The sequence below is a fragment of the Lithobates pipiens genome, unplaced genomic scaffold, assembly GCF_037356315.1.
Source record: "Lithobates pipiens isolate NorthernLeopardFrog02 unplaced genomic scaffold, aLitPip1_a1.2 Scaffold_23, whole genome shotgun sequence".
NCBI lineage: Eukaryota > Metazoa > Chordata > Amphibia > Anura > Ranidae > Lithobates > Lithobates pipiens.
In genome coordinates this window covers 233588806-233732984 of record NW_027507785.1, presented here as the reverse complement: position 1 = coordinate 233732984, position 144179 = coordinate 233588806, and positions in this window count along the sequence as shown.

Below are 144179 nucleotides of genomic sequence, written 5' to 3'. Positions count from 1 at the left end.
GTCCTACGACTTTAAAATCACTAGGGTGCAGCAATGGACCTTTTTAAATATGTTAACAGTAGAGCCATCAACTTGGTTGAAGTGTTCAACCAAGAACAAGTAGTAAATAAGCAAGACCTAGATAGCCTGTTTAAACAGTTGAAACATAGCTTAGAGAAGCAATTAAGAGTATGGTGGGACGTAGCCATTTTGGAGATGTACATCTCAGAAAAAATAACACCTAGAAGATTAAGATGGGATGTCTCACCCAATGACGCTTCAAGTGACAAACATCTAATGGAAGAGTGGTATAAATTTTTCAACGAGAGTGAAACGTTACTACTACAGAAAATAGTAGTAAGAAGGCAAGTCAAACTTAAAAACATCGAAACAGAGATTTCACAAATTAGAGACCATATGTTGGCATATAGTGACACCAATGAATACAAGGAGAAAGAAAAAGGTTTACAGGAAACCATTAAAAAATATGATAAGGATATCCAACAGAAAAAGCAGAAAAAGTTTCGTAGAGATGTGTTGGATTATAAAAACCACAAAACAAAGGAAAAAACACCGCGCTAATTCAAACGTAAACTAGTGAAAAGAAAAGTGAAAAAACTGTAATATATTCTGTGGGGAACATAGCCCAGCTGCTAGCATACAAACAAACCAAGTCCACATAACATAAATACAATAAATGCTGCGCTAAAAGGCACCTATTTGAATAGGTGAAAAGAATAAGTGATGTGTATAAATATCAAAAAAAACGAGTGAATACAAAAGTTCATGAAGTGTTTGAGAACAGTCCCAAAAAGTTATTCACTCTGGTGCGTCTCAGGCTGGATTGCAAGTCCGCAGATGACATTCAGGGTGAATTATCCTACCAAGTTCTCCGCCCTTGGCAACTCTTGGAACTGGATTATAAGCAAAATAGAAGAAATAGGTACCCTTACCAGATGAGTTGGACACATCCACCATATAGTAGTGTGTCTTGTGAGCTTGTGGGGGAGGCTCCAGCCACTCACCCCAGAACACCGACCCGATATGTTGTCCTCTCAGGGTTCCGATATGTTGTCCTCTCACGGTTCCTCGTGGTCAACAGATAGGAAAGGTGAGTGGGATTTCTGTGCCAAACGCTGCAATCGAACTTGATGCCAGATGTCCCGCAAAGGTTCACCATAAAGGGAATACAACAAAAAATGCGCTTCGCATGGTGAAATACAACCAATGATGGTTTATTGAAAAAGATTTTGCGATGAACAAAATTGGAATTATAAAATCACGTGATACATAAAAATAAGATAAAAAATAGCAATGTGGGGAGCAGATAACTTTTTTTTGATATTTATACACATCACTTATTCTTTTCACCTATTCAAATAGGTGCCTTTTAGCGCAGCATTTATTGGATTATAAAAACCAACAAGTATACAAGTGGCAGATGGATACTACCTATACGGAAGAAGCAAATGACATATCCATGGGAGAAGACTCAGTAGAAGAACAAGAAAATAGACCAGTAGAAACATGGCAACAACCCACACCGACCCCTAATAGGATGGGTAGAATCATAGCACCTCACACACCGAACTACCGGAGGACGGAAACAAGCAATAATGGCAATCCTAACAGAAGAGAATGGAATACCCCTAGGGGTAACCAATACCAGGACCCAGGGACTTATAACATACCGATACATCAAAACAGATACTCTCCTCTTAGGGAATATCCCCAAACAACAACATTTTACAATAGATACCAAAGGGATTTTCACAGGGATCGAGGCCACAGACCACCAGGGAACCCCCCATATGGACAAAAAGGAGGATGGAGACCATTCCGGTATCCAACAAGAAATCAATATCAGGGACCACCCAGAAGAAATGGTGGTTGGAATCCCAGATGGAGTGGCCCAGGACACATAAGAAGAGAAAATATGGAATTCCCAGAGAACCAGAGGAGAGAATACAGACCACCGAGATGGGTGGAAGAAAACGAAAGAGGGGAAAGAGAGGAGGTCACAAGAAAAAGAAGGAGAGAACACTAGGGAAAGGCATCTAATCTTAGCCAGGCCACCTTCAATAAGGATGAATTAAAAATATTAGATTTAGGCCTAAAATTTGCCCCAGATAAGAACCTGGATAAGTTCGAGACCTTCATAGACCTACAAAAGTTCATAAGAAAATTAAATATTAAGAAATTTTATGCTAATAAGAATTTTATAAGTACCGATAAGGAAGAAACACAATATAAACATTCCCAACTAAGAAATAATTCGGTTTTTAACCCTACCCAACAACAGAATGAAGGCATCAAAGTTTTTAAAAAAATGGTAGAAAAGGATATTAGAGAACTAATAATTAAACCTTCAAAGAGAAAGGGGATTTGGAAGACTATTAACCACTTCAATACAGGGCACTTAAACACCTTCCTGCCCAGACCAATTTTGAGCTTTCAGCGCTGTCACACTTTGAATGACAATTGCGCGGTCATGCTACACTGTACCCAAATGAAATTTTTATCATTTTTTTCCCACAAATAGAGCTTTCTTTTGGTGGTATTTGATCACCTCTACGGTTTTTATTTTTTGCGCTACAAATAAAAAAATACCGAAAATTTTGAAAAAAAAAATGTTTTTTTTGTTTCAGTTTCAAAACTTTGTAAATAAGTACGTTTTCTCCTTCACTGATGGGGCTACACTGATGGGCACTGATAAGGTGGCACTGATGGGCACCAATGTGGCACCAATGAAGTGGCACTGATAGGCGGCACTGATGGGCGACACGGATGGGCAACACGGACGGACACTAATAGGTGGCACAAATTGGCACTGATAGCTGGCACGGATGGGCGGCACGGATGGGCATGGATAGGCGGCACAGGTGGGCATGGATAGGCGGCACAGGTGGGCATAGATAGGCGGCACAGGTGGGCATGGATAGGCGGCACAGGTGGGCACTCATATGCGGCACAGGTGGGCACTCATAGGTGGCACAGGTGGGCACTCAGGCGGCACAGGTGGGCACTCATAGGCGGCACAGGTGGGCACTCATAGGCGGCATCGGTGTTATAGTAATGGATGCCAATCAGTGCCAAACAATAATGCATGCCAATCAGTGATGCCCATTGTGGGCACTGATTGGCATCCATTATGGGCACTGATTGGCACCCATTGTGCTGACTGGCATCCCTGGTGGTCTAGGGAGGATTATGGATTTTATTACCTTTTCCCTGGTGGTCTAGTGGTGTCCCTGGTGGTCCAGTGTGGGCATGCTCGGGGGGGCTGTGCTGATAATCGATCAGCACAGACCCCCCCTGTCAGAGGAGCAGCCGCTCGGCTCTCCTCTACTCGCGTCTGACAGACGCGAGTGAGGGAAAGCCGATCACCGGCTCTTCCCATTTACACTGTGATCAGCCGTGATTGGACACGGCTGATCACATGGTAAAGAGTCTCCGTCGGAGACTCTTTACCGAGATCGTAGTTGCCGGGTGTCAGACTGACACCCCGCAACGACTGCCACGATGCGCGCCCCCGGGGGCACGCAGCGGCTCATAATCCTAATCACGTCATATGACGTCCGGTTAGGATTATGAAACCACTTTGCCGCCGTCAATTCCCTATAGGGCGGGCGGCAAGTGGTTAAACAACTAGAAAAGAAAAAAGACATAGTCATCAGACCAGCAGACAAGGGAGGAGGATTGGTAATATTGGACAAAATCGCCTATGAGGAAGAAATGACTAAGCTCCTTAGTATCCCAGACACTTACAAACAATTGAAGAAAAACCCAAAAGAAGAAAATAACAAAAAACTAACAGATTATGTCAACAAGGGTCTAAATAAAGGGATACTTCATAAGAAGGAAGCGAGATATTTAATACCCAGGGCACCGAAAATTCCAGTGATATATTATGTACCAAAAATCCATAAAAATCAAACACAGCCCCCAGGAAGACCCATAGTGAGGGGGATAGACTCCTTATTTTCAAGATTGGGTGCCTATGTAGATGGATTTCTACAACCACTGGTAGCGGAAGGCAAGTCATATTTGAAGGACAGTAGGCAGCTTTTAAAGGAACTCCAGGATATTAACATAGAAGATAATGATATATTAGTAACAATCGACGTAAGCTCTCTTTATACAAACATCAAGCAGAAAGATGGATTAAATGGAGTAAAGTGGGCCCTTCACAACAGATCCAAACTGAAACAAGAACAAATAGAGTATATACTTGAGGGATTAGAACTGGCTATGTCCCACAATCATTTTTGGTATAAAGGCAAGCATTATGTTCAAACCAAAGGAGTAGCCATGGGGGCCAAATACGCACCCAGTGTAGCTAACCTCTTCCTGGACCATTGGGAGGAAGAACAATATATATGGAGTCACTAGAAAAAATATCAAGATGTACAAAAGGTACATAGATGACATTTTAATTATCTGGGGTGGCACTCACCTGGAATTACAGCAATTTTTAGATGAGATAAATCAGAATATTTACGACATCACGTTTACAGGAAGTTGGGACAACCAGAGTATAGACTATCTGGATTTACAGTTTTTTAAAATGGAGGGATCCTTGGGTACCAGAACCTTTTTTAAAACCACGGACAGGAATGGATACATCCCTACCTCAAGCTGCCACCATCCAAGGTGGATTGGCAATATACCCAGAGGACAACTCGTAAGATTGTATAGGAATTGTACAAAAAAAGAAGACTTTGATAAACAGGCTGAAGTCATCATCAATAGGTTCATAAACAAAGGATACAAAGAAGCCCAGCTGAGGGCTCTCAAAGAAAATGTAATAAAAATGGATAGGAAGCAACTGTTGGATAGCAAAATAAACACTAAGAAGACCAGAAATATGGAAACCGCCTTCCTGACAGGTTTTAACAGGCAACACAAAGAAATAGAAATGATTATCAAAAAACGGTGGCCTATTCTGAAAACAGATGATGTATTAAAACAAATCCTGCCCAACAATCCCTCTTTCATATACAAAAAAGCTCCCAACTTAAGAAATAGATTGGTGAAAAACACAATTGATCCCCCACGACAAATTAAAATTGCCGAACACCTCAAAGGTTTTTTCAAATGTGGCCATTGCCTTCCCTGCCGTAAAAGTAAAAAGACCAGTAGAAAAATAACTAAATTTACCTCGACTACTAATGGGAGAGAATTCAACATCAAGGAACTTATTTCATGCAAGAGTACGCATGTTACGTACATTATAGAATGTCCTTGTCATAAACAATACGTGGGTAGAACCACAAGAGAATTACACGTAAGAATTAAAGAACATATTAAGAACATTAAAAAAGGATACGATAAACATAGTGTCTCACGTCATTTCAGAGACTTTCATAACCAAGATCCCAAACAAATGATTTTTTATGCAATTGACAAAATCAAAGGACATTGGAGAGGAGAAGATATGACCAAGAAAATTTCTCAAAATGAAACCAGATGGATTTTCAACATGGAGACTATGCAACCTGCTGGAATGAATATAGATCTGGATCTTAACTGCTTTTTAACCAATTTTTAATTTCAATTTATTTATTATTTTTTAACCATTTTTAATCTTAACACATTTTTCCAGGGTCGAATGTAATACAATCAACAAAGCCTGGAACATCAATATATAGCAGGGGAATAAACAATAAGGTTGCACCTAGAAACTTATATTCTAATATCCTAATGTCCCAACACTTTAATTCTATTTCTCCTACCCAACGTGATAATAAAAAATAATACAAAATAAATACTAATAATCCTATCCCATTCTACCATTTTAGTGCCTTCTCTTCGTATACATTTTTATACATTTTTATACATTTTTATACATGTTTATGTCTTCCATTTTAGGTATATATGTTTTTCATATATGAGCTTTTTATATATATATATATATATATATATATATATATATATATATATATATATATATAGTTCATTTTTATGTATATATATATATGGATTTTTATATATATATATATATACACATGTACAATCTGGGTACATTTCTTACATTTTTTACACATTTTTTTCTTTTTTACACATATTTTCTCTCTTTTCCAACTGAGATCGAATGTTATTCATTTCCTTTCCCTATCCTACCCCTTGGGTAACATAGCACACATTGGAAATAAATTCCAAATAGCCAATGTCTTAGGAATTTAGGTAGCTACTTGCACATCTGAGACGTTGTTCAGTGTAAATTTAAATTTAATTTTAATTGTAATTTTTATTCAATTTTTTCCACCTCTATACTTTATGATAAAGCATATATACACTTCTAGTATTTCAGTATTTCCCTCTCCCTTTTATAGATTTTCATAGATACTGTTTTACAGATACTGTGTATTGATTGGAATTTCTATGATGATATCGATTTAGGGGTATGTATAAAGTAATAAGGATGTCATAGTATATATTCCACTTATATAGGAGGAGTGCCCAATCTGCGTCTATTTACATCTGACTAATAGCAGGTACAATGATACATTCCCTACATAGCCGGCATAAAAATAGGCTTAATAATGGCGATTCCCTTAGCAAACATGGCGGTTAGGTTCCGCGCATGCGCGATTGGTAACTATACCCTATATAAGTGGAAAGGTGTATGAAGATGGCCGCTCCAGATGACGTCTGAATGACGAAACGCGTAGGGCGTGGCCAGATACGTACACCTCCAGTGCAAACCGCGTGCTAGCCGAGCGGAAGTTCCAAACGCTTTTTACAATACGTGTTTTATCGTACTAAATGTGAGTACTTTTAAGTTGTTACAAATAAACTGAGTTGCAAACATACTATACCATGGAAAGTCCTCTTTTTTACCATATGTAATACGAGGTACAACATCCCCACGGAGGAACGAGGGATCTCCCCAGCATTTCAGCAAAGACAGCCCAAGAAGCGACACAGTGGCTTATACTGTGGAGGCTGATCCACCCCGGACGGGGTCGTATTTCTGGTGAGAGCAAAATTCATAAATACGAACGGATAAGCGAAGTTACTCCCTCCACTCCTCTTCTATACATAGAAAACCTTTTTTCACTATCTAATTTTCATTTTTATTTTTCAATTTTTACCCTATTAGACTTTCATATCTGATTTGTCGCTGCAAGATTTTTTTCACATTATTTTTTTCACATTATGGACTAAATCTCTATTATTACTTGTATTTTTTCCCAATTTTCTGATCTCTACTTGGGAATTTTTTGAAACCTTACACAGTGTGTATATATTTGTTGCACTTTTCATTTTTCACTTGTGTTCACAATTGTACAAATTTGATTTTTTGGTTTTTGTTTTATGGTCACATTTTTTTGAATTTGTAAACCAAAGCACTTGGTTACGCCATCACCACAGTCACAGGCATTTTGAGTATTTTTTAGAATTTCACTGTTGATTATAGATTGAGTTCAGTATACATAGCATCAATCATTCATCCATTTATTTCAGCTATCTAATTCATTTATTATATTGTGTAATTCACATTTATATTTATATATTTTTTATTCATATTCTTATTCTCACCCTATTTTTATATTAATTTTATACTAATTTATTAACCAGCACGCTGGAAAATTTATATTCACTTTTGTATTCACAATTTAATATTGACTGATTCTTAGCACTATACTATTTATATTATTTATTGGGTTTATTATTTTAGTATATCTTGGTTCATTCAGGATTTTACGAGTTTAAAATTATTAGCCAGCAAGCTGGAAAATCTGTACATTTCTATGATTCCATCCTGAACCCTTGTACTTTCACAAAGCCGTTGAGGGCCTTGAGGTCCAGGACCGGACGGACCCCTTCCTTCTTTGGGACTACAAACAGATTGGAGTAGAATCCCTGAAACCTTTCTGGCGTCGGTACAGGCACTATCACCCCGCGCAGCAGCAGGTCCTGTACTGCCCCGAACAGGGCCTCCTGACGTGCCCGAAGAAGATGAAGGTTGGAGGGAAAAAAATCTGTTTGGCGGACAAGAAACTCATTCTATCTTGTATCCTGATGAAACCAGTTCGCAGACCCACTGGTCGGAAAGCAGGGAGGGCCACCGGGCTTGAAACGCCCAAAGGTGAGCCCCCACCCGAGAGTGGGGTGTCAGCAAACCTTCATGCAGTAACAGATTTGCTCACACGCTTGTTTGGCTTCGAAACCAGGGGCGCTTATGTCCCTCAGCAGGCACCTTGTCGGACTGGGAATGCTTACCTGCTGACCCGGGCAGACGAAAAATCCGCTTCTGAGCCATGCGTTTCGGGACTGAAAAGGCCCGCTGCGGTTTTCCCCACTCCTTGTAAATAAACTTATCAAAATAATTTGGGTAAGGAAACACCTTAGCCGTGCAGGCCAGCTTGTGGGACCCAAAAGGGACCAACATCTCTGTAGATGCCCCCGCTGTAACCTCCATCTTTAGGGTATCCCACACCGCTGTAATAAGTGCTTCTACAAGCGCCTATTCCTGCGCTGACCCAGACACGGAGTCATCCTCACTGTCCAAACAGTCCTGGTCCGCATCCTCTGAAAACGTCAGAACAGGGGCCGCCTGTCACAGCGGGGCCCAAGTCTGAATCAGAGCTTTCCCCAGAAGACGGTGGGGGGAGAGGGTGTTTACCCCCCTTGCGCCCACACGCTGTTTCCACCCTGGCAACAAAAGCCTCCAGGACTGCCGACAGAGTGTCCATAGGCACCGCAGGTGCAGAGGAACCAGTTGCTTGGGGAAGATGCGCCAGCTTCTGACACCATGCTGATCCACACTCGCCTGTCACCACTTAGGGACCTAAGGCAAGTCACACAAAATGTCCACCCTCCTAGCTGCCACAGACTGAGGGGCCCCCCCGCAGGACTCGCCACCCTGACCCTGGTACTGTGCTGTGCTGCTGCTGTCCGTTCTCCCGTGTCATCCGCAAGGTGTGTGTGGAAAGCACGCTGCTCTAGAAGGAAACAAGCACCCAGCGCTAGAGGCAAAACTATCTGAAGCTACTAGAAAATGGCCGCCGACTGCCTTGGCAAAAAACATCTGAGGGCGCTAAGAAAACAACCAGAAAATGACTGAAGGGGAAAAAACTGGCTGTGGATACAGAAAAATGGCGGCAGCTCCAGGAAAATGGCAGCGGAGCGCATGGCGCCATCCCCACATGGCAAACACACCACAAACACCCCACTGTGGCCCAGAAACAGGGAAGAGGATGAGCGGACCCCCACCACCCAGCGCAGCCCCCTGCCAGGACCCAGAGCCCCCCCCAGAGGACCCCTGGCCAGGTACGTGCACCGCAACCCAATGTGCCCAGTCACACAGCGGCCCATAGCATGGGGAGGAGGGAAGGGACAGAAGAAAGGGAGAGTGAGATACCCCCTAGTCGACCTCCCAGGGAATTCCCAGCTGCTCCATCCTGCCGAGACAGGCGGAACCATACTTACCCCTTCTGCAGGGACTGCTGGATGCATTCCATGGACAGACCCATCACCCGAGCAGTACGGGGTGGCTGTCGGCCACAGCACACTGACACAGACAGCAGTACCCCGGTCATATGTGTGCCCCGGAGCATATAGCTCCCCTGCCACCCCTGGAACAGATGGGGCATGTCGTGGCCGACCCAGCGCATAGCTAGGGCCTGCTCATGCTCGATGGCCAGGCTTGGGAGACTAGGATCTATAATATCCAGCCTGTCACCCAACCCGGCTGTTGATTGTAGGTCACAGGAATCAAAAATGCATTAAAAAAAAGAAAAAAAATTCCCAGGACCAATGGGAGCCAGATTCTTCTACACTAGGCAGAAAAAAAAAAGAGCTGCTGGATGCAGTGTGAGGGGTTATAGCCAGCAGGACCTCCCCCGGGCGGTACTGTGAAAGCTGTTTTTAACAATTTCTGCCTAGTCCTCTCCTAAAGGGGTGATATAACCCTAAGGTCAAGATGAAGATGCTGTGTCAGTCAATGAACGAAAGAGAAAACTAAAATAGCTCACCTGGAAACCAACATAACCATGTATAGATACGTTTCAAAACTCCAGGGGACAAGAGCCAGGCAAACTAGCTCAATCGTAAGCAGATTCAATAAGCTCTTGAAACTTATGGAAAAGAATAGATGTTCAACAAAATCCTGATACCAGCGCCCTGGTGATTACTCCAGGATTAAGCCAGCATTGAACAAGGAAAAGTCTGCAGAATGGAGGAATATAATTGGTTAATTAAATGGCCATAGTAGCTAATAAAAGAACTCCAGTATAAAGGGGAGGTAGAGGGGAGTATGGGGTATAGGTTCTCCCCATAGTGTTGCCAAGATTCCTACCTGTTTGAGACCGTTCAATCATATGTCCCCTGGAGAAGGAAGCCGTCATGCTCATCCACGGACCGAGGGCACACAGCACGTCGCCGCTGGGTGGCATCTGACGTCACCGGGTCAGACTCCCCACACTGCGCATGTGCGTCCGTAGACGCCACTGCGCCCGTGCGTGTCAGTAGATGCCACTGCGCCCGTGCGCACCGTACGAGACAGTAGGCGGGAAGCCCAGAGCTCAGGCGAAACAAGGAGGGGGTGGACTCAAAAGAGTACATCCGAGCACAGGGAAGTCACATGTCCGCCAGTTGGAAAAACAATATCCATGTCATGCGGGAACACAAAGGCCGACCAGCCAGAGGAGCAATACTGTAAAAGAGGGATTTTTTTTTATTTAAAAAAACAGAGCAATATACAAAATCAATCATGGAAAAGAAGAAAGGTAACGGCGCTCTCTGCAGGGACAACTCAATCCATACACCAGGTCCACTCACAGGTGCTGAGGCTCAATGTGTCCCAACACACTCCAATGCAACAGTAGTAAGAAGAGTCGGGAACACTGTAAACCTTGAAGTGTCGTTTATTGGTGCATCAGAGTGACAATAAAGCTGACGTGTTTCGGCAATAGCCTTAGTCGTAGCAGCTACGACTAAGGATATTGCCGAAACACGTCAGCTTTATTGTTTTACTGTCACTCTGATGAACCAATAAACGACACTTCAAGGATTACAGTGTTGCCGGCTCTTCTTACTACGGATACAAAATCAATGACATAGTATATAAGGTAAAATATATAAACAATACAAGAAATCTTTATTCAATTGTCAGTTAGGCTAGGGTCAGAGCAACAAGCAAGGGACGAGTGATCAAATGTCCAATTAGATCAATTCCATCTAATAATTGGATAATTAGGTAATAATGCCCCAGCTGGTAGAGAATGCAAGGAAGGGGGAAATTGGGACGAATAACCCACAAAAATTGTCTAAAAAGGGCTTGCAAAATATCGTTTCATTAAGTCCGAGGAAGGTGGTGACATTGAGATGTTCAATGCAGAAAGTCTCTTTCTGGAGGATCGCTCTATCCCAATAGCCTCCCCTGGAATTTTGTTGAACCACCTCAAGAACAAAAAAACGACTTACTGTGATATCATAACGATGATAAAGACCAATGTGCCCACCCACTGTGGTCAATTTGCCATTGCTAGAGTGGTAAAGATGGTCACCAATGTGCCTAGTTCTCTGATGGGTTAACCACATAAAACGCTTGACATTTACATACCGTAAAGCTATGTTACTCCTCTGGTGCCGCAATTAGATTCGTTTCGCGGGAGAATTTTTCCCCATTTGGTAATAAAAACTTCCTACCCTCAAAAATCCAGGGACAGCGGGGGCAGTCCCCACATTTGAAAGTACTATTCGGACCTAGCTTTGGTCTCTGTGTAGATGAATAATGGCTACTAGTTATCATGGAGTCCGGAGGGATCTGGATTCCCTCAAGATGTTTCAGGTCTGTGGTATCGTGAATAAAAGAGGGGAGGCTGCAAACGTGGGGCATCGTGTTTATTCAACAATTGAATTGTAATAACTTTAACCTTAAGTTTACCTTTGACAATGTGCAGATCCCCTTTTTGGATCTATACAGTGTCAAACAATCCGATAGTACACTAAGTACCAACCTTTACCGTAAGCCAACGGTTGGTAATACTCTGCTCCATGCCTCCAGCGCTCACCTTACTCCATTAGTGAGGAGAATTCTGTACATGCAGTATTTGTGCCTACGGAGAAATTGTACACTGGAGACTGATTTTAGGATTCAAGCCAATGCCCTATGGGATCGCTTGCTACTTTGAGGTTATTCACATACTAATTTGAGAAAAGCCTTCAATAAAACATTGGCCCGTTCCAGAAGTTCTTTACTGTATACTTTCCTCCCTTACCCCTGCCCCCACCCCTCCTCTCACCCCTCTTCCCTATCCACCCTCCCCTTCCTGCCCCATTATTCCCTTCCCCCCCTTTTTTTCCCCTTCTTTTCAGCTTTCCTCTTTCACTTTTTCCCCCCTTTCCCTTCCCCCTTTGTATTGAGTGGACTGTGATCTACCATAGCAAACTCTTTTTTTGTGTGCATCATTACCACATTTCATCTTTTTTATCTAACTCATACCCGCATACATCCCCCTTGTCCGCCGCGGGGGAAGCCTCTAACTTGGGCCTGTGGTTTCACATATGGCCATTTTACAGCCTGGTGAGCAATTTGATGATCATCTTTACTTCCGAATGTATAACTTGCTGAACTTAATTAACCACAATTTTGAATGTAATGTATTCGATTTGTGCTTCACTTCAATATCTATTTTATAGATTACTGCTCCCGAAGAAGCAGTCATCCGTGAAATTAGTAGAGGAAAAAAATAAATAAATAAAAAAAATATCAAAATTTCGAGATTTGCTTTAACAGCAGATACTTTTCGGGGAAACCCTGAGTATTTGTTTTTTAACCACTTGCCGCCTGCCCTATAACAAAAGCACGCCCGCATAGTGGTTTCAAAATCCTGACCGGACGTCATACAACGTAATCAGGATTTTAAGCCGCTGCGCGCCCCCGGGGGCATGCATCACGGCGATCGTTTTTGCGGGGTGTCAGTCTGACACCCTGCAACTACGATCTCGGTAAAGAGTCTCTGACGGAGACTCTTTACCACGTGATCAGCCGTGTCCAATCACGGCTGATCACAGTGTAAATAGGAAGAGCCAGTGATCGGCTTTTCCTCACTTGCATCTGTCAGACGTGAGTAGAGGAGAGCCGATCGGCTGCTCCTCTGACAGGGGGGGTCTGTGCTGATCGATTATCAGCGCAGCCCCCCCCAAAGGATGCCCACACTGGACCACCAGGGATGCCACCAGACCACCAGGGATGCCCAGCACAAGGTATGCAACCCTAGACCACCAGGGATTCCAGTCAGTGCCCACAATGGATGCCAGTGCCCACAATGGATGCCAATCAGTGCCCACAATGGGCATCACTGATTAGCATGCATTATTGTTTGGCACTGATTGGCATCCATTAGTACAGTATAAAACAATACAATGCCGCCTATCAGTGCCCATCCGTGCCGCCTATCAGTGCCCATCCGTGCTGCCTATCAGTGCCCATCTGTGCCGCCTATCCATGCCCATGCGTACCGCCTATCCATGCCAATCCGTGCCAGCTATCAGTGCCAATTTGTGCTACCTATCAGTGCCGCCTATCAGTGTCCATCAATGCCACCTCATCAGTGCCACTTCATTGGTGCCACCTCATTGGTGCCCATCAGTGAAGGAGAAAACGTACTTATTTACAAAGTTTTGAAACTGAAACAAAAAACAAACAAACATTTTTTTTCAACTTTTTTAGTATTTTTTTATTTGTTTAGCAAAAAATAAAAACCGTAGAGCTGATCAAATACCACCAAAAGAAAGCTCTATTTGTGGGAAAAATTTAATTTGGGTACAGTGTAGCATGACCACCCAATTGTCATTCAAAGTGCGACAGTGCTGAAAGCTCAAAATTGGTCTGGGCAGGAAGGTGTTTAAGTGCCCTGTATTGAAGTGGTTAAAATATAATTTCCTCTAAAATTGTAATAAATACTTTTTTTATATTATTTACATTGATGGTTATTAGTACTGAGACAGTCCATCACAATTTTTGAGTCTGGGAATAGATCTATGTCCAGCTTCAGCAACTGTCCTATTTTTTTTTTCCATACTCATCCCTTTTCTCCAATTATGGATAATGGAAGCCTGTATTTATACGTCGGCAGAATGACACGGCTGGGCAAAGTAACGTACCCGTTCTTTACTTTGAATTTCCCGCTCTGCGCGCGCCTGCCGCGAGCTCCGTGACCGTGCCCGCGGACTCGATGTCCGTGGGGATACCCGCGATCATGTCATGGAGCTGAAGAACGGGGAGATGCCGTTGTAAACACAGCATCTCCCCGTTCTACCTAGTGACAGGACACCGATTGCTCCCTGTCATCGAGAGTAGCGATCAGTGTTGTGTCACTGCTAGCCCATCCCCCAGACAGTTAGAAACACGCCCCAAGACACACTTAACCCCTCCCCACCCCCAGTAGTTAACCCCTTCACTGTCAGTGACATTTTTACAGTAATCAATGCAATTTTATGGCTTTGATTGCTGAATTAATGCCAATGGTCCCAAAAATGTGTCAAAATTTACGTGTCCACCATAATGTCACAGTCACGATAAAAATCGCTGATCGCCACCATTACTTGTAAAAAATAAAAATCAATAAAATTGCCATAAATCTATCCCCTATTTTTGCTATAAATTTTGCGCAAACCAATCAAACGCTTATTGTGATTTTTTTTTTTTTTTTACAAAAAATATGTCGAAGAATACGTATAGGCCTAAACTGAGGAAAAAAAAGGTTGTGTTTTTTTAGATATTTTTGGGGATATTTATTATAGCAAAAAGTAAAAAAGAATGTGTTTTTTTCAAGATTGCCGCTCTTTTTTTGTTTATAGAGCAAAAAATTTAAACCGCAGGGGATCAAATACCACCAAAAGAAAGCTCTATTTGTGGGAAAAAAGGACGTCAATTTTGTCTGTGTACAACATCGCACGACCACGCAATTGTCAGTTAAAGCGACGCAGTGCCGAATCACAAAAAAGTGCTCTGGTCAGGAAGGGGGTAAATTGTTCCGGGGCTGAAGTGGTTAACTGACAAATGCTCGGTTATGCAACGCTGTACCCAAATGAAATGTATAACAAAATAGAGCTTTAGTTTTTATGCTTTGTGCTATAAACAAAAAAAACGTTTAAAAAAAAATATATTATTTATATACAGTGGTGTGAAAAAGTGTTTGCCCCCTTCCTCATTTCCTGTTCCTTTGCATGTTTGTCACACTTAAGTGTTTCGGAACATCAAACCAATTTAAACAATAGTCAAGGACAACACAAGTAAACACAAAATGCAATTTGTAAATGAAGGTGTTTATTATTAAAGGTGAAAAAAAATCCAAACCATCATGGCCCTGTGTGAAAAAGTGATTGCCCCCCTTGTTAAAACATACTATAACTGTGGTTGTCCACACCTGAGTTCAATTTCTCTAGCCACACCCAGGCCTGATTATTGCCACACCTGTTCACAATCAAGGCATCACTTAAATAGGAGCTGCTTGACACAGTAAGGTCCACCAGAAGATCCTTAAAAGCTACACATCATGCCGAGACCCAAAGAAATTCAGGAACAATTGAGAAAGAAAGTAATTGAGATCTATCAGTCTGGAAAGGGTTATAAAGCCATTTCCAAAGCTTTGGGAATCCAGCGAACCACAGTGAGAGCCATTATCCACAAATGGCGAAGACATGGAACAGTGGTGAACCTTCCCAGGAGTGGCCGGCCGCCCAAAACTACCCCAAGAGCGCAGCGACGACTCATCCAAGAGGTCACTGTCAGGAATCCGTCCGTTCCGTGCGATCGGGTCTCCGTTCGCGCACGCGCGTTCGTGCCGTGGGTCGTCGTGGGCACGCGCGTCTCCAGACGCGTGTGGGTGCACGCCGTTCATATGTGCGCGCGGCACACGCACGCACGTGTGCGCGCTAGCGCGATTGGCGCCAGTGGCCCTTTTTAAAAGGTACAGCTGCAGATGTTCTGTGCTGTTCGTCTGCAGCTAGTACCTGAAGCAACCCGTTATTCTGCCTGTATCCTACCTGACACCTGACCCGGCTTCCGTTTGACTCTGCTGCCTTCTCCTGCTCCGACCCCGGCTTGTTTGTCCCTTCTTGGACTGATACCTGTTGCCGAACCCCTGCTTGTTACCTGATTCTTCTGCTGGCTCCTGCTTGCTGCTGTTTCTGCTGCTCTCCCACCCAGAGATCCTTCCGGGCTTGCTTCTGCCTCTCCAGACCCGTGCACTACCCGGTCTGATACCACAGGCAGTTTGCCAATCATCATCGGCTGCCTTCTGCTGTAGAGAGCTCCTGCATCTGAAGATCTTCACCTTCACCAGCACCTGCTGCTGCATCTGGCCAGACGCTCCTACCCCGCTGTGCTCCTGTCCCTCTGTTCCCACTTCAGAGAGACTTGAACCAGAGTCGTAAGAGAGGTCTCCTTCCACCAAGTCAGACTCACCATCCGAAAACCTAACAGTCACAAAAGACCCCACAACAACATCCAAGGAACTGCAGGCCTCACTTGCCTCAGTTAAGGTCAGCGTTCATGCCTCCACCATCAGGAAAAGACTGGGCAAAAGGAGAAAACCACTGCTGAGCAAAAAGAACATCAAAGCTCGTCCCAATTTCTCCACAACACATCTTGATGATCCCCAAGACTTTTGGGACAACATTCTGTGGACCGATGAGACAAAAGTGGAACGCTTTGGAAGGTGTGTGTCCAAGTATATCTGGCGTAGAAGGAACACTGCATTTCATAAAAAGAACATTATACCAACAGTAAAATATGGTGGTGGTAGTGTGATGGTCTGGGGCTGTTTTGCTGCTTCAGGACCTGGAAGACTTGCCGTGATAAAAGGAACTATGAATTCTGCTGTCTACCAAGAGATCCTGAAGGAGAATGTCCGACCATCTGTTCGTGTACTCAAGCTGAAACGAACTTGGGTTCTGCAGCAGGACAATGATCCTAAACACACCAGCAAGTCCACCACCGAATGGCTGAAGAAAAACAAAATGAAGACTTTGGAGTGGCCTAGCCAAAGTCCTGACCTGAATCCTATTGAGATGTTGTGGTATGACCTTAAAAAGGCCGTTCATGCTCGAAAACCCTCTAATGTAACTGAATTAGGACAATTCTGCAAAGATGAGTGGGCCAAAATTCCTCCAGGACGCTGTAAAAGCCTCATTGCATGTTATCGCAAACGCTTGGTTGCAGTTGTTGCTGCTAAGGGTGGCCCAACCAGTTATTAGGTTTAGGGGGCAATCACTTTTTCACACAGGGCCATGATGGTTTGGATTTTTTTTCACCTTTAATAATAAACACCTTCATTTACAAATTGCATTTTGTGTTTACTTGTGTTGTCCTTGACTATTGTTTAAATTGGTTTGATGTTCCGAAACACTTAAGTGTGACAAACATGCAAAGGAACAGGAAATGAGGAAGGGGGCAAACACTTTTTCACACCACTGTATATATATATATTTATTTATTTATTTATTTTTTTACTATCATTATGTCTCATTTACACAGGGGACTATATAACCATACTCTTGTGGAGGGCCGTGTTTACCTGCACGGGGATGCACATGTGTATTCTCCCTTCTTGTGCAAGCACTCCCATGGCTGTCAAATGGATGCAGGGGCTGCACAAACATAGCAGCTGCTCCCAATGTGACATTCTTGTGGTTGCAGGTGTACTGTGCATCCCTGTCCAAAAATACTGTAATTACATTGAAAAAGGACACAATTCCATCCAGTTCATCCCACAGGAAAAAATAAAAAATAAAAATATATAAAAAGCCACAAACAAATCAAAAACCTCCATATATACAATCCTATGCCCACAGTTTATCCAGAGGAAGGCTAAAAAATAGAGCATGATCCACTAGATTTTAGTTAGGGGTATCAGAGTAAAGGGGCTGAATACAAATGCACGCCACACTTTACAGATATTTATTTGTAAAAAAAGAATAATTAAAAAACATTTATTATTTTCCTTCCACTTGATAAATATGTGGCACTTTGTGTTGGTCGCAAGCAGTTAAGAAATAAAAATAAAAAAATAGTTTACATATTGTCCCCAGTGCAGTATAGCATCATCGTGTAAATGGTGTGGCGGTGATCAGGGACACTGGCTGATGACAGTATGTTAAAAAAAAAAAAAACATACAAATACACACACTAATATATATATATATATAAAAATCAGGACTTATTTATTTTTACACACTATGGTTGCTTATAACTGTATTTTACATTTATAAGCAAGAGTTTTTACTGAATGAAAACGACAGTGTTTACTATTGTGATTAGCCACAGTTAATCACATGGTACAGATGGGCTGTGATTGGCCCTCTCTAACTGTTGATGACTGTGACCAATCACAGCGCTCATCACAATAGTACCCAATGAAAGGCATGTAACAAAGTCATTGACTGTGCAAAACTGTCATGTGACCTGCTGTGATTGGCCACAGCTGTCACATGGTACTGGTAGCAGGCTGCTACAGTGATCAGTCATCGGCCGTGTCTGGTGGACAAGCTGGGTAGCAGATCATGCCGGAACATGGCCAGATCCTATATCCATATGACATCCTCCTAGAACAATAGTGCCCTTTACCGGCCGTCATTGTACATTAGGCTGGCGGGAAAGTGTTAAAATATAAAAGGGTCTCAACCCTGAACCTTGGGTACACCATCATGCAAGATCTGATTCCCCCATCCATACATTCGATGTGGATGAGGGAATCCCTCCCATTGAGCTATTGTATTCTGACAGTGAGTAGACTTCACTGCTGTCAGAATACAATATACAGTGCCTTGCAAAAGTATTCACCCCCCTTGGCTTTTTACCTATTTTGTTACATTACAGACTTTAGTTCAATGTTTATTTAATCTGAATTATATGTGATGGATCAGAACACAATAGTCTAAGTTGGTGAAGTAAAATTAGAAAAATATATACATAAAACTTTTTCAAAAATAGAAAACGGACAAATGGAAAGTGCGTATGCATTCACCCCCTTTGTTATGAAGCCCATAAAAAGCTCAGTTGCAACCAATTACCTTCAGAAGTCACATAATTAGTGAAACGATGTCAACCTGCGTGCAATCTAAGTGTCACATGATCTGTCATTACATATACATACCTTTTTGAAAGGCCCCAGAGGCTGCAAAACCTAGGAAAGGGGCACCACTAACCAAACACTGCCATGAAGACCAAGGAACTCTCTAGACAATTAAGGGACAATGTTTGATGATCCCTAGGAGCATGATCAAATCTATCATAACCAAATGGAAAGAACATGGCACAACAGCAAACCTGCCGAGACATGACCACACAACAAAACTCACGGACCGGGCAAGGAGGGCATTAATCAGAGAGGCAGCACAGATCCCGGAGGAGCTGCAGGGTTCCACAGCAGAGACTGGAGTATCTGTACATAGGACAACAATAAGCTATACGCTCCATAGAGTTGGGCTTTATGGCAGAGTGGCCAGAAGAAACCCATTACTTTCAGCAAAAAACAAAATGGCACATTTTAAGTTTTGCTAAAAAGCATGTAGGAAACTCCCAAAATATATGGAGGAAGGTGCTCTGATCTGATGAGACTAAAATGGAACTTTTTGGCCATCAAAGAAAACACTGTCTGGTGCAAACCCAACACATTACATCACCCATAGAACACCATCCCCACAGTGAAACATGGTGGTGGCACCATCATGCTGTGGGGATGTTTTTCAGCAGTCGGGACTGGGAAACTGGTCAGAGTTGAGGGAAACATGGATGGTGCTAAATACAGGGATATTCTTGAGCAAAACCTGTACAACTCTGTGTGTGATTTGAGGCTAGGACAGAGGTTCACCTTCCAGCTGGACAATGACCCCAAATACACTGCAAAAGCAACACTTGAGTGGTTTAAGGGGCAACATGTAAATGTATTGGAATGGCCTAGTCAAAGCCCAGGCCTCAATCCAATAAAAAAAAAAAAAAATCTGTGGTCAGACTTAAAGATTGCTGTTCGCAAGTGCAAACCTTCCAACTTGAAGGAGCTGGAGCAGTTTTGCCAAGAGGAATGGGCAAAAATCCCAGTGGTAAGATGTGGCAAGCTCATAGAAATTTATCCAAAGAGACTTGGAGCTGTGATAGCCGCAAAATGTGGCTCTACGAAGTATTGACTTTAGGTGGAGTGAATAGTTATGCACATTGACTGACTTTTGCTCTTATTTTGTCCTATTTGTTTTTTGCTTCACAATCAAAATTTTTTTTTCAAAGTTGTTGGCATGTTCTGTAAATTAAATGATGCAAATCCTCAAACAATCCATGTTAATTCCAGGTTGTGAGGCAACAAAACACGAATAATGCCAAGGAGAGTGAGTACTTTTGCAAGGCACTATAGCTAGTGGCACTGATCGATGGGGAAAAATCCGACAAGCTGGTTGCACAGAAGTTGATCAGTCTGTGCAACATACATAGATCTAAATTTGTCCAGTCTCTACTGAACCAACTGAATTTTGATCCATGTATAGGCACCTTAAGTTTTGTTTTTAAGTCAGGAAAATACACCAATCAGCCATAACATTATGACCATCCATATTATGTTGGTCCCCCTTTTTGCCCCCAAAACAGCCCTTACCCATCGAGGCATAGACTCCATTAGACCTCCAAAATGTATTATGTGGTACCTAGCACCAAGCATGTTCCTAGTGGAACCTAGTACCAATCATGTTCCTCAAACCATTCTTGAACCATTTTTTCAGTGCAACAGTGTATTATCCTGCTGAAAGAGGCCACTGCCATCGGGGAATACAGTTTCCATGAAGTGCACTTGGTCAGCAGCCTTTCAGTAGGTGGTATGTGTCCACATCCACATGAATGGCAGGATCCAAGGTTTCCCAGCAAGACATTGAGCAATGCATCACACTGCAAGCTTGCCTTCTTTCAATAGTGTATCCTGGTACCATCTCTTCACCAGGTAAGTAATGCGCACGCTCCCAGCCATCCACAGGATATAAACAAAAATGGGATTCATCAGGCCAGGCCACCTTTTTCCATTGCTCCATGGTCCAGTTCTAATGTTCACATGCCCATTGTAGGTGCTTTTGGCTGTGGATAGGAGTCAGCACGAGCACTCTGACCAGTCTGCAGCTACGCAGCCTCATACGAAACAAATTGCAATACTAATTTTTTATACTTTCAACACCTCAACTTCAGGGACAACATGCTCATTTGCTGCCTTATAGATCCCAACCACTTTGAAGTGCCACTGTAACTAGATAATCAACACGATTCATGTTATCTGTCATTGGTCATAGTGTTATAGCTGACCAATGTATATTTTTTTTTTTTTACCAATACGATTATTTTATTTTTTTAAATTGTGATAGCTTTTTTTTTACAATCATCTTTAACAGTGTTTTGCAACTGTTATTTTACAGCTATCTGTATCATTTACATTTAAGTAGAATTCTATCATCAGAATATTAACAAATTTTGGTTAGATCTGCTTCTATTATGAGAATTTAGCACACTTAATATTATGAGTAAACATCTACTACCGCTATTATTTTTTCTCATTTTTTTTCACCATTTGAATCATACCTTAATTACTTTGAACTTTTTTCTTCTTACTTGTTTTGATTATACATTTTTTATGTGTAGGCAGGTTTAATTGTATCAATCAGCAGTTGGCCCAGGCTGGTGGGGGGGAAGGGTTAAATGTTGCAAGCTCAGTTTATGGGCTTTTGGTCCTAGCCAGTCCACCCATGCTATAAAAAGGGGGACAATTGAGGTCCAGGTGTTTTCTGGGTCCGGTGTGTTACAGTATTACCTGTGAGTGGAATCATCTGGCGCTACTGAAGGCACCAGAGTTTTCAAAAGACATCCAGCCATGGACAATGTCATAATAGCTCTCTCCTCACTAAGTAGTTACATTAACCAATAGGAGTCTGGTCTGAAGTTACTCAAAGGGGTGCATGTGGGTCCTGGCATATCAAAAGAACCAAGGCCTGTAAAGCAGAGGAGTATGAAGTAACACCACTACAAAAAGTTTAAACTTGACAAAACAAGAAGGAAGAGTGAAGTTGGTAGGGATAACCAAGTAGAAGAACATGCTACAAACCACCAGACATAAGGCGTGGTACCTGGTAAGGCGACTGGTCCACCGATAGTGAGGAGGTTATCGTCTGGTTCCTTCCCCAGTGGTCGGTTTCCAGTAGCAACCAGATCTGAGCCTGCGTTACAGAGCTCTATGGCCTAGTCATGTGGTACAGAAGTGAAGGAGGGGGTATTTCCCAACATCGGATGGTTTATTTATCCCTAAGCACTACTGCGGGGTAGTGCCGTTTGGTGTAGACTGTATATCAGTTGTACTACACGGCACTATTCACTGTTTATTTAACTTCTAAGTCCAAGTGTCTCGCATTGTTTAACCACTTTCAGACCGGACCAATTTGCTGGTCAAAGACCAGACCACTTTTTGTGATTCGGCACTGCGTCGCTTTAACTGACAATTGCGCGGTCGTGCGACGTGGCTCCCAAACAAAATTGACGTCCTTTTTTTCCCACAAATAGAGCTTTCTTTTGGTGGTATTTGATCACCCCTGCGGTTTTTATTTTTTGTGCTATAAACAAAAATAGAGCGACAATTTTGAAAAAAATGCATTATTTCTTACTTTTTGTTATAATAAATATCCCCCAAAAATATATAAAAAAACATTTTTTTCCCTCAGTTTAGGCCGATACGTATTCTTCTACATATTTTTGGTAAAAAAAAAAATCGCAATAAGCGATTATTGATTGGTTTGCGCAAAAGTTATAGCGTTTACAAAATAGGGATAGTTTTATAGCATTTTTATTAATAGTTTTTTATTATTTTTTTTTACTAGTAATGGCGGCGATCAGCGATTTTTATTGTGACTGTGACATTGTGGGGGACCCATCGGACATTTTTGACAATTTTTGGGACCATTGTCATTTATACAGTAATCACTGCTATACAAATGCAGTGATTCCTGTGTAAATGACACTGGCAGTGAAGGGGTTAACCAGTGGGTGGCAGTGTAGGGGTTAAGTGTTCCTAGGGGTGTGTTACTAACTGTGGGGGGGTTGGGCTTTCATTTAGTCAACACTGATCTCTGCTCCAATCACATGGAGCAGAGATCAGCGTCACTAGGCAGAATGAAGAAATGCTGTTTACAATGGCATTTCTTCATTTGGCCGCTCCGTGAGACGATCGCGGGGATGCCCGCGGCGATCGAGTCCGCGGGTCCCGCGACCGGACTCACGGGGGTCCCGACCAGCGCGGGAGCGCGCCGCCGGCGCGCTCCCAATGGCAGGGCGGCAAATTTAAAGGGACTTACATGTACGCCCATTTGCCTGCCCGTGCCATTCTGTCGACGTACATCGTTGTGCGCTAGTCGGCAAGTGGTTAAACCAGAGATCATATTTTTATCTTTTGTAATAGTGATGTCCAAATTGTCTTTTAACCAATAAAATCTATAATAATTTTAACAAATTTCTTTGATCCATAATTTTTTGCTGCTAAAAAAAACCCACGGGAATTCTCCACTTTTTTATACGGAAGTGAAGGAGTTAATCAGCACGCTATATACTAGACGGGACCCTATTCTTTTACTGATTCTTCACAAGAATGCAGTCTCTGCCTGGTCCCATGCATTGAGGAGCATGCTCCGCACGAAGGGTACCCCCATGTGCACAGGCATAGATGTGGGTGGGGGTCAACTGTATTGCTTGTCTTTCATGTATCAATTGCCTTTCATACATGTTCAATGTGAATACCACACACTTTACCTATCAATAATGCATCCATTTTTTTATGTAGCCCTGATATAGGAGTCATGTTTTTGCCCCCAGAACATCATGGCTTTTTCATCTAGTCTTCTATTCGAAGAAGCCCTGCATTTAAATACATTTATATCTGGACTTATAACCCATGGTGTGGCATTTCAAGGAAACTGTGAAAAAAGAGTGGCTGACAACACAGCAACTATTAAACTATGTGTTTCAAAACACATCACGATAGTGACCCTGCACTCTGTAAATTTTATGGGATCGATAAGATCTCTAAACATTGGAGAGGAACCCATATGAAAAGGGAGATATCAAAGAACTAAACGAAGTGGATATACAATTTAAATACTATGCAACCTCTAGGAATGAACATAGAACTAGATCTGAATTGTTTTTTGTCTAACGACTAAAAAGTTTCCCGTATTTCATGATTCAGCTATTTTTCTGCCTTTTTTCCACTTTGGAATTTATTTGGCGTTTTCTCTGGCTTGTGATGGGGGTTTTGGTTTGGTTTTTTCCCCACATCTGTTAACCAGAGAGATTGCCAGCTTTCCTTTTTTGGATAATGACAGCGATATATTTAATAATTTAACATATGGTTTTTTGAAGAAAACTTTTTATCAGTAATTAGATAAAAACTATCCCTCTTTTTATTTTTATTTTTATTTTTAATTTTATTTCTATTTTTATTATTATTATTTTTATTGATGAAGGGGTATTTATCTCTATATTACAGACTGACATCCAGTGGTTGGTTTGTAAATCACAAGCAATTTATCCCCTCTGCTTTTTCAATGATGAAACCGATTGGATTAGTAGTAGTGCCCCTTTTTCTTAAATTTCACCTTTTTTGATTTTCTTTTATTCTAATTCATCCCTTCGTTTGTTCGGGATGATATGTTACAAATGTTTATTTGTGATTTTCGTTTTTATTTGAATTATTATTGCTGTTAGCCTTAAGTGGGACTGAGGCTGCGCATTAAATTAAGTGTTTCTCGATTGGTCTGTTGGATCGATCGAGACACTATAAAGAACGTTAATTTTTGTGACTGGGTACGCTTCCTGATGACGTGTCAAACGAAACGTACGTCGAGGCGGTATCCAGTCACGTTCGTTTACGTTTAGTTCCGGTCGTCTTTGGTCATCGGCTGCCCTTCGGTGGAACGCACGCCTTATACCACGAGGAACTACGTATCCATTACGAAAACTTTTTGTTTTAAGCAAGCAGCCCCAGTGCCAGGTTGGACACCAACTTATGTAAGCAGCCATTTGGCCTTATGTTTTATAATTTATGTTTTATTAAACGGTATTACGCTATGGATTTCTGTTTGTTTGTTTTTTTTTTTATAACCCATCTGAGTCTATGAGGAGAAGCTTCTGTCCATAGGAGGTCCACCTGATTCCATGTGAACAGGGATTTTACCCTGCATAAGCCTATTTGACTATCTTTTTAATTAAAGTAGTCAACAGCATCTGCTAAGAAGACATCTATTTTCTTCACAAGTGGGGTGTCCTTTTTATGTCCATAAATTCTTGGTGAAGGGACATTGTTTTATCACGTTATAGAAGATCACAGCAGTTGTTCTGTTTATGGATTCAGAAGAAGGTTTTCACTAAAAAAACACTGCTTTGGACTATTGGATTTATACTTATTTATTTATCTGTATTTCCTTTGTTTTGGTGTTAGCACCTAATTGGGACTTCACCTACTATTGTTTGTTCACTTTATTTTGTTTGTAACCTTTTTTTGGTATATTGCAGTTTTTTGTGATATGTTATGTACCAGTTTAGATATTGTATGATCACTAGTCTCACATTTTTTATTGTTTGATATTTGGTCTAGCGCCCCTTTTATGAGTATATTTCAAGGAAACTGCAATCCTTTGTGTTTAGTGCTTGAGCATTCATTCATTCCAGTAGCCAGAATTAAAAAATGCATGGCTAATGGAATATATAGAGAGTCAAATGCTTGGACGCACTTAAACTCACCTGTGTCTTTTTTTTTATTTCACAAATGATTTTATTGAAGGAGAACAAAGCATTATAAACAACAATACATCATACAATGTCGGTTTCATTTTAACATATTGTCACAAGTTTTAGAAGGAGTACAGAGAGTGTTACAAGAACTGATAGGGTATAGATAGATACAGCCTGTAGTTTCCTAATGTCAAGTATAAAATCAATATTATCAATGAAGACATTTTGAGGATCTAAGCAAATATAGAGATAAGACAAGGATACTCATAGAAAGGAAGGGGGAGGAAGGAGAAGAAAAAAAAAAACGGATGGGGGGGGGGGGGGAGAGAGAAAATTAATTAAACATAGTAGCATATGGGAAGAGTAGGCAAGAAGGTTGGTTGATCAGCGGGCCTGCGCTCTTTGACTATCTGAGGTTTGACAACAAACTTGACTGACAAAAAATTCAAAAATAATCGTTACAAAATGGATGATTTGTATTCCTGAGTATCTTTGTATTCTAGCCATTTAAGCCATGTTGAGGTAAAGTTTGACATTCTTTCTTGTGAAATACTTATAAGTTCCTCAATGGTTTCAATAGAGTTGATTCTTCTGAACCATTCCTTTTTCGTTGGGAGTGAGGTAGAACGCCAGTGGCAGGGGATGCAATGTTACGCAGCATTTGTCATGATCATGGTTAGGGATTTCAAGTATTTTTTTGGGGGGATTGTGTTGTGGTGTAATAGAAAGTGGGCTGGGTCAAAGTTTAACTTTTCTGAGGTTATGGATGTGATGGTTTCATGGACCATTTTCCAAAATGATTGAATGTGCGGGCATGACCACCAGATGTGTATTAACGAGCCCTCCTCACTATTACACCTCCAGCATCTGTTGGAAATCTGGGGGTAGAATTTGTGTAAGATGCTGGGTGTTCTATACCATCTTGTTAAAATCTTGAACCCGCACTCCTGAGTAGAGACGTTAAGTGAGCCTTTGTGGGCGTACGTGAAGATGGTTTCCCAGTTTTCTTTGGTGAATGATAAGTTAAGATCATTTTCCCATGCTAGACAGGATGAGGTGGAGAACTCTAAACCCTCTTCGAATAATGAGTTGTAAAGAGTTGAGATATTGTGTCTTTGTGGACGCGTTTCTGAACATAAGATTTCAAGGGTCGTAGGGGTTTTGGACCTTAGGCTTGCCATATCCGCTGTGGAGAGATAAAGTCTAATTTGGAGGTATGTCAAATGTGATATTAGTCTAGGATCATTGTCCTTATTGATTTCTTCGAGGGATAAAAGTTTCCCATTCCTGAAGAAATGTTTAATTAGCACTGCTTTGTGAGGCCAGCTAGCTAAGAAAGATTTTTGTTCGTTTCCTGGGGGGAAATTGGGGTTGTTCCTGAGAGGCGTTAGGGGGCTGATCCAAGGGGTGGGGTCACTTTTCTTATATGTGTCGTGGAATGTTGCTAACGTGGGGCCAATAAGGGGGTGAGATTTGATCTCTCTTGAATGGTACTTGGGGTTTATCCATGGAAGGTGGTTAATTGGGTAGGTGAATTGGGCTTGTTCTAATGACACCCAGTCCTTGATTGATTGGTGTATATTCCAATCTACTATTCGTGTCAATATAGCTGCTTGATGATACTTTTTTAGGTCAGGAAGGGCTATTCCACCTTTGTGTTTAGGGAGGATTAGTCTTGCATATTTGATTCTAGGAGGTTTACTCCTCCATATGAAGGTGGAAGGTTTGCTTCCTTGCGGAAGGAAGCAAAAAAGGAAGATGGTAGTCTGATGGGAATCGTTTGCATAGCGTAGAGGAATCTGGGCGGGATAGTCATCTTTATCAACGAGGCCCTTCCAAACCATGATGTGTTGAGAGAATTCCATCTTTTAAGGTCCTCCTGTGAGTCTTTTAATAAGGGTAGAAAATTAAGTTTGAAGAGGTCTTTCAGGTTTGAGGGTATTTCTAGTAGGTAATGTGCTGTGTGGACCACGTGAATGGGAAGTTTTGTTTACATAAGTCTACGTCTTTGGGGGGCAACGAGATGTTTAGTGCTACAGATTTGGAGTGGTTAATTTTTAAGTTGGACATTAGTTGGAACGTTTCAAGTTCTTGGATTATATTAGGCAATGAGACATGGGGCTGCGATAGAAAAAGTAGCATATCGTCTGCGAAAGCAGCAACTTTATAAGAGTGATCTTGTATTTCAATGCCTTTTATATCTGGGTTGGATCTGATTTGTTCAGGAGCGGTTCCAAACTGAGGACAAATAGCAGCGGAGACAAGGGACAACCCTGTCTCGTACCATTTTTTAAGTTGAAGGCATTCGACAGGTGGCCATTTGTGCGGACTCAAGCAGTTGGATTTGAGTACAGTGCGGCAATGTAAGCTCTCATCTGAGACATTATGCCAATATTTTTTAGTACTGCGTCGATGTAGTCCCAGGCCACTCTGTCGAATGCCTTCTCTGCATCAAGAGAAAGGAAGAAACCCTGTTTTTTTTGGAAGTTAGCCAATTATTTATGTTTAGAGCTTTAGTTGTAGTGTCCCGGCCCTCTCTGCCGGGGATGAACCCCACTTGGTCTAAGGAAATTAAAGATGGAAGTAAGGGTAGTAATCTGTTGGCAAGGATTTTAGCGTATATTTTAATATCTACGTTTATTAAAGAAATTGGGCGATAGTTTGTGACAAGGGTTGGGTCTTTTCCTTCCTTGGGAATGACAGTTATGTGCGCTTCCAGGACCTGTTTTGAGGGATTTTGTTCGGAGTGTAGTGATTGGAAAGTTTTCAAAAATTTTGGTTTTAGTATGTCAAAAAAAAGTTTTGTAATATTGCAGGGGAAGACCATCTGGACCTGGGGCTTTGCCTATTTTCATATCCTTTAAGGCCCTGTCAAATTCTTCCCCATTAATGGGGGATTCGAGTTCCTGGGCTATATTTTTTGCTATTTTCGGGGGGCTGTGCTTCTCCAGATAATCCTGGATGAATTTTGTTCTGGCCTCTGAGTTAAGAGGACATTTGGGATTGGAAGGGATATTATATGATTGGTAGTACAGTTCAAATTGAGTGGCTATCTCCTCGTTCGAGGTATAGGACACACCTCGGTTGTCTTTTATTTGATGTATAGTGGAAGCGGCTTTCTTACTTTGAACCGCTCTTGCGAGAAGTTTGCCACTTTTGTTACCTTGCTCGTAATATATTTTATGTCTCAGTATATATTGTCTTTTAGCTTTTAGGTTCAATTCCTCTGTGAGTAGATCTCTTGCTTTAGTTAATTCCTCAAACTTGGAGGCAGCCACATTTCTTTTATGCTGGAGTTCGAGTTTGTGTATATGATCTATTAGGGATTTAATTCTAGCTTGTTTTCACCTCTAATGATGCTTTTATGGGCTTCCCATTGAATGATGCTAGAGGTATCTACATTGTCATTACGAGTAAAATAATCATTGAGTACGTCCCTAAAGTGAAGAATATCTATAGGGTCCTTCAGTACTGTGGTGTTCAGTCTCCAAGTTTTAGTTGTAGTGTTTTTTTCTGGGAATGTCAGGGTTAGTGTAATGGGATGATGGTCAGATAAAGTCATAGGCTCTATGGTTGCGTTCATCAGGAGTGGCAGGTCTGGTTGTGAAATATAAAAGTAATCGATTCTTGAATATTTTTGGTGAATTGTTGAAAAGTAAGTAAAATCTCTGGATTGAGGGTTGAGAGTTCTCCATGTATCGTGCAACGTCAATGTTTGCAATTGGAGTTTTATTTGTTTCAAAGCCCTGTAGGGAAGGCTCGAGAGGCCATTTGAGGTGTCAGCAATAGTGTTAAGGGGGACGTTGAAGTCACCTCCTAGTATTAGAATGCCTGAAGCGAAGTTTGTTAATAGGTCCTTGACTTTACAAAAGAAGGCTACCTGTTTCGAGTTGGGAGCGTAGATATTGGTAATCCTGACCGGGTGGGAAGACAATCTGCCCTTCAGAAAGACGTATCTCCCCTCCGGGTCAACCAATGTGTCCTGTATCTGTAAGGGGGTGTGCTTCGAGATGAGGATGGAAACCCCTTTAGTCTTCCCCTCCGTGTTGGTGGAGTGGAATACTGTGGGGAATCGTTTATCAGAGAATTTGGGTACATTGTTGGATTTGAAGTGAGTCTCTTGAATACAAACTATGCTTGCTTTGTGTTTATGAAATTCAGAAAGGAATTTGGTTCTTTTGGTTGGAATGTTGAGTCCTTTAGCATTAATAGATAGAAGTTTAAGTGAAAGAGTTGTAGAGTGTGGGCCCTGAGATGGCATTACGATATTTGTCTGCTATTAATGTCAGAGAGACAAAAAAAAAAAAAAAAACAAGCGGGGGAGGGGGATTGGGGGGGTTTAGGGAGTACCTGAGGCAGGTAAGGGGTACTCAAACCGGAGGAAGGATTAGACCAGCTAAACCAACCTATATGTAAATGCCGGTAGGGTCAAGGAGCGAAACAAGGGTTCACTCCTTGTGTGGGTTCGAGGTCCAAAGGGGGACTGACAAGCGTCAAATGTTATTACAAGTTATAAAGTGTTAGATATATGGTGTTTGGGTCCGGCACTCAGGGAGCTATTGTGGGTAATATTCATGCAAACAAGACAGGGTTGTAGTGTCAGGATGCGATAAGAGGGAAAAAAAGCAGATTATCGCCTTTTGGGCATTCACAGCTAATGTCATCACTTTATAGCACTATAAACATGTGGTGTGTGAATCAGTGACCTCCCGTGCAGTGCGGATATGTATTTCTCCCAGTTTGTACAACCGAGAAAAAGACGTGGAGAGCATTTTGTAAGAGGTGTATATTAATGTAGCTAAGAGATGATACCCTCTCACCCTTAGGAGGGGTTAACTATTTAGGTGCATTGTTTGTCACTTTTGTACGATGAAATAAACAGCTGAGGAACATTCTTAATCCCCTTAATTTTAACATGGTCGAGAGAAAAAATGGGGCGCAATGATAATCCTGCTAGGCCACAAGAGATTCAATGCTAGAAATGAGCATCTAGTAATTGTCGCATCCATTATTGGAGTCTAGGGAACATCTCTCTTAACGGGAGAGTGATTCTATATGTCTAATAAGACATGAAGGTAGTGGCTTTCTTGGGCCCAAGAGAGGTGTGCACTGGCAGGATTCCCAATACGCCCAGTTAACATATGACATAAAAAGGTCAGAGGGTGTTGCACTCCGTAAAGACAGCTCTTACCAAATCCTACCATAAACTGTAAACAACCAGTAACACTTAATTTGTGTATAGTGAAAGGAAATATCAAAAGCAGAAAAAAGAAAGAAAAAAATAAACCAGAAAAAGAAGACCTTTTTAACGAAGCTGGTATAAGGTCGGTCCAATCTCTAGGTCACATAGAGTGATTAAACCTTTAGTGATAAGAACTTGAGTCACCTGCCTGCTAGCATAAAGAAACATTCTAAACAACCTAAACATAACAGTCAATATCATGACATAACTTACAAAACTATATTGGGCTCAAACCTTTTCCCTCTAATAACCAGCTATTAAAACGAGTACAGGTGAGATGAGGATTAGTGTATGACTGATGTTTTAGAGTCCACCTGTGAAAAAAAAAATTATGTTGTAAAATAACCAGATCAGTCTTTCCCCATGTGAGTATGCTTGGTAGGGGTGACTAGAGAACTGCGCGATCGCAGATCAAAGAACTTCCAGAGATCCAGTAAAGCGCCCTACCATAAGGGGCTTACCTCTTAGGGAAAACCTTTCTTACCCATTTACGGATAGGGGTGCTGCTGAGTCGCTGGGTGTGTTCACGCGCTGATCAAAGGGCGCTAGCTGGCAAAAGTAGGCCAGCTAATGGGGGGATGGCGAGTAGAGTAGGACAAAGGTGAGATGGTAAAGAAAAAAGTCCAAGGAGGGTTGTGAGGCTTCCTTGCGGTATAAGCTTCAGGGAGTTTTTTTCCTGAAAGAGGCGATCTACGGTGATCTAGGTGTTCATCAAATCTCGTCTGTTGACCCGGTCTCTTCTTCTGGGTGGGGAGATACCTGGACTTCCATGTTCTGCACCCCTTCCATGGTGAGGTGCTGACGGAGATCTCCGGCGGCGGTCTCTGTTTCTCTGCGTTCTGGAAGTTGTGTTGTTTGCTACTTCGATCCATGTGTCATGAATCTGGAAGGAATTGTACCACTCAGGCACATCCGTTAAAGGGAGGTTGAGCGATTCACAGAATGATTGCAAATCGTCCGGAGTGCATAGTAGAGCTGTGTGGCCTCTCCATGTAGCAGACAGACAGAACAGGAACTTCCATCTGTAAGGAATCCCTCTGGTCCGGAGTTGGTCCAGCAGGGGGCGAAGGGCCCTGCGTTGCTGTAAGGTAATGTTGGAGAGGTCTTGATACAATTTGATTTTGTGTCCATTGAAGAGCACTCTGCTTCTTTCTCTAGCTTTTTTAAGAATGGCTTCCTTCAAGGGAAAATTTACCAAGCAACAAACAATGTCTCTCGTGGGTCAGTGTCTCTTCCCCTTGGTCTGAGGATGGATGAATTCGTTCAAAATCAATTGGGGAATCAGGGGGTCTCTCCAGCAGTTCATTGAAAATGGAAGTTGCCGTTTGCATTACAGGGGTCTGGTCTGTTGTCTCGGGGACCCCACGGATCCTGATGTTGTGACGTCTTCCACTATTATCGAGGTCCTCAATGTGGCGTTGCATCTCTATTAGGTGACATAGGTGGTTGTCGGAGGATTTTTGTATTTGTTTCAAGGCATCAGAGTGACGCGATACAGTTTGTTCTGCTGCTCCAATTCTTGCTGCCATGTGCTGTATGTCAGACTTTAAGTCTGTGATGGCTGCTGACAGTGTAGCCTTAATATCAAGGGCCACAGCTTGTAAATCTGCCAGGCTTAATGCTTGTGGGGCTAGGGTGGCTTGGGGGGATACAATCTTTATTGAGGCCCTGTGGGCCGCTCGGCTTAGGCGAGGCCGCGGCTTTGAGGCCTTCTCCTTGTGCCGGGCGGAACATCACGGGGATACTCGCGTGTGGAGACTGACCTGCCTCGGTGGTGTCCCGGGATCCCGGAGCGTTACGATCCCCTTTTCCCATAGCTGGATGGCGAAAATGTAGCCATGTGTGCTTCAATCTAGCTCCCTGTGCGCCGGAGGAATGGATTCAGGCGTCCATCTCTGTCCCCGGTTAGGCCACGCCCCCCACCTGTGTCTTTAAGAGTATTTTTTTCTGCCAGGAGTAAAAGGCGTTCAGAGGAGAAATTGAAAAAACGCCCAGTATGCTTGAGTCCTAATCAGCAAGAAATCATGGAGGCTATACCTATCATAAAAAAATTAAATAAATAAAATAAAAGAACCACTGCACACTGGTATCCTCCCAGTTGTAGGGTAATTTAAAACCCACAAAGCATTTACCCCTCAGTCATTTCAGTGCGAGTAGGGTGGGCTAATCTGCCCAGGATCTATTTCCAAGAGGTTTATTAAACTTGGTTTGATGTTTGTGAATCCCCAAACCCTTGAAACTAGCTACAACTGCAAAATTCTGGTTGAAAAAAAGACAAAAGTCCATCTAGTTCAAGCAACAGAGAAAAAAAAACCAGCACACTCAACTAGAAAACCTCCATAAATCCCGTCCTGCATTCCACAGTCGATCCAGAGCAAGGCAAAAAAAAACAATAAAAGCATGATTCCAGTTCTTCCTGATCCCCCAGAAGGTATTCAGATATTCCCTGGATCAACTAGACCTGTAAGTATATTGGTATCCAGTTATATGCATTTGGGAATGAATTGAAGCCTTTCTTAAACCAAGCTACTGAACTGGACAGAACCAGCTCTTGAGGGAGTCTATTACACATTTATACAGCTTACTGTGAAGAAGCCTTTCCATATTTGGAGATTTAATCTCTTTCCCCCAATCGTAAAAAGAGTGCCCCCTTGTCCTCTGTAAACGACCTTAAAGTGAATAACACCACCAAGTTTACTATATGGATCACTTATGTATTTATATGTTGATCATATCCCCCTTAATCTCCTCTTCTTACAAAAGACTAAATTCAGATCCACTAATCTTTCCTCATAGCTGAACTCCTCTATGATTCTTTATCAGTTTGGTTACTTATCTCTTTCTAGTTTCCCAATATCCTTTTTGTAAACTGGTGCCCAAAACTGAACTGCAACATATGAGCACTGCATTTCTACACCTGGGAAGATTAATAGTTTGATTGTGTCATTTCTTGTGGAGAAATGCATTTTTCTCATTTTGCTCTCAGGAGACCCAACAATGACAAAATGATTAAAAAAGTGGAAAAAGAGAGGGCGAGTTGGGACTGCCATCACTCTTAAGATCAAACACTAGGTAGAAAACAGAAGCACCATCCTTCCAAGGGCCAGCAGCTTGTGCTTTCTGCAACCTGGGCCCCAATAAGTAGTACGAAGCTAATGCATCAGAATGCACCTGGATAGCAAAGCGGGATATCCCTAAAGGACAGTCAGAAGTTGGAGAGCATATATATTTTAAAAGAGGGAGCAGGGGGATGTCGCAGTGTACAACGGGGATCAGCTGCCACCTGGAGCTACAAGAAAAAGCTACACCAACATAGAGTACACAAGTGTAGCAGCAAGGGCCCCTTTTTGTCTCACTTTGCACTGCAACTCACCTAATACAATCTAGAGGCATCTTCCAGGCCTAGGTTGCCCCAGGCAAGCTGCAGTTCCTTTTTTTCTTTTTTTACTTATCTTATTTTCATATGTGTTATTTTTTTGTATTGATGCACTGGCTGGGCTGCACGGAGTCAAGGCCAGGCACGTCTGCCATTTCCCCGGTTTGCCAGTAAAATCATTCTCCCCATGCACTTAGTAGCAAGTTGTGTTTTTTTTTTCCCCATTTTTTTTCCGTTATTGTGTGAGTGAGTGTTTTGTAGCTTGAAGCCTGAAGCTACATAACATTGGAGGTGGAAAAAAATCAATTATTCTCTATGGAGATGTTCACATCTCCACTCAAAACACCTGAAGCCAGAAGCTCCAAAACACTTAAAGTTCAAAAGCTCTAGAACTTTTTTTTTTTTTGTCAGATTTGGGCATTTTTCTGCTTTTACATTGGTGACCTTTTCACCTGTACAAAATCGTGTCAAAAATCGCACAACTTTCTGCCTGAAAACGCTACGTTCAGGTGTGAATGGGGCCTAAAAGCTATAGGCTGTGTGCCCTTCCACAAGACAGAGGGAAGGGGATAGGCAGCAGCAAAAGGAAGGTGGAATTCTGTGGGTGGGGGAAGAACAGGCAGCAGCAAAAATTAAGTATACAATATCACCACTATACATAAATAACAAAAAAAAAATAATGTATTAACCGGCAAGTGCTACGTATTGGTACACATTCAGAGCCCCATAAAAGTGACTGGGTGGATCACTTTCACCTACTTGTCAAATGATGGCAGGACGGTGTTGGCTCTCGTTCTGGGATGCTGTCATATGCGTCCCAGAAAAGCCGCTCTCATATCAGTGCCCTGATTACAATATAGCGTCACCATGTTACCAATCAGTGCCAGCACTTAGTGTCCACCATTGCCAGCAGTGCCCACCAGCACCCATTAGTGATGCCAGTCAGTGCTGGCTATTAGTGCTGCCTATCAATGCTGCCCATCAGTGCCACCTATCAGTGCCACATATTACTGTCACCTTATCAATGCCCACTGTTCAGCCTATCAGTGCCGCCTCATCAGCACACATCAGTGAAGGAGAAAAATTACTTATTTACAAAATTTACTGACAGAAACTAAGCAAAACATTTTTTTCTTATACTTTTTTTTTGTAAAAAATTAAAAACCCAGCAGTGATTAAATACCACCAAAGAAAGCTCTACCTGTGTGAAGAAAATGATAAAAATGTCATTTGGGTACAGTGTAGCATGACCGTGCAATTGTCATTCAAAATGCAGAAGCGCTGATAGCTGAAAAATGGCCTGGGTAGGAAGGGGGTATAAGTGCCCTATAGGCAAGTGGCTAAAGTCCATCGCCAGCTCTAAAAAACAATACTCTTAAATACCAGGATGTTTGTAAACATGCTTTGGTAAACAAGGCCTCTCAAGGAACGTGGTGACGTAGTGTGCATCACGGGGAGTGAGAGATGCCAGGATTGTTTGGGAGCAGATTCCCCCTTTTCCGCTGGTCAGTTCAGAGGAGGTAGGCAGCGGCATGGGAGAACGGGGAGAGGAATGAATCCAGAGGACAGAGCGGGAGGGACAGCCCTGTGGAGAGACCTGCGCCCCCCCCCCCCCCGCTGATTATTTACAGCGCACAAAGACGGCTCTGGAAGAAAATCTACAATTGCGAGCATGAAAGCCAGAGAAAACTGGTGGCTGAGCCCTGACAGAAGACGGTAACTAGCTGTATTTGCTTGTAATTAAAGTACACCCCCCCCCCCCAGGAAATACTTGAAGATACCTGTGCGTATGCAATTATATTGGTATCCAAATAGTAATCAGTATAAGATTAACACCTGAGAAGTATATTTGAAAGGCATCAAAAGGGGGCTATCTTAATAATCCTCGATTATTGATCACAGACTGCTTTCTACTAAAAGGACCACTGACCTTATGTTATCAGATCAGGAAGTGGGGGACAGGACTTGAACTTCTGTGGTACTCCTCCATTCCTTTTTTTTTTCCCACGCCGATTTCCTGCCTGTACCCTCCTGTGCTATTGGAGTCAGAGACTACCAGCTTGCCAATACGGTCTCCCCACACTGTCCCCCACCTTCTTTTTTTCTCTTCCCCTCCCTGGTATTGATATCGGGCTCTCTGGGTCTGGCACCTATCTGCCAAAAGCAGACATCAGCTCCCTCCGTCCCCGTGAACCACCATGCAGAGATACCAAAAGCACTGGAGTGAGAAGGGAAGGAACAAAATATAGAAAGAAATACATTATATCTTTACTAGGTTAAATAGGAGCAAAATGGGGAGCAAAATGGGGAGCAAAGGACCAAAGCGGGTTGGAACTAAAACCCCAAAGGCAGCAACAAGCACAATACAAATGTATATGACCCAGGGAGACACAGCAACAAAGGGAGAGATCGGATAAAAAAAAAGGGTATGGATAAGCAGACAAGGGAAACACCTGATCAGTCAGTGGAGGACATATTAACAGAAAGTGAGGTGGACACTAGCAGGGCAGATGAGTTAAACGTCTCGGCTGCAATACTAACTAAAGGGGATATTCAAGAAATGTTTACAGGGCTAGAGAAAACGATCAAATCTGAGATGAATTTGTTGCAAACAGACCTGGGACACCTGGTGACTAGTGTGGAAGCGGCAGAGGAGAGAGCTGAGAAACACGCTAAAGAGGTGTGCAGGTTAAGGGAGCAACTGAAAATAGCCCAACAAAGTCAAAGAAATATCCTGTATAGATTAGAAGATCAGGAAAACCGAGACAGAAGGTCGAATCTGAGAATCTGCGTAGTTTCTGAAGAAAAGAGAGAAGACCTGAAGGAAATGATAAAAACTATTTTCAACCCCCTGTTAGAGAGAGAATCAGGAGATTTACCCAGGATTGAAAGAGTTCACCGGGTAGGAAAGATGACCAAGAGCTAGACAGAGATATTCTCGTTCGATTTTGATTCTTCGAAGACAAGGCAGAAATCTGGGCCAAATTGAGAGGAAAACCCCCATTGCAGTATCAGGGAACAGAGGTCCAGGTATTTGCAGACCTGGCCACTGAAACCCCAACAAGAAGAAGGCTTTTGAAACCCCTTTTGATTAAGATGCAAGAACAAAACAAAGTATACATGGGGGTTTCCAGCATGGTTGATTGGAATAAAGGAGGGGAGATCAGCCAGAATTACCGGGGTGGAGAGAGGAGGAAGTAGATACTCAAGCAATAGGCTGAGATATCAGAACAATCCAGAGTAACCAAAATAAAAAGACAGAAAGCAAAGATGGGAGTGAATGAAGGCAAATGCGGTGGGGGGGAGGAGGGGGGATGTAAGGTTGTGGGGGGGGAGGGGTGTCGGGCAGGAGGCCGGATGACATTTTCGGGGGGGAGGGGGGAGGTCTACCCGGGCTCCACCATAGGCGAAAGGGACTGTGGTTTGACATTACATCATGGGAGACCACTAGCCCAGGGGCCCATTTGGGGCCAGTATTTCCGAAGGAAGGAAGGATAGATCGTTATGCTCAAGCTATAGACCAATATCCCTCTTAAATGTGGATACAAAATTCTATGCCAAAGTATTGGCAGCGAGACTGAAGGACTTTCTGAATACATTGGTTCACCCAGACCAGGTGGGTTTTATAACAGGGAGAGAGGGACGCGATAATGGCATACCATCAGCCAATAGCCAGAGTAAAAATAAACGGGGAAGTTTCCCCGCCTTTCGAGCTCAGAAATGGAACGAGACAGGGATGTCCTCTGTCTCCTCTTCTGTTTATCCTCTCATTGGAGACATTACTTTCCTCAATTAGAAGAGACCCAAGAATTAGAGGAATCGAGATGGGTAACAAGGAGCATAAACTTGCGGCGTTCGCAGACAATGTGCTTTGTTACATCAGTGACCCCTGGAATACCATGCCCAACTTGTTAAAAAGTTTGGAAAAATATGGAGAAATCTCAAACTTCTAAATAAATCTAGCAAAATCGGAAATATTAAATATTAACTTGAAAAAAAGAGGAAAGGAGAACACTGCGGTAGAAATATGGGTTCCCGTGGAGGAAGGAGTTAAAGTACCTAGGAATTAAGCTAGCAAATTCCATAAATAAGATTTATAAAATAAACTATATCCCCTTATTAAAGGAGATTAAAAAAAGATAGTAAAGAGAAGACAAATAAGCCCCTCTTGTGGCTAGGGCGCGTAAACACGTTCAAAATGATGATCCTGCCTAAGATAACGTACAAGTTCCAAATGCTCCCCATTCCCTTACTGCACGTATTTAAGAAAATAAAGTCATTGATGATGAACTTCATATGGAAAAACAGAAAACCTAGAGTCGCAGACTCTGTATTAAAACAGGACAAAGGACATGGAGGTTTAGCAGTCCCTGATATACAGAAATATTACAATGCCGTAGTACTAGCCCGGATTCCGGAATGGGTCAAAGAAAAAAACGAAAAAAGGTGGGTCAATACAGAAAAAACACTTAGTAAGTTGGTTGAACACTATAATATGGAATCCCCCTAAAATGAGAGCACTAGATGACAATACTCACATAATGACACGTAACACATTTAATATATGGGATAAAGTATAAAAAAAAATGATTGGGAAATATAATTAGCCACTGATAGGATTATTTGAAAATGATTACTTTACACCAGGGAAAAAAAAAATCGATAGGAGGAGGGTGTTTAAAAGAGGAGAGGGCACAATTGAGGGATGTGATGAGAAAGGGTCAAGTTTTTAACACTAGATGAAATTAAAAAAAAAAGGTAATTCAGGAAAATGAATGAATGGCGGTATTTACAGTTATGCCACTTTGTAAAAAAATTACCTCAGCCTTTGAGAACAAATGAGGAATTTAAGCCCTTGGAAAGGCTATGCATGTTAAAAAACACCAAGAACATTATATCAAAAATGTACAATCTACTTTTAAAGATGGATGAACTGGAGACTCCGCCATTCATGAACAAATAGGAGAGAGACCAATGGAAAGTGATATTAAAAAGAAAATTTTGATACTAACCCACAGCTCGGCGGTTGATAGTCGCACGGCAGAGATGAATTACAAGTGTCTATCGAGATGGTATGCCACCCCAGATAAAACTAGTACACTTCAAGGGGAAACCTCAGCAGACTGTTGGAGAGGATGCAACGTAATAGGAAGTATGGGTCATCTATGGTGGGGTTGCCCTATTATTAAAGAATACTGGGAAAAAAATCTCCAGATATAGTTACATAGTTACATAGTTAGTAAGGTTGAATAAAGACATCAGTCCATCCAGTTCAACCTGAGTGAGTGTCTACAATTGTCCCTATCCCTTTACATTGCACACTCACATTGGTCCCTATCCTCAAGGAGCCACAATCCAAGATCCCCAGTTGTATACTAGGGCCAATTTTAGACAGAAGCCAATTAACCTACCTGCATGTCTTTGGAGTGTGGGAGGAAACTGGAGTACCCGGAGGAAACCCACGCAGGCACAGGGAGAACATGCAAACTCCAGGCAGGTAGTGTCATGGTTGGGATTTGAACCAGTGACCTTTTTTACTGCTAGGCGAGAGTGCTAACCACTACACCACTGTGCCGCTAAACATATATAGGAGAAATTACTAAAAATAAGGTAGTGAGTGATCCATGGGTCATTTTGCTGCATGGAACAGAGGAGGGTACTGAACAATATAAAGATTCTTTGCTGCCACACCTTTAAAACGCAGCAAAGAGACTCATACCCAAAAAATGGAGAATGGCATAGAGTCCAACTGTGTGGGAATGGGTAGACGCAGTTGAGGAAACTTATAAAATGGAATGCCTGAAGCATCATTTAGAAAAAAGAAATGAAGGGATAAGAGGAAAGTGGGAGTGTTGGAGGAACTTCAAAAGAACTTGGTATTATGCCGAAATTATAAGGTCACAGGTAATGGATAAATAAAGAACCAATATCATAAGACAAAGGAGTTAGAAGGCCATCCAGAGGTGGGGGGTGGGAACAAGGAGAGGGTATGGAATATGGACGTTAGAATAAGAAAAATAAAATAAGGAACTCCAAGATTAAATAAGGATGAGTTAATTTTATTGAACGGGAAGAGGGAGAGAGAGGTGGACGAAGGGGGGGGGGGGTGATAGATAAAAATAAAAAACAAGGTGTTAACATATTCCCACCAGCCATAACTTTGATTGCTATTTATAATTTATTTTTATTTTCCTTTTAAGGCCATGTTAAGAAAAAATGGGCAGGGGTGGCAATTTACATATATATTTTGAAAATCCAGGAACTTCTACAGGCAAAACACAAAACCCCGGTAGTGGCACATTTTTTAAGCCAGTGTGCATGGACCCTTAAAATGTGTCTACCATAAACATTTAAGACCTTTTTTTGTATATATAAATAACCACTATGATAAAACAAATATTTTTTTTGTAACAATGAGTAATCAAACCATTTCTGCATATCACTCACAGGCATAAATCTGAATACCAATCAGTAATAATATTTGCGAAACCAAGAAAATAGATAAAGTCCAATAAGTCCCTGAGTGACCGTACTTCTTGTGATCAGACCATAGTAGAAAAGTGCTCGTGCTATACTACCCAATAACGGTTTTAACCCCCTGATTGCCCCTAGTTAACCATTTCACCAGCGATCACCGTATAAGTACCACTGGTGACGCTGGTTAGCCAGTTAGTTATTTAGGTTCCCCGTCAGGTTTTTATATAGCGCCAGGGACCCCATATACTACCTAATAAAAATTTGAACCCCCCGATTGCCCCTAGTTAACCCTTTCACCAGTGATCACCGTATAAGTGTTACGGGTGACTCTGGTTAGTTAGTTTGCTTTTTATAGCATCAGGGCACCCACCATTTATTACCCAATAAAGGTTTAACCCCCTGATCACCCGGCAGGTGATATCAATTCGATTTTAGGGTCAGGGTCTGCGTCGCCCCAGGCAGCGCTAGGTTAGTGCCAATACCGCTAACACCCACGCGCAAAGCATAAACCTCCCGTAGTGGTAAAGAATCTGAACAGATCAATATCTGATCTGATCAGATCTATACTAGCGTCCCCAGCAGTTTAGGGTTCCAAAAAAACGCATTGTTAGCAGGATCAGCCCAGATACCTGCTGGCACCTGCGTTTTGCCCCTCCGCTCAGCCCACCCAAGTGCAATATCGATCGATCACTGTCACTTACAAAACACTAAACACATAACTGCAGCGTTCGCAGAGTCAGGCCTGATCCCTGCGATCGCTAACATTTTTTTTTGGTAGCGTTTTATATTTAAATCCAGAAGGCAGTGCTTGGTTTTTGGGGTCCCGTACGTGGCTAGGCTCCCAAAAAGCCCCTCATATGTGGTATCCCCGTACTCGGGAGAAGCAGCAGAATTTATTCTGGGGTGTAATTTCACTTATGCCCATAGCATGTGTGAGCAATATGTCATTTAGTGACAACTTTGTGCAAAAAAAAATAAAAAATTGTAATATTCCTGCAACTTGTGGCAAAATATAAAATATTTCACGGACTCAACATGCCTCTCAGTAAATAGCTTGGGGTTGTCTACTTTCCAAAATGGGGTCATTTAGGGGGGGGGGGGGGGGTTGTGCTATTTTGGCATTTTATGGCCTTCGAAACTGTGATAGGTAGTGAGAAGTGAAATCAAAAATTTGCACCCTTAGAAATCCTGAAGGCAGTGATTGGTTTTCGGGGTGCCATACGCGGCTAGACTCCCGAAAAGTCCCACATATGTGGTATCCCCATCCTCAGGAGAAGCAGCAGAATATATTTTGGGGTGCAATTCCACATATAACTATGGCATGTGTGAGCAATATATCATTTAGTGACAACTTATTGTAAACTTTTTTATTAATTTTTTTATTTTTTGTGTCATTATTCAATCACTTGGGCCAAAAAAAAAAAATATTTAATGGGCTCAACATGCCCCTCAGCAATTTCCTTGGGGTTTCTACTTTCCAAAATGGGGTCATTTGGGGGTGGGTTTGTAATGCCCTGCCATTTTAGCACCTCAAGAAATGAGATAGGCAGTCATAAATTAAAAGCTGGGTAAATTCCAGAAAATGTACTCTAGTTTGTAGACGCTATAACTTTTGCGCAAACCAATATACGCTTATTGACTTTTTTTTTACTAAAGACATGTGGCTGAATAAATTTTGCCCTAAATGTATGACTAAAATTGAGTTTATTCGATTTTTCTTATAACAAAAAGTAGAAAATATCTTTTTTTCCTCGAAATTTTCAGTCTTTTTCCACTTATATCGCAAAAAATAAAAATCGCAGAGGCAATCAAATACCATCAAAAGAAAGCTCTATTTGTGGGAAGAAAAGGACACAAATTTTGTTTGGGTACAACATTGCATGACCGCGCAATTACCAGTTAAAGCAGTGCAGTGCGAAACTGTAAAAAGACCTCTGGTCCTTAGGCTGACAATTGGTCCGGGGCTGAAGTGGTTAATAGGACAAGATTATAGAAGATGCATGCGCCTCAAAGTAAAGGGCAGTCCTGGTATTCTACATGGCTCTGTAGGTCCCACCGCTTTTTCCGGATAGCTGGAAATTATTGAACAGCTGGCTGCAATAGATCACAGTGTTTCTCCAGGAGCAACTAAGAAGCTCTACACTGACCAGCGTGGACCGTGGAACAGGAAGTAATGTCACCGGCATCTGACTGGACCTAGGCAGGGTCCATTCCAGCCAGCTGCTCAATCCTTTCCAGCTATCCAGAACAGCGGTGGGACCTACAGAGCCATGTGGAATGTCAGAACTGAACTTTACTTTGATGAGCATGCATCTTCTATCATCTTGTAAGTGTTTTGTAATCTTATCCCATTAAAGTCATAATTTTAATACTACACTCAATGTAATATAAAGAAACAATTGCTGCACTAAATAAATAAGTGCTCAACAATCCTAAGTGAATTAAATTGTATCAATAACTAAAACACACCTAGGATTTCCAAGTCATCCAGCTCCATAAAGTGGAATGTAACACTATGAACACTTAAATGATTGACAAAAAATAACAAAAATTGTCTGGATCAACCATAAAATATAATTTTAGGTATTGCAAATACTACCATTCATATCATAATGATAGTATGTAGTTTGGGTGACAAAAAAGCATAAAGAAAAAAACTAGGAGAAACAGAATATTCCAAAAGGAGTCACCATAGAACACATATGTAAATTCAAAAAAAAATTATTTTATTTTATTTTAATCATAACAAATCCACCAATTAAATTAGTACAGCACCAAAACAAAAAGGGAGTATTTAAAACATAGACTCAACACAGTGTCACACCTATTAAAAACAACCAAACGGCTCTGCGACTACATCCATCACATACACAACACAATTGCCATAAATTATCTTAATATTAGTCCTGTGCATAATATCCATACAGGCACTTTAAGTTCAAATAATGAATCAGATATATTGCTCCTGGCATATTTGGGTGAGTGAATGGTTAGTTGACTGGGTGTGTGTTACTGATGGTATATTTCATAGGCATAAAACTTTAAGTGACGGTAGCATAGACATGGGCTGCTTATTTCTTTTTATTAGATATGCACATGTTAGCATTATCATTAGCTTATATATAGTCCATAGTTGGGGGGAGTACTAAGCACTGGGAATATATTATTTAGAAAGGAAGCAGTTAATTTCTCAGAATCAATGTTCTCATCATCCTTGCTGGATCACACATCCATCCCTCCTGTGCATTCCTCTACACCAATACCTCGGTACAAAGGTGGCTATTTTGCAAGCTCTCCAATCCTTCATATGTTTGCTTTCAGCCAGTGAATGATATCTTTGAGGTGGAAAATGATTGGTTCTCTTGCAGGTTGATATGCCGATTTACCGGCCTCTCTTACGAGTACATGCCGTTCGTCAGACTAGATGAAAACATACCAGGTCAAACATCATGCGGTGCCGTCGCTGCGTACTGACGTCACTGCTGACGCGTTTCACCAACCAATTGCCGTCGGTTTCCTCAGAACAAGGAGGAGTCATTGGGAACGGGTATAAATAGACCGCAAATGTCGCCCTATCCTCCATTCACGCTAGACAATCAGCCTTAATATAACGATTGCAACATGAAACAATCGCAACAAGATTGCTTTTTTAGAAATAAACTACATAGGCAGTAGCAGCGGAAATAGTATCCAAATAAAGGTCATTTTGCCACTAGGTAACCACTTATAAATATAAAAGGTGCATTTTTAAAAGGCAAATACTATGACACTATATGAGATTACCTCAACAGTCAAAGCGAAAACAGAATCTATCATGAGATTTTTCAATCAAAAAAGAAGACATGAAAGATAATCTATGTATTCATTTTTCAAAAAATGGCTGTAGACTACATTCTGTATTTAACCCCTTCGGCATCAGAGAGTCACAATAGTATGTCCACATTTTTTCTTTCTGAAGAAGTATAGTATCAAAATCCCCCCTTCTTTGGGACAAATTAAGGACATAAATTCCTTTTACCTTAAGGCCTTTTGGGTTCCCATCATGACATACTACTGGTGTGTTCGCCAATCCTCACGCGGAGTTGACGTTTAGTCTTACCAATGTAGACTTTATCACAGGGACATGTTAACATGTAGTAGAGCAATTAATAAATTGTTTGATCTTATAGTCCCTACCTCCGCGTGGATTGGCGAACACATCAGTTTGATGAACCTACATATTGTACAGTGACTGCAGGCATACATTCCCGGGGGGGGGGGGGGGGGGGGGGGGGGGGGGGATGGGGGCATTTATTTTTGTTAACCAGTTTTCCTTAGTGCTCCTAATGTATTCTGAATGGACCAGACTAGGGCTGAAACGATTAATCGATATTATCGATAATAATCGATAATGAAAATCGTTGTCAACGATTTTCATTATCGATTAGTTGGTCCGCACCTAGTTCCGGAGCTGGCGGCCATCTTGGTACTATTAACCAACAATACTGCGCAAAACGAGCAGAAGAAAAAAAAAAAAAAATTATAGTGATTTTGAACAAAGAAAAAATGAAGAAAAAATGTGATGGGCTGTAAGCTGCTGACACGCTAAAATTAGGGATTTTTTAGCTAAGGAAACATGTCAAAGGTAAAGTGTGAGCGCTCAACTTATGTGTTTTTAGTAGTCATACATATTCCTGTGTCTCTACATACATATAAAGTGACCCCAAGGCAAGGGGAAATATTGCAATTTAGTGACAAAGAAAATGACTGTAATATTATCTATAAATATATATGTGAAAACCACAAAATCGAGATTTTGTGGAAAAAAAATTATCCCAGTGAAAAAGAAGCCAAACAATGACTATAATTATATGCAAACATTGCTAGTGATAAATAATAAAAGTCCATAAACAGGCGTATGGTCCATATGAAAGTGTGAATCCAAACGTATTGTGCTGACACCAAAGTTCTGTGATATTTCAACCGGAGGAGATGTTGTTTCACCCTGTGACGGTCCCACCACCTTATAAGGTACAGGCTTACCGGATCTAGATGACCCTAGCAGACATACGTCTCAGGGGTCAATCAAAGCTTATGGTCCTAGCCAAAGGTTGGATGTATCAATCGTGCCGTATACGATCACCACAAACGACTAGATGTAATCACAGTTCTTCATATGTATGTGTAAATCCGACAACAACTCAGGCATGGAAGATGAAGAAACAAAGCCAACATGGCATAATAACGTTTTTTAAAAAAACCTTTAATAAAAAAATATTCTAAAACTCACATTTCCAGAATGGATAGTAAAGCATGTCAGAGAGACAAAAGTGGCAGTAGCGGAGTCCTCCCGACGCGTTTCGACCTACAGGTCATCATCTGGGGTGGGCTCCTGCTACTGTCGTACTGCCTTATATAGGTACTGGTGCAATAAACTAATGCATTTACCCCAAGTGTCATAATCAAGCCCACTTCCGGTTTTCAAAATGGCGGACGGGCGTGCGTTCCACGCCTCTATCATTATGCGTTCCACCCATATAACCAATCGGTTTAAGCCTGGAGGGCATAATTTAGAAATGGTAATCAGTCAACTTCCGGTTATAACGGAAGTGACGGTGTGGCGTGCGTTCCACGCCTCAACAGGCATGCGCTCCACCCATTCACAATGAACTGTGATGAATAAAGAAAAAAAGGGGGTACTTACTTATTACAATAATATGACCACTGCCAAGAATGTGGGACCATCCCCTTATATATGTATACATTTATTCCGACTTGGATAGAACAATATGTAGGTATATTAAACTCTCATTGAAAATCCCAGCATGAAAACCGGAAGTGTGCGTCCATGATCACACAGGAACCGGAAGTAGGTAAGCATCACTTCCGGAGCGGAACGAAAATGGAAACGAGGCTTGGATATATAAACAACATTATCTCCTCTCTAATGCTGCTGTAAGTGTGCCAATGACACCTAGTGGCCAAAAAATAAAATAGAACTTGACAATAAAAGAGATATATATAACATATATCCCATTATACATGGTGTGTATCACATGATATAGATTTATAATCCTGTGATTTCAACCAACTGTCTTGGCACAGGAGATATACATGTATACAACTAGTATAACCATAAACAAAAAAGAGAACTTAAAATACAATAGAAATAAAATTAATATAAAAATGCAAATAAGAATAAATACAGACTGCTTGATGAAATATACTTGCAAATGAATTTTGTGATACCAGATTACGCATTGCATATAGCGTCTATGAGTCGTCTATAAAAGCATTAATGTCCCACTCTACATTCATACCGAGTGGAGAGTGGGATTGGAGCTCATAGATCCAAAAAGTCTCCAACCTGGAGACCCCACGTGTAAGGGGACCCCCTCTCCAGGGTGGGGTGTACCTGTCTATCGCGACAAATTGTGTGCCCCTTAAATCGTTGTTGTGACATTCCCTATAATGTCTAGGCACAGTATGTTTAGACAATTTACTTTTGATCAAAGAAATATGTTCACCAACCCTTGTAGAAAAAGGTCTGGTGGTACGACCGACATACTGTTTCCCACAAGGGCAGGTTATTAAATAGACCACATATTTGGTCTTACAGGTACAGAAACACTTAATTGAATATCTTCTCCCTGTTGCTGTAGATGTAAATTCTGAAATTTTGCGTTGAGTCAATGCATTATGTAGACATACGCTACATTTTTTACATGGGTAGTAACCTACCAAATTGTGAAAAAAAGTAGGCTGGATGGGGGCATTAATAATATTGGGGGCTATTTTACTTTGCAGAGTCGGGGCCCCTCTAAACAAAACGTTGGCCTTTTCAGGAAGACTTGGACCAAGCACAGGGTCCTTTCTCAAAATGTCCCAATGTTTGCTGAAGATCTTTTTCACTTGCCTATGTTGTGTATTGAAGGTGGTTATGAAAGACCACCTAAATTTGTCATTGTCATTCCGAGGGGTTTTGACCTGTAAAAGAGTATCCCTATTTATATCTGAAACCTCCTGTAGTTGTTTTTCCAAAGTAGGCGCATGATATCCCTTGTCCAAAAACTGTTCTTTTAAACAGTTCGCCTGCTCAAGAAAAATGCGATCATCCGTACAGTTGCGACGTAGTCTAATAAATTGACTACGAGGGACAGAGGTAAGCCAACTTTTATGGTGGCAGCTATCGATGGCAATATAGCTATTACGGTCGGTGGACTTGAAATGTGTTTTAAAATTAAAACCCCCTGACGTGATTCCAATTTCCAAGTCTAAAAATTGTATTTTATCGATGCTGGTCTGATAGGTTAATGAAATTCCCCTATCGTTGTTATTTAAACCACTGAAAAATTCCCCAAGCGATTCAGGGGTGCCTCCCCATAGGAGGAGGATGTCGTCTATATAACGGACCCACAAAATCAATGATGGGCTCCGCTGAGCATAGACGACATCCTCCTCCCATTTGGCCATGAAAAGGTTGGCCAAACTGGGCGCAAATTTAGCCCCCATGGCCACCCCCCTTTTTTGCGAATAGTACTGACCATCAAACCAAAAGTAACTATGGCTAGTGGCGAATTCTAATAATTCTATGATGTAGTCACGTTGGCAAGGAACTAGTGTGTGTTCTTGATCTAAAAAGAAACGAACCGCTTGGATCCCCTTATCCTGTGGGATACAGGTATAAAGGGATGCCACATCAGCGGTAGCTATAATGCATTGTCCTTGAAAATGTGTACTTTCCAATTTTCTGATGGTATGGCCTGTATCTTGTATGTATGAAGGCATTTTTCTAACAAGTGGTTGGAGATAAAAATCTATATATCTGCCTATACGTGCTGTGACAGAGTTGATGCCACTCACAATTGGTCTACCGGGAGGGGCCGTCAGGCTCTTATGGATTTTAGGCAGATAATAGATAGTAGGTATTCTGGGGGATACTGGAACCAAAAAGGCTCTTTCTTTTTTATTCAAAATTTTTTGTTCAAAACCTTTATCGATAAGGGTTTTCAATTGTTTTTTGTAAACATTGGTAGGATTATTGGGTAACTTGCAATACGTATCTGGCTCACTCAAAATATTCGCCATTTCTTCCTCGTAATGAATCTTATCAAGTATAACTATACCTCCTCCCTTATCGGCAGGACGTATAATAACCTGTTTCTGATCACAGAGAGACCTCATTGCAACTTTTGGTAAAGAGGTCGAATGGTACTTTTTGACTGGTAATTCAGCTAAATCGCTGAGTACCAAATCTCTAAAAAATTTTACTGCAGGAGCAGTGGGTACTGGAGGAGAGAAAAGAGAGGGGTTAGACAGCCCTGAATGAACAGTCCCTGATGTACTGGCATGATAGTCTGTACGGTACGGATTAGATGTAAGATACCTCTGAATGTTTATCTTCCGTGTGAATTTGTGTATGTCTATAAATGTGGAAAATTTATTGAGTTTATTAGGGGGTGCAAACTTCAAGCCCTTGTCTAAAATTAACATCTCCTTAGATGTAAAAGACTTGGTGCTTAAATTAAAGACCCCCTGGCCTATCAGAGCCTTCTTCTTTTTCCGTCTTTGTAATCTCCTTCCCCCTCTACAACCTCTCCTCGTTCTTGGCCCCTTTTTTTGGGGTGTGGGTCCTCGTGAAAACCCTGTTGTTCATAATTAGTATTCGGAGGATTGTATGGATAGGGGGAAGGAGAGTGCCTGGTATAAGTGTTGTCAGAATTTCTCATGTCTCGTAAAGGTGCAAATCTATTCTGTGAAGGAGGTATATCCTCATAATGTTGAATTCCCCGATTATGATAATAAGGGGAGTTTGCCTCTCGAGGGGGAGGGTAGTTTTGATGGTGGGAGGGATATGTATTTCGTGGGGAAGAATAGTATGGTGAGTTATGATAATCATCAGGAACAGGAATGTTCCTATGATGGGAATAACCCCTTTGGTATCCACGTCCTCCTCTTTTACCTCTTTGGCCACCCTTACCCCTTTTTTGGTTGCTCGACATATATGGACTATAATGTTGGATATTTTGTGTCCCCTTGTCGGACCACTTCTGGACAACCTCACTATATGATCTAGGGAATGGTATGTCATGAGAGGAGGAAGTTCCCGGATTTGGGCTATTTTCTATATTCACAGAAGGAATGGTTTGGTTAGGGGGTGGTACTAAAAATAGTTTTTGCCACCCAAATACATTATTTGTTTTGTAGTCGTTCGTATCCCGGGAATATTTTTTCTGTTTTTTGTTTTTTTGTTCGCGATCTTCTTTTTCCAGATGGTTGAGTAAATTGGACGAAAGGGAGGTGTATTCAGGCGAACCTTTATAAATATTCAATTTATCTTTAATTTCTTTAATTTCCTTATCTAAGTTCGTTAAACAGGCCTTTTTCTTTGAAATAAGAAAAGAAAGAAAATTAATTCCCGCCTCGTTGAAATATTTGAACCAAGAATCTGGATCTGATTCTCCTTGTTGTGGGGTAAATGCATTAGTTTATTGCACCAGTACCTATATAAGGCAGTACGACAGTAGCAGGAGCCCACCCCAGATGATGACCTGTAGGTCGAAACGCGTCGGGAGGACTCCGCTACTGCCACTTTTGTCTCTCTGACATGCTTTACTATCCATTCTGGAAATGTGAGTTTTAGAATATTTTTTTATTAAAGGTTTTTTTAAAAAACGTTATTATGCCATGTTGGCTTTGTTTCTTCATCTTCCATGCCTGAGTTGTTGTCGGATTTACACATACATATGAAGAACTGTGATTACATCTAGTCGTTTGTGGTGATCGTATACGGCACGATTGATACATCCAACCTTTGGCTAGGACCATAAGCTTTGATTGACCCCTGAGACGTATGTCTGCTAGGGTCATCTAGATCCGGTAAGCCTGTACCTTATAAGGTGGTGGGACCGTCACAGGGTGAAACAACATCTCCTCCGGTTGAAATATCACAGAACTTTGGTGTCAGCACAATACGTTTGGATTCACACTTTCATATGGACCATACGCCTGTTTATGGACTTTTATTATTTATCACTAGCAATGTTTGCATATAATTATAGTCATTGTTTGGCTTCTTTTTCACTGGGATAATTTTTTTCCACAAAATCTCGATTTTGTGGTTTTCACATATATATTTATAGATAATATTACAGTCATTTTCTTTGTCACTAAATTGCAATATTTCCCCTTGCCTTGGGGTCACTTTATATGTATGTAGAGACACAGGAATATGTATGGCCATCTTGGTACACCTGGCGGCGGCGGCGAGCTACGCGCTGACTTCACCCCCAGTGTGGCATGCTGCATACTGTAAGGGCCGGTTCACACTGCGGGCGATGCGAGGCGACACCGACTTGCCTCGCCGCGACCTGCCGCGACCTCAGCGGCAACTTGCAAATGACTTCTGTATAGAAGTCAATGCAAGTCGCCCCGAGGTTGCCCGAAAGTAGTACAGGAACCTTTTTTCTGAGTCGGAGCGACTCGAGTCGCTCCTCTCAGAACGGTTCCATTGTACAGAACGGGGGCGACTTGTCAGATCGCGGCGAGGCAAGTCGTGTCACCTCGCATCGCCCGCAGTGTGAACCGGCCCTTATGCTAATGAGAAATTGGATGAGAGGAAAATTATCATTGTATTTAACATTGATGTCAGCACTGTAAACCAGAGTATGAAGATTTAGGCTGCAAATGATTTCATATCAAAGCTACACATCATTTAAACCTTAAGCTATTGAGAAATATAAGCACTTGCTAGAAATAGTTTTATGCTAGAGCTGCACAGGGTATTTTTGTTATGCTTATGCTCCTGCTCACTAGCTGCCTTGTTACCTCCTCCTATGCTTGCCTTCGTCAGGCTGGATTCACACCTATGGCATTTTTACTGCCGAGGAACGATCTGATCCGTGAGTTTTTTGATCAGTTGCACCCCTAGTCCGCACCTCCCCCCCTGCCGGTCCGTTAGAATCCTGTGTATCCTCCCATGTCCTACGCATGCACCACGTCCATGAGCACGCAGCTGCGCCTGCTTGCATTCTCCACCTAGCTGACGTCCCGCCAGCAACGCGCCTGCGCTGCTTTCGGCTCCCTCCTCCCGTGGCAAGCCCTCGCCGGGCCGCTTTCCAGCACTGCCGTGATTGGAGGTTATGCTCTGCACATGCGTGCATCCATCTCCCGACTTCGGGGTGCCCTTCGCTCCATTCGGAGGAGTCGGCCGAGTCACGTGTGGCGGGTCCGGACTGAGTTCCGCCCCACACCACCCCGACACACCGAGGAGGAGCCGCTGTCACCATGAAGAGGTGAGAAAACCCGAGACACCAGAGGGGGGGGAGGGGAGCACTGAGAGGAGGTGGGGCAGTGACACCATGTGAGAGGGGAGGAATGTGTCATCTATACTGGGGGGGACACGTGTGTGTGTGTGTGTGTATATATTTCTCCCCTTTTTCAGTTTTTTTTAATCCGATTAATCGAAAAAATAATCGGCTGATTAATCGACAGACAATCACCTAGGTTACGTGCTCTCCTAGCCGTGAGAAGAGGTCTGGGGTCCACTATATCAGCAAGTAATGGTGCCGATCTCAGAATATGCCAATTTTTGGTTAGGATCCTCTGTACCTCCGCCCATTGAGAGCCGAACCTGGTGATAATCCTGGGAAAGTTTTGTCCTGTATCTAATGTCTGTGGTAATTGTTTTTTAGAATTAATCAGGAGATTCTTATTGGATGCCCTTTTCTTGCTTTTTTCACAGTGCGATGTGACTATCCCCTTTGTCTAAATTGTTCATAGAGGTCATCTGCTTATAAGGGACTTAGGGTGATGAAGAGTATTCGCAGCTGTTTCTTTACGAAGCGTACTGGTCACAATTCCTCCCATGTATTTGCTTAGCTGCAGATCCAAAAAGGAAAGTGTCTCAGTGAATGTTAATCGAATATTCCTATCATTGCTATTTAATTGGAGCATAAACTCCTCTAGTTGTTCCGATGACCCCGCCCACACCATGAGGACGTCATTGATGTTGCTCAGCCACAGTAAGCAGTGGCCGAGGTACATCGAGGACTTAAAGACTATCTCCTCCTCCCAGAGTCCCAGGTGGAGGCATGCATAGGAAGGCGCCCATGGCGCTCCCATGCTAGTGCCTCTCATCTGTTGATAGAATTTCCCCATAAATTTAAAGTAATTGTTAGTCAGCATGAACAGTTAAAAAGGTAGTGGTGTGCTATACTAAATAATATAAAAGATGAATGGGATCAGTAGTGACTAATAATAATAATCCCTCAGAACGGGGTCACTTACTATAAATACAATAAATATAGCAAACAGAGTGATGTTGAGGAGTATTAAAACTTAAGTATAAACGGATAAAGTCATTCCTGACATAAAGGGTGTCTCATAAAAGGCATGTGAAGTATATAAAAGTAATATTAAAAAGTAAATCCAAAATTGCGATTAGAAATAGGCCTACGTGCTGGAAAATAAATATTAAGGTGCTAATATCCAACGTGCCATCACACAGTGAAAACAGTGCATATATTCAGTCTACCAAATAAACAGCGCTGAGGGTGTGGATAATCAAATATTAATAAAAAGCAAAAAAAAAAAAATCAGAAAATGTATAAATAATAAACAACTCCACAAAAAAGTTCAATGTCCAATAGTAACAGAGTGTATAACTCTTACACCCCTTTCACACCAGGGCGTTTTGCAGGCGCTATAGCGTTAGAAATAGCGCCTGCAATCCACCCTAAAGAAGCTGCACCATTGTGTGTAGTGTGAAAGCCCCCGAGGGGGTAAAAGCGCCCCGCTAGCGGCCGAAATGCGCCGGAAATCCGTCGCAAATCTGGGTCGGTAAGACGCTGCTAAAAATAGCGGCATTTTACCGCCGACGCAAAGGGCGGTGTGGTGTGAAAGGGGTCTTAAGGTGCACAATGTGACAATGATATGTGTCCAAAAGGTGCTAAGTGCTTTAAACGACATCCAAGAAAGTGCTGTAGATAGTGGGTATCCTGTGCGATCCTACATGATAGGTATATGGGTGTCCCCTTACCTTACTGCTGTAAGGTTACAGCGTGGGTGTATATAACTTTATGGGCCTTGGTGGTGTTTTGCTTTGCGGTTTCCTAGTGTAGTTCCCCAGGTCCTGGTTGGCGTTTTTTTACCCTGCCTCTTAAGGCGGTGTAAGGTCCCTTTAAGGATGTGCCTAGGAATACTCAGGGTGGGAGGTCTCACCACAGTATCACATAGGGGGGTATAAGCAAAGAGGAGGTATGCCTCAGTGTAGTACTTCAAAACATATATTTATGTAATAAAATAAGGCAAACAGGTACTCACAAACGTAAAAGGGTAAACAGGCAATGTATACAAGAGCGGCAAGCTCGGTCAACGTCACTTCCAGCAGCGGTCCCTGCGCGTTTTCGTCACGGGTCACGCGACTTCATCAGGTGATAACCGATGTCAACGGAAGTGTCCTTTATATAGACCAAACAAGACGTGACCCCGAGAAGGGTATTTCAGGGGGGGGGGGGGGGAATAAGGCAAGTACGTTGAGTAAAAAAAATAAAAATTATAAGAATAAAAAATATATAGCAGCCGGGAGTGACGTTTTTATCAATATATAGCAATAAAAACATATGATGGACAAACCAGACTACGAATATATCTTTTAGAGAATTAATTGGAGAATTAGTGAAACGAGTGATCCAACTAGCTAGGACTAAAGAATTGAATACTAATAAAGGTGACACATACGGGGGAAAAAAAAAAAAAGAAAGAAGAAAGAGTAGATCGCTCTTCAGAGGGCTAATTAAAATCTGACCAAATATAAGGAATTAAAAGTCACTGATAAAACAGTTGAGGTCAAATTCGACATTAAGGCCTTGTGGCGCAAAAGTGTCTAAAGTGAAAATCCACTTTGATTCAAGCTGGCTTAGAGTCCTGACTTTGTACCCGCCAAGCCAGTGTTTCACATATGGCTCAATTCCACTCATTCAAATGTGTGGGGTCTTTTTTATGGTATGTGGGAAAGTGTTTTGATACACTATGCTTGTTGAAGCCCTTTACTATGTTCTGCACATGTTCTTTTATCCGAACCCTGAGTGGTCTCTTAGTGCGGCCTATATATTGGAGCCCACAGCTACATTCTAGGGCATATACTGCTCCAATAGTGTTACAACAGATAAATTCCTTGATCTGATAGGTGTCGTCAGTGCTCGTTGAGGTGAAATCTTTCTTTCGTTCGACCGTTTGGTTCTGGAACATGCGTAACATTTTCTCCACGGATAAAATCCTTTTCCTGTAAAGAATGTCAGCCCTCTACCTGGAGGGTCTGGAATATTTTTCCAAATTTTGTCCCTAATGGTGGGTGCTCTTCTATACACAAATTTTGGGTGGATGGGGAGAATCTCGTGCAGGCGTGTGTCAGCTCGCAGTATGTTCCAGTTGCATTTAATAATCCTCTCAATTTGTTTATGTTGTGCGCTGTAGTCAAGGATAATTGGTACTGTATCTTGCACCACTTTAGTATACGATTTATGGGGTGTATTGATGTTGCACTATTCTTATTAAATTGTAAGTCAAGGGACTATCTACCCTTCTTAATCTGCCTTACTTGATAAAGGTAAATCTCTCAATAATAAACAAATAATACGGTGTTCAAATGTACAATAAACTCTTGATGTTTATATGTTATCATAAATTGCTAACAATTGCAGTGCAAACATATATAAAAAGAGAAAAAAATAAACATATATTGCATAGATTCAATGTATAAAGTGCCAAAATTAAAAAATATATAAAGTGCACAGTAAGGCCGCGTACACACGCGCGGACTGTTCGCCCAACTTTGTCCGTCAAACAGTTTCGGCAAACAGTCCGCTCAAAATTAGCATGGACGGACATGGCCACACACGACGGACGAACAGTTTGCTGAAACCGTGCGCGATGACGTGAACGGCACGTACGACGGGACGAAAAATACGACGTCCTATACACTGCATTATAACTTTCGGCGTGTAAATCCTTTCTGAGCATGCGCGGAACTTTGTTTGACGAACAAGCCTACACACGAGCGGACTGTTCGCTGAAACAAGGTTTCAGCGGACAGTGTTACGGAAATTCCGAAAAACCTTGTTCGTCAAACTGTCCGCTGAAACTGTCCGCTGAAAGCCCACACACGAGCGGACTGTCCGCCCAACCACTGTTCAGCGGACAAAGTTGGGCGAACAGTCCGCCCGTGTGTACGCGGCCTAACAATCTGTAAGCACACTACAGAGGTGCTAAACACCCAGCGGTGTTGTGCATGTGTAAGCAAAAGATATAATAGTGTTAAATACTATATATCAAATAAAAAGCTAGAGCATGATATGGTGCCAATTATAAGAAAAAATATAGTGCCATAGTGTAGCAGGTTTCAAAATATATCCCATTTGGGACAGGGAAGGACGCTCAGTGTTGATTTGCACCATACGAGTTCGCTGCTCGTCGGATATAGGCTGATTTTAAATAGATAATTGTGTGAGTACTTTGTGTTTATTTTAAATACAATTGGATATATTTTGAAACCTGCTACACTGTGGTACTCCTCTCTTTGATTTATTTGGGTTCTACGGAGGCATAAAAAATTATAAAAAAGGAGAAGTGTGGATTTGGAGAGAGGAGTCTTAAAGGGACCCTTACTTGTGCTGCGATTGTCTCCTTGCCATAAGTGGTTCCCTAAAGTTACAAAGGAAGTGAAGGAGAAGTGTGGATCCAGAAAGAGGAGTCTTAAAGGGACCCTCATTTATATGCGCTTGTCTCCTTGCCTTAAGGTAAGGGGCCATTGCTTACTTGAGTGTACGGACACAGTAAAGAGAACACTGGGAAGTGGTCACTGGATTTGTATGCACACCACCTGTCACAGTAAAGCACTTGCACCTTAAAAGAGATTGCTTTTTCTTTTGATTTTTTGCCTTTATTTTTTAACCTTATAGAAAATAGTTTTTTGGGGGAAATTCCTACACACACTCCGAGGTTTTTATCAGCTCTGCTGTGTGTTTATTAATGTTAATCTATTGGCTCTGTAGGGTGTTTATTTATTTTGAAATCTATTTTGAAATGAATTCCTATTAATATTTGGGTTTTTATACATATCTTTAATCACTTGCCGCCTGCCCTATAGCAAATAGACGGCGGCAAAGTGGTTGCATAATCCTGACCGGACGTCATATGACGTGATCAGGATTATGAGCCACTGCGCGCCCCCGGGGGCGCGCATCGCGGCGATCGTTGTTGCGGGGTGTCAGTCTGACACCCGGCAACTACGATCTCGGTAAAGAGTCTCCGACTGTCAGGGAAATAGCCGCAGTTTTATGAGACACGTTCGTGTTAACGCGCGTCGGCGCCTACACAAGCGCAAAGTAGTTTTTAGACGTACGACCGACGCGACGTCTAACCGGGCGGGCTTACGCGGTGATGCCACGAATACGCAACGTACCAGACGTAGGCGTACGATCGCTCCGACGCGCCCGCGGCGTGACCCGGCCAGTTCACCTATTTAAACGTTCGCCTGACACTCCTGCATTGCTGGATTATCGTCAGCTCTCCTGAGAACCTGTACCTGTGCTTCCTGTTACCTGATCTTCTGTGCACCGACCCGGCTTGTCTGACCCGTTCCTGTTGTCTTCCTGGCTCCGACTCTTGGCTTGTACCTGACGTTCCAGATCTGCTTCCTGAACCCGACCTCGGCCCGTCTTGACCACTCTCTGGACTTCCGCTGCCTATTCTCGGATCTCCTAAGCACGGTTGCCCATCCAGGCTTGTCCATCTGCTACCTGGTCTCTACTATTGCTACCCGGCAACCCGTGCCACTGTGGGCACTACATCCCTGTGCCAACTTCAGGGTTGTGCTGCGCTCGGCCGCAAGGGGAGCCCTCTCAGCATTTCGGCCTCATCCTAGACTCTGACAGTATAATCCAGCCATGACAGAGGTCGACAGAGGTGACTCCCCATTGGAGGCCGTCCTACGAGAACTCACGGCCCTTGCTCCAGCTATTCAGGAGCTCCGAGAGAAACATCACCGGCTAGAGGAGCGCCTGCAACATCCGCCTGAACCACCCACCTGCTCTGGTCAAGTTCCGGTGTCTACAATTTCAGCGGTCCTAGAACCACGAGTCCCAGTTCCAGAACACTTCTTCGGGGACCGGAGAAAATTCAGATCTTTCAGAAACTCATGTCTCCTCTACTTTTCCCTGCAACCTCAGACCTTTGCTTCAGAGACAACCAAGGTGGGATTCACCATCTCATTACTGAGGGACGATCCCCAGATGTGGGCCCATGGCCTGCTGGAACAATGCAGCCCTTGTGTGAATACCCTGGACCTGTTCTTTGAAGCCATGGCCCGCTTGTACGATGACCCTTTCCGGACAGCCACAGCCGAGGCAGCCTTGCATACTCTTCGCCAGGATGGGCGACCTGCAGAGGACTATTCAGTGGAGTTCCGTACCTGGAGCTCTGACTCTGGCTGGAATGAGGCGGCCCTCAAATTTCAATATCGTATGGGGTTGTCCGAAGCTCTTAAGGATGAGTTGGCCAGACTAAAGATCCCCACTACGCTCGAAGAACTCATCCAACTCGCCATCCAGCTTGACAGGCGTTTACGGGAACGTCAGCTAGAACGCTCTCAGACTGCGTGCTCCATCCAGGCCCCACCTCCAGCCTGCCCAGCAGTATTCCCCGTTCTGAGGGGCATTCCTCGTCCCGCTTTAACCTTTGAAAAGAGACTCCTCCGTCGTCAGGCACACCTCTGTTTTTACTGTGGGGGATCAGGACATTTCATTAGCAACTGCCCTACAAGGCCGAGTAAGCCAGCTCCAAACACTCCTTCCCATCTTCAGGTAGCAATGACAGTTTCTGCCCACATCGCTCTTCCAGTTACGTTGATGGTGGCGGGCAGCAGGATCCCCCTACAAGCAATCATTGACTCCGGAGCCTGTAGTTGCTTCCTGGACCTAACCTTGGCCAGGAGTCTGGCTCTCCCACTGAATCGCAAGGAACAGAGACTGACCGTCCGTTTGGCCGATGGCTCTTTACCTAGTTCAGGTCTTGTCACCCAGGAAACTAGTCCCATCCTGACAATCACCGGTTCGGGTCACCAAGAATTCCTTAAATTCGACATTCTGAGCTCCCCGATGTTCCCTGTTATCCTAGGGATCCCTTGGCTACAAGCTCACAACCCCCAGATCAATTGGCTCACAAGGGCGGTTTCCTTCACATCGGCCTATTGCCAGCAGCACTGTCTGGACTCCACCCCTCACGAATTGCCCGGCTGTTTGACCGTGCAACCCGCTCCTGGTCCGGCTTCTCGCATACCAACAGTCTACCAGGAATTCAGAGACGTTTTTGATAAAAGGAGAGCCGATACCCTACCTCCGCACCGCCCCTATGACTGCCCCATTGAATTACTACCTGGGGCCCCCATTCCTTTTGGTCGGATATTCCCCCTTTCGGAGACGGAACTGGAGGCTCTACGACTGTACATTGACGAAAACCTGGCCAAGGGATTCATTCGTCCCTCTTCATCCCCTGCCGGAGCAGGTATCTTCTTTGTGGAGAAGAAGGATAAGACCCTAAGACCATGTGTGGACTATCGGGACTTAAATAATATTACCCTCAAAAACCGGTATCCTCTTCCGCTTATCCCTGAACTCCTTCAAAGATTCCGTACCTCTCGTGTCTTTACAAAACTTGACCTACGTGGGGCTTATAATCTTGTCCGTATCCGGGAAGGGGACGAATGGAAGACTGCGTTCAGAACAAGATTCGGTCACTTCGAATATCTGGTCATGCCCTTTGGGTTATGTAACGCCCCGGCAACCTTTCAACATTTTATCAATGATATTTTTCGGGAGTACCTTGACCACTTTGTTGTCGCCTACCTTGACGACATCCTGATTTTCTCACCCTCACTAGAGCTTCATAGAGTACATGTCAAGAAAGTACTACGTATCCTTAGAACTCATGGGTTATATGCCAAAGCCGAAAAGTGTGACTTTGAAAAGGAATCTATCCATTTCTTGGGACTTATTATTTCCACAGGGGGAATCGCCATGGACCCGCAGAAGGTGAAATCCATTCTGGACTGGCCCGCTCCTGCTGACAAGAAGGGTGTACAGAGGTTTATTGGCTTCGCAAACTTTTATCGAAGGTTCATACGGGGCTTCTCCACCATCGTAGCTCCCATCACTGTGACTACTCGCCAGCACACCAAGTTTCACTGGTCCCCAGAAGCTCAGTCCGCTTTCGATCAGCTCAAGACCCTATTTACCTCCGCGCCCATCCTGCGACACCCAGATCCCGCCTTACCCTTCGTACTAGAAGTTGATGCCTCGGAGGTGGCCACCGGGGCGATCTTATCCCAACGCCAAGGTCCCAAAGCCTTACTGCACCCTGTAGCCTTCTTCTCTCGGAAGATGAGTCCCCCAGAGAAGAACTATGACGTAGGGGACCGGGAACTTCTAGCGATCAAGACCGCCCTTGAGGAATGGAGGTACCTCCTAGAGGGCGCCGCTCACCCCATTTTAATTTTCACAGATCATAAGAACCTGGAGTATCTCCGTACGGCCAGACGCCTAAGACCCCGACAGGCCCGGTGGGCCTTGTTCTTTTCAAGATTTCATTTCCATATTACCTACCGCCCAGGATCTAAAAACAGCAAAGCGGATGCCTTATCTAGAATGTTCCCCGACACTCCTGAGGGGGCCCCACCTAGTACAATCTTATCCTCCCAGAATTTCCTGTTAATACAACCAGACCTGAAATCTTCTATTGAACTGGCTACTAGACAGTGCACGGAGACCGAAGCTTCCACCCTGAGGAGTCAAGGAGGGCTTCTATGGCACCAGGACAAGGTTTTTGTTCCCCAGCAGGTCAGGCTACTAGTACTGAAGACCCTCCACGATCACCCACTTGCAGGCCATTTTGGAGTGCGGAAGACGACAGACCTTGTACGGCGGTCCCTATGGTGGCCTACCTTAAAGGCGGACTGTAAGGCTTACGTAGATTCCTGCACCATCTGCCAGCGCAACAAAGGACCTAACACCAGATCCTGGGGTCTATTAAGACCGCTGCCAGTCCCGGAGAAACCATGGAAAGAAATTTCCATGGATTTTATTGTGGAACTACCGCCCTCTGAAGGATTTACGGCCATCTTGGTGGTCGTAGATCGCCTGTCCAAGATGGCACATTTCTTGCCGCTTAAAGGGACTCCCTCTGCCCTGGATACAGCAAAAACTTTTATTAAAGAGGTTGTCCGGTTACACGGGGTACCTGATAGTATAGTATCTGACAGAGGGGTTCAGTTCACCTCTAAATTTTGGAAGGAACTGTGCAAATTGCTTTCAATTAAGATTTGTCTATCATCTGCCTACCACCCACAGAGTAACGGACAAACCGAAAGAACTAATCAAACACTAGAGCAGTACCTGCGATGCTTCTGCTCCTTCTCCCAGGACGATTGGGCCTCCTTGCTACCTTGTGCGGAATTCGCCTATAATAACTCCGTGCACGCCTCCACCAACCAGTCACCCTTCTGGGCAAACTACGGATTCCACCCTTCATTCCTGCCTAACACCATCCCTGAGTCATCCGTCCCGGCAGTTCAGGACCGAGTAAAATTTATCCACTCGAACTATCTAATACTCCAAAACACCATGAGAAGGGCCCAGGAGGAATATAAGAAGCAGTATGACAGAAGGAAGCGAGCCAACCCCATCTTTAAGACAGGGGATAAGGTGTGGCTTTCAGCGGCAAATCTCAGACTGCCTTGTCCTTCCCGGAAACTGGGACCTAAATTTCTGGGTCCTTTTGAAATCAAACGAGAGATTAATCCCGTAGCCTTTGAACTTGTTTTACCTGACTCGTTTAAGATCCATCCTATATTTCATGTCTCCCTCCTTAAACCTGTTACCTTTAGTCCATTTTCAGGAAGAGAAGAAATGCCTCCGCCTCCGGTTCAGGTTGGTGAAGAAACCGAATACGAAGTTGAGTCCATCCTCGACTGTCGTCGAAGAGGTAGGACCATTCAGTTTTTAATTAAATGGAAAGGGTATCCTGCTGAAGAGAACTCGTGGGAGCCTGCCGATCACGTACATGCTCCTGAACTTTTACGAAGGTTCCGCACCCGACATCCTGAAAAGTGGGCTCGGTTGGGCATCCGGAGGCTGCCCCTTGGGGGGGGGCACTGTCAGGGAAATAGCCGCAGTTTTATGAGACACGTTCGTGTTAACGCGCGTCGGCGCCTACACAAGCGCAAAGTAGTTTTTAGACGTACGACCGACGCGACGTCTAACCGGGCGGGCTTACGCGGTGATGCCACGAATACGCAACGTACCAGACGTAGGCGTACGATCGCTCCGACGCGCCCGCGGCGTGACCCGGCCAGTTCACCTATTTAAACGTTCGCCTGACACTCCTGCATTGCTGGATTATCGTCAGCTCTCCTGAGAACCTGTACCTGTGCTTCCTGTTACCTGATCTTCTGTGCACCGACCCGGCTTGTCTGACCCGTTCCTGTTGTCTTCCTGGCTCCGACTCTTGGCTTGTACCTGACGTTCCAGATCTGCTTCCTGAACCCGACCTCGGCCCGTCTTGACCACTCTCTGGACTTCCGCTGCCTATTCTCGGATCTCCTAAGCACGGTTGCCCATCCAGGCTTGTCCATCTGCTACCTGGTCTCTACTATTGCTACCCGGCAACCCGTGCCACTGTGGGCACTATATCCCTGTGCCAACTTCAGGGTTGTGCTGCGCTCGGCCGCAAGGGGAGCCCTCTCAGCATTTCGGCCTCATCCTAGACTCTGACACCGACGGAGACTCTTTACCACGTGATCAGCCGTGTCCAATCACGGCTGATCACAGTGTAAATAGGAAAAGCCGGTGATCGGCTTTTCCTCACTCGCGTCTGTCAGACGCGAGTAGAGGAGAGCCGATCGGCTGCTCCTCTGACAGGGGGGGTCTGTGCTGATCGATTATCAGCACAGCCCCCCCGAGGATGCCCACACTGGACCACCAGGGATGCCACCAGACCACCAGGGATGCCAAGGACAAGGTATGCCACCCTAGACCACCAATCAGTGCCACAATGGATGCCAATCAGTGCCCATAATGGATGCCAATCAGTGCCCACAATGGGCATCACTGATTGGCATGCATTATTGATTGGCACTGATTGGCATCCATTAGTACAAAATATTATAATACAATGCCGCCTACCAGTTCCCATCTGTGCTGCCTATCAGTGCCTACCCATGCCCACCTGTGCCGCCTACCCATGCCCACCTGTGCCGCCTACCAATGCCCACCTGTGCCGCCTAACCCATGCCCACCTGTGCCACCTATCCATGCCCATCCATGCCAATTTGTGCCACCAATCAGTGCCCATCCGTGTCGCCCATCAGTGCCACCCATCAGTGCCGCATATCAGTGCCACCCATCAGTGCCGCCTATCAGTGCCACATATAGGTGTCCATCAATGCCACCTCATCAGTGCCACTTCATTGGTGCCACCTTATCGGTGCCCATCAGTGCCACCTTATCATTGCCCATCAGTGTAACCCCATCAGTGCCCATCAGTGAAGGAGAAAACTTACTTATTTGCAAAGTTTTGAAAATGAAACAAAAAAAAAAAAATTCAAAATTTTCGGTATTTTTTTATTTGTTTAGCAAAAAATAAAAACCCCAGAGGTGATCAAATACCACCAAAAGAAAGCTCTATTTGTGGGAAAAAAATGATCAAAATTTCATTTGGGTACAGTGTGGCATGACCGCGCAATTGTCATTCAAAGTGCGACAGCGCTGAAAGCTCAAAATTGGTCTGGGCAGGAAGGTGTTTAAGTGCCTGGTATTGAAGTGGTTAATAGATTAGACCCTATTTTGTTTGTTTGCTTTTTGTTTCTCTCTTTTGTGCATCTCATTATTTGCGCCTACCTAATGAGCACTTATGACTTAACGTGAAAAGATAAAGTGAAAAAAGTGCTATCTTATTCATATATATAGATGGATATATAAATTATAGCACTGGAAGTTTTATACGCACAGGTTGTCTCTGTAGTGTGTTTACTTTTTATTATTATATTTTTTCTTATAATTGGCACCATATCATGCTCTAGCTTTTCATTTGATATATAGTATTTAACACTATTATATCTTTTGATTACACATGCACCTCTGTAGTGTGTTTACAGATTGTCACTGTGCACTTTATATATTTTTTAATTTTGGCACTTTATACATTGAATCTATGCGATCTAGGTTTAAATTTTTCTCTTTATATACAGTGGTGTGAAAAAGTGTTTGCCCCCTTCCTCATTTCCTGTTCCTTTGCATGTTTGTCACACTTAAGTGTTTCGGAACATCAAACCAATTTAAACAATAGTCAAGGACAACACAAGTAAACACAAAATGCAATTTGTAAATGAAGGTGTTTATTATTAAAGGTGAAAAAAAATCCAAACCATCATGGCCCTGTGTGAAAAAGTGATTGCCCCCTAAACCTAATAACTGGTTGGGCCACCCTTAGCAGCAACAACTGCAACCAAGCGTTTGCGATAACGTGCAATGAGGCTTTTACAGCGTCCTGGAGGAATTTTGGCCCACTCATCTTTGCAGAATTGTCCTAATTCAGTTACATTAGAGGGTTTTCGAGCATGAACGGCCTTTTTAAGGTCATACCACAACATCTCAATAGGATTCAGGTCAGGACTTTGGCTAGGCCACTCCAAAGTCTTCATTTTGTTTTTCTTCAGCCATTCAGTGGTGGACTTGCTGGTGTGTTTAGGATCATTGTCCTGCTGCAGAACCCAAGTTCGTTTCAGCTTGAGTACACCAACAGATGGTCAGACATTCTCCTTCAGGATCTCTTGGTAGACAGCAGAATTCATAGTTCCTTTTATCACGGCAAGTCTTCCAGGTTCTGAAGCAGCAAAACAGCCCCAGACCATCACACTACCACCACCATATTTTACTGTTGGTATAATGTTCTTTTTATGAAATGCAGTATTCCTTTTACGCCAGATATACTTGGACACACACCTTCCAAAGAGTTCCACTTTTGTCTCATCGGTCCACAGAATGTTGTCCCAAAAGTCTTGGGGATCATCAAGATGTGTTGTGGAGAAATTGAGACGAGCTTTGATGTTCTTTTTGCTCAGCAGTGGTTTTCTCCTTGGAACTCTGCCATGCAGGCCATTTTTGCCCAGTCTTTTCCTGATGGTGGAGGCATGAACGCTGACCTTAACTGAGGCAAGTGAGGCCTGCAGTTCCTTGGACGTTGTTGTGGGGTCTTTTGTGACCTCTTGGATGAGTCGTCGCTGCGCTCTTGGGGTAATTTTGGGCGGCCGGCCACTCCTGGGAAGGTTCACCACTGTTCCATGTCTTCGCCATTTGTGGATAATGGCTCTCACTGTGGTTCGCTGGATTCCCAAAGCTTTGGAAATGGCTTTATAACCCTTTCCAGACTGATAGATCTCAATTACTTTCTTTCTCAATTGTTCCTGAATTTCTTTGGGTCTCGGCATGATGTGTAGCTTTTAAGGATCTTCTGGTGGACCTTACTGTGTCAAGCAGCTCCTATTTAAGTGATGCCTTGATTGTGAACAGGTGTGGCAATAATCAGGCCTGGGTGTGGCTAGAGAAATTGAACTCAGGTGTGGACAACCACATTTATAGTATGTTTTAACAAGGGGGGCAATCACTTTTTCACACAGGGCCATGATGGTTTGGATTTTTTTTCACCTTTAATAATAAACACCTTCATTTACAAATTGCATTTTGTGTTTACTTGTGTTGTCCTTGACTATTGTTTAAATTGGTTTGATGTTCCGAAACACTTAAGTGTGACAAACATGCAAAGGAACAGGAAATGAGGAAGGGGGCAAACACTTTTTCACACCACTGTATGTTTGCACTGCAATTGTTAGAAATTTATGGTAACATATGAATAGGGATGAGCTTCGTGTTCGAGTCGAACGTACGTTCGACTCGAACATTGGCTGTTCGTCTGTTCGGCGAAGTCCGAACATTTTGATCCGTTCGCGCCAAATTCGTGTGGCGCTCACGGCCCACAATGCACTGCGATGGCGCAGTCCATTGCTGGCTCATGATTGGCCAAGCATGCACTGTGACCCCGCATGCTTGGCCAATCGCAGCGCCAGCAGCGAGGAGAGCCATGATTGGCCACAGGCAGGATGCCTGTGGCCAATCATAGCTCAGGCTGTGTAGTGCACGCCCCACACTATATAAGGCCGCCATCGCGGCGGCCTCGTGTAGTGTGTTGGCGTCTGAAGCAGTGGGTGTTCTGTGTACCTTCAACACAGTACACACCGATCGTTTTCGGCCGATTTTCTATCTTGCTGTTGTGTAGTGGTTATTGTCTGCGTGCCCTGACCGCAGTATACACCGCTATATTCACCTCACCTATATAGCTAGTGATCTATCTTTTATAATAGAGCTTGCAGTCAGTAGTGTTAGGAGATAGTGCGTGCTGTCTGCGTGCTCTATACCCAGTACATACCGCTATATCCACCTACATAGCTGTTCTCTATTTGAGCCCACTTGCCATCTGCAGGAGTTATTGGAAGTTGTGTGTGCCTCCAGCACAACACAGTATACATCTGTATATACCCCTTTATCTCTGGTGTTCTATAATAAAGGCATCTGCAGGAGTTAGTGGGTGTTGTGTGCCTCCAGCACAATATACACTACCCAACTGCTGTTTTACCCAACTCCCTTCAGGCCATTACCATGTCTGGAAGGCCAGCAAGGAGAGGCAGACAGGCACGAGCCGATAAAAGAGGGCAAGCAGGCTCTGTGTCTAGAGACAACAGTGCTGGTCGTGGACGCAGTGCATTGTCATCAGCACGTGGCCATGGGACATGCTTGTCCTTCTTTTCGGCAGCTGGACATGTTGAACCGCAACATGCCAACGACTTGGTAGAGTGGATAACCAAGCCCTCTTCATCCTCCTCATCCTCTCTCACCCAGTCTCAGGGTAGTAGCAAAGCAGCTGCCAACGCATCATCTTCCCTCCTCTCAATGTCATCATCAGTGACTCCTTCCCTAGACCCACCACGTCCTCCTGAGGAGTCTCCTGAACTCTTTGAGCACAGTGTTGGGTACATGCTCCAGGAGGATGCCCAGTGTTTTGTGGGCTCTGATGATGACACTCAGCTAGAGGAAGGCAGTAGCGTGAGCGCAGACAGAGGGGATGCTCAAGAAGGACAGCAATCTGGCAGTCATGTTCCACAAGCTGCAGCATACTGCCAGGTTTGCTACAGCGATGAAGAGGGAGGGGATGATGAGGGCACTGACTCCACGTGGGTGCCTGGAAGGAGGGAGGAGGAGGAGGAGGAGGAGGAGGAGGCACATGTCCAACGAGGCAGGATGCCCTCCGGGGGCCAGCTTAGGGGCAGCACACCGACTGAATCACACCGCAGAGCTACGCCTGTGCAGAGCGCTGCCTCTGTGCGTTATTCTAAAAGTTCTTTGGTGTGGGCCTTTTTTGAGACGAGTGCATCAGATCACACCGCTGCTATTTGCAACATATGTCTCAAGCGTATCTCACGTGGCCAAAACATCAGCCGATTGGGCACCACATGCTTGACCAGACATATGTTGACCTGCCATGCAGCTCGTTGGCAAGCGTACCTCAAAGACTCACACCAAAGAACAAAGCGGACCTCTCCTTGCTCCTCATCAGCTGGCATCTCCAACCCCACTAGACCTTCAGTCCTCTCTGAAACCTGCTCTGAGAGGAATGAAGGTGTAGAATTAGGTGTGTCACACAGCCAAGTGCTTCCGGGAACTCTGCTAGCGGTACACCCACGTCCGATTATAGCAGGCAAATGTCCCTGCCCCAGCTGCTGGACCGGCGGAAGAAGTTCACTCCCAGCCATCCACATGCCCAGCGGTTGAATGCTAGCTTGGCTAAATTGCTAGCACTTCAACTGCTGCCTTTTCAGTTGGTAGACTCAGCCCCCTTCCGTGAGTTTGTACAATGTGCGGTTCCTTAGTGGCAGGTCCCCAAACGCGATTCCGGCTCTCTACCGGCATGTGGAAGGCAATGTCCTTGCCTCGCTGGACAGGGCGGTCAGCGGTAAGGTGCATATTACCGCTGACTCATGGTCCAGCAGGCATGGACAGGGACGTTACCTGTCTTTCACGGCCCATTGGGTCACTCTTCTGGCAGCTGGGAAGGATGCAGGACAAGGTGCAGTAGTGTTGGAGGTTGTTCCGCCACCACGCCTCCAAAATGCTACTATTGGTTGTGACACACCTCTCTCCTCCACCCCCTCCTCTTCTTCTTCCTCCATGGCCTCTTATAGTGCTCTGTCCTCAGAACCAGCGGTGCTCTGTAGGCGTTCCAGGGGCTACACAAGTACGCAGGCAAAACGATGCCATGCCTCTTGTCCACCTCTTGGAGCATACGCTGCATGGAATAATGGACAGGGCACTTGAGGCAGAACAGAGGCAGGAAGAGGAGGACTTCCTGGCCTCTCAAGGCCCCCTTTATCCAGACAGTGTTCCTGCTGTGCCACCCATCACACAGGAAGAGGATGAGGAGGAGGAAGAGGAGGAGGATGATGATTGTGTCAGCATGGAGGTGGAGGCTGGCACTCAGCATCAGCATCAGCAGCAGCAGCAGTCTTGTAGGGATGATTTACAGTCCCAAGAAAAACGTGGACTTGTACGTGGCTGGGAGGAGGTAGCTGCGGATCATGTTGTCCTTAGTGACCCAGAGGACTCCGGACCGAATGCCTCAGCTAACCTACGCTGCATGGCCTCCCTGATCCTGCAAAGCCTGCGGAAGGATCCTCGTATTCTTCGGATCAAGGAGAGGGACCATTACTGGCTGGCCACTCTGCTTGATCCACGGTACAAGGGTAAGGTTGCCGACCTTATCTTGCCATCGCAGAGGGAGCAGAGGATGAGACATCTCCGGGAGGCCTTGCAGAAAGGTCTGTGCAACGCGTTCCCAGAGACTGGGAGGTTACAAACTCCTGGTCCTGGACAACGTGTTGCTGAGGCATCGGTCAGAAGGAGCGGTGGAGAAGGTGGCCGTCTGACTGATGCTTTCAGACAATTTTTTAGTCTGCAGCCCCAAGGTATGATCGGTTCCAGCACCCATCGCCAGCGTCTGATTTACATGGTGCAGGAATACCTAGGGGCAAGGTCAGACTTGGACACCTTTCCCACCGAAAATCCTCTGGCTTACTGGGTCTTGAGGATGGATCACTGGCCAGAGCTTGCACAGTATGCAATTGAGCTACTGGCCTGTCCTGCATCCAGCGTTCTTTCGGAACGCACCTTCAGTGCTGCTGGTGGCTTTGTTACCGATCACAGGGTGCACCTGTCCACCGAATCAGTTGATCGACTGACCTTCATCAAGATGAATCAGTCTTGGATCACCCACAGCTACCAAGCACCTGAAGCTGATGTAACCGAATAATTTTTTTTGAAATACCACATCCCTTCAAGACTGCCTATGCTGATGCTGAGTGACTGTCCTGTTATGTTGATTGTCTATCCTCTTCCTCCTCCGCTGATATGTTGGAACAACATTTCTGGTTCTGGTTGATGCCATCAGCCCAATTTTTCTGCCCCTGTTTAACAGGGGCGTTTAAGTACAATTTTTGATGCAATGCTTTGCAGCAGGGCTAATTCCTGCAATCAAACAAGAGTATATGGGAGAGGTTGCAGTGTGGTGGCACCAGCACCAGTGCCTAAGGCCCAATTTTTCTGCCCCTGTTTAACAGGGGCGTTTAAGTACAATTTTTGATGCAATGCTTTGCAGCAGGGCTAATTCCTGCAATCAAAACAAGAGTATATGGGAGAGGTTGCAGTGTGGTGGCACCAGCACCAGTGCCTAAGGCCCAATTTTTCTGCCCCTGTTTAACAGGGGCGTTTAAGTACAATTTTTGATGCAATGCTTTGCAGCAGGGCTAATTCCTGCAATCAAACAAGAGTATATGGGAGAGGTTGCAGTGTGGTGGCACCAGCACCAGTGCCTAAGGCCCAATTTTTCTGCCCCTGTTTAACAGGGGCGTTTAAGTACAATTTTTGATGCAATGCTTTGCAGCAGGGCTAATTCCTGCAATAAAACTAGAGTATATGGCAGAGGTTGCAGTGTGGTGGCACAAGCACCAGTGCCTAAGGCCCAATTTTTCTGCCCCTGTTTAACAGGGACATGTAATTACAATTCTTGATATAATATTTCACAGGAGGGCCCCTTCCTGTGCCCACCCAGAGTAACGGTGAGGACTTATAGTGTTGTGGCACCAGCACCACAACCACCAAAGGTCAATTTTTCTACCACTGTTCAACAATGGCATGTAATTACAATTCTTGATATAATCGTTCACAGCAGGGCGCTCCAGCGCCCACCAAGAGTCACTTTGAGGGCTTACAATGTTGTGGCAAAACCAACACCTTGTTCCACCATTTCTGCAGAGCATATAGGGCAGGCCCCTACTTTCAAACATCCAACTTACAAACATCTCCTACTTGCAAACAGAAGGAGACAACAGCAAGTGAGATGAAAAAAGATGGACGACAAAACAAATTATACAGGGGTGATAACCCTTCCCTATGTTTTCCAAAAAGCTTAAAAATAGTTTTTTTGACTGGAGCTACACTTTAAAAATGTACCAGTTGAAAATTACAAACAGATTCAACTTAACACAACAAACCTACACAGTCCCTGTCTTGTTTGCACCGCCTGTATACTGCTGTTCTGAGTATATAGGGCCTGGGGGCCACACGCATTTCCTTTTTTTAATATGGGTACAGGGTTCCCCTTAATATGCGTACAAGACCCAAATAGGCTGGTAATGGGCAGGGAGGGCTACCCATGCCATTTTTCTCAATGATTTTCAACCATATTGCAGGAACCAGATATAACATTAAAACCGCAAGCAGTTTTAAATGGTGTTATTTCCGTTTAATGTCATTTTGTGCAGGGACTGTTCTAAACACGGGAAAGACGTGGCACTTCACAGGCATACTACAGACACCCCCCAGGCACCATATTTAAAGGAATATTTCACTTTTTTTTTCACTTTAATCGTCATTAAAATCAGTGCTCCCGCCAAAACGGCCATTTTTAAAAACATTTTAGGCATTGACCCATGTCCCCTGGGGCAGGAGCCAGGTCCCCAAACCCTTTTTAGGACAGTATCTTGCATATTAGCCGTTAAAATTAGCACTTTTCATTTCAAACGTTCGAGTCCCATAGACTTCAATGGGGTTCTAACGTTCGTTCGAATTTGGGGTCCGTTCGAAAGTTCTGGTGCGAACCGAACCGGGGGGTGTTCGGCTCATCCCTACATATGAATATCAAGAGTTTATTGTACATTTGAACACCGTATTATTTATTATTGAGAGATTTACCTTGTATCAAGTAAGGCAGATTAAGAAGGGTAGATAGCCCTTTGACTTACAATTTAATAAGAATAGCGCGACATCAATACACCCTATATTTCTTGCATTAGTGGATACGGTTTGATCCATTTCGGTGGATGCAGCTATTCACAAAATTAGTTTTTATTAGTGGTAGCGCAGGAATAATCATTATTTAGTATACGATTTGTCTTTAATCAGATCCATGCGATCCATTTCTGTGACCTCGATTATCCTTTTTTTAATATGAGCCTTATCATAGCCTTTTTCTATAAACCTGTTTCATGTTGTTGGCTTGTATATTGAATGATTCCTTCTGTGTGCAATTGCGTCTCAAGCGCATTAACTGACCTTTCGGTATAATGTGAAGCCAATTTTTATGGTGGCAGCTATCTAATGGCAGATAGCTATTACGGTCCACACTCTTAAAGTGTGTTTTAGAGAGGAGTCTTCCATTCTCTTGCATGATGTCCAGATCGAGGAATGTGATTGTTTTTATCGCTAATTTCCCATGAGAGTTTGATATTTCTATCATTTTTGTTAAGGTCTTCTAGAAAACTATTAAGTCCTGTTTGTTCACCTTTCCATAAGATGATGACATTGTCGATGTATCTGCTGTAGATAAATAATTTGTCTGGCGTCTTGGTAAAGACTCTTTCCTCCTCCCATTGTGCCATAAAGAGGCCTGCCACACTGGGAGCCAATTTGGCTCCCATGGCTACTCCGGTTTTTTGATAGTAATAGGTTCGATTGAACTAGAAGTAGCTGTTTTTGAGACAGAAGTCAAGGCATTTTACAAGGTATTTCCTTTGGGTGCATGGTATATGGGTGTATTTCCTAAGCCCCCACTTAACTGCTTCGCACGCTTGATGTAAAATAATCGTGTATAGTGAGGAAACATCGGCTGTTGCTAACCACCATGGTCCTTCATCTGTTGGTATATCTTCCAGTATCTGCAAAACCTGTTTAGTGTCCCGTAAATAAGCCTGTGTTTTTTGTACAGCTGGTTGCAGATAATGGTCGATGTACTGTCCCATTCTTGCTGTAAGCGAGTCGATACCATTCACTATTGGTCTTAGTGGTGGGTTATCCATATCCTTGTGAATATTGGGGAGTGAATATATAAAAATTGGTGTTCTACATGATTCTTGTACCAGATATTTGGCTTCTTTTTTGCTAAGGATGTGTTTCTTCATACCCAAATGGATGATCTGTTCAAGTGCTTTCCTGCACTTGAACATTGGATTCCCTAACAGACAGGCATATGTTTCGTCATCCTGTAAGAGCATATTCATACTTGCATTATATTGTTCTTTTGAGAGGACCACTATCCCCCCCTCCTTTGTCGGCTGGACGTATGACTAAATCTTTCCTTTTTGTGAGCTTCCGAATTCCACTTTTAATATATTTAGGCTCTTCACACTTTTTAATTTTCAATTCTTTGAGTTCATCAAGAACAATTCTTTTAAAAACTTTGATGTGTCTATTATCTTTCACTACAGGGTTAAAAGTGGATTTATTTCTTGGAGTGCTATGCATGATATCATCGGTGGGCCTGGGTGACCTCGGTTTGCAGGGGTTACTAATCATATTTCTTGATGTTCAATTTCCTAACATAGGGATCCCTACATAGGTTTGAAATTTATCAAGATATTTAGTAGGTGCATATTTAAGTGATAGTGACAGTGATTGTCCACTGAGGTTAAAAATACCCTCACCTTTCACTCTTTTTCTTTTGTTTTCTCTTGCCCCCTCTGCATCCTCTCTTCTCTCTGGTGTTCTTCTGGGGTTTCTTATGTTCTTGTTTCTCCTCGATGGATTGTTTTCCCTTCCCCTCTCTAAAAAAAAAGACCTCTCATAGTCCATATCCGATTGACGGTGTCTATCTGACCTATCTTCATCGGACCTTGGATCAAGAGGTGCGTAATAATTGTACGTTGGGATGGGGTTCCTATCATATTGTCGGTATGGTCCTTGTGGGGGGTAGTATTGATATCCTCCATCTCTCCTCTCATATTGTCTATCTGGACTTCTTCCCCTTGGTGCACGTGTTTCATATGGGCATCCTTTATTGTCATTCATTGGGCCTCTATTTTCCCTTTGATGGTATTGGTGTGACCTATTGTCTCTTTGGTCCTGATAGGGTCTCAGTCCGTTATTATAAAATTGTTATTTCTTCTGTTTTTCCAGTCTGATTTCTTCCCTCCATTTTGGGGTGAACGATCTTGATATTGAGGTCTTCTGTCATTCCGGTGGGGAGTTGGTCAACTATCGTTTCTATACGGAGTATGTTGGTAATAATTCTCCTGTCTTTCTTCATATCTCAAGTTGTCTTGTCTATTCCTATCGTGCGTCTCCTGTGGTCTAGAATATTTAGTCTCCGTATTGTTGTATTCCGGCTGGACTTACTGTTTTTTCTGGAGTCGAGTATGTAGAGATCGGGTCCATGTGGCCTAATTGGCTTTGCCATTTAAAAGCTCGATCAGTTTTAAAATCATTCATATCTCGGTTATATTTTTTACTTTTTCTTTGTTGTACCTCTTTGCCCTTTTTAATAAGGTCCTTATTTAATTGTGCAGTCAAAGCTGTAAATTCTGCTGGGTCTTCAAGAGGAAGTAAACCCTGATGGGTTTACTTCCTCTTTCATTCCCTGCAAAGGCAAAGCATAATGGACTACTATGCATCGCATAGTAGCCCATTATGTGTCACTTACCTGACACAGGAGCCAGCGAAGTCGCCGCTGTCCCCTGTAGTCCGCCGCATCCATCTTGCTGGTGGCGTCTCGCAGCTCCGCCGCTGTCATTCGGCGAAGCCGCGATGACGTCACTCCCGCGCATGCGCACGGGAGTCGACACGCGCGGCAGCTCCATTTTTTGAAATGCTGCGCTCAGTGCGCCTGCGTGCCGCTGTCTACGGCGCATGCGCCGTAGACAGCGGTGCCCGTTTTCGGGGAAATATCTCCTAAACCATATAGGTTTAGGAGATATTGCTTGGGCCTACAGGTAAGCCTTAATCTAGGCTTACCTGTAGGTCAAAGTGGTTTGTAAGGGTTTACAACCACTTTATAGGCTTTTAATTCCTTTTACTCGCACTATAATTTCGTCCACCATTTTTTGCCTTTTCTTTTTCCTCTCTAGAAGGAACATGAGGAGTTCCATGCCTTTTCTATTAAAAAATTTGAACCAATCGTCGATTGACTATTGGTCCGTTAGGCCATCATTAGGTATTATATTCCATCTGAGCCGTCTTGGGACAATACTATCCTTAAGATATTGTTCAAAGTTGGGGCGGATGGCTCCTGGCGGGACTTAGTGGTAGGCCTGCCGTCCAAGCAGGACCTGCAGGAGATGGCAGCTTCCATAGTCAGTGCCCTGTCTCGCGAACTCCACGAACTGCGCCAGCAAGTGGACCCTGTTGATGAACGGGTCACCGCACTGGAGGCCTCCAGCTCTTCCTCGGAAAACCGCTTGGCTGCCCTTGAGTGCGGGCAGCAAGCCCTGCAGCGACACCTGATTGAGATGCAACTCCGTGTAGATGACGGCGAAAAAAGAAGTCGGAGGAACAATTTGCGCCTCCGGGGGACCTGACCTACGTACTACCGTGGTGGCCCTGCTGAATCAGGTCCTTGTGAAGCCCCCGGGTACTGACCTAGAGCTAGACCAGGTTCCCCGGATCCCAGGCCCCAGAGTGACTGTCAGCCTCCAGGGACCCAGGAGCAGCGGACCTACCCCGCGACGTACTTTGCAGAGTGCACTTTTTTACTGTAAAGGAGGAATTCCTACGCCTCGCCTGGGAAAGAGGCCCTATTGACTTTGATGGAGCTCTCATAAGGATCTACCCGGACATCTCCAGGCAAACAAGAACCATGCGGGGCCTTATGCGCCCCCTTCTTGAGGTGATCCAAATGGCCGAAGCCACCTACCGATGGGGCCACCCCCTTTCATCTAATCATCCGGAGGAGGGGAGCAGAGTTTTTTCTTTGTTCGCCTGATCAGTTACCGAACCTCTTCGAGTTTCTTGGCAGGCCAGCCGTTTCGGTCCCTAACTGGTTTGACTATTTGCTCTCCCAGGAGGCGCTCGGACCACCTTTACCAAGGCCGCAGCGGGTGCGCCGTCCCCGTTCCCGTGCACCCAGCAGAGAAGACACTAGACGACATCCACTGGCTTCTGAGGACTGATCATACCCCTGTCTGGGGTTGGGTAAGCAGCTGAACTCTTTTCTCATTACCACCGTATTACTCAGTACATTCCTCTGTGCCCAGGACTCTGTCAGAGATGAACTGCGGGAGGTTATTGTAATTTATCCTGCCTGTCCTTTACCACGTATCCCCTGTTAGCTGTTTGCTTGGGGGTGAGGCTGCTCTTCTGTGTTGTGGGGGGGTTACACTTTTGGTGGGGGTTTTTTTGCGGGGGGATGGGTGGGTCCACCCGCCCACGGCGTAGCTGGGGGCCCTGTGTCTTTTCCCTCCTTCCCCGTTGGCTGGTAGTTGGGGTGCCTTCGGTTCCTCCATGGTGCTCTCAATCACCCTAACATACTCGGGCCTCCCTCGGCAGGTTTTGGGGTGTTGGCCCCTCTCTCCGCCCCTCTTGCCCCCCCTCCCCAATTACCGGTGATTGAAGTTTTGGGAGTCACACTCCTACTTATACTGTCATGGGCGTGGATTTACCAATCATCCCCAGATTGCTGATCATGATGGGAATTTTCATGCTCTGTTTGGGCCACTCCTGCCTCACTGTCTCCGGTCCCAGTAAGGGGCCCCGGGACAGTGCCCTGGGTGGCCGGTTATGATATGATTTGTTATGCCACTGTTGACAACTGCTATGTTTTCATATATAAATTTTATGTTTGCTATGTATTTTTCTAGATCTTATTGGCTAGTCTCCTGCATCTCCAATGTTACTGAGCTTTGTCTCTTTACGATTGACCATCTTCGGGAAGCTCAGCGTTCTCCCCCCCCCCCCCCCCGTTTGGGCACACTAGGTGTCCTCACCACTCACCAGGGCCTACCCTATCGTAGGGTTACAAGTTTGAGTAGCAATCACCGCCGATTCTCTTTCTTCCTTCCCCCCCCTCCTTTCCTGTCCCACTCGCTCTTGCCCCCTTTTCTCCCACTCTCTCTTTTCTTCCCTTCTCCCGGTGATCCCCTTCTCCTCTCTTCACCCCTATTTCCTTTCCTTTCTCCCCTCTCCCCCTGTAATTTGTGCCCACTTTCTAACGGGGCTTCTGTGGGTTGATCCTGTGCAAGCTCCTTTGCCGTTGGTCTCCAGTGAGGTGGGATGGGTCTCCTTAAGGTCACCTCCCTGAATGTGCGGGGGCCTCAACCCCCGGAGAAGCACTCACAGCTGTTGACGAACCCGCGTAAAGGTGGGACGCAGGTAGCATTTTTACAAGAGACGCATTTTTGCGCGGGTTGCACACCCAGACTTACCAATGGGGCCTTCCCCCGGGCTTACCACAGTGTTTCTCCGATCTCCAAATCAAAGGGGGTGAGTATCTGAATAGCTAAATCTGTTCCATGGTCGTTTGAGGCGCAGCGGACAGACGCACAGGGCCGTTTTATTTTTCTGAAGGGGACGGTGTTTGGTAGGCAGGTCACCTTTGCCAAAGTGTACTTCCCGAACACTGACCATGTGCAGTTCTTGCAGAATCTTATCCCTGAGCTGCTGGAGTTTGCGGACAGGCTGCTGGTTTTTGGCGGGGACCTTAACTTTGCCATGGACCCAGCGCTTGATGTCTCTAGGGGGGCCTCTCACTTGTCATACGCGCGCTTAAAGCGGCTGAAAACGGATCTCCAGGCGCTGCGCCTGGGTCGATCCATGGTGGTTGCTGCACGCACAAACCAGAGACTATACCTTTTTCTCGCAGGTAGACCATACGTACTCCCGGTTGGACTACTTGTTGGTGTCGCATAGGGATCTGCCCGCGGTGGTATCCACCTCCATCAACGTTATCTCGTTCTCTGATCATGCGCCGGTCCACCTAACCCTTCAGTTGGGGTCGATGTCGCGTCCCCCGCTGTCATGGAAACTCAACGAGGCCTTGCTCCAGTCAGAGGATACTCGCTTGGAGATCCGGACTGCGTTGCGAGAGTACTTGTCTATTAATGGGGCCTCGGTGGCTAACCCCCTTACTGTATGGGAGGCACATAAGGTGGTGATTAGGGGCATGCTGATGAAAGTAGGGGCCCGTCTTAAGCGGGAGAGGATGCAGCACACGGATGAACTCCTAGCCACGATCCGGAGGCTGGAGACTCAGCATAAGGCGAACTTGGCACGGGCTGTTCTTCAGGACCTTCTTAAGGCTCGTGAAGAACTGCACTCTCTTCTCTTTCAGAAGACTAAACAAAAGCTGGCCTGGGCCCGACGGACTATGTTTGAGTACTCTAACAAACCTGGGTCCTTGCTGGCAAGGGCCTTGAGGGACCCGCGTGCCCAGACCTACATTCCCCATATTAAGTCGGCATCTGGTCAGAAATTGAACGCGTGAGAGGACATAGCGGCCGAGTTCCAGGCCTATTATGAAGGCCTCTACAATCTGAAAGGGCCGCCTGCTCCTGACTCCCGTGATGTGGAGGGCCTGACCCCTCGGTCGTATTTAGCTGCCTCGGGTATGCCCTCCCTTCCTGGGGAGGTGCGGGATGAGCTGGAGGAACCCATTTCGGTCGAGGAGCTGGGGGGCGGAACTGGCGGCGTCAAAGCCTAGGAAGGCTCCAGGCCCCGATGGCTTCACACCGACATACTACAAGACCTTCTTTGGGATACTGGGGAAGCCCCTGGTCTCTGCCCTCAACTCCCTCACCGAGGGCATTTCCTTTCCGGTGGACTCCCTCAGGGCTCATATTTCCCTCATCCCGGAGGGGAAGGATCCACTGTGTTGTGGAAACTACCGACTAATCGCACTGTTAAATACAGACCTGAAGCTCTTTGCCAGAATTTTGGCGAACAGGTTGCTCCCGCACATCCCTAGCCTCATTCACAGGGACCAGGCTGGGTTTGTCCCGGGGCGTGAACCCCGGGATAACACCATTAGAGTCCTCAACCTGATCCACGCGGCCAGAACCTCTAAGCGAGCCCTTCTCTTGCTGTCAACTGACGCAGAGAAGGCTTTTGATGGCGTGGACCGGTCATTTATCCGAGCTACCCTGGAACATATAGGACTGCGCCTCTCCATGCTCCACTGGGTTTTGTCCCCCTATTCAAGACCTACTGCGGCGGTTAAGGTCAACGAAACAAGGTCTCCCTACTTCTCTATCAAGTACGGTACGCGACAGGGTCGTCCCCTGTCCCCACTGATTTTTATTTTGTCTCTTGAACCCCTTCTGTGCCATATTCGGTCAAATATGGACATTGCTGGCTATGCAAAGGCGTCGGGTACTCACAAGGTGGCCGCATTTGCGGATGACTTAATTTTCTTTTTAACGGACCCTCTTACGTCACTGCCTACCCTGCTATCCTCTTTGGTGGAGTATGGTTCTCTCTCCTTATTCCAAATCAATTTAGCTAAATCCTCCATCCTTAACATCATCGTAGGGAGAGATGTGGTTCGACGTCTACAGGGGGCATACCCACTGAGGTGGGCTACAAGTCATATTCGCTACCTCAGCGTTGATGTTACCCCCGACCCGGTGACCCTCTACACAGCCAATTGTGTGCCTTTGGTGGACCGCTTAAGGGCAGATCTCCTGCACTGGCATTCACTAAAGCTGACGTGGTTTGGATGGTGCAGTGCACTTAAGATGACTATTCCATTGTCATGCGGGGGCAAAGCACTGGGTGACCATGGAGGGGGAGGACTCTGGGGACACGATCGGGAGCAGGCCCTGGTTATCAGTGCCCCTGCCAAGGGCTATACTAGATCACCCCACATTGGGGGGTACCCTGCGGGTGACTAGGGAGGCCTTTCGGAGCTGGTCGGAGTCCCCGATGCCCTCCCCTATGGTGCCGGTCCTGGGAAACCTGGATTTTATACCGGGCATCTAGAATCCCTGCTTCCATCATCTGCAGATGGGCGACAGGCGGCAGTTATGTGACATTATTGGCCCGGATGGTCGACTTACCCTGGAGGCAGGAACGCGGGCAGTGGACCCTCCACTGGACTTTTGGAGCGGCCTGCAATTGAGGAATTTCTTGCGTAACTGTTTGCGGACGCCGGGCATCTCTCGCCCCCTCACGGAGTTAGAGCAAATCTGTCATGGGGGGGAACCGGTGCGGCACTGCCTCTTGCTCCTTTACTCTGCCCTGATTCGTCCAGCTGAGGGGTATGTCCCCCCATTCGTGGCCAAGTGGGAGGCGGAGCTCTGCACCCACTTTACTCCAGATCAACAGCAGAAAATTCTCCATTTTGCGCAGAAATCCTCTATGGCTACAAAATCACATCTAGGTGGTATAGGGTCCCATCCGTTCTCCACCGCATCTTCCCTCAGGTGCCTGCTTGTTGCCGGTGTTGTGGGGAGGCGGAGGGAACCATGTTGCATGTCTTTTGGGCCTGTCCCAAGCTGGTCCCCTTCTGGCGCGGGGTGACCGACACGATCGGTCATCTGACGGGCGTCTCCCTGGAGGGGAACCCTGCGGCCTGCCTGCTGCACCTGTCGGAACGATCCATTAAAAAGTATAGGCACTCTTTGACTATTCAATTGCTGAATGTGGCAAAGGCCTGCATCCCTTTGTGCTGGAGATCGGAGAACCCACCGGCTGTGGCTCTATGGTTCTCTAAAGTGAACGAATTAAGAGATATGGCAGATCTCACAGCGATGCTTCACAATAAGGAGGAGGCCTCTCGTGAGACTTGGAGACCATGGCAACATTTCACCTACACTGAGGCTTACCTCCGGGTGGTAGCTTTGGATGCCCGTTGAGAGAGGGTCTCTGTTCTCTAGCTTCTGGACCCCCCCCCCTGCGGCTGGGTGGCACCCCCACGGTCACTATTCTGCTCTTTTCTGTCAGGTTCTTTTGCTTCAGCCTGCCTGGAGTCTCTTTTTTGCTTCTTCTACTTGGTCTGTCACTCTGTTCTGATCTCTCTCCCTTTCTCTCTGGCCCCCCTTCCCCCTGTCTTCCCTTGTAGTCCCTTTCTTTCATAACCCCTTCCCCTTTATTGCTTCATCTCCTCAGTCCTTTTTCTTTCACGGTTAGATTTTGCCAGCTAGTCCATGTAGGATGCGGTGGGTTGTGGGCATCTCACTGTAATGCATGGCCATGTGATGATTACCGCTCACCTGGGTGGGATCAAATTGCCTAATTGGTGTCGGAGGTCTTAGAGGGGAATCTAGCCCCCTGTCCGGGAATGCTTCCATGTTTTGTTTAAGCCTAAGTTGGGGATGGTCTCTATGTCTCCCACCCGGGTGTTACAGAGATGTTTATGTTTTGCAATTATGTATGTTTTATCACTGTTGTCCATGCGCCTGTTATTTCTTCTGGCATTCAATAAAGGAATTACAAAAAAACAGATATTGTTCAAAGGTGGTTCTGTCCCACCAGAGGGTCTCTTTCTTATCCATGTTGTGGCCCAATTTCCTCATGAGGCTCTCCAGGTCGGTGTTTTTATTGGTAGGTGTGGTTACATTAAAGACTTCATCTAGATTAACCGGTCTTATCTAAAAATGAAAATACATCCATTACGGCTGCAAGAATGTTATTGGAAGTTGTGTGTGCCTCAAGCACAGCACAGTATACATCTGTATATACCCCTTTATTTCTGGTGTTCTCTGGTTATTGTCTGCGTGCCCTGACCGCAGTATACACCGCTATATTCACCTCACCTATATAGCTAGTAGTAGTGATCTATCTTTTATAATAGAGCTTGCAGTCAGTAGTGTTAGGAGATAGTGCGTGCTGTCTGCGTGCTCTGTACCCAGTAGTGTTAGGAGATAGTGCGTGCTGTCTGCGTGCTCTGTACCCAGTACATACCGCTATATCCACCTACATAGCTGTTCTCTATTTGAGCCCACTTGCCATCTGCAGGAGTTATTGGAAGTTGTGTGTGCCTCCAGCACAGCACAGTATACATCTGTATATACCCCTTTATCTCTGGTGTTCTATAATAAAGGCATCTGCAGGAGTTAGTGGGTGTTGTGTGCCTCCAGCACAATATACACTACCCAACTGCTGTTTTACCCAACTCCCTTCAGGCCATTACCATGTCTGGAAGACCAGCAAAGAGAGGCAGACAGGCGCGACCTGATAAAAGAGGGCAAGCAGGCTCTGTGTCTAGAGACAACAGTGCTGGTCATGGACGCGGTGTATTGTCATCAGCACGTGGCCATGGAACATGCTTGTCCTTCTTTTCGGCAGCTGGACATGTTGAACCGCAACATGCCAATGACTTGGTAGAGTGGATGACCAAGCCCTCTTCATCCTCCTCATCCTCTCTCACCCAGTCTCAGGGTAGTAGCAAAGCAGCTGCCAACGCATCGTCTTCCCTCCTCTCAATGTCATCATCAGTGACTCCTTCCCTAGACCCACCACGTCCTCCTGAGGAGTCTCCTGAACTCTTTGAGCACAGTGTTGGGTACATGCTCCAGGAGGATGCCCAGTGTTTTGTGGGCTCTGATGATGACACTCAGCTAGAGGAAGGCAGTAGCGTGAGCACAGAGAGAGGGGATGCTCAAGAAGGACAGCAATCTGGCAGTCATGTTCCACAAGCTGCAGCATACTGCCAGGTTTGCTACAGCGATGAAGAGGGAGGGGATGATGAGGGCACTGACTCCACGTGGGTGCCTGGAAGGAGGGAGGAGGAAGAGGAGGAGGAGGAGGAGGAGGAGGAGGAGGCACATGTCCAACGAGGCAGGATGCCCTCCGGGGGCCAGTTAAAGGGCAACACACCGACTGAATCACACCGCAGAGCTCCGCCTGTGCAGAGCGCTGCCTCTGCGTGTTATTCTAAAAGTTCTTTGGTGTGGGCCTTTTTTGAGACGAGTGCATCAGATCGCACCGCTGCTATTTGCAACATATGTCTCAAGCGTATCTCACGTGGCCAAAACATCAGCCGATTGGGCACCACATGCTTGACCAGACATATGTTGACCTGCCATGCAGCTCGTTGGCAAGCGTACCTCAAAGACCCACACCAAAGAACAAAGCGGACCTCTCCTTGCTCCTCATCAGCTGGCATCTCCAACCCCACTAGACCTTCAGTCCTCTCTGAAACCTGCTCTGAGAGGAATGAAGGTGTAGAATTAGGTGTGTCACAGCCAAGTGCTTCCGGGAACTCTGCTAGTGGTACACCCACGTCCGATTATAGCAGGCAAATGTCCCTGCCCCAGCTGCTGGACCGGCGGAAGAAGTTCACTCCCAGCCATCCACATGCCCAGCGGTTGAATGCTAGCTTGGCTAAATTGCTAGCACTTCAACTGCTGCCTTTTCAGTTGGTAGACTCGGCCCCCTTCCATGAGTTTGTACAATGTGCGGTTCCTCAGTGGCAGGTCCCCAAACGCCACTTTTTCTCACGGAAGGCGATTCCAGCTCTCTACCGGCAAGTGGAAGGCAATGTCCTTGCCTCGCTGGACAGGGCGGTCAGCGGTAAGGTGCATATTACCGCTGACTCATGGTCCAGCAGGCATGGACAGGGACGTTACCTGTCTTTCACGGCCCATTGGGTCACTCTTCTGGCAGCTGGGAAGGATGCAGGACAAGGTGCAGTAGTGTTGGAGGTTGTTCCGCCACCACGCCTCCAAAATGCTACTATTGGTTGTGACACACCTCTCTCCTCCACCCCCTCCTCTTCTTCTTCCTCCATGGCCTCTTCCAGTGCTCTGTCCTCAGAACCAGCGGTGCTCCGTAGGCGTTCCAGGGGCTACGCAAGTACGCAGGCAAAAACGATGCCATGCCGTGCTTGCGCTGGTTTGTTTGGGGGACAGGAGCCACACTGGGGCGGATGTTTTGTCAGCTCTGCAGGGGCAGGCCGAGAGGTGGTTGACGCCACGCCAGCTTAAGCCAGGAATGGTGGTTTGCGACAATGGCACCAACCTCCTCTCCGCCCTCCGACAGGGACAACTGACCCATGTGCCCTGTGTAGCTCACGTCCTTAACCTGGTGGTGCAGCGGTTCTTAGGCAGGTACCCCGGCTTACAGGATGTCCTGAAGCAGGCCAGGAAAGTCTGTGTGCATTTCCGCCAATCATTTAATGCCTGTGCTCGGCTGGCTGAGCTCCAAAGGGAGTTGAACCTGCCCAAGAACCGCCTTATATGTGACATGCCCACCAGATGGAACTCAACATTGGCCATGCTGCAGCGGCTGCACACGCAGCAGAGGGCCATCAATGAGTACCTGTGCGACTACGGCACCAGGACAGGGTCAGGGGAGCTTGGTTTTTTCTCACCACGCCAGTGGGGCATGATCAGGGATGCATGCACTGTCCTGTCACCGTTTGAGGAGGCCACAAGGATGGTGAGCAGTGACAGTGCATGCATCAGTGACACTGTACCTCTTGTCCACCTCTTGGAGCATACGCTGCGTGGAATAATGGACAGGGCACTTGAGGCAGAACAGAGGCAGGAAGAGGAGGACTTCCTTGCCTCTCAAGGCCCCCTTTATCCAGACAGTGTTCCTGCTGTGCCACCCATCACACAGGAAGAGGATGAGGAGGAGGAGGAGGATGATTGTCTCAGCATGGAGGTGGAGGCTGGCACTCAGCATCAGCAGCAGCAGTCCTGTAGGGATGATTTACAGTCCCAAGAAACACGTGGACTTGTACGTGGCTGGGAGGAGGCAGCTGCGGATCATGTTGTCCTTAGTGACCCAGAGGACTCCGGACCGAATGCCTCAGCTAACCTATGCTGCATGGCCTCCCTGATCCTGCAAAGCCTGCGGAAGGATCCTAGTATTCTTCGGATCAAGGAGAGGGACCATTACTGGCTGGCCACTCTCCTTGATCCACGGTACAAGGGTAAGGTTGCTGACCTTATCTTGCCATCGCAGAGGGAGCAGAGGATGAGACATCTCCGGGAGGCCTTGCAGAAAGGTCTGTGCAACGCGTTCCCAGAGACTGGGAGGTTACAAACTCCTGGTCCTGGACAACGTGTTGCTGAGGCATTGGTCAGAAGGAGCGGTGGAGAAGGTGGCCGTCTGACTGATGCTTTCAGACAATTTTTTAGTCCGCAGCCCCAAGGTATGATCGGTTCCAGCACCCATTGCCAGCGTCTGATTTACATGGTGCAGGAATACCTAGGGGCAAGGTCAGACTTGGACACCTTTCCCACCGAAAATCCTCTGGCTTACTGGGTCTTGAGGATGGATCACTGGCCAGAGCTTGCACAGTATGCAATTGAGCTACTGGCCTATCCTGCATCCAGCGTTCTTTCGGAACGCACCTTCAGTGCTGCTGGTGGCTTTGTTACCGATCACAGGGTGCGCCTGTCCACTGAATCAGTTGATCGACTGACCTTCATCAAGATGAATCAGTCTTGGATCACCCACAGCTACCAAGCACCTAAAGCTGATGTAACCGAATAATTTTTTTTGAAAAATACCACATCCCTTCAAGACTGCCTATGCTGATGCTGAGTGACTGTCCTGTTATGTTGATTGTCTATCCTCTTCCTCCTCCGCTGATATGTTGGAAGAACATTTCTGGTTCTGGTTGATGCCATCAGCCCAATTTTTCTGCCCCTGTTTAACAGGGGCGTTTAATTACAATTTTTTATGCAATGCTTTGCAGCAGGGCTAATTCCTGCAATAAAACTAGAGTATATGGCAGAGGTTGCAGTGTGGTGGCACCAGTGCCTAAGGCCCAATTTTTCTGCCCCTGTTTAACAGGGACATGTAATTACAATTCTTGATATAATATTTCACAGGAGGGCCCCTTCCTGTGCCCACCCAGAGTAACGGTGAGGACTTATAGTGTTGTGGCCCCAGCACCACAACCACCAAAGGTCCATTTTTCTACCACTGTTCAACAATGGCATGTAATTACAATTCTTGATATAATCGTTCACAGCAGGGCGCTCCAGCGCCCACCAAGAGTCACTTTGAGGGCTTACAATGTTGTGGCAAAACCAACACCTTGTTCCGCCATTTCTGCAGAGCATATAGGGCAGGCCCCTACTTTCAATCATCCAATTTACAAACATCTCCTACTTGCAAACGGAAGGAGACAACAGCAAGTGAGATGAAAAAAGATGGACGACAAAACAAATTATACAGGGGTGATAACCCTTCCCTATGTTTTCCAAAAAGCTTAAAAATAGTTTTTTTGACTGGAGCTACACTTTAAAAATGTACCAGTTGAAAATTACAAACAGATTCAACTTAACACAACAAACCTACACAGTCCCTGTCTTGTTTGCACCGCCTGTATACTGCTGTTCTGAGTATATACGGCCTGGGGGCCACACGCATTTCCTTTTTTTAATATTGGTACGGGTTCCCCTTAATATGCGTACAAGACCCAAATAGGCTGGTAATGGGCAGGGAGGGCTACCCATGCCATTTTTCTCAATGATTTTCAACCATATTGCAGGAACCAGATATAACATTAAAACCGCAAGCAGTTTTAAATGGTGTTATTTCCGTTAAATGTCATTTTGTGCAGGGACTGTTCTAAACACAGGAAACACGTGGCACTTCACAGGCATACTACAGACACCCCACAGGCACCATATTTAAAGGAATATTTCACTTTTTTTTCCCACTTTAATCGTCATTAAAATCAGTGCTCCCGCCAAAACGGCCGTTTTTAAAACTTTTTTTTGCATTGACCCATGTCCCCTGGGGCAGGAGCCAGGTCCCCAAACCCTTTTTAGGACAGTATCTTGCATATTAGCCGTTAAAATTAGCACTTTTCATTTCGAACGTTCGAGTCCCATAGACTTCAATGGGGTTCTAATGTTCGTTCGAATTTGGGGTCCGTTCGAAAGTTCTGGTGCGAACCGAACCGGGGGGTGTTCGGCTCATCCCTATTGTTGGGGTCTCCTCACTATTTGTATTTCTTGAATGCCATAATTTATAAAAAGGGACCTTCCTTAGATAAAGATTAATATCTTTGAACAATTCGAACGCATTCATTGGGAAGGTGGAAGAGAAGGAGATGCCTTTTTTGAGCAATTTTATATGTTAGGCCCAGTTCACACCGCTGCGGGGGGAGATCCGGATGTGATTCGCACAGCAAATCACATCCGATCTCCGTAGCGATGCGAGTTCAGCCATACAGATAGTATGGCTGAATTTGCAGCGCTCCCGCAGCAAACTCGCACGGGACCCTGTTTTGGGTCCGCAACAGAATCGGATCGCATGGGGGTTCACACCATGCGATCCGATTCCTGTGCGAGTCGGCAGATCGCACTGCGATATGCCGACGGATCTGGGGGTGTCATTAACATAACATTGACACTCCCAGCCGTCCGCATAGGGCAGTGTGAACTGCCGGCGGGAGGTGTGCGATGCGGGAAAACGCCGCGGATTCGCGGCGTTCCCGCATCGCAGCGGTGTGAACCCGGCCTTAGTCAGTAAGATGAAAATCAGATAAATTCACGACCGTGAGATCAGTAGAGGGGTTAGTAGCATCAATCGTTTCCTGCTCTGGCTCCTCAGTCTCCCTCTTCTGCGATTCTGATCTGACTCTCTTATTGGTCATTTTCCTTCTAGGTTTCCCATTTCTCCCTCCTTCATCTGTCTTTTGTCTGCTTTTTGTATCACGTCCTCCGTAGGTGTCTTGCCTTCAAGTTTTTCTAAAAAAGTGACAGATTTTGTTGAATCATAAATTATTCAAGTCGCTATCAGAAGATGATCTAATTCTATTCTGACGAGAGCGCTGTATCTGCCTGGATTTCCTGGAAGATGATCTATTTCTGTTTGGTATAGTGGGATTAAAAATATCCTCACTCTCCCAATCAGCGACATTCTGTCTAAATTTCTCTTGCTTAGTATGCTTTAAATTCTTTTGGATCCTTTCCACTTCTTTTTTGATAAACTCATTATTTCTAATGAATTCCGGATCCTCCTTCAGGGGCTCTAATGTTTTAGCACTGTCCTCCAACTCATCATGAATCTCCTGTAATTGTAATTCTTCTTCCTTTACTATTAGTTCCATCAATGCCAGGCCCCTACTCAGACATTCCTCCTTCCAAACCTTTAGAAATCTTGTCTGTAGATGTTCTGCTGGGATCACTTTTTCCCTCAGTCCTCTGGGAATGATTTTATTAGAAATATGAGATTTAAGTGAGGGTATATCCCATTTTCTATTCCGAAATTGAATCATTAATTTTTTATGATTTTTAAACATTTTCCTAATTGATTCTACTTCAGTGTTTTGGATCTCTGCACTCAGTGAGAAAGCGGTCTCAATTTCACTATCAAGATTTTCAATCATATAAGCCATGTTGCAATCGTTAAATTGAGTCTAGAAAAAATCTCCCTTAAATGATTGGACACTTACTTGTTAAGCAAAAAAATTTAATATAAAATAATCAAAGAATCATAATGTCCATAATTAAATAGCAACAAAGGAAAGAAACATGTGAATATTCGATCCAATCCCAAAAGAGTAAATATTAATGCCAGTCTCTTCTCCTTAACATCAGAGCTTGCAGGTAACGATAATGAGTGAAGGTCCTTACCAGAACGGATAGAATCCCCAATAAGCGGAGTCAACAGCGCCAGCAGACAAATTTGTGCAATATTGTTTGGTACTTTGACTGTTCTGGTTAACACCACTGGTCCCCTTTTTAAATAATAAATTTATCTTAAACGGCAATTCACGATTGGAGTTAGTTTCTTCCCCCCGTTTTCACTCGGGCCCGGCTGGCCCAAGTGCGTTTTTCAGATACACTGACTCATTGGCTGAGAAGTCCTTGTTCATCGTCCTTCATTGGAGAGATCTCCTAGCCTTACCACAGGGAGACGCTGGATCACAGTGAGGGTTGGCGAGTCGGCGTGTCAGTTGTCCCTGTGTCATCTCCGGCTGTGGGTGGAGTGTCGGCTGGTCCCCGGTGGCTGTCGGCGGAGTTCGGGACTGTGGGGGACTTGTCCGTCCCCACGGGGGGCTGTGTCTGCTGGCGCTGTTGACTCCGCTCATTGGGGAGTCCATCCGTTCCGGGAAGGACACTCACTCATTATCGTTCCCTGCAAGCTCTGATGTTAAGCAGAAGAAACTGGCATTAAAGTGGTTGTAAACCCTTACAAACCACTTTGACCTACAGGTAAGCCTAGATTAAGGCTTACCTGTAGGTCCAAGAAATATCTGTTAAACCTACATGGTTTAGGAGATATTTGCCAAAAGACAGGCACTGCTGTCTACGGCGCATGCGCTCAGTGCGCCGCTGTTAACGTAGATATGCCACGAGTGGCGGCTCCCATGCGTGGGAGTGACGTAATCGCGGCTCCGTCAAATGACAGCGCCGGAGCAGCGAGACCCACCAAGATGATGGAGGCTCTGTACACAAGGGGACAGTGGTGACTTCGCTGGCTCCTGTGTCAGGTAAGTGACACATAATGGACTACTATGCGATGCATAGTAGTCCATTATGCTTTACCTTTGTAGGGAATGAAAGAGGAAGTAAACCCATCAGGGTTTACTTCCTCAATATTTACTCTTTTGGAATTGGATCGAATATTCACATGCTACTTTCCTTTGTTGTTATTTAATTATGGACATTATGACTCTTTATTGATTATTTTATATTTAATTTTTTTGTTTGAACACTTAAATGATTGGACACTTATTTGTTATAGTGTTACATTCCACTTCATGGAGTTGGATCACTTTGAAATCTAGGTGTGTTTAGTTCTTGATACAATTTAATTAAATTATGATTGTTGAGCACTTATTTATTTAGCACAGCAAGGCTATTTATACTGGAAATTTAAGTCCCGCTTTGTGTGATCTATTAGATGTGTATATCATTCAACTCTTTTGGGTGCACAGATCTGTGAATTTAGGCACTGCAACTCAAATAACTCAAACAGACGTAAACACAACCAATAGAAGTTTTGTATACGTTTTACCGTAATAATATCACATTTGAACATTTTTTTCTCTTTTTGGTGTCTGTTTATGAAGCAGTGAAATCTATTCACTGCTTCATTCTCTGCCATTCACAGAGGAGATCTTTCTCCTCTGTGTGCCTGTTTATGAAGCGGAGTAGATCGCTTCACCTTCGGAGGAGTGAAGTGATCTACAAACACTTCCAACACTGGAGAACGGCCCCTGGTACTGGAATCTTGTGAGACCATACGCGTTTACAGTACTAGAAAATCACAGAAACACTGAGATGTCAGTTTATTAAGCAGTGACAGACGGTGTGGTTAATGCTTGTAAAATAAAGAGACTCCTTACACACTATATATATATATATATATATATATATATATATATATATATATATATACACACACATATATATATATATATATATATATACACACACATATATATATATATATATATATATATATATACATACACAATTATACATACACACACACACACACACACACACACAGTATATATAGTAAAGTTTGGGGATATTAGCTCCGCGGGACCAAGTGCATAAACCGGTCAAAGGTGAAACCAAAAGACTTTTATTTATAATTAAATCAAAAATAAGGCTTTGTTCAGCACACAAATCAAAAGGTAAATTAAAGTCCGCTTATCTTCAGCACAAAAAAACAAAACAAAAGAAAACACCTACAGTTCTGTAGCCGGGTCTTCGCCCCAAAGTTTTCAGAGTCCTTATAGAAATCTTTTTGTAGCCTCCAAAATAGCAAGACAGCAACACAGCTCCTCAGACAGGTGTTAATCTCCTACTCCTCCTCACCACCTCTCTACTACTTCCTGTCTTATGAGCGGTCTTCTTGGAGGCCTTTAACTGCCTGTGTGCAGAATCCCTGTAGTCAGGGAGGTAGGCTCTTTCCCACCCAGATGTCACTTCAGAGCCCCCCAAATTCCAGGTCCCAACTATCTCTCTCTTAATAGAGAGGACCGCGAGTCAGTCCTCTCCTAATGACTATATACATACACATATATACATGACATATACATGACAGGGGGACTGAACGAGGTATAAGGAAGTTAATAATCTTCCTCTTTCCTCCTCAGATCCCCCCAGATTTTTCACTCCATGATTCTCCACCTCTGAGTTGGTGAATCGGGGAGGGTGAATTCTGACACAGGTCGCAAGTGAAGTGCTCAGATCACAGCTTCATAAACTGGCCGTTACTGTGTCAGTCTATGAGGATTCTCCATGTGCGGAGATAATCGGCGGGAGAACATGTTCAAACACTTCTCCCCCGATTATCTTTGGTTCATAAACAGTTTATGGGCTGTGATCAGCAGCGATCCTCTGGATCTATACACATATATAGTAATAATATTCCAACCAAAGTCACAAATGATGCCACTATATTAACAGCACTACTAAATAAATCTAATGATCCACTAAAAACATAATTAAACAAAAACTTCATAGAAATTAGAGGGAATAGGAAAAGTCCATAAAGTCCCAAAGATAGGTGATTCTTGAAGTGTAGAATAGTGCTCCACAAAATTCCCGGAGAAAAGGGGAGGGATCCTTTTAACCACTTAACAACCACCCCATAGCCGAATGACGGCTACAGGGCGGTTTCTTAACTCTGAGAGGCCATCATACGACGTCCTCCCAGAATTCCGTTCTCGCGCGCCCCCTGGGGCGCGCACTCAAGCGCATCCGTGACCGTCGGGTCCGCATCACGGTAAACGGCCGATCATCGCGGCCGTTTACCACATGATCGCTCCATCAAATGAGGAACTGATCACTTGTAAACAAACCGGCGCCATGTTATGACGCCGGTTCCTCCCTCCCCTCTCTGTACCGATTGGTATAGTGAAGGGGGAAGAGATCGGTGTCAGCAGCGCTGTGGGCTACATCTGCAGTGCCCACATGGCTGCTCAACGAATTTAACCCCTCAATTCCCTGCCAATACTCTGCAATACCCTATACCCTGCCAATACTCTGCAATACCCAATAACCTGCCAATACTCAGAGATACCCAACCGTACTCGGAGATACCCTGCAATACCCAACCATAGATGTCCCCCCCTCCCGCTGCCCTCTGGTGCTTCTACCGGTTCGCCAATACGATCAAAGCCAGAATCTTTTTTATTTTTTTTATTTCAGGCTTCCCAGCCTAGAGGTGACATGTGGAGTCTTATTGACCCCATATCTCACTGTAAAGAGGACCGGTCATGCCATATTCCTATTACAAGGGATGTTTACATTCCTTGTAATAGGAATGAAAGTGATCAAAAAATTTATTTTATTTTTGGGGAAAACAAATGTCAAACTAAAATAAAGTTAAATGAACAATAAAAATCAATTAAAGCGCCCCTGTCCCCATGTACTCGGATGCAGAAGCGAATGCATACGTAAGTCCCGCCCACATATGAAAACGGTGTTCAAACCACACATGTGAGGTATCGCTGCGATAGTTAGAGTGAGAGCAACAATTCTAGCCCTAGACCTCCTCTAACAAAAAAATGTACAGCGTCGCGTATGGGGATTTTTAAGTAGTGACGTTTGGTGCCATTCCACGAGCGTGTGTAATTTTGAAGAGTGACGTTAGGTATATATTTACTCAGCATAACATCTTTCACATTATGCAAAAATTGGGCTAACTTTACTTATAATATGACAATTTTGTGGAAAAAAAAAAGGGGGGGGGGGGGGGAATAAAAAATCTTGGTTTTGCAAAGAATTGTGGGAAAAAATGACAACTTCAAAAGAACTCATCATGCCTCTTACTAAATACCTTGGAATGTCTTATTTGAGGGGTATTTGTACTTTATGGCATGTTAGGGTCTCAAGAATTGAAATAGGCCATCAGTCCTTCAGGTGTGATAAATATTCAGATATTGGCACCATAGCTTGTGGACTCTATAACTTTCACAAAGACCAAATAATATCCACCAATTTGTACTTATTTTTACCAAAGATATGTAGTAGTATACATTTTGGCCAAAATTTATGAAGAAAAATTACTAATCTGCTAAATTAAGTGCCCAGTGGTTAAACAGATTCACCACACAGCAATCTTGTAAGAGAAACTTCGTGCTCCGTGTCCCCCCCTTCAGTCATGCACTTACCCTCACAAGGGTTGGTTGTAAGCACTTCTCAAATCACCCCTTATTCAGTTTAATATGGATGCTCCGATAGAAAAACACCAAGAAAATCCCCATCATCAAATGGAAGGCTTATTAACAATCAGGTTTCGTTGAGATTGTCATATAAAAAAAAAAAAAAAAATCAAAAACAGCGATCCATAGTGTAACCTGTTTAATTAGTAAATCACACTCCACACACATTAAAATCCTGCTTACAATGTAAATACTTTGGGTATTCGCATAAAATCACATTCATATGTGTCATTAGTACTGCACAGTCTTGGCTCACCGCTCCCCGATTAAAGATGTTTAACAACCGGCAGAAACAGCAAGTCCTGGGAAGACCAGCGTTCGTACACTGACACAGGACAGCTGCACAGTCATGCCCAAATGCGTTTCATCATCACGTCTTAGTCGGTGGGCATGGCTATGCAGAGCAGCAAGTCCTTTATATTGAGAGAAGATCAGACGGCAGACCACTCCCACCTTTCTATTCATAAAACCACAGAAGACACTAGACAACCACCGCGCAGTGATCATAGTCTTCTGCATTAGTAAACAAAGTGCAGTAAAAATAATACACAGCTGCATATTCATCACATCTTCATAATAATATGGATCACATAAATATATATATGGTAACCATTCCACCACATTACACAATCCATTCCACCAGAGACAAACACCTATGTTGGCACGCTCAGAATCAAACATCAATGAAAAATACCGCCGCAAAATGCTAGTCATCACCAGCACTCACACGGACCGAGATCGTGAAAAAAGCCGCCATTTAATGCCAGTGCTAACACAGACACAGGACAAACTAGGCCAGCGCTCCAGCACACAGCACCGTCATCGGTGGAATGCATTACAATACAAGTTATTATAGTAACACATAAAAAATACAAAATTAGAAAAACAAGAACAAAACAAAAATTTATTAGAAAAAAAAATAAAAAAATGTAATAATAAAAAATGAAAATAAAATAATAATAAAAAAAAATTGATGATGAAACGCGTATGGACGTGACTGTGCAGCTGTCCTGTGTCAGTGTACGAACGCTGGTCTTCCCGGGACTTGCTGTTTCTGCCGGTTGTTAAACATCTTTAATCGGGGAGCGGTGAGACAAGACAGTGCGGTACTAATGACACATATGAATGTGATTTTATGTGAATACCCAAAGTATTTACATTGTAAGCAGGATTTTAATGTGTGTGGAGTGTGATTTACTAATTAAACAGGTTACACTATGGATCGCCGTTTTTGATTTTTTTATATCACAATATCAACGCAACCTGATCGTTAAATAAGCCTTCCAATTGATGGGGATTTTCTTGGTGTTTCTATCGGAGCAGCCATATTAAACTGAATAAGGGGTGAATAAGGGGTGATTTGGGAAGTGCTTACAACCAACCCTTGGGAGGGTAAGTGAAAGACTGAAGGGGGCGACACAGAGCACGAGGTTTCTCTTACAAGATTGCTGTGTGGTGAATCTGTTTAAAAAGGATCTCTCCCCTTTTCTTTGTGGAGCATTATTCTACACTTCAAGAATCACCCATCTTTGGGACTTTATGGACTTTTCCTATTCCCTCCAATTTCTATGAAGTTTTTGTTTAATTATGTTTTTAGTGGATCATTAGAGTTATTTAGTAGCGCTGTTAATATAGTGGCATTGTGTCACGTACCTTCTAGTAGCGAGCCCGGATTGCGGAGAGAGGCCTCCCTTACAACTCCCACTACCGGTTTCCTGGCAATGTAACAGGGAACACAGGAGTAAGGAGGGGTACAGGTGCCTGGCAGGATCAACAGATGAGTAGGATGGGTAGGTGAAGTTCAGTGGAGCAGGTAATTTATAGCAGATAACACAGTTCAATGGAACAGGTAACTTGATGATAAGCAGTGCAGGGAAGTAGGCAACTTGTAGCAGAAGAACAGTGCAGTATACACAGGTACTTGCAGCAGATAAACAGTTCAATATAAGCAGGCACTTGCAGCAGGTGAACAGTTCAATAAGACAAGTGACTTGAAGCAGATGAACAGCGCAATATGACAAGTGACTTGAAGCAGATGAACAGCGCAATATAAGCAGGTACTTGCAGCAGGTGAACAGTTCAATACAAGCAGGTTACTTGCAGCAGATGACACAGTTCAATATAAGCAGGTTCACCTTTAGCAGACGGATGGTCAAAGCAAGCCGGGTCGGATATCAGACTGGAAACGAAGTACAAGGGAACAGGCAGGAGAATCGTCACAACAAGCCGGGGTCGAGTGCAGGCAGATAGCAGATGGGTCACAGGCAGGCCGGGTCAAACAGGAACGAACACTACGGATCAGGTCTCACAGGTATAACGCTGTAGAGCAGACAGCAGAGACCATTAGCAAGAGGCTAGTTTAAATAGACCGTTTGGCGCCAACACGGACGCGCGACCGTGCACGCGCACCTGCCTACGAACGCATGCGCGTTCGTTCGATCGTACCCGCGACGATCGTAAACCAGAAGACCTGGAGGTTAGTCTCTTCATGCGATTTTCATGACATTGCCCCCTCCCAAGGGGCAGCCTCCGGATGCCCTTTCGGACAAATTTTTCCGGATGGGCCCTTTTAAAGGATTGAATCAAGTTTTTTGCATGAATGATGTCCTCGGGCTCCCAGGAGGGACCATATCCTTTCCATTTGATTAAGAACTGGTTCTGGTTTCCTCTTCTTCTGAAACTTAGGATGGCTTCTATTTCAAATTCTTCTTCACCATCAACCAAGATCGGATCAGGAGGAGTGGTATTTCGGTTAGGAAATGGATTGGGAGTGAAAGGTTTCAATAAGGACACATGGAATACCGGATGGACCTTTAGTGAGTCTGGAAGTTCTAGTTCGAAAGCAACTTCGTTAATCTTCCTTTTGACTGAGAAAGGTCCTAAAAACTTGGGACCTAGTTTCCTTGAAGGGCACGCCATTTTCAAGTTTACCGTGGATAGCCACACCAAATCACCAGGTACCAGTACTAACTCCCCTCGTCTCTTCTTGTCAAAGGTTGCCTTGTTGTGCTCTTGAGTTCTAGTCATTGTTTCTTGCAGAAGTTTGTTGTTGGTTGAGAAAAAGTTCATCTTATCCTGGACTGCTGGTACTGAGCATTCAGGAAGGGAGTTGGGTAGAAATGAAGGGTGGAAGCCATAATTGGCAAAAAAGGGTGTCTGTTTGGTGGCGGAATGGAGAGAATTATTATACGCAAACTCAGCTACTGGAAGCAGGGAGATCCAATCATCTTGTGAAAAAGAGGAAAAACAGCGTAAATATTGTTCAAGAGTTTGGTTCGTCCTCTCAGTCTGCCCATTGGACTGAGGATGATAGGCGGATGAGAAAGACAGTTCAATTTTCAAGGTCTTGCAGAGGGACTTCCAGAATCGAGAGGTGAACTGTACCCCTCGATCCGACACTATATTGGCTGGTACCCCATGGAGCCTAATGATTTCCTTGATGAACACTTGTGCAGTTTCAGAGGCTGAGGGGGTACCCTTCATGGGAATAAAATGTGCCATCTTTGACAGACGATCAACCACCACAAAGATAGTGGCTAGAGACAGCATTTTCCATGGCCTGTCCGGAACAGACAATGGTTTAAGGAGCCCCCAGGCCTTAGTTTTACAGTTCTTACTTCTAGTGCACGTAGTGCAGGTGTTGACGTATTTCTTGCAATCCTCCCGTAACTGAGGCGACCAAAAAGTACCCCCAGAGTTTGGGGGATGTATATCTTTATACCACAGTAACCCACCTCTGGTTTGTAGTTCTGGTTCTGAAAAAGGTCTTCGTCCCATGGAGGCTTGTCTAAGCCGGGAGAGAAGATCTTCCTGAAGCAGAAGGAAATTCCCAGGAGCAAGAATGGTATCTGGAGGAGAAATTTCCTGGGACTTGTGGAACATCCGTGACAAGGCATCTGGTTTTATATTCTTAGACCCTGGGGGATAAGTCACATGAAAAGAGAACCGGGAGAAGAAGAGTGCCCACCTGGCTTGTCTTGGTTTTAGTCTTTTTGCAGATCTTAAGTACTCCAGGTTTTTGTGATCGGTAAATATTAAAATTGGATGGGAAGCTCCTTCCAACAAATAGCGCCATTCTTCTAATGCAGATTTAATTGCCAACAGCTCCCAGGTCTCCAACATCATAATTTTTCTCGGCTGCTGATAGTTTACGTGAAAATAAAGCCACAGGATGGAGCAGGGCCTTAGTTCCTTGTCTTTGGGATAATATAGCTCCTACGGCGATTTCGGATGCATCCACTTCTAAAACAAATGGCAGGGAGGAATCTGGATGTCTTAAAATAGGAGCGGAGGTGAAAAGTCCCTTGAGAGTCTCGAATGCTTCTTGAGCTTCAGCGGTCCAATGAAAACGGGTTCCTTGTCTAGTTAGTTGTGTGATGGGTGCAACAATAGCCGAGAACCCCTTAATAAATTTGCGATAGAAGTTGGCGAATCCAATAAAACGTTGGATTCCTTTCCTGTCTACAGGAGTTGGCCAGTCCAAAATCACAGCGATCTTCTGGGGGTCCATTTTTATACCCTTACTAGAAATGATCAGCCCCAAGAATGGTATACTTTCCTGTTCGAACAAACACTTGTCTGCTTTTGCATATAGTCCGTGTTGGCGGAGCCGTCCCAACACGCTTTTGACGTGCTTGCGATGGGCTTCAAGGGAGGAAGAAAAAATTAAAATATCATCTAAGTAAACGACAGCGAATAAGTCCAGAAAATCCCGGAGCACATCATTGATAAAGTATTGGAAGGTGGCGGGGGCATTACACAAACCGAAGGGCATCACCAAATACTTGAAGTGTCCGAATCGGGTACGGAAAGTGGTCTTCCACTCATCTCCGGCCTTGATACGGATCAAGTTGTAAGCCCCGCGGAGATCGAGTTTAGTAAAAATCGTAGCAGTTCCCAGTCTTTGGAATAACTCTGGAAATAGAGGGAGAGGGTACCGGTTCTTTATAGTGATGTTGTTTAATTCACGGTAGTCCACGCAGGGTCGGAGAGTGTGGTCCTTCTTCTCAACAAAAAAAATACCCGCACCTGCTGGGGACGTAGACGGGCAAATGAACCCCTTCTTTAAATTTTCTTCGAGGTATTCTTTGAATTTCTCCTGCTCTACCTCTGTTAAGGGGAAAACCCTTCCAAACGGAATTTTGGCTCCAGGAAGTAACTCAATGGGGCAGTCATAAGCTCGGTGGGGCGGGAGCACCTCTGCCTTTTGTTTACTGAACACGTCCAGGAATTCATGGTAGACTTCGGGAATGGCCTGACGTAAATCGACCTCTGAGTCAATAGATAATAAGGTTGCTGGTCTCAGGAAACCGGAGGAACCACAGAACTTCTGGCAATAGGGTGAAGAAAAAGTAATTTCTCCTGTAGCCCAATTTATGGTTGGATTGTGGGCCTGTAGCCAGGGCATCCCAAGTATTACAGGAAAAAGTGGGGAGGTGATAATGTCCATCCGGAGAAGTTCTCGATGCGAACCAGAGATAACAGTAGATAGAGGTGCAGTTTCTTGAGTTACAGGACCAGATTTAATAGCGGAGCCATCGGCCAAATGGATAGAGAGTCCACGGGTCTTAGGTAGGAGAGGAATTTGATGTTGGGCAGCAAAGGATGAATCCATAAAACAGCTGCATGCCCCGGAATCAATAATGGCGGGTGTCTGTAAAGTCTTTCCTGGGAACTGGAAGGAGACAGAAATGATAAGGTGAGACGAAAACTTTATCAAAGAGTCTGGGAGATCAGGAGGCATAGATGGACACTTACGGAGCTTAATAGGACAGTTCCTGATGTAATGTCCAGATTCCCCGCAATAGAGACATGGATTGTTATTCCGCCGACGTTGACGTTCTTCGGGGGTAAGAGATGGTTGCAAGACCCCAAGTTGCATAGGCTCAGGTGTGTCAGACGTGGCCCCGGGTCGGGCGGCAGGTGCTGGATGTAAATGGCTTGGGGCCTTTGGAAGCATCCAGGTTGGGCGAGAGAAACCTGTGGCCCTCTCGGCTCTCCTCTCTCTCAGACGACGATCGATCTGTATCGCCAAGTCAATTAGTGCATTTAAGGTCTGTGGAACACCGACTCTAGCAAGCTCATCTTTCAAAGAATCAGAGAGTCCCATGCGGAACTGATGACGAAGGGCAGCATCATTCCAGTTCGTATCCACGCCCCATCGGCTGAACTCGGCCACATAATCTTCCACCGCCCTTCGTCCCTGCTGGAGGGTCCGCAAGGCGGTTTCTGCAGTCGCTGAAAGTTGGGGATCTTCGTATATTTGAGCCATTGCATCAAAAAAAGTAGTAAGATTAGCCAACGCTGCATCCTTCTGTTCTAATAGGCGGTGGGCTCAGGTCTGGGGGTCTCCAGAGAGTAAAGATACCACAAAACCCACCTTGGTAGCCTCCAGAGAAAAGGTCCATGGTTGGAGGGCGAAATATAATTCGCAGGAGTTGCGGAAGGCCCTGAAACCACTGTGATTCCCAGAAAATCGCTCGGGTGTGGGAACTTTAGGTTCTGGTGGTAACATCACAACTGTAGGTGCTGGTCCTGCTTCAGCTGAAGAAACTGATGGTTGAGGGGCCCCCAAGGATCCGGAGGGGTTGGAAAGAGCAATCACCCGTTCTTCCAGCCAGGTGTAGCCTTGCTGGAGGCCCTTAACTGCCTCAGAAAATCCTGCCAGGTGCTGACAAAGTTCTTCCATGGCGGAGGCTCCCCGCTCGGGCTCAGACATTGGCTGTCTTCTACTGTCACGTACCTTCTAGTAGCGAGCCCGGATTGCGGAGAGAGGCCTCCCTTACAACTCCCACTACCGGTTTCCTGGCAATGTAACAGGGAACACAGGAGTAAGGAGGGGTACAGTTGCCTGGCAGGATCAACAGATGAGTAGGATGGGTAGGTGAAGTTCAGTGGAGCAGGTAATTTATAGCAGATGACACAGTTCAATGGAACAGGTAACTTGATGATAAGCAGTGCAGGGAAGTAGGCAACTTGTAGCAGAAGAACAGTGCAGTATACACAGGTACTTGCAGCAGATAAACAGTTCAATATAAGCAGGCACTTGCAGCAGGTGAACAGTTCAATAAGACAAGTGACTTGAAGCAGACCAGCGCAATATAAGCAGGTACTTGCAGCAGGTGAACAGTTCAATACAAGCAGGTGAACAGTTCAATACAAGCAGGTTACTTGCAGCAGATGACACAGTTCAATATAAGCAGGTTCACCTTTAGCAGACGGATGGTCAAAGCAAGCCGGGTTGGATATCAGACTGGAAACGAAGTACAAGGGAACAGGCAGGAGAATCGTCACAACAAGCCGGGGTCGGGTGCAGGCAGATAGCAGATGGGTCACAGGCAGGCCGGGTCAAACAGGAACGAACACTACGGATCAGGTCTCACATGTATAACGCTGTAGAGCAGACAGCAGAGACCATTAGCAAGAGGCTAGTTTAAATAGACCGGACGCACGCACGCGACCGCGCACATGCCCGCGCACCAGCGTACGAACGCATGCGCGTTTGTACGATCGTGCGTACCTGCGACGATCGTAAACCAGAAGACCTGGAGGTCAGTCTCTTCATGCGATTTTCATGACACATTGTTTGCGACTTCGGTCGGATTATTATTACTATATATGTGTATATTTATGTTTTATGATTATAACAGAAGCTTTATTAGGTAGTTATCCATTGAGTGCTGGGATCAGTGATATATATATATTGATATATTATATCAGTGTTATTTGCATTCTAGATCCTCTGGATCACTGCTTCATAAAAGGACACCTTTGTAACTGCCAGATTTTGTGAAAAAAACAGCTAGTGAAGATCCTTGTTTGGGTACTTTGTGTTAGCCAGTGAGCCAACATGACAATCAGTAAGGGTTTACTTTAAACACCAATACACATACCACCCATTTACACTGGGGAAATTAGATCTTTCAGCAATAAGGAGTTTTTGGGACTGAGGCACAAGACACGTGGTAGGAGAAATTTAAAAATTGTTTAATTAGCATATAAACAAAGTGTGGAACATGAGTATTATTATCTATACACACACACAAGGCGATGACATACAAAAGAGGAATTCATGTATGTACGAGCAGGCATCTGAAATTGCATAGTATCCCATGGAAGTAACTAATATAAAAAGCCAATACTTATTGAGTAATGGATACAAATGGGTTATAGAATGCAAATTAATCACAGTTTATTAGATCTTTCAGCTACCTACAGTATAGTTGCTAGCAATTCTACTTCAATACTATCCTTTTCCATCTTCTGGGTATATGCTACTTATCTACTGCTATTCCATTTACACCTCCTGATTAAACAGGAGAGCTAAAACCTAATAAAGGCACTGCTATCTTTAAATTGAACAATGCAGTTCATAGGAGGGAACGAGGGAACACACGTTCAATCTATATTTTTCTATTTGCCAAATGTCCAGAGTGTCAAATGCTCTCAGAACAAAAAATAAATAAATAAATAAATTAAAAAAAGTTACCTCAATGCTATGAAGCCAGAACAAGACCCATTGTTTTATTCATAGATTGTACATTCTTTGTAGGGCCTTGACAATCTGAACTAAACCCTTCTGGTATAAATGATCTGTCACTCTGCTCTAACTATTCAACCCTTGGGACCAGCCTATAATCTTTTGAAGCTACAAAGATTCAAAGCATATGGTAGATCAGGTGTTGGACTTGGGGGAAATCAAAAATTAAACTGTCTTGGAGCTGTTAAAAGTCTGTGCACTGTATATTTAATGTGTTGTTGTATATTTAATGTGTTTTTGGTGCATGAGGTAGGAGGCGGCCAGAAAAGCAAAGGAGCAATTGCCTGAAAAAATATTTCTATTAGCAGTGTCACCTTAAATTTAAAAATCAGTTTATTTTAAAACAGATGTTCATGCAAAGTAAAATTGCCACAGGCAAGTCGATTTGGAGTTGGCAATTTCAACATGCATGAATAGAAAAAACAAAATGGAAAATCTGCTTGAAATCTGTCATGCCGTTAACTGTGTTACAAAGTTTACAAAAAAAAAAAAATTTGAACTTTGCATATATACTAGGTTTTTGTGCTGCAGGTAAGTCTATAAAATGTTTTACAGAATAAGTCAGACCCTAGCTAGTTCGCAACCATGAATAGTGTCATACTTATTAAATATCATAATTTAGCTCATTGTTATGCACAGGAAGTGGGTAAAAAATAACCAAAACACCTAACAATATAGGTCTTATGTCCTTATTAAGATAGAATGTTGAAACCATCTTTAGAAGGAAGAAAGGATGGTCTAGGGCAGGGATGTCAAACTGGGCTGCATCAGCATTGTGGTTGCAGGAACTGAACCACGTCCCCTGCCATACTACATCGAACGGTGGGTGTGGCCAAACTGCACTAACCAATTACCAATATAAAGAGGAGTTTCTACAATGGCCACCAATGTAATAGGAGCATTCACAGTAACCAATGTAGGGAGGGAGTTACACTGACCAAAGTAAGGGGGACACTCAGACTGGCCACTAGTGTGAATGAAAGGATTGTACACCAAGCCCTTAATGTAATGAGAAGATTTACACTGACCACCAATGTAACCAAGACATTTAGCCTGCGTTCGCATTTGTGTAGGTCAGGAACGCACGCAAAATCGCTTTCTTGACACCACAGAAACGTGCTGCCCTTTAGCAGATACACAGCAGTGCCATTAATTGTACCCTCACGCATCTGCTGAAATATGCGTATTCACCAAAATTCAGGCTGCTGTGGCACCGTGTTATTTTGAAAAAGGGTTCCACCATCAATTTGCTTACCTTTGCAGAACAGGCTGATGTTAGGCCTAATGACCAGTTGTAGGCATAACTTTCCAGCATGCCCCCTTTACCTCCCCAGTGAGCAGCATTCACCTTTAGGCCGCGTACACACGGGCGGACTGTTCGCCCAACTTTGTCCGCTGGACAGTGTTTCAGCGGACAGTCCGCTCGTGTGTGGGCTTCAGCGGACAGTTTCAGCGGACAGTCTGACGAACAAAGTTTTTCGGAATTTCCGTAAGACAGTCCGCTGAAACTTGGTTTCAGCGGACAGTCCGCTCGTGTGTAGGCTTGTTCGACAAACTAAGTTTCGCGCATGCTCAGAAAGGATTTACACGGCGAAGGTTGCATTGCAGTGTATTGGACGTCGTATTTCTCGTCCCGTCGTACGTGCCGTTCACGCCATCGCGCACGCTTTCAGCGGACTGTTCGTTCATCGTGTGTGGTCAAGTCCGTTCATGCAAATTTTGAGCGGACTGTTTGTCGGATTGTTTGACGAACAAAGTTGGGCAAACAGTCCGCCCGTGTGTACGCAGCCTAAGTGATGCTGGATATGACCTCAGGAGGGGCATGATATAAATATAAAAATACATAAAGCATTCTTTATGTAGGCCAACTAATTGGCTTACCAACTAATCTATAATGAAAATCCCGGCAACTATATTTATTATTACCTATTATAATGATTAGTTGTTTAAGTCCTAATATGCTTTATGTTTGATACTGCAGATACAGAATTGCAGAATAAATCCACCTGGTGATGCATCAATATTTGGAGTGACAAGTACTTTGAGGCAACTCTATACGATTACAAAGATCCTATCTACCACTTTGCATAATGAGATTACCTTTAATATCCTATCTCAATCAGGTTTTAAGGTATTGCATTTCAATTTGATCCATTATTGATGTGTAAACTTTCTCACTATACTATGGCTTTGTATGATTACAACAATGGTTGTCCCCGGTGAATATCTGTATCATAGCCTTGTTGGGATAAACCCACCAGGAAAACTTTGGCGCAGCCCGAGTATATTTTATGTGGATCAACTGCAATTAGCTTTGCTGACTAACAGGCTCCAGATATAGCTCATTGATACAGGGCTAATGACATCCAGCAAAAGTCAAGATTTTCAAAAGACCTTACATTGTGAAATAAGTAGTGTTTTCTCGGCAGTGGTAACTGCAAACCACATCTCCATGGTGTCCTTCATGAGGTAAAGTGGTTTACATATCATCTCCCTCCACTGCCTTCCCCTGACATACTTCTGGTCCACCTTAGTAAATTATGAAATGTCAATACAGTCCAATTGAAAAGACAATTTCATTTTAAAAATTGTAGAAAGCAGTGCAGGAACTGGAAGTGTGGTGGTCACAGCCTATGTCTCATTAACGACTCATTTACACTCGCTTTAAAACTTGGCTTCGGACTGGCTATTTTAAAGCTCTCTGAACAGTCAAAGCACCTGTCATTAAGAAAATGTTTAGCTTACAGTCCTGTTTACACCTTGGGTTTGTTTTGCTTAGGCTTCGCTTAACAAATTATACCCCGTGGCGCTTTAGTGGTACTTTGAAGTGTCTTGTTTGAAGCACCTGCAGCTTGTGAGAGGCTTTAATTCAGCTTTAGCTTTGCATTGTTTTGGAGGTATTGCAGGTATGAGATATCAGCAAACACACAGGGCATCTTCCAAGCCTCAAAAAAGCACCACCAAAAACACGTTTAACCACTTCAGCCCCAGAAGAAATGACCCCCTTCCTGACCAGAGCACTTTTTGCAATTCGGCACTGCATCACTTTAAACGGACAATTGTGTTTTTCCCCCCCCCCCACAAATAGTTCTCTTTTGGTGTTATTTAATCGCCTCTGCGGTTTTTATTTTTTGCGCTAAAAACAAAAAATATATATATTTTTTTAAAAAGCATTATTTTATTTTTAACATTTTGCTAGAATAAATATCCCCCAAAAGAGATTATTTATATATATATATATATATATATATATATATATATATATATATATATATATTTATTAACAACAAAAAAAACATTTTCCTGACGCATCATGGCAGCACACACACTGGGTTGTGACTCCGCCTCCACAACCTGATAGGACTGGTTAGCTATAAGATTTGAAGAGGAGTCCACCGCTGCATTCTCCTTTTTTTCCCCTCACCTGAATGGGACATCATGTATTCAATCGGTTAGCAATGGAGCCCCTTACTGCACCACCCCAGCTAGGTTCGGCCTCTCCTACCTGGAAGCCCCTGACTGTACAGTCTCTAAATGAGCTATAACGCAGGAGGCCCCACACTGGTGGTCTCAGGGGCAAAAACAAAATCCAAAAGCCTAAAAAAACCTTAAAGAGGTTTTAAAGTCTTGCAGCGATCTCCCTCTGTTTTTTGTTCCAGATATTACTCTCCTATTTACTTTCCCCAGCATACCTCTCTCCTCTGTTTAATTTTCGTTTTTCTTTTTTTTCTTCTTTTGCCTCCTCCGTGCATGCTGAGCCCTGTAGTTTCACAGCAGTATGCCCTTTCCATCATGGCGGCCACGTTTGGACGCTCGGCGCTCAGGAAGTGACATTTCCCCTGCCCTCTGCATTTGCCAGCATCCAAGATGGCGCAGCCAGCCAGTGCGCATGCGCGGCGGTGACGTCACTCCTCCGGCGACGGCGGTCTATTTAAAAACTGCCTTTTCCATTCCTAATGCTGCTTGTGTTTTCTACACCACCCTCCATCCTGGTTTCTTCACACAGCCTGTTGCCTTGCAAGACAAGTCCTCCTTAGTCTCTGGTAAGGTTTTCTTCTATCATCTTTATGTTACTTTAACGTTTATTCTATATCAGCACCTTCTGCTTATACTCTGCATTAGCTCTCACACTGAAAACCTCTGGTCACAGGTGTACTCTATTCTTCCCTTTGGAGACTGCTGCCATAGTAGACCATCCAAGAACTACAAGGTAAGGGGACGTACGGATTGGTAAGTAGCGAAGAGGAGAAAAGAGAGCACTGCCCATTAATACCTTTCATTTTGGTAGCTCCGGCAGGTCATCCCATTCTAAAACGGAAGGAACGTTCATCCTCAAGACACTCTCACTCTCAGCGTAGTCGGTCAAGATCTTCCCGTCACCGCAGAGAGTCGTCATCCTCGCACCGAGAGGAGCACCATATCCGTCCTGCGGTTAACACCTGCTGGGTCTGTGGAGCGCAAGCATTACCTAATAAGCTTGTGTGCCAAATCTGTCTGGAGGAAGCAACTCGAGACAAAGAAGCTGACGCAAGAGAAGCTTCCAATATAAGAGACTCGGTTAAAGAAACGATTTTGCAGGTGACAGCATATGATCCAATCAGGTCATCTAACTCAGCCTCAACTTCACACACTAATCAGGATCCAGACAACTCCCCAGAGGAAGATGAACCCCTGACCCCTACTGTTTTTGACTTTGCATTGATAAACCCATTTGCGAAATCAGTTAAGGAGGCGATCGGTTGGGAGGAAGAGAGAGACGCCCCACCTAAGTTACGAAAATATTTCCCTAACCTAAAAAAAGACCAGGAGGTCTTCCCCTTTATTGAAGAGCTAGAAGAGCTCATAAAAGATTAATTGCAAAAACCCGAAAAAAAAATCTGGTTTGAATAATAGATTAGCAAAGCTCTATCCCCTAAAAGAGCCAGCAGTGAACCCGCTTATCTCCGCTCCTGTGGTAGACTCCTCACTGATGCGATTAGCGCGCCATGTAACCCTACCAATAGAAGACGCCGTAACGTTTAAGGATGTGATGGATCGCAAGATCGACCTCGACCTTAAGAAAGCCTAATCAGCAGCGGGTGGGGCTTGTAGGCCAGCAATTGCTCTAGCAGCGGTCGGTAGAGCCATCACCTCCTGGACATCCAGCGTGGAAAAATACTGGAAGCAGCAGACCAAGACAAGATTATTTCAGCGCTGCAGGAACTCAGCCTAGTGGGTGATTTTGTAGCAGAGGCGGTGGTGGACGTTATACAGCAAGAGAGATGCTGGCCTCAGAAACTTCTAGGAGAGCGCTCTGGCTGAAACCTTGGGTTGCTGACGCAACTTCCAAATCCAGTTGGTGCAAGATCCCTTATGACGGTACTAACCTTTTCGGTTCAAAATTAGATTCCGCAATATCAAAGGTCACGGGGGGGGAAAATCAGGTCTAATACAGTCTGACAGAAGATCCAAACAGAAAAATCCGCCCTTCAGACGACACTTGCCCGAGAGGTACCGGGGCGTAAGATCTTATAGACCCGGGTAAAGAATTCAAACGGAATTGGCGAAGCACACAACCCTCTTTTGTGAGAGTCCAAAAATCAAAGACAACCATTCCGGGAGACCAACAAAAATCTTTTTGATGCCACGCATGCCCAGCCCGCAATAGTAGGTGCGAGGCTGAGGTTTTTTGCCCAAGTATGGATAGACAGAATAAAAGATCCCTGGACGATATCCACCATTCAGCAAGGTCACAGGTGGAAGTTCAAGCAAAAAACGCCAAAAAAAAACACTACAGGCCCACCAAACTACCATCTTCGCGTCTGAAACTGAAGCTTTTAGTCAAATACATCATGGAGTTGCTCCAGAAGCAAGCAATAGAAGAATTTCCACAGGAGCAGAGAGGAGAAGGTTTTTACGCTCCCCTTCTCTTAGTTTTAAAGAAGACAGGAGACCTGAGGCTTGTGTTGGATTTTAAAAAGTTGAATCGTTCAAGATGGAGAGTCTCCAATCAATATTACTAACAGTAGGAGAGAAAGATTGGATGCTCTCGGTCGATTTGTCCGACGCTTATCTACACATTCCAGTGCATCAAACCTTTCAAAAGTACCTGCGCTTTGCGATAGGCAAGCAACACTTTCAATTCAAAAGCCTCCCGTTCGGGATATCAACGGCACCCAGGACCTTCACAAAGGTTTTACTTCCAGTTATAGCACTGTTGAGAGAGAGAGAGAGAGGGGACTAAGAGTCCTGCACTCGACGATATTCTTCTTCTAGTCAATCGAGAAACACTTCTATGACATTGGTCAATTCTGATTTCCACACTCCAGCAATTCGGGTGGATAGTGAATTGGAGGAAGAGCAGCCTGGTCCTAGTACAGAAAATGGTCTTCCTAGGAGCCCGAATTAGACATCAGATCCAACACAGTAGGGCTTCCCCAGGAAAAACTATATCCACTCGTCCGCAAAGTAAAAAGGCTCCTGTCAGCAGACCACCTGTAAACAAGAAAGTGCTTAAGCGTTCTGGGCTCAATGTCATCAACCTTTCTAATGGTTCAGTGGTCCCAATGGAACTCGAGGGTACTCCAGAATTAGTTCCTAAAGCAATGGAACGGGGTCTCAATGTCACAACAAATATCGATCACCAGGGCAGTCAAGGAATCTGTACGATGGTGGACTCAAACCAGCAACTTAGTACGCCGTCGTCCTATCGTACACCCACTCCCAGAAAGTGACGTCAGATGCCAGTCATCATGGGTGGGGAGCGTATCATCTAGACCAGGGAGCACAGGGCCGCTGGCCCTTCTGTCCACAAGGGATAGCCTCAAACTTTCTGGAGCTCAGGGCCGCATGGCAAGCACTCCTAACCTTAGGTCCCCTTCTCTCAGGGAAGAGTGTCCTCCTGCGCATGGACAATACAGTGGCTGTGAATTATGTCCATAGGCAAGGGGGCACCAGAAGCAAAATCCTAATGCAGGAAGTTCGACCTATAATCGAGTGGGCACAGGTCCACCTGACGGATTTGAAGGCAGTATACGTACCCGCGATTCACAACCAACTCGCGGACGACCTAAGTCGAATATTTATATCAAACAACGAGTGGTCTCTCAGTCACAAGGCCTTTACTCTTCTCACACGCAAATGGGGCGTTCCTGATATGGATCTGGCAGCAACTCCAGCGAACCGCAAATGTACCCGCTTCATAGCAAGGACCGCCTATCCAACAGCAACAGGGATCAACTGTCTCCACCATCCTTGGGAATTTCGCCTAGGTTACATATTCCCTCCAGTGCCCCTGATAGCCAGGTTCCTGGCCAGACTGAGGAGTTCGTCTTCCACAGTAATAGCAGTGTTGCCCTTCTGGCCCAGAAGACCATGGTTTCCGACCATCATGCAATTAAACACAGACGAGCCTCTCCCACTTCCGCCGTTCTCAGACTTGCAGGGGCAATTCCTACACCCGTCACCAGAGCGATTACACCTGATGGCTTGGAAATTGAAAGGGAAAGGTTGTTAGATCAGGGGTGTTCGTTAAGAGTAGTATCTACCTTACAGCAAGCAAGGAAGAAATCGACGAACAACATATATAATAAGATTTGGGAGAAATTTTCCGCAATAGCCCAACAGCAGTCCTGGAACCCCCTCTCTCCGTCAGTCTCTCAGGTGTTAGAATTTCTACAGCTAGGCCTAGAGAAAGGGTTAAAGTCAAGTACCTTAAAAGTTCACATCTCTGCCATATCCGCAATGACAGGAATCAAATGGGCTTTAAACCCCCTCATCATTTAGTTTCAGAAGGCATGCCTAAAAATAAGGCTCCCCAGAAAACCAACTTTTCCGACCTGGGACCGGTCAATCGTTCTGGAAGCTTTAGCAAAAGAACCTCTCTCGCAGGTGGGATCAATATCCCTATGGGACTTGACACTTAAACTATCATTTCTAGTTGCAATCACGTCGGCCAAGAGGGTCTCCGAACTGCAAGCTCTATTAATCAAAGAACCACACCTAGTTTTTTACCCACACAGGGTCGTACTCAGACCTTCGGACCAGTTTGTGCCGAAGGTAGCATCTAGCTTCCACTTTAATCCGGAGATCAATCTCCCTGTTTTTCTCAACACAGATGGAAATCCTCATCCTCTGGACGTGAAGTCTGCAATCTCTACCTATCTGGAAGTTACCGCTCCATTCAGAAAGTCGGAAAACCTCCTGGTCATTCCGCATGGCGCCAAGAAAGGTCAGCCGGCTTCTTCAAGGACAATAGCTTCCTGGTTGATTAAAGTTATCAAGAAAGCATATCTAGTTCAACATCTTCCAATACCGGAAAACCTGAAAGCGCATTCAACGAGGGCGATGGCGGCCTCATGGCCAGCGTACTGTAGAGTATCCCCAGAGACTATATGCAAGGCAGCAACTTGGACGTCAAAAACCACATTCATGTCGCACTACAGAATAGACCCAGCTCAATTAACTACGGTTGAGTTCGGGAGATCAATTATTCAATCAAATTCATCCATACCTTGTACTTGAGTAAATAAAAACTTCTGAAAAGCACCCACCCATCTAGTGAGTTATTTCCCAGTGTGTGTGCTGCCATGATGCGTCAGGAAAACGGAAAATTGTATACTCACCTTTCCGTAATTTTCCTTTCCTGACGCATCCCATGGCAGCACACAGGATCCCACCCCTCTAAGGTGATAGTTACTGCGAATGCAGCGGTGGACTCCTCTTCAAATCTTATAGCTAACCAGTCCTATCAGGTTGTGGAGGCGGAGTCACAACCCAGTGTGTGTGCTGCCATGGGATGCGTCAGGAAAGGAAAATTACGGAAAGGTGAGTGAGTATACAATTTCCCATTTTTTTTCCCCTCAGTTTAGGCCAATATGTATTCTTCTACTTTTTTTAACCAAAAATAAGGATTTTTGTACTCACCGTAAAATCCTCTTCTCTGAGGTTCATTGAGGGACACAGCATCCTCAATATTGGCCTTAGGTTATAGCGCCACCTTCGGGAGAGGACTAGGCAGAACATGTAAAAACAGCAAAACTGCACAGTACCGCCCAGGAGGCGGTCCAGCTGGCTATAACCCCTCACACTGCTTCCAGTAGCTCAATTTGTCAAAAAGCAGTACAAAACATAAATAGGAGGGCTGGGTGCCGTGTCCGTCAATGAACTTCAGAGAAAAGGATTTTTCGGTGAGTACAAAAATCCTATTTTCTCTTTCGTCCATTGAGGGGCATTTTCGATCTTGAGCTTAGGTACGTGCCTAAGCAGTATGAAAAAAAACTAGGGGGTGGGAACAGCAATAACTCCACCCATAACAACCAGAGCTCCTCAACGGAGGAGTTGCAACCTTAAACAGCCGCCTGAAAAACCTTGAGGCTGAAGCAAGCATCCGAAGATGCGCTCACGTTAACCTTGTAAAATTTAGTGAAAGTGTGAACGGATGACCAGGTCACCACCTTACACACCTGGGAAATGGAGGCTTGATGTCGGAAAGCCCGGGAGGCATCAATTGGCCTGGTTGAATGCGCCGCGACAGGAAAGGGGGGCTCGCCCCCTTAAGCCATAAGCCTGAACCAAGATCTGTCTGACCCACCGAGAAATGGTGGCCGACGAGACCACCAGACGCTTCTTCGGACCAGCTACCGATACAAAGAGCGAGTCTGACCTCCGGAAAGGAGGTGTAGCAGACAGATACACCCGCAGAGCCCGGACCACGTCTATGGAATGCAAAGCAACCTCTTTGGGGTGTGACAGCCAAAGACCACCTTTGGAAGAAGCAGCACCGCCTTATCCTTGTGGAGGACCAAGTAGGGAGACTTGCATGACAAGGCCGTCAACTCAGAAACCCTCCTGGCAGACATAATTGCCACTAGAGAGACTACTTTGAGAGAGTGCCAATAAGGGGATCTCCTTAATGTTTTCAAACAGCGGTTTCTGAAGCACCGAGAGCACCAGATTCAAATACCATGGAGGCAGTGGTGGTCGAACTGAAAGGGCCACGTGTCAAACCCCCTGAACAAAATGTACTCACCAATGAATGAGTCGCCAAAGGTCGTTGGGGAAAAAAATAAAATAAAAAAAAGGCACAGCCAAATCTGATATCTGCCCCTTAATGGTGCTTAAGGCAAGTTTCTGACCCACGCCTTGCTGCAAAAACAGCATGATCCTGGAAACTGAATACGTCCGCAGACGCCACCCCATCTCCTCACACATGGAGATATAGGCCTTCCACGTCCGATGATAAATCTTCCAGGAAGATGACTTCCGGGCTCTCAGCATAGTGGAGATTACGGAATCTGACAGACCTCTGCGGTCCATGACGTGTCTGTTAGCAGCTCCGTGTCAGGAGCACCGGCCGTACGAGCCTCCCAGCCATCCAGGACACCTCCGTGACTCCTCAGACCCCCCCCCCCCCGCATCGGGACCAGACCGGAGACTCGTCCCGACTCCCCACCGGACCTCCCACCACCAGATCAGCCCCCTTTCACTGCGTTAGAAAACACCGCGGCTCTGGCCTAGCTTGCTCCTACTCGCTTTTGCCGGGGCCCAGGAGGCCCGCGGACCTCCCCCTGATCCCGGTCGCCCCCAGCATTACCGGACAGCTCCGCAGCCGCAATTGCTGTCACCGGGTTGCCCCGGATCAGGCCTAGCACTGCGGCCATCTTGGTACACCCGCGGCCGCATTCACCTCAACGGCCAGCCACCCACAGCCTTGGACCTCCTACTCACTACTCCGAGCCCCCCCCCCCTTTACACCTCTAGCCACTCCTCCCTCCGCCTTCGGTCGGCGGTTTTGAAAATCTACAGTGTACAATGGGGCATATTCAACCTCCTTCTTAGCACGGCTGCCATCTTGGTACAAGCAATCAACCCCCTAGTCACTATCAGCCTTGGACCCCCTGCTCATCACTCCGGGATCCCTGAACCTCCAGCCACTCCTCCCCTGCCTCCGATTGGTCCAGCGCCACGCTAGCCGGACATCTGCACTGACCGAGGCAGCCGCCACAGGAACCGCCTAGCACTCACCCACCCCCTCTTCTCATCTGTCGTAAGGTGGGCAACACCACAGCCACCATTGGTCACCTACAATGTTGTAGTTAGCTAGACTGGTGGCTGCGGCTGATCCCAAGCCCACGCAAACACACCCCCTGGCTTACCCTACCCCCATCCTCCCAGCAGGCCGAAGGGCCCCTCCAGGTCAAGAACTCCGCTGCATGTAGCAACTGGACCGGTCCCCAGAGGCGCCAGGTGAAAAAGCAAGACAGGACCACCACAACCAGACCACCTCACAGTCAACCAGGGCCACCGCAATCAGGTAAGCTCAGACACCCCCCCCCCCCCCAGTGGTTTGATCCAGGGACTACAGTCCGACCGCCTCAGGAAGGAATTTTTTTCCCCACTGGTGCGATTGGCTGGCCCAGTTAGGGGTTTTTTGCCCTCCTCTGGATCAATGGGTGGGCAGTGGGTTTAGCGAGCCCTCCCCCCCACCACCACCCCCTCCTAGAATATTTCAAACCCTCTTTAGTACAACCAACCATTCAGCTTCACCAGCAGGGTCTCCTCCGGGCAGGGATCTTCGCCTGAAGCAAAGTTAGCTGGAACAGCCAGTAACTCACGACCCAAAGATAAAAACTCCTTCCACATAGGTGACCCAAGATCAACTTGTGTGCTTACTAATAGCCACAGCACGGCGGCAAGTCTGATACCTAGACCGTCCTCAGGGTCAAAACCCTGATCAGGATAATCTTAGGCCCCTAGTACTATCAACCTCATCCACAGACCATGTGCCACTTCAAATACTCAGCAGAAGTTCTCCACAGACTAAGTAACATCAACACTACATTGCCATCTTCCATAAAATAAATCCTTCAAAAAGAACAACTGCTAAAGACCGGACGACAAGCAACCACCAACCACAGAAAGAGATATACTCAACCACTACAATTAGATTGCGCCTTGATTAACGCCAGGTCTGCAGTCAAACACAGACTGGAAGTACACGACTTCATCACCGAGAACAATCTAGACTGCCTCTTCATCACCGAAAGCTGGCTAACCCCATCCTTACCGAATTGGTGCCGGAAAACTACAGGATCCCAACCGAGCACCGGAAAGGGAAAAAAGGAGGAGGCCTAGCAGTGATCTTTAAAGCTCACCAAACCATCATCACAGAACCAAGTGCCTTTTATGGAGACCCTGATGCTACATCGTCAATCAAACCCCATGACACCACTCATATTCTACTATGCTACAGACCACTGGGACCAAAGTCCAATCTTCTTTTACCCCTCACGGAATTCATCGCAAAACACACACCCTAAAATTAAAAAATTTCCTGGCACTCAGAGATTTTAACCTCTGGGCAAACGAGCCCAAAGACCCCATCACGACCGCCTGCATCAATCAACTGGAAGAATTGGGTCTCCAGCAACTGATAAAGACTCCCACACATGGATCAGGACACACCCTGAACCTCATTTTCAAACAAAACATTGACATCAACATACTCGACAACATGACATTGCCATGGATGGATCACCACGCCATCAAATTCAAAATCTCATCCAACATCACCCACGAAAAACGGAAGCCTGCAACAACGCTCTGGACCAGATCGCAAAAAAAAAAAAAAAACTACTCTGAATCCTTCAAAACCACTCTAATCAAATAAGATAACTACAATGACCTTAAGCGACTCTGCGGAGCAAAACACTCAACTCCCTGAACAAGGCATTACTGCAATCAGCAGACTCGGTAGCACCAAAACGCAGGGCTCTCATCAGGAAGAAAAACTCTGGATGGTTAAATGGCTCCCTCTCTCTACTAAAGCAAGAACACAGAAGAGCGGAAAGAACATGGAGAAGAAATGCCACCAAGGAAAACCACTCAAACTACAAAGGTCTCACAGAGAATTATCGCAAAGCAATCTTCAAAGCTAAAAAGATAATTTCTCATATACAATCTCAACTGCCTTAAACCGCCCGCGGGAACTGTTTAGAATAGTCAATCAATGAACCCGGTATGCCTAGAGCCCCTAGAAAATGAATCCCAAGATTACTGTGACAAACTGTCGGATTTTTTCATCGATAAAGTTGAAACCATCAGGAAAACAATTTGTCAGAAGAAAACAGCCAACCTCAGCCATCAACAAAAAGAGGATATCTACACCAACATTCCACAACCGCCAAAATTTTCACTGACCCCAATTACCGCAGACACCACAAAAAACATTGTGATAGTACCTCACCAATTGACATCATCCCCACAAAACTACTGAAAGAATGTTCCGACATCGTGGCTCCCACTATAAACGCACCTCATAAACCGATCACTCCAAGAAGGGATCGTTCCTAGCACCTTCAAACAAGGCATCGTCAAACCTCTGCTAAAGAAACCTAACCTCAACCCTCAGGACCCTAACACCCGTAGGCCAATTACAAGCCTTAACACCATTTCGAAGATCATGGAGAAAGCTGTAGTACAACAGTTACAACCTAACCTGGATACACAAACTCCTAGACCCGCTGCAATCAGGCTTAAGCCCGGGTCATGGCACAGAAACAGCACTCCTTAAGATTTGGGACGACGCCCTCGAAGCAGCGGATGACGGAGAGTCATGTCTCCTGGTACTGTTAGACCTCAGCGCAGCGTTTGATACAGTAGAACAAAATACTCTACTCGTCCGCCTCACAGAAGTAGCCGGAGTCCAAGATGCAGATCTCCAATGGTTCGTGTCCTTCCTAGGAAATCGTTTTCCTAGGACAACTTGGGTAGTCCGCTTGCCAGTTTTCTACTCCTGGAATCTACACGGCCGACAGAGCCAGCATGCGCCACTCTGCCCATCTCAGGACATGAGCGACCTCTATTGCTGCAGCCGAGCTCCTTGTTCCTCCTTGAAGGTTGACATACACCACCGCCGTGGCATTGTCCGACTGGATCCTGACCGGATGCCCCTGCAGCCTCTGAGCATGTGGAGAGACACAGCTTGATCGCTTGAAGTTCCAGCACATTGATCAGCAGGCGGGATTCTTCCTGCGTCCAGCTACCCTGGGCCGACTGTACGCCCCAAACTCCCCCCCAAATGGTCAGGCTGGCATCCGCTGTGATTACCATCCAATGAAGAGGAAGGAACGACTTGCCGGACCGAAGAGCCAGAGACCTCAGCCACCAGAGCAGGGAATCCCTGACTAGTTGGCTCGCCCCAATTTGACAATCCAGAAATAACAGGGATTTGTACCATTTGGTCAGGATCCCCTTTTGCAAGACACGAGTGTGGAATTGAACATACAGTACCGCCTCGAAAGTGGCTACCATGAGACCCAGGACACGCATGCAAAAACACAGCGATGACCACCTGCGGGACACCAACTTCACCGCAGCTTGAAGAGTCTGCAGCTTGTCCGAAGTGAGAAAGACTCTTGCCACCGAGGATTCTAGAAGCAAGCCCAGGTACTCCAGGTGTTGAGTCCATGCCAACACCGACTTCTGGAGGTTCAGTACCAAACTCCTGAAGCGTTTGCATGGCGATTGCCACATCCTCCCTTAATTCTGAGGGGGAAGCTGCTCTCAGAAGGAGGTCGTCCAGGTAACTCACAATTGCGATCCCTCGCTGCCTTAGCAAAGCCAGAATTGGGGCTAGCACCTTGGTGAAAACCCTTGGTGCCGACGCCAGGCCCAAAGGGAGAGCTACAAATTGGTAGTGCTCATCCCCATCCGCAAATCGCAGAAACTTCTGATGCCCAACGCATATGGGGACATGCAAGTATGCGTCCTTGATGTCCAGCGACCACGGAACAAACTGATTCCATTCTGAACCTTTGTACTTTCACAAAGCTGTTGAGGGCCTTGAGATCCGGGACCGGACAGACCCCTTCCTTCTTTGGGACTACAAACAGATTGGAGTAGAATCCCTGAAACCTTTCCTGTGTCAGCACAGGCACGATCACCCCGCACAGCAGCAGGTCCTGTACTGCCCTGAACAGGACTTCCCAACAAACCGGAAGAAGATGAAGGTTGGAGGGAAAAATTGGATTTTTGTACTCACCGTAAAATCCTTTTCTCTGAAGGTCATCGACGGACACTGCTCCTTTAATTCTTGACCTTAGGGTTATTACGCCACCTTCAGGAGAGGACTAGGCAAAACATGTAAAAACAGCAAGATGGTACAGCACCGCCCAGGGGGCAGTGCCTCTGGCTATAACCCCTCACCCTGCTTCCTGCAGCTCAGTTCGTCAAAAAGCAGTACAAACATAAATAGGAGGGGTGGGTGCTGTGTCCGTCAATGAACTTCAGAGAAAAGGATTTTACGGCGAGTACAAAAATCCCTATTTCTCTTTCGTTCATGGACGGACACAGTTCCTTTAATTCTTGACCTTAGGGACGTCCCCAGGCAGTGTCAAAAAACAAGGGCTGGAAGCAGCAAAAATATAACTTCACCCACAACAGAAGGAACACCTCAACAGAGGAGTTGCCATCTTAAACAGCCACCATTAAAACCAGCGGCCAACAAACTTGTAACTTAAAGAAAGTGTAAATTGCAACCTTACACAGCCGCCTGCAAAATCTTGCGGCCAAAGCAAGCATCCAAAGATGTGCTTATGTCAACTTTGTAGAATTTACTGAAAGTGTGACCAAGTTGCAGCCATTCACACCTCGGAGACAGACGCTTGATGTGGGAAAGCCCAGGAGGTTCATATTGCTCTGGTAGGAATGAGCCGTGACAGGAAAAGGGAGCACCCGCCCCTTTAAGACATAGGCCTGAACCACGATCTGTCTGAGCCACCGAGAAATGGTGGACAGAATCTGACTTCCGGAAGGCAGCCGTAGCAGACAGATACACCCGTAGAGCTTGGACCACGTCCACGGAATGTAAGGCGACCTCTTTCAGGTGTGACGGCTTAGGACATAAAGATGGTAACACGGTGTCCTCATTTAGATGGAATGCCGAAACCACCTTTGGAAGGAAAGAGGGATGCAGACGTAGCACCGCCTTATCCTTGTGGATGATCAGGTAGGGAGACTTACATGACAAAGCCGCCAACTCAGAAACCCTCCTGGAGACTACTTTCTGAGAAAGAGTTAACAAGGGAAATCTCCCTAATGTTCTCAAACGGCGATTTCTGAAGCGCTGCTAGCACCAGATTCAGATCGTACAGAGGAAGCAGTGGTCAAACCGGAGGGACTACATGTCGAACCCCTTGCACAAAAGTACTATCCAAAGAGTGAGTCACCAAGGGACATTTGAAAAAGACAGCCAAGGCTGATATATGTCCCTTGATGGTGTTTAAGGCAAGCTTCTGATCCACTCCTTGCTGCAAAAACAGCAAGATCCTGGAAACTGAATAAGTGCGCGGACTCCACCCCAACTCCTCACACATGGAGATGTGAGCCTTCCATGTACGATGGTAAATCTTCCAAGAAGATGACTTCCAAGCCCTCAGCATAGTGGAAATTACAGAGTCTGACAGACCTCGGTCCCTTAGCACCTGGTTTTCAACAGCCATGCCGTTAAAACCAGCAACGGTAAAGCAGGATGAAGTATCGGACATTGCAACAGAAGGTCCTCTCACAGCGGTAGTTGCCAAGGAACATCCGCCACCAGTCATGCTAGGTCAGCGTACCAAGGATTCTGAGGCCAATCTGGGGCAATCAGGATTATTGGAATCCCCTCTGCCTCCACTCTGCACTGCAGACATGGTAGAAGTCTGATAGAAGTCTGAGTGTGGGGGGGGGGGGGGGGGGAGCAGAAATCAGCCGATAATACCCCCATGGAGCCACCAACCCCTCTGACGCGTCCACCCAGGGGTCTCTTGTGCTGGACAAACCTCTGCACCTTCTGATTGAGCCAAAAGGCCAAGAGGTCCACATCTAGTGTGCCCCACCTTAGGCAAAGGAGCCTGAATACCTCCGGATACAGCGACAATCCCCCTGGGTCCAGCATCTGACGACTTAGGTAGTCCGCCTGCCAGTTTTCTACGCCCGCGATGTATATGGCCGACAAGGCCGGCACGTGTCGCTCTGCCCACTGGAGGATGTGAGCGACCTCCCATGCTGCAGCTGACCTCCTTGTTCCTCGATGGCTGACGTATGCCACCACCGTGGCACTGTCCAACTGGATCCTGATCGGAAAACCATTGTAGCCTCATTGTGGAGAGGCAAAGCCTGATCGCCTGAAGCTTGAGCACATAGATCAGCACTTAGGATTCTTCCCGCGACCAAAGGCCCTGGGCCAACTGTACTCCCAGAACCCCCCCCCCCCCCCCCCCAACTGGTCAGGCTGGTGTCTGTTGTGATCACCGTCCAATGGAGAGGAAGGAACAATCTCCCTGACCAAAATGTCCGGAGACCTCAGCCACCAGAGAAGGGAAACCCTAACTGCTTCACCCGAATTTGACAATCCAGGAATAATGGAGATTTGTTCCATTTTGACAAAATCTCCTTCTGCAAGACTCGAGTGTGAAATTGAGTGTACGGTACGGCCTCAAAAGCGGCTACCATGAGGCCCAGAACTCGCATGCAGAAGCGCAGCGACTAACACCTGCGGTTCACCAACTTCACCGCTGCTTGAAGAGTCTACAGCTTGTCTGAAGGGAGAAAAACTCTCGATTCTGAGGATTCCAAAAGCAAGCCCAGGTACTCCAGGCGTTGAGTCTGCACTAACACCGACTTCTTTAGGTTCAGCATCCAACCAAACTCCCAGAGAGTCTGCATGGTGATCGCTACATCCTCCCTTAATTCTGAGGCGAAATTAAGGAGGTCGTCGAGGTAACCCACAATTGCGATCCCATGCCACCTTAACCATGCCAGAATTGGAGCTAACACTTTGGTAAAGACTCGGGGTGCTGACGCCACAAACTGGTAGTGCTCTTCCCCAACTGCAAATCACAGAAACCTCTGCCGCCTGAGGCATATGGGTACATGTAAGTACCCGTCCTTGATATCCAAAGATGGCAGGAAGTCTCCCTGATGGAGTGCAGCGACCACGGAGCGGACTGATTCCATCCTGAATCGACCAGGGATTCCCGACGAGCTGGAAGTAGAGATTGTTGGAGGGAAAAAATATGTTTGGTGGACAAGAAAGAAACTATCTTGTATCCCGAAGAAACCAGTTCACAAACTCACTGGTCGGACAGTAGAGGCCCACCGAGCTGCAAACTCCTGAAGGCGACCCCCCACCCGAGGGTCGGCCATGCAGCAACAGATTTGCTCGCAGACTTGTTAAACCAGGGACGCTTTTGTCCTTCAGCAGGCACCTTGTCGGACTGGGAACACTTACCTCCCGACCCGGGCAGGCAAAAAAAGACGTTTCTGAGTGGAAAAAGAGGGCCCTTGCCTATGGCATGGCTCCTTACCTTTCCTGGACTGTGGGAGCAATGTACTCTTACCCCTAGTAACATTCTTAATAATGTCATCCAGCGAGGCTCCAAACAGCCTCTCTCCCTGGAAGGGCAAATCTGCCAGTGGTTTCTTAGATGCCTGGTCCTCAGGCCAGCATTTTAGCCAAATCGGCCAACGTAGCACCACAGCTGATACTGCGGCTCTAGAGAGCAAGGGGGCCGTATCTAAGGCCGCATAACAGACATGCTTAAGGCCCTGCACCAACTGGTCCGCCAGCTCCACGCAGACCAGGGAAGCCTGTTGCTTCTCCAACTCACTGCGCAACAATTTAGCCCATTCAGTAATCGTTTGGGACACCAGGGCCCTGGTCAACACTGGCCACAATGCTGACCCCACCACCGTAAACATGGACTGGGCAACCGCCTCGACCCTCCTGTCAGCAAGGTCCTTGAAAGCAGGGGTCCCTTCCACCGGAATTGTGGTTACCTTATTTAACCTGGACACTGGGGTGGAGGGGGGGGGGGGGGGGTCAACAACTGGAGGAGATGTCCATTTCTTCAGGAAACTCTCCTCAAAGGGTGCGTCTCGGGACTGAAAAGGCCCGCTGCGGGCTTCCCCACTTCTTGTAAATAAACTTATCGAAATAAGTTAGGTAAGGAAACACTTTAGCCGTGCGGGGCGTTTTTTACCCTCCTTAAACCCGCACGCCGCTTCCACCCTGGCAACAAAGGACTCCAGGACAGCTGACAGAGCGTCCATAGGCACCGCAGGTGCAGGGGAACAGGGATGTCTGGGGAAGAAGCGCCAGCTTCTGACGCCATGCTGACCCACACTCGTCTGGTCCACTTAGGGGCCTAAGGCAAGTCACACAAAATGCCCACCCTCCTAGTTACCACAGACTGAGGGTCCCCCGCAGGACTCACCACCCTGACCCAGGTACTGTGCTGTTCTGCCGCCGTCTGCTTTCCCGTGTCAGCCACGAGGTGTTCCGAGTAAAATTCACGCTGTTCCAGAAAGAAATAGTCACCCAGGGCTAGAGGAAAAACAAGCTGAGGCTACTATAAAATGGCCGCATCAGCAAAAAACGTCTGAGGGCGTCGGGAAAATGCCCGCCGGACTTACAGAAAGTGTCCAAAAGGGAAAAAAACTGTCTGTGGCTACAGAAAAAAAGGACCCCCAACACCCAATGCAGCCCCCTGCCAGGACTCGGAGCCCCCCCCCCCCAGGAGGACCCGTCCAGGTACGTACACCGCACCCCCATATGCCCAGTCACACAGCGGCCCATAGCATGGGGAGGAGGGACAGGGAGAGAAGAAAGGGAGAGTGAGAAACCCCCTAGTCGACCTCCCAGGGAACGCCCAGCTGCTCCATCCTGCCGAGACAGGTGGAACCATGCTTACCCCTCCTGCAGGGATTGCTGGATGCATTCCACGGACAGACCCATCACCCGAACAGTAAGGGGGTGACTGTCGGCCACAGCACACTGACATGGACAGCAGTAGCCCGGCCATATAGCTCACCGGCCACCCCTGGATCAGACAGGGCATGTCGTGGCCAACCCAGAGTGTAGCTAAGGTCTGCTCACGCTCGGTGACCAGGCTGGGGAAACTACCAGGACCTATATTATTCAGCCTGTCACCCAGTCCAGCTGTTGATTGTAAATCACAGGAATCAAAAATGCAGAAAGACAAAAAAATTCCCAGGACCAGTGATCCCCACCCGGAGCCACATGCTTCTCCTACACTAGGCATAAAAAAAACGGAGCTGCTGGAAGCAGTGTGAGGGGTTATAGCCAGTAGGACCGCCTCCTGGGTGGTACTGTGCAGTTTTGCTGTTTTTACATGTTCTGCCTAGTCCTCTCCTGAAGGTGGCGATGTAACCAAGGTCGAAATTGAAGATACCATGTACGTCAATGAACGAAAGACAATATGTTCCGGAACGGCAATTTCTTGCAATTTTGCAAACACAAAACAGCACACAATGGCAAATTCCCCAAAATAAAATTCTTGATGCTAGATCGTATAAATCCTGATCCCGGGGGGGACTGGAACAAGACCTTCCTCCAGATGTAATTTCAATGGATACATAGACTAAAGGCTACAAAACCTCCAGGTTTAAATTAAACCATTTGGTTCAAACCCTTCCTTGAGGGCTTTTCCTCAGGAGGTATAGAAAAGTGATCGCCTCAATAGCGATTGCTTATAGCAGGCATGTCCAAAGTGCGGCCGCCTGGTTATTTGGACATCTATATCTTTTGTGGCCCCCGACTATCTCCCAGCCCCGGGGCCACAAAAGATGTATATGCTTCGGAAAGGGACAGGGAGGAGGCGGGACCGAGCACCGTACACAGGAAGTCCTGTCTCCGGCGCTGCAATTGGACGACTGTTCTGTCCATCAAAGGAGGCGGGACTTTCTATTAAAGAGGCCACCGTGTAAACAGGAGATTCTGCTTTGGCGCTCGTCAGTGCATTCTTGGAAATGGTGGGGGCGTTCCTGTAAATGGTGAGTCTACATTCATGGCAATGGTGGGCCTGCAGATGGGCACTGACCAATATTTTGCTTCACAGTTCTTTATTTAAAATGTTTATTTTTTTCCTGAAACTTCCCTCTTAAAGTGAAGGTGCGTACTATACGCCAATAAATCCGGAATATCCAAATAATAAGCCCAAGCTCATCTCTTCCCCACACACAGCCACAAAAGGCAAGAGAATTCTTGTTGGGCAGTGTATTAGAGCTTGAACGAACACACTTAGACCAAATTTTAACGGTTCAAAGAATGTCAGGCAAAATGGTCGGCCCTCACGCATGTTCACTTCATCAAATCCGGCCCTCTTTGAAAAAAGTTTGGACACCCCTGGCTCATACCAAAACCCAAAGAATAGTACAACAATAATGCATGCCTAGTAATATATGATACAGACAAAACTTGTGATGAGTGTCTGTAAAGGATACCAATTGTCAGGACACCTTTCAGACAGGCTCAATATTCTTTTTTTCAAAAAAAAAAAAAAAAAAAGTTTCAAATATTTTCTCCTTGTTGTGCTTTAGATATATGGTAAGTTATTTAAGCATAAACATAACGTGGATTGAAAATAAATATCTGTCCTGTATATTCAATCTTTTGGAAATAATATGATACCTCTTTAAATAGTTTTCCTCCTTTATTCTGTCTTTATAACTGTCTAGTTGTTGAGTTCAAATACTCGGTTATATACTGTGATGCAATATGCTTGCGGATACTGTATATATGTCCATGTCATATGCATGTACTCAAGTCCAATATTAAGTGGATAACATTATTATAAACATCCCATTAACATCTGATGGATGGGGAGGAGATAGTGACGATGCAGTTTTAATTATTTAAAATTTCCCCCAAAAAAATCTTGTTTGTGGCCATCTTCTATGGAATGCTTCTGGATCCACTTTTCCTTCTTTTCCCCATAGATGTGGGCAGGCCCAAGGACCGCCCGTGCTATGTAACCCATGGCGGCGTTGTTAGGGAGGTTACAGTCATTTGCACTTATGACTGACCTCCATCTTGCAACCCATGCGCAGTCCGCTGGGGAAGCTCGCTATTTCGGGGGGTGGAGTGGACGTGCGGGATGTGGAGCGGGGAGGCGTGCACCTCACTCTGGGGGCCATCATACGACTGGTCACTATCTCCTCCCCATCCATTAGCTTTTGCAATTAGTTGCGCCAGCTGATTGGAGAGGGAGGGGTATTTAATACTGTGCTGGATGTCAGTCCGGCATCCACTACATTTGATCGGTGGATGCAGAGACAGACTGATCAGACTCTACTACAAACTCCCTATGTTAAAGGTAATGGTCATCTTTCTTTTAAATATATACTAGGGCAGCAATGTTTAATGACTTTGACCCAAGGTATTTTTAATAGTTGTGTATGTGGCTTATTTTTAAAGAAATAAAATAAGAATTAATAATATTATTATTAATAGAAAAACAAAATATAATATAATTACTATAAATCGGTTGTTAAATATAAATATTTGCTTCTTAGAAATTAGCATATTATATACACACACACACACACACACATATACACACACAGGGCTCGACAAATCCCAGGTGCCAGATCGCCATTGCGACTAGAAATTGTGCCTTGGGTTTTTGTCACTGACAGGTGCCTCTGTTGCTCTGTGTCTGGTGCCTCCAGACACCGAGCACTGTCGGGATGGAGCTCAGCAGCCTCTGACATCCTCCTCCCTTCTCCACCCACTGTTGGCAGAGCAGCGCTGCAGTGTGTGATACTGTGTGTGGAGAAGAGCTGTCAAAATTTAGGCTGAATGTTGGGGTGGGCGGGACCCAGCTTTCCAACACCAGCCAATGGGATGGGATCTGGGCGGGCCGATACGTGTATGTGGCCCCTCCCCTTTCTTAAGCAGCCCAATCATTGGCTGGATAGCTGCCGGGTCCCGCCCACCTCTGACATCAAGTCAAATGTGTCAACTCCTCTCTCTCCATACAGTTTCACACAGTGCAGCACTATAGGGAGCATTCAGTTTTACAGTTACACTATCAGCCAGTGCCATCCAGTGCCACCTGTCAAATGCCAGTTAGTGCCACATGCCAGTGCCACCTGTCAAATGCCAGTTAGTGCCACCTGCCAGTGCCAACCAGTGCCATTTGCCAGTGCCAACCATTGCCGCCTGCCAGTGCAATCCAGTGCCACCTGCCAATGCCAGTTAGTGCCACCTGCCAATGCCATCTGCCAGTGCCACCTGCCAGTTAGTGCCACCTGCCAGTGCCAAGCAGTGCTGCCTGCCAGTGCCAAGCAGTGCCATCCAGTGCCACCTGCCAGTGCAATACAGTGCCACCTGCCATCCAGTGCCACCTGCCAGTGCCATCTGTCAGTGCCACCGCCATCTGCCAGTGCTTGCCACCTAACAATGCCATCTGCCAGTGACACCTGCCAGTTAGTGCCACCTGCCAGTGCCAATCAGTGCCCTCCAGTGCCACCTGCCAGTGCAAATCCAGTGCCACCTGCCAGTGCCAGTTAGTGCCACTTGCCAGTTAGTGCCACCTGCCAATGCCATCTGCCAGTGCAATCCAGTGCCACTTGCCAATCTGTGCCACCCATTGCCACCTGCCAGTGCAATCCAGTGCCACCTGGCAATACCAGTTAGTGCCACCTGCCAATGCCATCTGCCAGTTAGTGCCACCTGCCATTGCCACCTGCCAGTGCCAAGCAGTGCAACCTGCCAGTGCTGCCCATCAGTGCCACCTGCCAGTTCCCATTAGTGGCACCTCAGTGCTGCCTATTGGTGCCCATCAGTTCCAACCTCAATGCCACCCCATCAGTGCCCATTAGTGCAGCCTACCAAAGCACATCAGTGAAGGAGAAAAAAAACGTATTTGCAAAATCTTATAACAAAACAAAAAAGTAGATATTTTTTTTTTTTTTAATATTGCCTTTCTCTTGGCATCAGGCATGAGCAATTCTTTTTTTGTTTCACAAAGTTTTATTGAGTGAGAAAAAAAAAGTGATACACATGAGCAATTCTTTGTCCAATGCCCCAGACATGCAGTTCTGGGCGCTGGGCAGAGGATTTAAACAACTGGCTCCTAGATTCTAAGCAAATTTGTCAAGCCCTGCGTGTGTGTGTGTGTGTGTGTGTGTGTGTATGTGTATGTGTGTATGTATATATACACATACATACATACACACACTTTTGAAGCAATTTCTAAAATGACTATATTAATCAGGTATGTATTTCTATTATAGCCATGATCAGTCATTTTTTGCCAGAATCAATACCTAAGCTGCCGATTCTTCTAATTACTACCTTTCATCTATTACTCCTCTCTTTATTCAAAAAAAGTAAGATATTTATTTAAATTAATATATGCTGCACGCCAATGTAACCCAATATATGTGTTGATTGAGGGGGAAAAACGTTTTCTATCCTCTATAAATCTATACATACATCTTTTTCTTTATTTAGAGGACTGTTTATTTTGCCTCAGTGTTTCTTCGGGTCAGTTCATGCCAAGGTTGCTGGGGTTTTTTCTACCAGCAGCACACTACTTTAAATACGATTTGGCTTAAATGCTAAATATTTTGGTATACCACCTTATTTTTGTGAGTTTTTGAAGTCAAGAAACCGTCTGACATGTCTGCCTTGTTCTAGTGTCTAACTATCAACATTTTGGAATGTTTGTTCAGTACACCATCTGAAAATGTAAGTGTGCTGTATATAAACTTATAGAATATAATGTATGTATGGATATACATATCTGGTCTTATCTTCTAATATATGTCATTTATTTTTTTAATACAAATATCTCTTTTGCAAAATACACACCCCTGAGGAAGGAGATGTGGGTGCTCCGAAACGCGTAGGATGCAAAATTATCATAAATCACTGTACTGTAAAACTGTTGGTGACTACTCTGTCTAAAACATTCCTTTTGTTTGTTTTTATGATATTTACAAATTTAATAAAATTCTTTATATACTTTATGGCGGACACATCGGACAATTTGGAAATATTTTGAAACCATTGGCATTAATACAGCGATCAGTGCAATTAAAAATGCATTGATTACTGTAAAAATGTCACTGGCAGGGAAGGGGTTAACACTAGGGGCGGTGAAGGGGTAAACTATGTTCCCTAGGAAGTGATTAACTACAGGAAGTGACAGATCGTGGTTCCTAGCTAATAGGAACAGACAATCTATCACTCCTGTCAGAACAGGGAAGTGTGTGTTTACACACTCTCATCCCTGTTCTGTTTCTCCTCTTTACGATCGCTCGTAACCGGCGGTCATCGCAACCATTGGCCACGAGCACCAGCACGGTGTGGTTACGTTGTTTCGTGCAGGGGAGCCAGACTGCCGCAGTAAAACTGTGGCGGCTGGTCCGGAAGCGGTTAAGCAGAAGGCGCTTTAATGTGTTGAAGTTGAAGCAGGTGTAAATGAGACCTTAGGGTATCACAGATCTGAATGGCACTTATACATTAAGCTCACCTTCCCCAAGCTTTGGAATGAATTTTTCTGGAATTCCTTTTTCACTTAGGACAGTAAAATGCTGCCACAACCTCAGGACACAAGACCCAGAAACGGAGTACCATGGGACCTGCTAAAAGTACACTTACATATTAATATCAAAAACATTCATTTTTCAAAAATTCAAATATGCAAAATTATTTTCACATATTCAGACAGACAATCTGGTAATACAAAGCAAAAAGCCAATAAGGCAGAGAAAAAGAAAAAAAAATCCAAAAGGAGCTAGTTCAGAGGAAATCTCAGTAACTCCCAATACCCAACATACTTCTGGTCTCTGTAACTTTGCAGCAAGCTGAAAAGACCAGGACTTGTCTGCATGCTACCTGTATTCATTAAGGTTTGTCTGGTGTATGGATCACTACTGTGCAGATTTTCACTTGTGTCCTGTTTTGTTGGATACTTGTCAGCAGGTGATAGTAGAGGACTATACCCAATAAATGCAGTCTCAGAGTTATTTTAGAATTTTTTGTGTACATTTTTTTTTTTTTTTTAAATTAGTTAAAACCCCCAAACATTATTCTGTAAAAAGCAGACACCCTAGAGAATAAAATAGTGGTAGTTTTAATTTTATATGTCATATGATATTAGCACAACAGTTTACGAAATGCTACAAAACAAATAAAAACAAAGACACAACATTAACAGGTTCCAGATGGGCTCACGCAGATTTACTGCAGCAAAATTATAATATATATATATATATATATATATATATATATATATATATATATATATATATATATATATATATGGGTTTTCCCTTAAGAGCCGCCAGAGGGCACACGCACCCGCTGCGAGGTGGGCACCCGATGCACATGGCCGGTGGTCGCGATCGCCCGCCTGTCATGAGTGTTCGTGTGCACAAGAGCCAGCACAGGGATTTGTGTGTGCACACAAGTAAATCACTGTCCTGTCAGAGGAGAGGAGAGGAGACAGATCGTATGTTCCTACAAAGTAGGAACAATGGTCTGTCTCCTCTCCTAGTCAATCCAATCCCCTCACAGTTAGAACACACCCAGGGAACGCACAATTAACCCATTGATCACCTCCTAGTGTTAACCCCTTCCCTGCCAGTGACATTTACACAGTAATCAGTGCATATTTATAGCACTGATCGCTGTATAAATGTCATTGATCCCAAAAATGTGTCAAAAGTGTCCGATCTTTCCATCACAATGTCGCAGTATAGCTAAAAATTGCAGATCACTGCCATAGACGCTATAACTTTTGCGCAAACCAATCAATAGACGCTTATTGCATTTTGTTTACCAAAAATATGTAGAAGAATTGGCCTAAACTGATGAAGAAATTGTTTTCTTTTTAATTTGGGGCATATTTATTATAGCAAAAAAATTTTTTTTTTTCCAAAATTGACGCTTTTTTTGTTTATAGCGCAAAAAAAAAAAAGCAGAGGTGACCATATACCACCAAAAGAAAGCTCTATTTGTGGGGGAAAAGGAAGCACATTTTGTTTGGGTACAGTGTTGCACGACCGCGCAATTGTCAGTTAAAGCAAAGCAGTGCCAAATTGTAAAAAGTGCTCTGGTCAGGAAGGGGGTAAAATCTTCCAGGGCTGAAGTTGTTAAAGGCTGGGTTCACATATATGCAAATTGGATGTGGCTTTTCTTCGCATCCAATTCGCATGACAGGGGAGTGTGCCCGGCTCTCAATGCAGCTGGTTCACACAGCGGACTCCCTGTTGTGAGCCGAGGCTGCAGCTTGTGTAAAAACCCGGCCTTATACTCACCTAGATGGCTGCAACATTGATCCAATGCTGCAGCTGTACCCACCGGCTCTACATTGAGAGCTGAGCAATCCAAGACCACCAATTGCTCAGTTTTTGGTCTTCAGTGAGCAGATAGCTAGTGACTGCCAGTCACCGCCTCCCTGCTCTTCCCCTCAAGGCTCACTGTAGTGCCAGAGTGTGCAGGGGATGGGAATGGCTGGCTCAGCCTCTCAGCAGCACACTGAGAGGCTAATCCAGCTGCAGGTCAGGCATCTGGGCAGATCTCAACATTATTGTTTAAATCCCTAGTTGAACATCCTTTCAATTCAATCAGTAGGATGTGCTGCTCAGCCTCCAAGCTATCAGACGGTAAATCCAAGGGTTTGGATGTAGCATTGGCCGTTGGCGTAGAAGGTCTCTTCTCTCTGGCGGTGGCCAGGGGACTCTACTGAGAGTGATCTCAGTGCGGAGAACCAACTCCTCCTGGGCCACCATGATGGAGCAATCAAAATCACTTCTGCTTTTTCCTGCACAATCTTTCGGAGCATTGGAGGAAAAGCATAGGCCAGGGGAAACTTCCACTGGAAAGAGAGCACATCTGTCCCTAGGGACTTTGCTTCTCTTTCCAGGGAAAAATAAGCTGGAAGCTTCCTGTTATGGGTGGAAGCAAACAGATGCATTTTGTGCATTCCCCACCTGACCACTTACTCCCGGAAGATTCCCTGGTTCAGCTCCCAACTGCTGGAAAACGAGAGTTAGACTTACCGGTAACTCTGTTTCTAGGAGTCATCCAGGACAGCACTAGAGATATAGGCTCCACCTCCAGAGGCAGGAAACACAAACCAGATCTTTAAAGGGCGGTCTCCGTCCCTTCCCCTTCAGTCTTGTAAATGAGAACTTCCCCGGAAACGGCTTCTGTAACGACAAAAACACTTGTCCAGCATTATAACAGCATATAGGGAGGGAATCCATGCTGTCCTGGACGACTCCTAGAAACAGAGTTACCGGTAAGTCTAACTCTCGTTTTCTCTAGTCGTCTGTCCAGGATAGCACTAGAGAGGATCAACGAGAACTTACCAGATTAGGGGGGGGGGGGACTACTGCTTGAAGGACCTTTCTCCCAAACGCCTGGTCTTGCGCTGAGATAAGGTCCAATCTGTAATGCTTCATAAACGTCGAGTAGCTTGACCAAGTTGCTGCTCGACAAATTTGTTCTGGTGTTGCTCCAGCTTGATCTGCCCATGAGGTCGATAGTGCCCGTGTGGAGTGAGCCATGGGGGAAAAAGGATATTCCATTTTCATTCCTTTGTAGGCTTCTACAATAGCTTGTTTGATCCACCTTGCAATTGTATTTTTTGAAGCTTGTGACCCCAATTTTTACCCGCATGTAAAACAAATAATGCATCTGATTTTCTAATGCTTTTTGACATCTCCAGATACTGTAAGGCTTCATGCACACGAGACGCAGATGGACACATGTTTTTAAAAGCTGAAACCGGCGTTTAGAAACGCGCGTTTTGCCGCGATTTAGCGGCGTTTTACCGCGTTTTACTGCGTTTGCGTCTAGAAACGTTTAGTTAAGCTAACATCATAGACCCTCCCCAGCTCAAAAAACAGTATTATTAACTATTTCAGCAATTTTGTGAGACCAGAGTGAGTAACAGCAGCTGTGAGAGCTGCAGTGTACTTGTATTTAGCGTGTCACTTGCCACGACACCTGCCACAAGTTGTGGATTGTCCACTTGCCACGTCACTTGCCACGTCATCTGCCACAAGTTGTGGATTGTCCAACTGCCACGTCACCTGCCACGTCACCTGCCAAAAGTTTTGGATTTTACACTTGCCACGTCACTTGCCACATCACCTGCCACAAGTTGTGGATTGTCCACTTGCCACGTCACTTGCCCCATCACCTGCCACGTCACTTGCCACAAGATTTGGATTGTCCACTTTCCACGTCACCTGCCATGCCACCTGCCACAAGTTGTGGATTGTCCACTTGCCACACCACTTTCCACGTCACCTGCCACAAGTTGTGGATTGTCCACTTGCCACGTCCCCTGCCACAAGTGGATTGTCCACTTGCCACATCACTTGCCACATCACCTGCCACAAGTTGTGGATTGTCCACTTGCCACGTCACTTGCCACATCACCTGACACAAGTTGTGGATTGTCCACTTGCCACAAGTTGTGGATTGTCCACTTGCCACAAGATGTGGATTGTCCACTTTCAATGTCACCTGCCATGCCACCTGCCACAAGTTGTGGATTGTCCACTTGCCACGTCACCAGCCACATCACCTGCCACAAGTTGTGGATTTCCACTTGCCACGTGACTTGCCACATCACCTGCCACGTCACCTGCCACGTCACTTGCCACAAGATGTGGATTGTCCACTTGTCACATCACCTGCCACGTCACTTGCCACATCACCTGCCACAAGTTATGGATTGTCCACTTGCCACGTCACATGCCAGTCACCTGCCACAAGTAGTGGATTTTCCACTTGCCACGTCACCTGCCAGGTCACTTGCTGTGTCACCTGCCAGGTCACTTGCCACGTCACCTGCCACAAGTTCTGGATTGTCCACTTTCCACGTCACTTGCCACTTCACCTGCCACGTCACTTGCCACAAGTTGTGGATTGTCCACTTGCCACATCACCTGCCATGTCACTTGCCACAAGTTGTGGATTGTCCACTTGCCACGTCACTTGCCACCTGCCATGTCACTTGCCACAAGTTGTGGATTGTCCACTTGCAATTGCAATTGTTTAAAATATTTTTCTAATGGTTTTTCATCATTTGCAATCATTTTTGAGATTTTTAATGTAAAAAAAAGGTCACCTTTAAAAACGCCTATAAACGAAAACGCGGCAAAACGCGGTAGCGGCGTTTTGCCGTGTTTTGCGTCTGAAACGTGGAAACTTTTGCGTCTGAACCCATTTTTTTGCTTCTGGAAAAACGAGGTTAAACGCAACTGCATAAAAACAGCAAAAAACGAGACTGTGTGCATGGATACATAGGATAACATTGAATGAGTTCAGGAGCAGTTGAAAAAAGTGTCCAACTGCCTCTGAACACGCGTTTTAACTGCGTCTCGTGTGCATGAGGCCTAAGACACAGGCTCTCACGTCCAGTTGGTTAAACTCTACCTCCTTAGGATTAGTGGGAGACCCACAGAACGAAGGTAAAACAATTTTCTGTGTTCTATGGAACTTTGTCACTACTTTGGGCAAAAGATCTCCCTGCAGTTGGAGCTTTGAGGGGGGTGAAGAATAAAAGGTCGTCCAAGTATGGTATGACAGCGATCCCTTTCAACCTTAGGGGAGCCAACACTTCTGCCAGGACCTTGGTAAATATCCTGGGGGAAGAAGACAGACCGAATGGCAGAGCCCTCAATTGGAGGTATCGAATCTGACTTTCCCAAAGAATCGCTATCCTCAAATACTTTTGAGAGTCTTCTCGAATCGGGATGTGTAGATACATTAGATCGAGAGAGGCCATGAAACAATTTGGAGGGAGTACTGATCTCACTGTAAAAATTGTTTCCATCCGGAATTTCTTGTAAGTTACCCACTTGTTCAGTAACTTCAGATTCAAAATCAACCGGAATTTGCCTGACGGTTTCTTCACTACAAACAGGTGCGAATAGAAACCGTGGCTTATTTCTTGTGACGGGACTGGCACTAGAACACTCTGGTCTATTAAATCGCCAAATTTGCGACAGCAAAGCTGTCGCTTTCTGGGGATCCTTGGGAGGCTTGGTCAGACACATCCTTGTAGGTGGGATTTGCTTGAACTGTATTTTTTAACCCTCCCTGATGATCCTCAGAATAAAAGTATTTGGGGCAGTGTTTTCCCACTGTGGGAGGAACTGCCCCAGTTTTTTTCCCCCACAGGAACCAAGTCACTGGGATTTAGTGTTTTTTTTAGAAGAGGAAAAGAGATTGCCTTTCTGTTTTCCTCCCACCCACTGTTTCTTAGGGGTTGACTCCTTAGAGGTCTGTCCTTGTGACTGTCCCTGCCTTTGAGGACGAAAAAAGCGTTTACCTGTAGTCTTTTTGGGTTTGACAGGAAAGGCCTTCTTCTTGTCCACAGTACGGTCCAGGACTTTCTCAAGATCCTGTCCGAACAAGAGGTCTCCCTCAAAGGGGATGCCACATAACCTCACTTTTGAGGCCGAGTCTCCTGACCAAGACTTCAACCAAAGTGCCCTGCGGGATGAATTTACGAGGGCAGCGGTCCTGGCTGACAATTTAACAGACTCCGCAGAGGCATCTGCTATATAACCTGCTGCTTTATGTAGCATAGGAAGGGAATCCAGGATTTCCTTTCTGGAGGTCCCCCTTTCCAAATGGCCTTGTAATTGTTCCAGCCAGACCTCCAAGTTGCGAGCCACTATTGTCGTGGCCATTGCAGGTTTTAAATTAGTCATGGTTACTTCCCATGACCTCTTCAGCAGTACCTCCATCCTTTTATCCATGGGTTCTTTAAGAACACCCATGTCCTCAAAGGCGAGGTCTGTTGATTTTGCACACTGGGAAAAAGCTGCGTCTACCTTGGGCACTTTGTTCCAAACACAAGAGGGGTCCTCGCTGAAGGGGAATCTCCGCTTCATACTTTTAGGAAAAAATTGCTTTTTCTCTGGCTCCTCCCACTCTTTCTTGATCGAATCTATCAGTGTGCTATGAACCGGAAAGACCCTAACTGAATCTGTCTTTAGGGTCTGAAACATCCGGTCATGCAAGGACAGGGAGACTGGCTCTTCTCTAATTTTGAGCGTCTTATAAATCACCCCCAGTAAGGCATCAACCTCCTCGAGTGAGAGCCTGTATCTGGGAGAGCTTGACCCTTGAACAGGAACATCTCTGGATGATGCCGCCTCACTTAGGCCATCCAGAGAATCAAATTCCTCTTCCCCTGATTCGTCACCTTCCACTGGGGTGGAAGCAGGGGGAACTGCGGCTGGTTTTGGGGTTTCAAGGTTCGCTAACATCGCTTTGATGGACTCCATTTCTTTCTGTACTCCAGAAATCAAATCCTTACAAGCTCCCGTAGCTTCCTTATAAACCAATTTGTCTATGCATGGTTTGCAAAGGGGCTTAGACCATCCTTCTTTTAATTTACTCATACATGAAGGACATCTCTTCTTCCCCCCTGACCTCTCTGGTTCTTTGGGCAGAGCCTAAAGGCAAGAGAAGGAGAGAAGAAGGAAGGGAAAAAACAGACAAGGTAACGTCAGTGAAACCTTAGCAAAAATAGGACGCCTTCACCAAACACCTATGTGCACCCCACCAACTGCTAACAGGATTCGCAAGACTCTTTAGTCCGGATCCTGTTTGAGAGAGGGAGGGAGGAAAAACACACCTGGACCATTTCAGAATGCCTTTGCATTGATTAGTCCATCACTCCCCCCCCCCCTCTCTCCCAGCCCTGTAGGTACAAGACACCTCTGTGTTTGCCTACCTGAGCTGGTTCGGCTCCACTGCCACTCTCCACTGCATCCATATTCGGTCAGAATCTTGCCCAACCGCCTGGAGGCTTTTCCCTTCGTTAGAGATGCAGCACGAACGTTATGTGGCCGGGGCTTTTTAACCACTTCAGCCCCGGACCAATTAACAGCCTAAGGACCAGAGGTCTTTTTACAATTTCGCACTGCACTGCTTTAACTGGTAATTGTGCGGTCATGCAATGTTGTACCCAAACAAAATTTGCGTCCTTTTCTTCCCACAAATAGAGCTTTCTTTTGATGGTATTTGATTGCCTCTGCAATTTTTATTTTTTGCGATATAAATGGAAAAAGACCGAAAATTGAGAAAAAAAAATGATATTTTCTACTTTTTGTTATAAGAAAAATCGAATAAACTCAATTTTAGTCATACATTTAGGACAACATTTATTCAGCCACATGTCTTTAGTAAAAAAAAATGTCAATAAGCGTATATTTATTGGTTTGCGCAAAAGTTATAGCGTCTACAAACTAGAGTACATTTTCTTGAATTTACACAGCTTTTAATTTACGACTGCCTATCTCATTTCTTGAGGTGCTAAAATGGCAGGGCAGTACAACCCCCCCCCCCCCCCCCAAATGACCCCATTTTGGAAAGTAGACACCCTAAGGAAGTTGTGGAGAGGCATGTTGAGCCTATTGAATATTTTTTTTTTGTCCCAAGTGATTGAATAATGACACAAAAAAAAAAAAAAAATTACAAAAAGTTGTCACTAAATGATATATTGCTCACATATGCCATAGTAATATGTGGAATTGCACCCCAAAATATATTCTGCTACTTCTCCTGAGTACGGGGATACCACATATGTGGGACTTTTTGGGAGTCTAGCCGCGTACGGCACCCTGAAAACCAATCACTGCCTTCAGGATTTCTAAGGGTGCAAATTTTTGATTTCACTCCTCACTACCTATCACAGTTTCGAAGGCCATAAAATGCCAAAATAACACAACCCCCCCCCCCCCCAAAATGACCCCATTTTGAAAAGTAGACACCCCAAGGAAGTTGTGGAGAGGCATGTTGAGCCCATTGAATATTTTTTTTTTTGTCCCAAGTGATTGAATAATGACACAAAAAAAAAGTTTACAAAAAGTTGTCACTAAATGATATATTGCTCACACATGCCATAGTTATATGTGGAATTGCACCCCAAAATAAATTCTGCTGCTTCTCCCGAGTACGGGGATACCATGTGGGGGACTTTTTGGGAGCCTAGCCACGTACGGGACCCCGAAAACCAAGCACTGCCTTCCGGATTTAAATATAAAATGCTACCAAAAAAAACTGTTAGCGATCGCAGGGATCAGGCCTGACTCTGCGATCGCTGCAGTTATGTGTTTAGTGTTTTGTAAGTGACAGTAATCGATCGATACTGCACTTGGGTGGGCTGGGCAGAGGGGCAAAACTCAGGTGCCAGCAGGTATCTGGACTGATTCCGCTAACAATGCGTTTTTTTGGAACCCTAAACTGCTGGGGATGCTAGTATAGATCTGATCAGATCAGATATTGATCTGTTCAGATTCTATACCACTACGGGAGGTTTATGCTTTGCGTGTGGGTGTTAGCGGTACTGGCACTAACCTAGCGCTGCCTGGGGCGATGCAGACCCTGACCCTAAAACCTAATTGATATCACCCGCCGGGTGATCAGGGGGTTAAACCTTTATTGGGTAATAAATGGTGGGTGCCCTGATGCTATAAAAAGCAAACTAACCAGAGTCACCCGTAACACTTATACGGTGATCACTGGTGAAATGGTTAACTAGGGGCAATCAGGGGGTTAACATTTTTATTAGGTAGTATATGGGGGTCCCTGGCGCTATATAAAAACCTGATGGGGAACCTAAATAACTAACTGGCTAACCAGCGTCACCAGTGACACTTATACTGTGATCGCTGGTGAAAGGGGCAATCAGGGGGTTAAAACCATTATTGGGTAGTATATGGGGGTACCTAGCGCTATAAAAACCTGGCGGTGAACCTAAAAAAATAACTAGCTACCTAGCGACACTAATGCAGCGATCAGAAAAATTATCGCTTAGTGGCACTGGCAAAAGGGGGTGAAAGGGTTAACTAGAGGCAATCAGGGGGTTAAAACCATTATTGGGTAGTATATAGGGGTACCTAGCGCTATAAAAACCTGGCGGTGAACCTAAAAAAATAACTAGCTACCTAGCGACATCAGTGACACTAATGCAGCGATCAGAAAAACTATTGCTTAGTGATACTGGCAAAAGGGGGTGAAAGGGTTAACTAGGGGCAATCAGGGGGTTAAAACCATTATTGGGGGGTGGTAGGGGGCTACCCTGGACCTAACACTAACTGCCCTGACAGTTTTTACTTTTACAACTGACACTGAATGCAGTGATCAGTAAATAAATGATCACTGCAATCAGTGACACTGTGACTGGGGGGGGGGGGGGGTTTGTGTGCCTATGTGTTATTTAGTGTTAGTGTAGTGTTTGGTGCAGACTTACTGTGTCTTCTCCTCATAGTCCAGGCAATAAGACCGCCCCGAGGAGAATGACATCACTTCCTCCCTGCCTGTGTATACAATACACAGTGGGAGGAAGCTTCTCATTCGCCAGGAGCGATCGAGAGGGGATGGCCAGAAACCAACGGCCATCCCCTCATCCCGGATCGCTCCTGAAACGAACCGGACTGCCGCATCCAGCGGGAGGGGGTCCGATCGGACCCCCCACCCGCTGGAAGGCAAGCACGTACATGTACGTGCTTGTGCCTGTACATGCCATTGTAATGACGTACATTGGCATGCGGCGGTCCTTAAGTGGTTAAGCCGAATGAACCTGGGGTACTGTTACTGCTACAGACGTTGAAGGGCCCAACCCAGCTAACTTATCATTAAAGGCTTGAAAGGAGCAAACTACCTCCTTCATGGAAACCATCAACTCCTTTAGGTTAGAAGCAGACTCAGCCCCTGCCACTGAAGAAATACATGTCTCACATAACGGTTTCCTACAGCTATCAGGAAGCTTGGACCTACAAATTTTCTTTCCCGACGCCTTCATTACAGCACACACTGGGTTGTGACTCCGCCCCCACAACCTGACAGGATTGGATAGCTATAAATTTGAAGGGGAGACCCCCCACTGCATTCTCTTTTTTATCCTCACCTGATAGGTTGGTCGGACGCGTTTCCATGTGACAGATGAATTAAGCCTCTACCGCATTCGCCCCAGCAGGTTCAAGCCTCTCCTGTTTGGAAGTCACTCCTGTACAGTCTCTAAAGGAGCTTCTATGGAGGGAGCCCCCCGCTCTGGTGGTCTCAAGGGATGTTTATATTTTTCTCTGCCTGGCATTTTTACAAGCTTTAAAGAAGCTTATTTTGCAGTGGATTCCCCTATCTTGCTTTTCCATTTCTTTTTCTAGCCTTTTTTTATGTGCCTAGCATCCTTAGGTTTGTTTCCTGTGGTCAAATATATTTTTGTACCTTTTCTCTGCAGCGGAGGGTACAGGTCTGCTGGCACCTGTTATCCCTCTTGTCCGCCGTTCGTTCCGCCGTTCTGCGCATGCCCAGTACTGAGTTTTTTTCCTCCTATACTTTCCTAAGGTTTCCCTCTTCTAAGGTGGCGCTGGGGTGCTCGTATCGCTTCTGCGCATGCGCGGAGCGTCACACAGCGGCGGTATGGCGCCATTTTTTAAAAACACAGTGCTCCTGTGTTAATTTCTATGCATATTCTGTTGATGGCTGCTGCTGAGGGAAAAAAAACTGTTCTGCATCTCTAGATTCAGTTTCTTCTAAGGTAAGTCCCTGTGGGATTTCTTATATTGTTTTTTAACTGTTTTTGCTTATGTTTAGTATTATTGTAATAATTATACTTAAATATTTAATTTATTTTTAATAATATTCAATGTATTTTTCTATGCATTTTTAGCAATTAAATGTTTAAAAAAAAAATAAAAAAATGTTTTTTCTCTGTGCGAATCATAGTAGTCCCTTCCTGCTTATGCGTTCTTTCTTACATTTTTAGACTGTCCTGTACCCTTTCCTTATGGAGTCCACTGCCCACGCAGACCACCATCAGCAAGTTAGGTAAGAGGCTTTTCCAGTAGGTACGTATTGAAGGGGAGATCAAAAGAGTGCTAGACGCTTAGTGCTGCCTTTTTTTCTTTCGGCAGCCCAGCTGAGTCAAGAACGGCAAGTTCTAGACAGGGAAGAAGATCCAGCCATACTTCAAGCAGAAAATCGCATAGAAGCCGCTCAAGATCCCCTTCACGCCACCTGAGGCATAGCCATTCACGGCATAGCCACACGCACCGTAGCCAATCAAAGCGTAGGAAATCTCCTTCGCATCAATGTCACCATACCCGTCCTGCACCAAATGCCTGCTGGGTATGCGGTGCCCCAGCTTTGCCAGACAAGCTCGCCTGTCGTTCCTGCTTCAGTGAGGCCACTAGAGAAAAGGAGGCGGACGTTAGAATGGCCACGGATCTCATTAGGGAGTCCGTACGAGAAACATTGCTTGAGTCAGCAACGCCAGCTCTGGATAGAGCAGTTCCCAGCACATCCTCTGCGGAACCTCGCCTCACCCAAGCTTCAGAATCCTCATCTGAGGACGAATGTCAGGATATGTCAGCTGGCTTTGACTTTTCCCTGGTGGAGCCTTTTGCGAAATCCGTTAAGGAGGCAATTGGCTGGCAGGAAGACGCGGCTAATCCTCCTAAGGTACAGAAATATTTTCCGAATTTGAAAAGGGATCCAGAGACCTTCCCTTTTATTGAGGAGCTTGAGGACCTCATCAGGGACGAATGGGAGAGATCAGATAAAAGAGCGAGCCTCTCTAATAGACTGGCAAAGATGTATCCTTTGAAGGAGGCGAAGGTGAAGCCCCTTATGAATGCCCCCGTCGTCGACTCTTCATTGATGCGCTTGGCCCGTCATGTAACCCTACCGATCGAGGATGCGGTCTCCTTCCGGGATATTTTAGATCGGAAAATGGATCTGGAATTAAAAAAAGCTTATTCCACGGCTGGAGGAGCCTGTAGACCAGCGATTACTATGGCGGCAGTAGCCAGGGCCATCTCAGGATGGGCATCCGGAGTGGAAAAAGATCTCAGAGACGGCGTTGAGATGGAGAAGATAATATCCTCCTTGCAGGAGATCAGACTAGCAGGGGATTTCGTAGCAGAAGCCTCGGTAGACATTATTAGATCTTCTGCGAGATCAATGCTGGCCTCAGTAACTGCAAGAAGAGCTCTATGGCTCAAGCCATGGGTTGCAGACGCAGCCTCTAAAACTAACTGGTGTCGGATTCCTTACGATGGTTCAAATCTGTTTGGTGCTAAACTACATTCGCCATCTCCAAAGTTTCCGGGGGTAAATCAGGTATGATCCCTTCCGACAGAAGACCTAGGGCACAGAAAGGTCCAGTCTTCAGGCGTAATTTGCCGGACAAATACCGGGAATCCAGATCCTACCGTCCAGGAGCAAAAAGACCTCCTTCCTCAAGTTACAGAAGTCCAAGGCCACCCCGACTGGGGATCAGCCAAAATCATTTTGAAGATCTGCCTGCCCACCCGGCCCAGGTGGGCGCCAGGCTGAAAAGCTTTTTCAAAGTTTGGGCAAGTCACATAAAAGACTTATGGGCACTCTCCACGATAAAATTTGGCCACAAATGGAAGTTCAAGAACGGTCTTCCACCAAGCTACTTCCGCACAACCAGGCTTCCGTCTTCCTCAACCAAGAGAAGCCTGTTAGTAAAATATGTAACGGAATTGAGACAAAAGGGTGCAATCCTAGAGGTACCATCGCACCAAAGAGGGAGAGGGTTTTATTCTCCTCTTTTTTTGGTGAAGAAGAAAACAGGCGACTTACGGCCCGTACTAGACCTCAAAAGACTCAACAGAGGCGTCCAAGTGGAGTCTTTCAAAATGGAGAGTTTACAGTCTATTCTCCTAGCCATAAACCTGAACGACTGGATGCTTTCTATAGACTTGTCAGACGCCTATCTTCATGTACCAGTTCACCCGTTTTTTTCAGAAATTCCTGCGTTTCGCCATAAATCAACACCACTTCCAATTTCAGTGTCTTCCGTTCGGCATCTCCTCGGCTCCCAGGACATTTACCAAAATTCTGCTGCCACTAGTAGCTTTCCTCAGGGAGAAAGGATTACGAGTCCACCACTATCTGGATGACATCCTGCTGTTAGCGAAGGATCAAGAATCTCTAACTCTCCATCGGGAGATTCTCCTTGCGACCCTCCAGAAATTTGGATGGATAGTCAACTGGAGAAAGAGCAGTTTGCAACCAACACAGAGAATGGTCTTTCTGGGAGCAGACCTGGACACCAGACTAAACAGGATACAGCTTCCACAGGAGAAAGTCAGACCTCTAGTACAAAAAACGCAGAGGCTATTGTCGACAGATCAGTTGCCGGCCAGAGTCTGCCTAAGTGTTCTGGGGTCCATGTCAGCAACTATACCTATGGTCCAGTGGTCCCAGTGGCACATGAGACCTCTCCAGAGCAAATTTCTCAGGCAGTGGGATGGAGTATCGATGCGTCAGACCATCCGGGTTCCCAGTTCAGTGAAGCAGTCGATATGGTGGTGGACTCACCACAGCAATCTCGGGAGATTCAGGCCGATAATTCCTCCAGATCCAGAGATTATAACTTCGGACGCTTGCCAGACAGGTTGGGGAGCCCATTTTCGAGACCTGGCAGCCCAGGAACAGTGGCTTTTTCAGGCTTTGGGCCTAGTTTCCAACATCTTGGAGCTCAAAGCGGCTTTCCAAGCCTTGCGAGCCTTTGTGCCTCTCCTGAGAGGCAAGAATGTAGTTATCCACATGGACAACAAAGTGGCAGTGGCCTACATTCAGAGGCAAGGAGGTACCAGGAGTGCCACTCTGATGGAGGAAGTTCGGCCCATTTTAGATTGGGCTCAGATTCATCTTTCAGGACTGGGAGCAATATATGTTCCAGCAGCGCAGAACATGTTAGCCGACTGCCTGAGTTGGGAGACCCTTTCCAACAACGAGTGGTCCCTGAATCCTCGAACCTTCGCTCTTCTGACAGAAATTTGGGGAATGCCGGAGATAGACCTTGCGGCTACACCAGCGAATACCAAATGTCTCAGGTTCCTATCAAGAGGGTCATTTCCATCGGCAGAGGGGGTGGACTGTCTGAGTCACCCATGGAATTTCAGGCTGGGATACATTTTTCCTCCAACTCCGTTGATAGCAAGATTTCTGTCCAGACTCCGGAGATCCTCAGCTACTGTGATCGCTATTATCCCACTGTGGCCGAGGAGACCGTGGTTCACGACTCTTCTGCAACTCAGCCTTCAACCTCCTATTCCACTTTGGGTGTCTCCGGATCTTTTGTCCCAAGGATAGTTCCTGCACCCCGCTCCGGAGAAGTTGCACCTGATGGCCTGGAAATTGAGAGGGCTAGACTGAGAGCCCAGGGCTGTTCTCAGGAGGTCATTTCTACTCTGATGCAAGCTAGGAGATTCACGACCAACTCCGTTTATTCTAGAATTTGGGAAAGATTCTGTTCCATGGCTCAGCAGAAAGGGTGGAATAACGTTTCTCCAGAACCTGCTCACATTCTGGAATTTCTCCAGTCGGGGGTCAATAAGGGCCTGAGTCTAAGCACCCTCAAGGTTCAGGTGTCTGCCCTATCAGTCAAAACGGACACAAAGTGGGCCTTTCATCCTCTAGTTGTTCAGTTTTTGAGAGCCTATCTGAAAATCAAACCTCCCAGGAAGCCGTTTTTTTCCATCATGGGATTTATCAGTAGTTCTTCATGCCCTGTCTTCACCTCCATTTATTCCATCTGAAAAGATTTCTCTATGGGACTTGACATTGAACCTAACTTTCCTGATTGCAATTACATCAGCTAGAAGGGTATCGGAAATACAAGCACTAATGATCTCGGAACCATATTTGGTGCTCTTTTCCGAAGTCGTTCTAAGACCCTCGGAGCAGTTTATACCCAAAGTAGCCACTCCATTCCACTATAACCAGGATATCATTCTTCCATCCTTCCCTAACGATCAGGGGGATCCGCACCCTTTGGATGTGAAGTCAACCATTATCAGTTATCTATCTGCTACTACCCCGTTCAGAAGGACAGATTCTCTCTTGGTCATTCCTCACGGTTCCAAGCGGGGTCAAGCAGCCTCTTCACGCACCATCGCATCCTGGCTGGTTAGGATCATTAAAAAAGCATATTCCTCCCAGCAAATGGCAATTCCTGAAGGCATCAGGGCTCATTCTACAAGGGCAGTGGCTACCTCCTGGGCAGCATATTGTAAGGTGTCTCCAGAGACGATATGCAGAGCAGCATCTTGGTCCTCCAGACATACCTTCATTTCCCATTACAAAGTGGATTCAGCTTACCTATCCATGACTGACTTCGGCAGATCTGTTATTAGAGCAAATTCTTCTGCATTATAAGGAATTAAAGTTTATTTTTTACTTGCACCCACCCGACTGGCGAGTTATTTCCCAGTGTGTGCTGCCATGAAGGCGTCAGGAAAACTGAAAATTGTATACTCACCTTCGGTAATTTTCCTTTCCTGACGCATCTTCATGGCAGCACACAATTCCCTCCCTGTCTCTTGGTGTTAATATATACGGAGAATGCAGCGGGGGGGTCTCCCCTTCAAATTTATAGCTATCCAATCCTGTCAGGTTGTGGGGGCGGAGTCACAACCCAGTGTGTGCTGCCATGAAGATGCGTCAGGAAAGGAAAATTACCGAAGGTGAGTATACAATTTTCCATTTTTCACAGGTTTGTCAACCTAGAAAAAATAAACCACAATAAGAAAGGCATACAAAATTACACTTTCTAAAACATTTGCCCCTGGATATTCAATCTCTCTTTACAGCGGAGCAGTGCTAACCTTAGGTGTAACACAGGACCCGACTGCAGCCGCTGGATCAGACGGACCGGGTGCACCATCCACAGGGGTGTCCTTAACTTCCATGATGAGAAGGACCATATAGAGCATTTGTAATGTGCTTGGACACTGTCCGTTTTCTGTACAGCCAGCAAAACATCCCCAGCAGCATGTGTGCCTGAGCTGATCCTTTTCAAATATGAAGAGGCTCGGAGTCTGAAAGTGTGTGACATCACGTCCGGCAGCGAGACAGGAAGTGCACTCGCCAGCATCTTGGTGCACCCAAAATTGTGAAAAGGACACAAGGAAGCGCTCTCTGGGCATACCAAGGTGGACCAGGATGCTGGGGGGGTGGAAGTTGCATGCAAGTAGCCACCAGAAAAACAGGGGGAAACCTTCTCAGACTGCTGAAACCGCAGAACATATGGCCACAACTGGACTGAGTAATCTGAAAAAGCGGGGGGTGGGTCCACTAATCACAGTCACCAGACCAAATGAAAGAAACAAAAATGACGGTGCATACTCCTGGGGGTCTGGAAACACAAAACTACTGAGGGTCAGGGGAAAGGGAGGGGCCTTTTAAATTGTATCTGATTTGTGTTTCCTGTAGAAGGCGGATCCAATCATCTCTCAAGTAGCTGTCCTGGATGATGAGGGGGGAAATATCCCCTAGTTCAGGCATGTCCAAAGTCTGGCCCGCCTGGTTATCCCTCTCTCAACCAGTGTGCCACGGGATCAGGGCTGTCAGATGAGCCTGATCCCGGCACTGTGAGAAGCTCCGTCAGCTTCAAAAGTGAAAGTAAAGTGCAGGGGAGTGTGATGTGCTCTCTGCTTCCCCCTACAGTGCAGTACCCTGGCTGAATGAGGAAGCTGGAAAAGTACTGTACTATGCTAAAAGCTAAATTAGTGTTAAAAAGGGCTTTATTCATGTGTCTGTATGTATGTATGTGTGTGCATGTATATGTATATGTTACTTTTAATCTGGACCCCCCCCCCCTTTCTTGTACCATCAGAACTGCTTTTTTAGGGCTGTTGCATCTCTGAAAAGCAATCCATACCCAGATCGCTTTTCAGAGGCATTTGAAAGGCAGTGAAGAGGCATTATGTTGCCTCCTCACCACCTGTTTTAAGTCCGTAAATGCATCACTATACCGCAACTGTGCAATCCACAAAGTTGCGGGGTAGTTGCAGTGCAGGCTCATTCACCCTGGGTATACCTCCAGCTGCATCCACAGCACGTGTACACCCCCAGCTGCTCCCTCTGCAGCTAAAGAGGGAGAAGTTAGGGGTGGTAAAAACAGCTTAACCATGTGGTTTTACTGCCCCTCCAACCTGACATGTGAACAAGCCCTTGGTTCACATCTGTGTGGCTGTGTGCTGCGTGTAGGGCGGCCCATTCATTTCAGTGGACTTCCCTACTCACAAAAGTGCTTGGACGGACACACTTAGACCGAATTTTAATGGTTCAAAGAATGTCAGGCAAAATGGTCGGCCCTCATGCACGTTCACGTCATCAAATCAGGCCCTCTTTTAAAAAAGTTTGGCCACCCCTGCCCTGGTTAGATGTGGGGATTTACCCATCTTTGCTTCATTCGCTACTCTACCTCAGGGCCAGTTCATATCAGAACATGGGTGCGTTTCCCACACTTCAGGTGACCGCGCGGCAGCAAATCTCATTGTACCGCAGTACCATGCAGTTTGGTCCGGCGCATTTTCAAAAGTAGCACTGTGCGCACTAACCAGACCTTATCCTGGGTTCACGCTTGTGCAGTGTGGGACAACGCATGCAATTTAGACAGGAATTGCACCGCATATACAACACCCCCCTACCCCCCCCCAAAGAATGGAGTTAAAAAAAAAA